This window comes from Notolepis coatsorum, assembly GCF_963971535.1.
Source record: "Notolepis coatsorum genome assembly, chromosome: 10".
NCBI lineage: Eukaryota > Metazoa > Chordata > Actinopteri > Aulopiformes > Paralepididae > Notolepis > Notolepis coatsorum.
The window spans coordinates 135,116,890-135,261,068 of record NC_140174.1 but is presented as its reverse complement, the minus strand read 5'-3'; the positions used below and the strand labels follow the sequence as shown (position 1 = coordinate 135,261,068).

The 144,179-nt window shown below is 45.0% G+C and overlaps 4 protein-coding genes across 4 annotated transcripts; 1 reads left to right on the top strand and 3 right to left on the bottom strand.

Moving 5' to 3' along the window:
* Window positions 1-70,664: 70,664 nt before the first annotated feature.
* Window positions 70,665-74,368, bottom strand: LOC311235727 (hibernation-specific plasma protein HP-55-like; the record flags this gene model as incomplete). The annotated part of the gene is made up of 5 exons (XM_084323193.1): window positions 70,665-70,859; window positions 71,186-71,333; window positions 73,083-73,285; window positions 73,518-73,588; window positions 73,744-74,368. 5 exons carry the CDS (start codon window positions 74,366-74,368, stop codon window positions 70,665-70,667), a joined length of 1,242 nt encoding a protein of 413 aa, XP_084179319.1.
* A 9,676-nt stretch (window positions 74,369-84,044) lies between these two features.
* On the bottom strand, window positions 84,045-89,376 carry dusp26 (dual specificity phosphatase 26; the record flags this gene model as incomplete). Its single annotated transcript, XM_084323273.1, has 3 exons — window positions 84,045-84,692; window positions 87,298-87,503; window positions 89,198-89,376. The coding sequence occupies 3 exons, from the start codon at window positions 89,374-89,376 to the stop codon at window positions 84,499-84,501; spliced, it is 579 nt and encodes a 192-aa protein (XP_084179399.1). The 3' UTR covers window positions 84,045-84,498.
* Window positions 89,377-90,225: 849 nt separating this feature from the next.
* On the bottom strand, window positions 90,226-112,411 carry bag4 (BCL2 associated athanogene 4). The gene is made up of 5 exons (XM_084322872.1): window positions 112,094-112,411; window positions 111,426-111,545; window positions 106,286-106,519; window positions 104,898-105,227; window positions 90,226-92,232 (listed from the first exon to the last, which is right to left on the bottom strand). Exons 1-5 carry the CDS (start codon window positions 112,232-112,234, stop codon window positions 91,747-91,749), a joined length of 1,311 nt encoding a protein of 436 aa, XP_084178998.1. The 5' UTR covers window positions 112,235-112,411; the 3' UTR covers window positions 90,226-91,746.
* A 447-nt stretch (window positions 112,412-112,858) lies between these two features.
* On the top strand, window positions 112,859-120,188 carry lsm1 (LSM1, U6 small nuclear RNA associated). Its single transcript, XM_084323258.1, has 4 exons — window positions 112,859-112,975; window positions 113,150-113,218; window positions 113,655-113,770; window positions 119,240-120,188. Exons 1-4 carry the CDS (start codon window positions 112,930-112,932, stop codon window positions 119,408-119,410), a joined length of 402 nt encoding a protein of 133 aa, XP_084179384.1. The 5' UTR covers window positions 112,859-112,929; the 3' UTR covers window positions 119,411-120,188.
* Window positions 120,189-144,179: the final 23,991 nt, after the last annotated feature.

Below are 144,179 nucleotides of genomic sequence, written 5' to 3'. Positions count from 1 at the left end.
AGGAAACAAATGTAATGATCGTTTCGTTCATCGCATAGGCTATTTAATTTTAGCCTATTTTAATACAATTCAAATAATCAAATTGTGCTTAGACTCAGGGAATTATTTCCACCGGACATTAAGACCGGAGATATTAAATAAGTCGGACTTCAACAGATTTTGCCGGTCAAAAACCGGTAATTACCGGCTAACGGAAACGCTGAGGTGTGTACCAAATAAATGCTGTTCGCTCTAACTCGAGCTACCGTCTCCGACTCCCATCTCCCGGCACTACAGTATATACATTTGACATAGAAACTGTGCATTGGGGGAGGTTGGGTAGGTGGGGTGGGGCTGTACATTGGAGGGGGGGGGGGGGACACTGTACATTGGAATACTGACATTTGACATAGAAACTGTACATTGGAGGAGGTGGCGTGGACGGGTTTGAGGCGGGGCTTCGTGGCGTGGACAAGTATGTACTTCGTGGCGTGGACGGGTTTGAGGCGGGGCTTCGTGGCGTGGACAAGTATGTACTTCGTGGCGTGGACGGGTTTGAGGCGGGGCTTTGTGGCGTGGACAAGTATGTACTTCGTGGCGTGGACGGGTTTGAGGCGGGGCTTCGTGGCGTGGACAAGTATGTACTTCGTGGCGTGGACGGGTTTGAGGCGGGGCTTCGTGGCGTGGACAAGTATGTACTTCGTGGCGTGGACGGGTTTGAGGCGGGGCTTCGTGGCGTGGACAAGTATGTACTTCGTGGCGTGGACAGGTTTGAGGCGGGGCTTCGTGGCGTGGACGGGTTTGAGGCAGGGCTTCGTGGCGTGGACAAGTATGTACTTCTGGAAGACACTGTCTATGGATATGATTGGTCGTGGTTTTGTAACCAAAGAAGACAATCACACATGTTGATTTTTATCCTTAAGTCATTGCTAGGTAAGCTGCCCTTATATATCTCCAGACTTCTGTCCTTTTATACTTGCTTTTTTAATACCAGACGAGCAGCAAATGGGATGCTTTTAAATGTTCCTTTGATGCAGTCAGAGCTCGGTAAAGCTGCATTCTCCTGTAATATTCATGCTGTGAATATATCATTTACGACAGGCGCGCCAGGCGCACCTTGCTTATGTATACCTGACCAGGGGTCCTGACAGTCAGTTGGCTGCCAGCCGTGAATGGAGTTACACTCATGCTGAACGATACTTACCTTTGAATAAATATATAAACGCTATCTCCTCGTCCTGAAGATTATTCTGTATAAATCGAATACGACATGGTGTCAGAAGCAGGATGAACATGGATATCAACGGAGTCCCGTCGCCACGGATGAATTGGGATTCTCTGGACTTACCGGGAGAATGGAAGAAGTTCAGGCAGCATGCAGAGTTGATGTTTTCGGGCCCACTCAAGAAGAAAGGAGAAGACGAGAAATGTAGCTACCTGCTATTGTGGAGCGGAGAAAGAGGGAGAGACATTCACAACACATGGACTCTCAGTGAAGATGAAGCAAAGGTATTGAAGAGCTACTATGACAATTTCGAAGCATACGTACTTCCAAGGAGGAACACAATTTTCGCCAGGTACAAATTCCATGAGAAAACCCAGCAACCGAGCGAGTCATTCGAACAATTTGTCACTGCATTGAAACTACTGGTGAAAGACTGTGCATATGTGAACAATGATGAGATGGTTAGAGACCGCATAGTGTTTGGCATACACTCAGCAAAAGTAAGAGAGAAACTATTAAACGTTGGATCAGACTTGTCGTTAGACAAAGCGGTAGATATAGCTAGAGCCCATGAGCTAGCACAATCACAGATAAAGAGCTTTACTGGCGCCACGAGCAGCGCGCAGGAGCAGCTCGTGCACGAGGTGCACAGACAGGAACAGAAGTATAGCGCTCAGAGATATCGCCCCAGAGCAGAGTGGACAGAGAGAGCGAACAGAGCGAGCGACACAGACACACGTAAGAACTGTGGATACTGTGGGGGTAGAGCTCACAAGGAAGGGGATAACTGTGTAGCTAGGGGAAAACAGTGCACGAAGTGTGGAAAATGGAACCACTTTGCCAAAGTCTGCAGGGCCGGTAGTTTTCAGAAAAAGTCAGTACACGAGATTAGCATGCGCTCTGAGTCAGGAGAAGAGTCAGACGAACTGTATGTAGACACCGTGACAGACAGACGGTTTGATGCAACAGAACAAGCGTTCGCAGACATACAAGTAGGAAAACAGGGCACAGAGCTTACATTTAAGTTAGACACAGGTGCACAAGTAAATGTAATTCCTTTGAGAGAGTATCACAGTTTACAAGATAAATGCAAAATACAGCCTACTTCACGCAGACTGACAGGATATGGTGGAGAGAAGCTAGTGGTAAAGGGCACATGCACGTTAAAGTGTAAATACAAAGAGCGTGGCATGTTGTTAGACTTTTACATAGTAGACACTCAAGCACCCCCAGTTCTAGGTTTACAGGCATGCCTGAATATGGACCTCATTAAACTAGTATTGTCAGTAAATGCACACACAGATAAACAGACCATCATGGAAGAATACCATGACGTGTTTAAAGGGATAGGACTATTCCCAGGAGAGTGTCACATCCATATAGACCCAGACGCCACGCCAGTAGTCTGCCCACTGAGAAGGACACCGATCGCCCTGCGTGGCCGACTAAAGAAGGAGCTACAGAGTATGGAAGACACACAGATCATCGCTAGAATCATCGAACCAACGGAGTGGGTCAGTGCACTGGTCATTGTTGAGAAACCACGCACAGGCAAGCTCAGACTATGTTTGGATCCTAAGGAGCTAAACAAGGCTATCAAGCGCCCGCACTACCCTCTGCCGACACTAGAGGACATCACACCCAGACTAACAGGCGCACGCTATTTCAGCGTACTGGATGCAAGGTCGGGATACTGGTCCATCAAGCTCTCCACAGAATCATCTAAGCTGACGACGTTCAACACACCGTTTGGACGGTACAGATTCCTACGATTACCATTTGGGCTCGCTTCTGCCCAAGACGAGTTCCAACGAAAAATCGACGAGACATACGAGGGACTGAACGGAGTAGCAGCTATAGTAGACGACATCCTTGTATATGGCGCGACCAGAGAGGAACACGATAAGAACCTACATGCAATGATGGTGAGATCACGGGAGAGAGGCGTTCGGCTCAACGCAGACAAGTGCACCATCGGAGCCACCGAAGTGAGCTACTTCGGGCACATCCTTTCAGCTGACGGCATGAAGCCTGACCCAGGCAAGATAGCTGCCATCAAGGAGATGGAGGCGCCAAAGAGCCGTGCAGAACTGGAGACCGTGCTAGGTATGGTCAACTATCTGGCGAAGTTCGCCCCGAGCCTCTCCGAGATCAACGCACCCATGAGACAGCTGCTTAAACAATCGAATGAGTTCCTGTGGGACGCGCAGCACGACGCTGCATTCCAAAAGATGAAAGACATACTTACCAGTGAACCTGGGCCAGTCCTCATCTACTTTGACCCAGATAAGGAGCTCAGCTTACAAGTGGACGCATCAAAGTATGGTCTGGGTGCTGTGCTGATGCAGGAAGGAAGGCCCATTAGCTACGCATCCAGATCACTCACGGACAGCGAGGTCAACTACGCACAAATCGAAAAGGAGATGTACGCAGTCCTTTATGGATTCAAACGTTTCCACCAATATGCCTACGGTCGCCATGTTATGGTGCAATCTGACCACAAGCCCCTGGAGTCGATCATGAAGAAGCCGATCGCCGCAGCCCCACCGCGGTTACAGAGGATGATACTGCAACTACACAAGTACAACTTCACGATCGTGCACCGCCCTGGGAAAGACATCCCAGTAGCCGACACGCTGTCCAGGAAATCACTCACCTCTCACGACGACGGTCTCAGTGAAGGGATGGACCTTCAGGTACACATGGTGTACAACAGCTTACCTGTACACGACGACAGGCTACAGGAGATCAGAGAAACGACAGACAATGACACACAGCTAAAGCTGCTCAGCCAGGCTATCCTGGAGGGATGGCCTGAGGAAAGAAAACAATGCCCCCAGAACATCACCGAATACTGGAATCACAGAGATGAACTATCCAAGACTATCCATCAAACACCAAGGAGCCCATGATGCCTCATCGTATCCCAGACCGCCCCTGGCAGGTTGTAGGGACAGATCTCTTTAACTGGAACAACCAGGACTATGTTGTGACCGTCGACTACTACAGCAGATTCTTCGAACTAGACAGACTTCACAGCACCACATCGGCAGCTGTTATCCACAAGCTAAAGGCAGCCTGTGCCAGGCATGGCGTCCCAGAGACCATAGTCTCAGACAACGGACCACAATACAAGTCTAAAGAGTTCGAGGCATTCGCCAAGTCGTGGGAGTTCACACACGTCACGTCAAGCCCACACTATCCGCAAAGCAACGGACTAGCGGAGAGAACCGTGAAGACGGCAAAATCACTCATGGACAAGGCTAAGGCAGACGGAAGAGACCCGTACCTAAGCCTCCTGGAATATCGTAACACCCCAGTCGACAACTTCAAATCGCCGGCACAGCTGTTGATGAGCCGCAGGCTACGCTCAACCCTCCCGAGCACCAACCAACAGCTGCGGCCAGGGGTAGTAAGCCAAAAAGATGGACATGACAAGCGAGTGCAGAGACAACAGCACCAGAAGAAATACTATGACAGGTCAGCTAGACCGCTGCCCCCACTACATTGTGGTGAATCTGTCAGGCTACAAGAACTTGGACGCTGGAGGCCAGCAGTAGTCATACAACCAGCCGACACTGCGCGGTCATACCACGTTCGCACCCAAGATGGACGCGAATACCGCCGCAACCGCAGGCACCTGAGGGACACAAAAGAGGAACACTTCCAGGACAGCGACGGTATGCCAAGTCCAGAGAGCGTCGATCAACCGCCGGAGACCAACGACCCTGAACTGCCAGAGGACTCAGAAGAGAACTCAGCTTCATACTACACCAGATCCGGCCGAGCAGTGAAGCCTCGGGACATTTTAGACCTATAAATGTACAGGGTGCAGGCGGATCGCTGCCCTATTATAACACCATACGCCCCATTGAAAAAAAAAAAAAAAAAAAAAAGTGGTGAAATGTAACAAATATTAATGTATGCTGAAATGATGACTTACTATATGTGTTGAATCTATGACCTACTTACCTTGCTTAATTGTCGATATATTCCCATTTTGTTAGCAAGCTACTTCTACAAATAAGAACTGCATCTGGTAAGAGTGTTGAGACACGACCAAATAAGCCATGAATACATACCTTATTCACAGCTGAAGTATTCAAATATTAAAGCAGACTATCCAGAATAAGAGGGCACACAATACGAACTGTAATACCTTGATACTTGAATCTTTATGTTTAACATATTAATCCTACCTGTTTACATTGCCTGGTCCTGACACAGGTAACGCACTTGTTATTGTTTACAAATAAACTCTTACAGAGTATTGCACAACCCTTCTTAATTTCATTTTTGTTCATAGCTTATTAAGCTTTCTTTAAAAGAAGGAGGATGTAATATTCATGCTGTGAATATATCATTTACGACAGGCGCGCCAGGCGCACCTTGCTTATGTATACCTGACCAGGGGTCCTGACAGTCAGTTGGCTGCCAGCCGTGAATGGAGTTACACTCATGCTGAACGATACTTACCTTTGAATAAATATATAAACGCTATCTCCTCGTCCTGAAGATTATTCTGTATAAATCGAATACGACATCTCCCACTATGCTCCCTTTTTATGGAATACGCTGCAAGTAAAACTTTGTCTAGAGGCACTTCCTACTGTGAATGCTTTTAAAGGTTCGCTACGATTAGCCCTTCATGAAACATGTAACTGTTTTACCTGATGCTATTGCTGATCTGATTATGCTCCTTGCCACTGCACAAATGGCCTTCTGTATTTATATTTGAATTGTATGTTTTTTGTTTAATGCCCTGTTTTATGTTGAAACTTGTTGTGTGCCGTGTTGGTCAGGACTCTCTGGAAGAAGAGATATTGTATCTCAATGGGACATTCCTGGATAAATAAAGGATAAATAAAAAATTTAAATAAAATAAAGTAACGGGTAACGCACAGCGCTTAGTCGACATCTTCTTTTATCAATTTGTTAAGCAACTTCTATTCCTGATGTGACATTATTATTTTCTTTTCATTGCAAAGGTAAAAAAAACAACCCATTTGCAGTTCCCCCCAGCTATCACTTTTGGGCACCATGGATAGGCAAAAATACCCGCCGGTCCAACAAAGTAATCAACACTGAATTTGAGAAAGTCCGTCCTCAAAAACAAACAGAGGGGCAGGAAATCACAGTCTCGGAAGACAGGCTCAGAAACTAGCTCTACAAGCAGAAGGTTGATATTCTTTTTAAGTGTAAACTATATAGTATTAGCCTAATGAAGATTTATTTCTGTGCATTGATTAACATTTTACAACTTAAAACCCTGATGTAAACAAGACAAACGTCTTTCTCTGGTCTGCATCCCCTTAACAATTGTGTGTATTGAGCCGTACTGTATTGTACCCATTCTGCAATCTGTTAAATAAAGTTTTCATTCACACTCAAATCTGTGTAGAGTGAAAGAAAAATGACATGTGAACAAGTATGTTGTGTGCCAGGTTAATTTACTCTACTATTTTTGTATCACAAACAGTGCTGTATATGTACAGTTTATTCCCCCTCAAATGTATATACTCTATTATTACTATATATACTCTACTATTTTTGTATCACAAACAGTGCTGTATATTTGTAGACCTCTTCCAATGTACAGTTTATTCCCCCTCAAATGTATATACTCTATTATTACTATAGATACTCTACTATTTTTGTATCACAAACAGTGCTGTATATTTGTAGATCTGGTATGTCATAAATGTCTAGTGTGGCGGGTGGCATTAATGAGAAGGAGGAGGGACCTCAATGAGCTGTATTGAGCTGTACTGTACTGTACCCATTATGCAATCTGTTAATAAAAAATGTCAATCAAGGCTAGGCTAAATTCGGTCTAGAATGGGGTGAAAAGTGAAAGTTTGGTAGACGTCTATTCTAGACGTGTTTTGAACGTCTAAGCTTAGACGTGTTTTGAACGTCTAAGCTTAGACGTTGTTTCAACGTCATGACATAGACGTCTAAAATCAGTCTAAAGTGGGGTGAAAAGTGAAAGTTTGGTAGACGTCTAAGCTTAGACGTGTTTTGAACGTCTAAGCTTAGACGTGTTTTGAACGTCTAAGCTTAGACGTTTAAACAATGTCTAAAATGGGGTGAAAAGTGAAAGTTTGGTAGACGTCTAAGCTTAGACAAGATTCTCCTGGGCTAAATGAGAGCTATGGATGGACACACACACACACACACACACACACACACACACACACACACACACACACACACACAGTCAGAAGAACGTTCAGACATGTTATTTAATCATGCAGGATTGTGATCAGTCAGGTTTCCCAGCACTATCAGCGCCACCTGCTGATCAAATGGCAAACCATCTGCACAGCAGACTCACCATGGTCTTTTAAACGTCTATTCAACGTAAAATTGCTCAGAAGGCAGCTTCCCCATTACACTCGCCTCCCTAAACTCACGCCCCTCAGGACATCTGGGTCACATCTGCATGTGCATATTTTTCATATTTGGAGATGTTAATGCATTGAAATAATATACTTAGTGCATAGTTTAAAATACGTCTAAGCTTAGACAAGATTATCCTGGGCTAAATGCGAGCGATGGATAGACGTCACATAAAATCTTCGAAAATATCATGCTCATATATTTGTAGGTGCGTTTACAGGACGTCTGTGGTTCATATTTTTCATATTTGGAGATGTTAATGCATTGAAATAATATACTTAGTGCATAGTTTAAAATACGTCTACAAAAAAACACGATTTGGCTCGGTTATACGAGAGCTATGCAAAAACGCTTGGTTGAAAAGACGTCTTTTGCTCACTGGGCTATGTTTGTTTATTTGTGTATCCGTTTCCCCCCCACCATAACACCAACCCATGTACAAGGTACCTCTCTCAGACGTGAACACGGGCAGGCTTAGTGTGTCATTATCATATGGATGCCGTGGTTATGCACAGTTTGCACAAGTTGAATCACCGAGTGGTATGATATCTGTTTACTTCATTGTGAGAAGTTTGATATCTCTTTTTATACAGTTCTTGACGTGGTATTTATTGATGTGTGATAAAGTTTCCTTCATTGTGTGAAGTGCTATTTATTGACAATCGATATCGTATGAAGTGCTATTTATTGACAATTGATATCGTATGAAGTGCTATTTATTGACAATTGATATTACTCTCCTTCATTGTGTGAAGTATCACCAGGTTGCTGTGAATAAAACCCTGCCCGGTCAAGACTGATTGGGGTTCCTGAGCATGAGGTTGAAGTGGGCTTATAGTAATTTTGTCCACCCCTTTTTATGTAATAAATATTATGGTTAAATTAACCTACTCTCTTGTGTCTTTCTTAAAGCTAGGAACTTAGCGGGTGTAACACTAGTATATTTGTAGATCTGGTATGTCATAAATGTCTAGATGTAACATTACTGTCTATCTGAATGAATTAATTATGATGAATTGAAAATGGGGGAAAGGAAATACTAAATATACCGGAAGGGGAATATATAATAAATGATAGAGTCGCAATACAACTGCGTGATGGTACTTTTTGATCACGTGAAGAAGATGTAAACCAGACGAAAGTTGTGTATGTCGTAAACGAGAGAGAGAGCGAGCGAGAGAGCCCCCCCCCCCCCCTCATCCGCATGCGCACTCCAACAAATACTTGTCCAGGCAACAATACTTGTCCACGCCACGAAGTCCCGCCTCAAACCCGTCCACGCCACGAAGCCCCGCCCAGACGTTGGGCTCTGTGGCTCTGCAGATATACCCTATTGAACTCAGGCAAATCAACCGAACGCTCATATAAAACGATCTCTCCAGTAATTATTATGTCTGGAGGATGATCGCTATCTGGCTGCTAACTAAGATGCAGCCAGATAGCGATCTATAAAAAATATATTATTAAATACAATTGTTAAAATTCCGATTCAAAGTAAGACTGTTAAAGTTAGATGTTATGTATGATTGCAAGTAACTGTCTAACTGTGTCTAACTGATTCCACAAGAGGGCGCTATAGATTGATTGATTGATTGATTGAAAACTTTATTAACAGATTGCAGAATGGGTACAGTACAGTACAGCTCAATACATACAATTGTTAAGGGGATGCAGACCAGAGAAAGACTTTCGTCTTGTTTACATCAGGGTCCCCCATTTTCAATTCATCATAACATATATGACATACATGACATACAGATAGACAGTGCTGCTACATCTATACATTTAGACATACCAGATTTGCAAATAAAGTACTGTTTGTGATACAAAAAGAGTCCAGAAAAGGGAGTATATACATTTGACATAAAAACTGTACATTGGAGGAGGTTGGGGGGGAAACACTGTACAACTGTACAAGCAAAACTGTACATTGGGATATTGACAACCATACTAGGTAATTTACATTGGATGGGGGGGGGGGGGGACACTATACAAACAAGCAAAACTGTACATTGGAATATTGACAACCATACTATGTAAATTACTGTACATTGGAGGGGGTTGGGTTAGGACATTTACAGGGGCCAGTTTCGAATTGCAGTCTCCCGTAGGTGTTCCTTGAGAGTGGTTTTGAAAGTGGGTAGTGATTCACATTCCTTTACAGCTTTAGGCAGGGCGTTCCACATTGATGTGGCATAATTGCGAAACGTGTTTAGTCCCTTGTTTGAGCCGAATCTGGGTTTAACATGATTTGTGGAGCTCCCTCTGGTGTTGTGATCGTGGTATTCACTGACCTTTGGGAAGTATTTTGACATGTACATGGGTACCTTGGTCGTGTAGTGTATCTTGTAGACCAGGCCCATTGCAAGTTGCTGTACTCTGTCGTCTACTCTAAGCCATCCTAGGTTGTCAAAGTGGGCAGGGGTGAGGTGGGTTCTAGGAGTCAGGTCAAGCAGTAGTCTGACCAGTTTGTTTTGAGATGTTTGTAATTTTGTTTTTGGCGCCTTTGAGGTGCTTTGGTACCATGAGGTGCAAGCATAGTCGTAGTACCCTTGAATGAGTGCTCCTGCCAGAGTCTTCAGGGTATTCTTGTTTACCAGTGAGGAGATCCGGTACAAGAATCGAGTTTGTTGGTTTACTTTTTTTATTACATTAGATGCCATTTTGTCACAGGAAAGATTTGCCTCTAGGATGGAGCCCAGGTAGGTAATTTCTTCTTTCCTTGTGACAATATTGTCACCCACTGTAACTGAGAAGCCGTCGGCCTTGCTGAGTTTGTTATTTGAACCGAAGAGAATGGACACTGTTTTGCCCATGTGTAATGATAGTTTGTTATCAGCGAGCCATATGCAGATTTTGCCTAGTTCCGAGCTGAGGGTTTTTTCAACCTGTAACTTGTTCTTGTCAGATACCAGCAGGGCTGAGTCGTCCGCAAACAGGAACAAGTTGCAGTCACAAGCTGACGACATGTCATTTGCATAAATTAGGAACAGTAGCGGTCCTAGTATGCTTCTTTGTGGAACACCACAGCTCACTGTGAGGGGGGGGATAGGGTGCCGTTTACCTCCACCATCTGTTCTCTCCAGGTAGGATTGCATCCAGCTCACTGATAGACTATCAAAACCAATTGCTTTTTAGCTTGTCAAACAGAATGGTGTGATTGACAGTGTCGAAGGCCTTTTGTAGGTTCAGCATGACCATGCCGCAGTATTTGCCCGCGTCCACCTCTTGTTTGATGTGGTCGTTTAAATAGAGAAGGCATGTGTCAGTGGAGTGGGATGTTCTAAAGCCAGATTGGAATTCGTAGATTAGATATTTTTTCGCAAGGTACTTTTCGACCTGTTCGTATACAATTTTTTCCATGACTTTCGAGATGGAGGTAAGGATAGAAACAGGGCAGTAGTTGCCTGGGTCTGCTAATGCTGCCGCCAGGTATAGAGGTATAAAAGGAGATTTCGACTCCCCCTCTGTCTCTTCCACCGTCGCTCTCACAAGAAAAGGACTCTCATGTACTGCTGTGTACCAATGTGAAATAAACCAGCCGTTTAATGGCTAAAGAGAGAGACCATGCCTCATGAACATATTATTGTCGCCCCATAGCCGACTCTGTCAACAGGTTATGGGCCCAGATCACGCAGGGGCGAAATAATAAAGGGTAGCAAGTTTAGCTGAAGTATAGGCTAGGTTAGCAGCGGGAGCACCGCGTGGCTAGACTAGACGCTAGGCCAACATTCTCTTCGGTTCAAATAACAAACTCAGCAAGACCGACGGCTTCTCAGTTACAGTGGGTGACAATATTGTCACAAGGAAAGATGAAATTACCTACCTGGGTTCCATCCTAGAGGCTAATCTCTCCTGTGACAAAATGGCATCCAATGTAATAAAAAAAGTCAACCAACGAACTCGATTCTTGTACCGGATCTCCTCTCTGGTAAACAAGAATACCCTGAAGACTCTGGCAGGAGCACTCATTCAAGGGTAATACGACTATGCTCATGGTACCAAATCACCTCAAAGGCGCTAAAAACAAGATTACAAATATCACAAAACAAATTGGTCACACTACTACTTGACCTTACTCCTGGAACCCAGTACAGCAACTTGCAATGGGCCTGGTCTACAAGATACACTACATGACCAAGGTACCCATGTACATGTCAAAATACTTCCCAAAGGTCAGTGAATACCACAACCACAACACCAGAGGAAGCTCAACAAATCATGTTAAACCCAGATTCGGCTCAAACAAGGGACTAAACACGTTTCGCAATTATGCCACATCAATGTGGAACGCCCTACCCAAAGCTGTAAAGGAATGTGAATCACTACCCACTTTCAAAACCACTCTCAAAGAACACCTACGGGAGGCTGCAATTCGAAACTGGCCACCGTAAATGTCCAAACCCCCCACCCCCTCCTAATAGACAGTCTCCTCCCCACTGCATGTATATATATTCTCTCCCCGCCGTATGTATATTTCTCTCCCACCCACCCACCCCCTCCAAATGTACAGTCTCCTCCCCACCGTATGTATATTTCTCTCCCACCCACCCACCCACCCCCTCCTAATGTACAGTCCCCTTGTGTGTGTGCGGGATACAGTATCTGCTCAGCTGCTGCATCGTTAATTAACTATAGATTTATATGGAATTCGTTAATCTATCTAGCGATTGGGTTAACTGAGAGCAGACGGCTTATACTGTACATAGAGCGGTAATGCTCAGATTGCTCATTGAGTCATGACTATAAATGCAAAACGTAATTGTCGTATTTATTATCATTATAATTATTTAATTCCGATGATAGAAACAGTCCGTCTGTAGAATCGACTTGAAGAAGCAATCACCCTTTGTTCAGGGGGGTTGATATATTGTTATTTTGATATAAACTCCATTGCAGAGATGGTTATTAAGACAGCATTCATTACTCTGATACAAATAATTTGGTGTCTGACAACTTGAAGTTTATCATGATGATATGATGATAACGCATAATGTTATTTGAGGAAGCTCTTGGTACCCAAACTCCTGTATCCAATAATAATAATAATAAATATATCTGATAGACGGGTAGACGGGACGCGTCTATATTTTAAGCAAGTGGCTTGTCCTTCCGCGTTCCCGTTTTGCGCTCTGATTGGCCACGCATGTTTCTGGTCATGTGACATGTGCGTCAATCGTGGGACGGCAAGTTCTGCGCCTATTTCCGGGTCTAACAGCCTGCAAACTACCTAACGCCTAGTTTATCACTGGTTAACGACTCTTTCGCAGTTGGTTAGAGTTTGGAATCAGGGCAGGCGTTCTATCGCCATGCTCTAAGACAAACTAACCTTAACCAACTTCGAAAGAGCGCCAAAAACTTGCCGTCCCACGATTGGCGCACATGTCACATGACCAGAAACGTGCGTGGCCAATCAGAGCGCAAAACGGGAACGCGGAAGGACAAGCCACTTGCTTAAAGTATAGAAGCAGACGGCACCCGTACTGTAATAAAGTTTTCAATCAATCAATCAATCAATCAAACGTCTCATAACTTCCTCTTGTGGGCGTGGCCAGTGTTGCGATGCTCATATCAACACTGGCTGCACGCACGCTAATGACGCCACGTGCACGCGCGCTCCCAGGCGCGTGCGCACGCTCCCGCGCATGCGCATAAATGTTCCCTCGCATAAGGACAGACTAAAAACAATGCCTAATTGCCTCTACGAATGGAATGTAACACCTGACGACCGGCGCTATTGATACGCAAAGTAGCCAGGTGTGTACTGCGAGTTGGCGCATCAGTCGAGTGCAGCGCATTCCTGTGTGCACGCGCATGCACATCCGTGCGTGTGCGTGCACGCGCTTCTGCTCACAAAACTTTGGTTGCACGGAGTGCAATCTCGTCCCATGAGCAACGCATCACTGCCAGTGTTGCGTTGCTGATTGGCTGACTGGTTGCACGCACGCTAATGATGCCACGTGCACGCGCGCTCCCGGGTGCGTGCAAGCGCTCCCGTGCATGCGCATACATTTTCCCTCGCGTAAGCACAGACTAAAGACAGTGCCTAATTGCCTCTACGAATGGAATGTAACACATTTCATTCACAAGTTTTGTGAATGTCTTGGGGACACACCTGACGACCGGCGCTATTGATATGCAAAGTAGCCAGGTGGGTACTTAGCGAGTTGGCGCATCAGTCGAGTGCAGCTCATTCCTGTGTGCATGCGCGTGCACATCCGTGCATGTGCGTGCACACGCTTCTGCTCACAAAAGCATGGTTGCACGTACCCCGTCCCATGAGCAACGCATCCCTGGAGGGGCCTGTACTGTGCATTGGGGGCCTGTATTGTGCGTTGGGGGCCTGTACTGTGTGTTGCACTACTGCACATGCGGATGGTGGGGGGGGGGGGGGCTCTCTCACTCTCTCTCTCTCTCGCTACAGATTGATTGATTGAACATTTTACAGTACAGCGCAATACACACAATTGTTAACCCTTTCACTGCCGCACTACCAAACGGTTAACCCTTTCACTGCCACACGACAGCAGGTTAACCCTTGGAGGGGGTTGGGTTTGGACATTTAAGTTTGTGACTGTTGACAGAGTTCATGAGGCATGGTTTCTATCTTTAGCCATAAACGGTGTGGTTTATTTCACATGCTCCACAGCAGTACATGATACATCCTTCTCCTCTGAGAGTGAAGGTGGAAGAGACATCTCCTTAAATACCCTCTACCTGGCGGCAGCATTAACGGCTCCGCCTATAGCGCCCTCTTGTGGAATCAGTTATATACAGTTAGACAGTTAGGCAGTTACACAGTTACTTACTCAGTTACTTGCAATCATATATAACCTCTAACTTTAACACTCCCACTTATGGTTGCCTAGTACACTGTACAACTTCTTCAAAAACAATTTTACAAAGAAAATAATACAGTTCAGAGCATCAAAAGAATATGGCAGTCAATACTACATAACAGTCAATATTTACACACCAAACATGACCTCTGCAAATCTTCTCAATTTCAGTTTGGAAGCAGGTTTCGTCATAGCGTCTGCGACCATGTCATCTGTTGGACAATAAACAAGTGTCATTCTTTCTTCTCTGATGACAGATCTGATGAAATTATATTTTATATCGACATGTTTACATCTCTGTCTGCACACAGGGTTTCTAGCAATCGCAATGGTTCCCTGGTTGTCCTCATAAACAACAGTCTTCTTATATACATAGGTATCCATTCCTTCGAGCAGTTGTTCTAGATAAATACATTCCTGTATTGTCATAGCTAGAGCCATGTATTCGGCTTCACAAGTTGATAGTGCCACTGTGGGCTGCTTCTTTGTTTTCCACGAAACCAGTGAGCTGTTTGGGCTCAAACTGACACAATACCCGGTGGTACTTCTTCTGTCTGTGGTGTCTGCTGCCCAGTCTGCATCACTGTAGGCTTTAAGCCCTAAGCCCTCGCTGCTCTTTCTGAAACAAAGCTGTTTATCTGCTGTACCTTTGAGATAACGAAAAACGTGTTTCGCTGTAATCCAGTGCTCCTCTGTGGGGTCAGCAAAATGCTGTGACAATTTACTCACTACAAAACATAGGTCAGGGCGAGTACATGCGAGTAGATCAGTAAATCTCTGAGCATCCTCTTGGTAGTCTAGTTTTTGATCACATGGTGTTTCCCTTGTTCTACATTCTTGCATGTCAAAACGCTTCAGGATCTTTTCCACATATCTCTTCTGGGATATTTTTACACAATTGGCAGACTGTTCGAAGTCCATGCCTAGAAAATGTTTTAACCTTCCAAGGTCCTTCATTTTGAATCTGGTGGAGAGCATACCTTTCACCTGTTCTAGGTTTCTAGTGTTGTCTGCTGCGATGATCAAATCATCCACCCAAATGACAATTATCACTTTTCCTGACTCTTTTGACTCCCTTGAGTAAACACAGGGGTCTACTGGGTTCTCTAGGAAGTGATCTTCAATGAGACATGTATGAAGCATCTCGTTCCAATTTCGCCTAGACTGAGGATGGCTGCAAAAACGCTGCATGTCCCAGAAAATTCCTTCCTACCTGGTGCGGAGGATTTGGAGAGAATGCCATACACCATGATCGGAAATGCCGCATTTCCCCTCAAGCCATACCTAATGCGACCCTATGCTGGAAGACGGCTCCCAAGGCGGCATGCCATCTTCAACTATAGGCTTTCCAGGCCCGCATGTCGGTAGAGAAGGCTTTTGGCATTCTTGCCTCCAGATGGAGGATCTTCTACCGTTCCATACAAATTAAACCAGCGAAGGTCGACAGCCTGGTGATGGCAGCATGCATACTGTACAACATGCTCACCAGGCCCATGGATAATGAGCACTGGTTGAGGGAAGCTGCAGAGCCACCAGGTTGCATGAGGGGGGTTGAAGATCGCCCCAACAGAGCTGGTGTGGGGGCCATGGCAGTGCGTGAGAGATTTGTGGACTACTTTGTCTCTGAAGCAGGTCAGCTAGACTTCCAGGACAGGATGGTGGTGTAAAAAGCTTAAATCAGGGGGTGTCAATTAGTGTGAACCAGTTAGTGAAATCAGCTGGTGTATGGCATTGGTTGAAACAAAAACCTGCATACACTCAGCCCTCGATGGAATAAGTTTGACACCCCTGGCCTAAACTAATCATTCTTTGGCTACTGTTGAATGAAATCCTACAAGAATTACATCATAATAAAACATTTATTTTAATATTACAATGTTCTGTGTTATGATTTATCCAAGTGTTTGTGTCTCAAATAATGTGGAACTTATTTTTGTTAATATTGTGCATAGTAGCATGAATGATGAAGACATTTGTATGTTTTCATCATTCATCGAAAACTAACAAAATGGATTAAATAAAAAATTATTTGCCATCAATCTACACACAATATGTGAAAGTGAAAACACATTTTTAGAAAATGTTGGCGTGAATGGGGTGAAACTGATGTTGAAATAGACCAATGCTTAGACTGAAATATGGCTGGTGGTCTTTTTTTTTATTTGTTTTGTCTGGAGGTCCTTATAACTCATTCTGCGCCAATGCCGAAAAAAGTCATGTTATCTCGCTGGTGGTTGAGCGCCAATCACGAGAAAAGTCGGGTTTTAATCGTTATTTCTTTTATTCGCTATATCCATTCATCCATCCAGCCTGATGGTTGGTTTCTTATATGTGTTGCCTCCTTTTATACTCGAGAACTGCTGATTTTATTCTGAAATAATCAGAATCACTACAGTTTAACACAGGTGATCACACATTTAAGCTTTAGTGTGATATCTCAGAGAAATTGGATGCAGCTTATTTTAAGTTACAGCAAAGGGGGTGAATAGTTATGTAAATGAAATCGTTTTTTTTAATGGGACAATTGAATGGAAGAGTTTTATTCCAAAATGAGATATCCATTTGACACAATCTCTGAAATTTGACACATTGCTGGCAATTTTTTTTTTATTAGTGACTGATCTTATTTTGACCAATAAACAATCCCCTGCTGCCCCGTTAAACCCTACAACTGCTAACGTATCACCAGATGAGCTCGGTTAAGACAGAAAAACAATTGGAAGGTTTCGATCCACGTCTTGTTGTCACACTATAATATGGCATCAAATATCACAAGGTTCTCTCCCCCATATTTGTTATTATAGCTAGCTATAGGTCTGGTAACATTAGCTATATCCAAACATAGTAGATTCACATGTGAACAAATACAGGAGAGGGAACCTTGTGCAAAGTGATAGTAGCTAGCAAGTATGACTAGGTAGCTAGTAGCTAGTGTGGTATAATTTGATAAGCTATAGCTCCTAAATATTGGAAAATGTCCCTCATAAGAAAAAGGTTTTAAGCAAACATAAGCTTTGGTCAAAACAACTGTCATATTCAGTCAGTCCAAGGGCCAGGTTAGAAAACAGCAACGGGCCAAGTTAGGCGGCGGTTACACCTTTCGTATCATCTTCGTATTGTTTTCATATGCGTATCGCCGCGACGCTGTGTCCGCCTCGAGTCACACTTTCGTTTTTTTTCTTTCGTTTTTGTCACCCGAGCACACTGATGTAGTACACTGCCAAAGCAGTAGGTGGCAGTAGATGGCAAACATGAAGGCAATTTCAACCAATCAGAACGAATGTGCCAATACACTTCCTGGAAGCTCCAGCAAAGAAAATGGCGCCACCATCTTGCCTATTTACTCAATGCAGCAATTATTTTTCAGCAAAGCCTAATAAAAGTGCAATAAACAAAACGGATACATTCACTGTGTGTTCTGCCTGTCATTTGTTGATGAAACAAAACTAACATCAACACAAGTGACCACCAAGAGCGGATAGTTTAGTCTAAAAAACGATCGGTAGCATTGTTAGCTGCATGCTAACGTCAATGGAGTATGCCATTATAACAATATAGCATTGTGGCTAGAAGCTAACGTTAGCTCACGCTACTTAGCCAGCACCAAAACTGATGATATCGCGAGCTATCAGTAGTTAGATAACATTAGAGACAACGCTGTGTGTATTAAACAAAGGTGAATAGATGACTGGGCCATTTTGTTTAATGCTTGTTAAGTTGAAAGAAGAGCTCTGAGCTAACAGGGTCTGAATCCTGATAGCTCACGTTAGCCAGCTGCTCATGCAATCGGTAATGCTAGCAGAATGAATGGATGTAAACTTTATTTAACATATTGCATATGGGTACAATACGGCTCAATACAAACAATTGTTAAGGGAATGCAGACTGTTGTAGCTTGGACTGGGGTCCTTATAACAATAACTTGACAACACATGGTAGCTGAAGCTATTTGGGACACAGAGCTATGTCCCAAACACACACACTGTTGTCACCGGAAGGGCACGCAGATCAGTGGAGGCTGCTGACCAAATTTTTAGGTGAAGCACAAATTATTATATTATATTATATATTAAATAATATTTTTAAAACATCCCCCACTGTGTGTCAGTGGTCAGTGGACACAGATGAAAACATATTAACATTAGGTGACAGCGGACCTGACCAGATGAAAACATATTAGGTGACAGCGCACCTGACCAGATGAAATCATATTAGGTGACAGCGCACCTGATCAGATCAAAACATTTTAGGTGACAGCGCACCTGACCAGATCAAAACATATTAGGTGAAGGTGACAAGGAAGCCACAGACTCATACCCCCCCGACACTCAACTAACCACCTCGGACAGTCGTTCATACCAGTGGCCATCAGGCTCCACAACAGTGGGCAGCGACTGCTGCCAGACATCGACCTAGAACTAATAGGAACCCAAGTAGGACAATAACACTACCTTATGCATACTGCACCTTATGTGGATACTGTGATACTGTGAATAATGAATAATGTATATTTCAGTTAGTTAGATAGTAAATTATATTGACCTATTTGTTTACACTGCTTGTGTTGTTTTCACTACCTGTACCCCCCCCCCCCTTCCCCCATGCTGCTATGATGCCTGAATTTCCCCAAGGGGATCAATAAAGGAATATCTTATCTTATCTTAAAAGGAAAGATGAAATTACCTACCTGGGTTCCATCCTATAGAGGCAAATCTTTCCTGTGACAAAATGGGATCCAATGTAATAAAACTAAGTCAACCAACGAACTAGATTCCTGTACCGGATCTCCTCTCTGGTAAACAAGAATACCTTGAAGACTCTAACAGGAGCACTCATTCAAGGGTACTACGACTATGCTTGCACCTCATGGTACCAAAGCACCTCAAAGGCACTAAAAACAAGATTACAAACATCACAAAACAAACTGGTCAGACTACTGCTTGACCTTACTCCTAAAACCCACCTCACCCCTGTCCACTTTGACAACCTAGGATGGCTTAGAGTAGACGACAGAGTACAGCAACTTGCAATGGGCCTGGTCTACAAGATACACTACACCACTAAGTTACCCATGTGCATGTCGAAATACTTCCCAAAGGTCAGTGAATACCACGACCACAACACCAGAGGGAGTTCCACAAATCATGTTCAACCCAGATAAAATAATAATAAAAAAAAAAAAAAAAAAAAAAAAAACGTTTTTTTTTAATAAAAGAAAATAGTCATAACTTAGAAATTAGATTGCATAGGTCTATGAATCGATATCGCGATTCTGTTTCAATTAATTGCCCAGCCCTACAGTGTGTACAGTAAGTTAGCTTGGTGATTATCATTGTGATGTAGGCTAAGCTGCCTAGCTACTGTTAGCATACAAGCACTGTAGCCTATACTTACATCCACAACGTTTTTTCTGATCCAGATGCATAAATCCACTTCTTCATGTTGCTCAGTTGCTGGTTTATACTTCGGTCCTAATGTTGGCGCAAAGTTTAATTTAGCCTGACTTGTTATAGCTGTACAGCTTACTAACTACTAAACAACAACTTTCTCATAGTCTCAACTTTCACATAGTCAAAATGGGTCCAGCTGCATGTGAGGAGGATAGGTTTAGCTCGGGCCAATCTCAAGTTTCTCAAGTTTCTTTATTAGTTGTCATACAGAAGTACAGAATACTTTTATACAAAATGCTTCTTTATGTTACATTTTGTATAAAAGTATTCTGTACTTCTGTATGACAACTAATAAAGAAACTTGAGAAACTTGAGATTGGCCCGAGCTAAACCTATCCTCCTCACATGCAGCTGGACCCATTTTGACTTTGCAATGCAGAAATCTCTGATTGGATTTGCAAGGCTGCCAATCATATTCAACCTCCGTGTATTGGATGTCAAGGGCTGTCAATCAATCAATCCTCCATTCAATGGCAAGAGTTTAACTGCACAGACCGTTCTTAGATGAAGTTAATAGCCTATTTTGATTCGCTGTTATTTATTATTTATTTAACAATGGGTCACACCTGTGAAGTTTTCTTCACGAATAATTACTGCAAGCAATACTGCAGTGCAGGCCTGCTCAGAGCTGTCAATTTTGGCCATTTTTGAAGAAAAAAAAATTCACTGGCATTTTTTTTACAGAGGAAAACATTTATAATAAAAAAAAATAATAATAATAATTTAAAAAAAAATATATATATATAGTTTTTTTTTTTTTTTATATATATATATAGGTATATGTAAATTAATAATAATTATGAATTATGAGTGAATTTGTGTTTCACGTGTTGTCATAGAGAAACCTCCACTGACGCAGATGGTATCTACTGCGCATGGGCGTTTTCGCAACAACGGCTCCGTGCTGACTACACGCTGTTGTCGATTCGTTTTTTTTGCGTATCTCCAAACGCAAACACAATTTTGCGTTTCAGCCGTATCCACAAAAAAACGCCAAAAAACGCATTTCTGTGTAATAGGGACATCAAACGTCGTCAAAAACGTATAAAAAAACGCCAGGAATACACTAGTCTAACCATGGCCTTAGAGCAGGATGTAATCAAGGCAGAGAGGGTGTGTGAAGCAGCTTGGAATGTGAGAGACAATAGGGGGTAAACAGAAACTGTTTATACAGGTTGGTGAAACAAAAGGTGACCGCATCACATGTAGCCGTTATCTCCTGCCCCGCGGCCTGGGGACCTGGGGACCCGCGGCCTGGGGACTAAATAACTTAAATGTGTTTTTACTGATTTAGGATGCTGACCATCAATGTGAAATACCTGCATATATTACTGTTATGTTGGACTGATGATGCTGAATAGAATGATATGACATATGCTGTGATTATAATAGTTAAAGGTAATATGTTGGTGTTTAAAAGTGAGATGAAACAAAGCGACAAATAGGAGCGACTGAGTCTTGGTAAATCATGTGGGAACATATTCTAATGAAAGCTAAATATAAACTGTTTGTAGCTATTCAATTTAAGCTAGAAAGACTGTTTTGAAGACTTAATCCCAAGAATATTAAGACTATTTTTACCTAGGTTTGAAACAATGAAACGAGAAAACTGTTGGTCTTAAGGGCCACCTCCTTTTCAAATACCAACTATGAAAGCTTGCGATTGGGTGAAATCATAGGGGTGAGGTCATTTGGTGACGTCACGCCGGGGTTTCTCTCTGATGGATAAAATGGGGAGGTGGGAGACACAACAGAAACGGAACCGACAACAGAACACACCTCCCGATTCACAGAGAGGACGGCGAAACCAGCAAGCAGCAGGAACCCAGGAGGAGCAGACGAGAGAACCAGATCCCTTTGTGGTCGCCAGACCACCGAGGCCTACATTGTGTTATGGTTTGTAACCGACCCCAATCGCACAACACGAGACAGGTATGAGGGTAAGCCAAGAAACGGGCATTTATTGAAACAAAGGGAAACCGGCACTGTCCCTTTAAGGGAGAAACACAAAATACTGGAAATAACAAGAGGGGAAGGAACAGGCTAAGGGAACGCTAGGGGAAGGTTAAGGGAACACAAAGGGAAGGCTAAGGGAACGCTAGGGGAAGGTTAAGGGAACACTAAGGGAAGGCTAAGGGAACGCTAGGGGAAGGTTAAGGGAACACTAAGGGAAGGCTAAGGGAACGCTAGGGGAAGGTTAGAAGAAAACAGGGAGGAACTAGGAGGACCGGACGGGAGGACTAGGAGGAACTAGAGAGGGGAGAACTAGGGACAGAGGGACAGGTACTGGGGGACATAGGGAACAGGTTCTGGGGAACAGGGGGCCAGGTTCTGGTGACAGAGGGACAGAGGCCCGCGGAGGCGGGCTGGGGACGAGGAGGACTAGAAAGGGGAGAACAGGGACAGAGGCCCGCGGAGGCGGGCTGGGGACAGGGAGGACTGGGAGGACTGGTGGGAAACATCAGGGCCGCTCTGCAGAACTCTCTCGGCAGATCTCCGAGGTGGGTAACGGCGGCCGAGAGGGAGAGAGGAGAGGGTTAAAGTACAAAGGGGAAAACAGAGCAGATGCAGGAGAGGTGACTAGTCCAAATACAAAAGTTATCAAAGTAAAAACTATCTTCGTGTAAAATACACAAAGAGCAAAGTTCCAAAAACAATCCAAAGTGAATACTATCTTCGGTGTGAACAAACACACAGTGGGAGATGTAACGTCCAAAATAATATCCCAGTGAAAACAAACAGAGGCACACGCTGGGTGAGTGACTGTCTGAATAAAAAGGTGGTTATCTTCAGTGTTAAGAAACACACGAAAACGGAGATGATCAAGACAGTCAAATAAACTCACCCAGACGTAATGCGTATAATGCGTAAAGGAGCTGGAACAGCAGCGGGGCGAGGGCGTCGCCACCGGGGAGCCGGCTGTCCGAGCCGAGGTCAGAGTGGTGCTGGAACAGGCAGCGGGGCGAGAGCGTCGCCACCGGGGAGCCGGCTGTCCGAGCCGAGGTCAGAGTGGTGCGCCACTGCTTGGAGTGCGCGCCGGAACCGAGAGACGCATCTGGGGTGCGTCTGCGTGGAGGAGTGTGCCAAGCTCGAAGGTCTGGAAGATGCGCGTCTGTGCGCTGGTACGGAGGAGCGTGCCAAGCTCGAAGGTCTGGAAGATGCGCGTCTGTGCGCTGGTACGGAGGAGCGTGCCAAGCTCGAAGGTCTGGATGATGCGCGTCTCTGTGCGCTGGTACGGAGGAGCGTGCCAAGCTCGAAGGTCTGGAAGATGCGCGTCTGTGCGCTGGTACGGAGGAGCGTGCCAAGCTCGAAGGTCTGGAAGATGCGCGTCTGCGCGCTGGTCTGGATGTGCGTCAGGTCGATAGCTGCGCGGGGGTCTGAAGTGGATCACTGGGATGCCTCCCGTGGAAGTCTAGGGAGCGCAGACCAGTCTCCCCCTCAGGCAACGGCGACAGCAGGCGAAGGCTGGAGCAACATCTCTACGCCGGAGAATCAAAACAGCATAGGCAGAACAGAGGACCTCCCGAAGGAGTCTTGATGTTTGAGAATATGATACGGCATGTTTACAACACGACCCCACGCCGAAACGAGGGGAAGAGCCCTGGTATTTAAAGCCCACAGGGGAACTAATTAGCCTGCCACCACAGGTGCGAGAGGTAATTGATAATCGAACTAAAAGTGTGAGTTCGGCACCAGACCAATCAAACACATAATGACAGGTAGTCCAGGTGTGGCCACTGAGAGTAAACGAGAGTAAAGAACGAGAGGGTGGGGGCTAGAGAGAGTGAGTGAGAAGAGAATTCCTAAACAGTAGGCTTAAAGAAAACAGAGAAAGTTGGTGAGCAACGGACAAAACCTCACACATTGACCATTCCTTTGAGTAACTTCCTTTTTATTAGCCTGGAACAAGAGCTTGAGGGCATAGTCTCAATTCGTATCTATTGTTTCATTGCACCATTTTTCATTCAAGCCTTTTGTTATTCACTTTCTGAATCTGCCAATAAAAGCGGATCTTTACAATAACTTCCTCTCCTCTCCTTCATTCCATCCTCCTGCTCCGCCGCCGAAACAAGGCCATTTCCTGGTCTTTGAAAGTACAAGGGAAGAGTAGAACGGACAATCACAACGCAGAGTAGCTTAGCTGGTTCTGTATATCAGAACCATCCACCCTTGTCACTTCACTAGCAATCAGATCTCTTACAAAAGTTAGACAATAACGTACTTACTTGAAACACCCAACACTTGAGCGACTGTCCACCATGTAGCCTCCTTTTTGTTCAGGTCCTTGTGGAACGGTTGTCTCGGGTCATAGAGAAGGCGATGCTTCTCTACTTCGAAAATGTACTTGTCCTCGTCCATGCTGCTTAATCATAATTGCTGTTTTACCTGGAATGAGGTGCAAAGAAGCGTGCGATTCTCGACCAATAAAAAGTGTTTGGGGGCGGGACTCGGACAAAAAATTCGCTCAACTAGAGACACAGCGAACAAATATTTGAGGGGTGAACGACATTGCTGCTCAGTTTGCTGTCGCTCGCGGCAGGTCAGGATAGTCTGATTGAAACAAATACCTTTTAATCACTTTTTATCGCTCGCTCGCTAACGTCGCTGTATGTCAGGACGGGGTGTGTACATTACCTACAGTAGCAGTATTACAAAGGTGTACTGTACAACACCTGGTGTTTGTTCATTCAATTATTATGTATTGCTTATAGACCAGCAATACCCAAATGATCTGCACCTTTCCTGTCAACTATACTTTCTCTCTCTCGATGGATAGCTGTTTGTTGACATGTTAAAAACGCATCAGTAGCAAGTGGGATTACTGTAATTTTAATTACTGTAGTTTGCCTGGTATGTAGCCTTAGTTGATGGCTGCCCCACCAATGTTTTACATATAAAAACCCACTGTGCATGCATGCAAGTGTATGTGTGTGTGGGGGCCTCCACAAGAGTCTGGCCCAGGGGCCTCTGAATTCTGAATCTGGGCCTGCACCTATAAACCATATTAATAACGTTTTATTATAGATCAGTCTATAATAATATCCTGCTGACTTGTCGTACAGAACTTGTAAGTCGCTTTGGATAAAAGCGTCAGTCAGCTAAATGACAAAATGTAAATGTACTTAAAGGCCTAATCCATATCAATGTGGAGTAGGCTGTATTCACATACATTCTTGAAGAGTTTGATCTGTAGATGGAAAATACATTATGAACTTTCTTAAAAGAACACGCCAACATTTTGGGAAATTAGCGTATCATCTTCTCCAGAGAGAGACAAGAAGATAGATACCAGTTTCCTCTCTGTGCGTTCAGTAGAAAGCTATCTGGCTGCATGTTAGCGTGTTCCTTTAACAATCAGCAACAGGATACCTAATTGGCATATACAACAGTAAGCAGGGACGTGCACAGGACTTTAGAGGGGCAGATGCTCAAATGCTGAAAAGGGCACTATACCTGTGTATGTTAGAACCTAGCGCGTGTTGCGCGTGAGCCAGATTTTTGGGGGCCCTTTTTGGGCAGGGGGCCCCCTTTTTATGTTTTTTGGGGGGTTTTGGTGATCAAATATTGAATATTGAACTATAATAATCAGTGCAGGAGCTCACTTATCCTTGAAAGACACTTTTATCACTGACTTAAAAGGCCCATACATCTCCATAAATGTTCAGGGGGGAGGGAATAAGTGCTTACCCTACAGACCCCAAGAAGTGCTGTATTGTTTAATATAAATGCATTTTTTATTCCAATCCCGATTTGTATTTGAGATTCCCAAATCCCATCGGACTTGACTTCTTCGTGTCCCTCAGTGAGTGTAATACCAGCATTCAACTGTGTTGAGTTTATGTGTTATATATAATTGCATGTAACTGCTTAACTGTTCCACAAGAGGGCACTATAGGCGCAAGGAGATGTAGCTATTGTAGCTGACGTCAGGTAAGAGGGTATATAAGGGGTTGTTCCCTCCCCCTCTATCTTTTCCCTGTCTTCCTCATCTACCTCTCACAGAGAGAGAAGGTCTCATGGTGCATATGTAATGTGAAATAAACCACGCCGATTAAAGGCTAAAGAAGAACCTTGTCGTCATGAACCTATTATTGTTGCTCCCCAGGTGACTCTGTCAACAGGTTATGGGCCCAGATCACAGAAGAGCAAAATAATAAGGGTAGCTAGTTTAGCTGAAAGTATAGGCTAGGTTAGCAGCGGGAGCACCGCGTGGCTAAGGCTAGGCTAACGGGAGCTAAAGCTACGCCTACCATCAAAAAGAGGATGGCGACAAGAGGAAGGAGCAAGTATGGCCCTCATTTAACAGAAGGGCAGAAGACTACGAGCTCTGGGAAGAGCGAATGTTGTGCTGCATGCACAGAGTGGGACTGAAGACAACGATCTTGACGGCCCCCACGGGAGAAGTAACGGCGGAAGCACAAGCCCAGGATATCAAGCAAAATGCTGACGCATACTGCGAGTTAGCACCACTCCTAGACGACACAAGCTTGGGGCTGATATTCTGTAACACAAAGGACAAAGGCAGAGAGAGCCTAAAAGTGTTAAGAGAACACTACATCGGCAGGGGTAGACCCCAGATCGTAACACTCTATATAACACTGACCGCGCTGAAGAAAGCGAACACAGAGACTGTGACTGAATACATCATCAGGGCTGAACAAATCATCACGGCGCTTAAGAGTGCAGGAGAAGCACCGAGCGATGGATTAATGATGGCGATGGTTATGAGAGGGCTACCGGAGATGTATAAACCATTCACACTGTTGGTGACACACGGTTCAGCGGACATGTCGCTGGGGGAGTTCAAGGCCAAGCTGCGGAACTTCGAGGCCTCAGAAGACACACACCCGGTCGCAGAGGAGGCGGGAGAGAGGGTACTGAAGGCCCGGGCGGCACCAAGAGAGAAGACCAGACCCCCGACGGAGCTGGCGTGTTGGCGATGCGGAGAAAAGGGTCACCGGAAAGATAACTGCACAAAGACTGTTTGGTGTAGTTTCTGTAAAAGCACGGGGCACACAGACAAAGCGTGCAGAAAGAAGCGCGACCAGAGCGCTCGGTATGCGCATGTGCAAGATGACGGCTGTGGACAAGATGGAGGCTGTGGACAAGATGGCGGCAACGGTGGACGTGAGGCGAGTCGAGACGACGCCCGGAGAGCAGCGGGACAAGAGGACTGATCGTGGAAAGGGAAGGGACTGATCGTGGACACAGGTGCGTCGTCCCACATCATCAACGACAGGAACCGATTCAAGAACTTTGAAAACACATTCGAGCCGGAGAGACACAGCATGGAGCTGGCAGACGGGAAGTGCACATTCGGGTTGGCGCAGGGGAGAGGAGACGCATAGGTATGCCTCATAAACAGTGAGGGGCGCCGGTGTACAGTGACGTTAAAGAACGCTCTCTACATACCCTCGTTCCCACAAGAACTATTCTCTGTAAAATCTGCTACTGCAAACGGTGCCAAAGTGTTCTTCAATGAAGGTAAAGATGTCCTTGTAGAACCTGACGGTACGAGATTTAACATAGAGGTGTACAAGAGAATGTATTATCTACAAACAGAATGTAACGATAATGATATGTGTAATGTCAGTCATGATATTCAGACATGGCATGAGATCATGGGTCATTGTAATTACGAGGATATACTGAAGCTGCAAGCGGTGACAGTAGCATGCACATTAACGGTGAAAATCATAGACCTAACAAGGAATGTGATGTGTGTATAAAGAGAAAGTTCACTCAAACGAGGAACAGAAGTCCCACGGAAAAAGTAAAGATACCACTTGAGCTAGTTAACACAGATCTAGCCGGTCCAGTAAGCAATGAGTCCATAGGTGGCTTTAAATATGTACAGTCTTTTACAGATGTGTGTACAGGGGCAGTGTTTGTTTACTTTCTCAAAGCAAAGAGTGACACATTCCAGGCCACGGAGAAATTCCTTGCAGATGTAGCCCCTTATGGCAACATAAGATGCTTGAGGTCCGATAACGGAACCGAGTTCACAAATAGAGAGTTCCAATCACTGTTGAGAAGGAATAAGATCAGACACGAGATGTCCTGTCCTTACTCCCCGCACCAGAACGGGATGCGTGAATATTAAAGGCAACCAACTTGTGTTCAGCTTTTCGTTCAGCGTTTCTCTGATTGGCCACACGGCCAATCAATCAATCCACTAGCACGCGGCCTTGCGGCAAGAGAGACAAGAGAGACAAGAGAGACGCGGCAGTCGCGGCAGAGTGGCTGCGCATGCGCATATATGTATGTATATATATATGTATAAACATATCTACTAGAAACACTGGTGTTCTGTTGTGCGACTGTGCTAAACTCTTCCACCACATGACCGACATTTGACATACAGTAGTACACCTCCTATCTATGTTGGGATTATGTTTGGTCATGACAAAACAATAAAAATTGCTACTGTTAGTAAGCTGCCACCACCCACTTCAATGACAGAGCTCTCATATTTGCGAATGCATAAACTATATCTTAAATTATGGCTATGTGTCTAATATGGCTGTCGCGAAGTCATTGATAAGCGACAGCCATATTAGACACATAGCCATAATTTAAGATATAGTTTATGCATTCGCAAAATATGAGAGCGCTTGTCATTGAAGGGCTTCCTACAACGGAGGAACGGCCGCTGCTGCTGCTGGAGCTGAACCGAGTCAAGCCGCGGGCGGCACACGCAAGCCGGGGAAAAAACAACCGCGTCGCGCCGCTGGCTCTTCAGCAAGGAGCCTCCACAGCTCCAGTTAACCTAATTTATACCGTAATGAATCATTAAAAAATATACCGTTAACTGGAATATGTTGTTTCTTTACACATATGTTGGATTATGTAATTGGGTTTTCATGACAAAACAATAAAAATCGCTACTTTACATCAGGGTGAACGCTGAACCGAGTCAAGCCGCGGGCGGCGCACAAGCCGGGGAAAAAACAACCGCGTCGCCCCGCTGGCTCTTCAGCAAGAAGCCTCCACAGCTCCAGTTAACCTAATTTATACCGTAATGAATCATTAAAAAATATACCGTTAACTGGAATATGTTGTTTCTTTGTATTTTATTTTTTTATTATTTTTTAAACAAACATATAAACAAACATGACAACACACGATAAGATATACAAGCATTAATTGTCAGGGCACATCCAATGAGATCACCTTTTAGTTAGTTGTTTTATATAAGATATACCCATAATACCTGTTATCTAAAAAAAAAAAACCCTACACACATATGCTCAGCTCGAACCCCCCCCTCCCGGACCCCACCTTGAGAAGTACCTCCACTATCCCTCGCACCTAACCAGACACTACCATTATAAGCTAGCTTTTATTCTCTCCACCACTTCTAACCACATTGACATTTTGGATTCATTGAGACCCAGAATTCTTGCTGTAGATATTTCATGGTAAATTACATCGAGATATGTAAGAAACCAAACTTTACGGCAAATTTTTTCCGGTTGAAACCAGCGTGATGCGATCAGCTTTTTGGCTACTGTGATACCCGATAAAACCAATCTCTTTAGCTGTGGATTCACTGCAAACTCAAAAACATCATTCAACAGCAATACCGAGGGGTGTACAGGTATATTCCAAGATACGAGTTTTGATATTTGTTGGGTCACATCTTTCCAGAATGCCTTAACTGGTGAGCAGTCCCAATACATGTGCATAAATGTCCCTTCGTCCCCATTTGTACATTGGGTGCATTTGGAATCTTGTTTGAGCCCCATTCGGCACAGTCTTATAGGAGTCAAGTATGTCCTGTGAATATAGTTAAGATTGATTTGTTGACGATCCGGGTTCCTTGATGTAAGTCGGACATTTGCCCAGGCTCCTTGCCAATCAAAGTCATTTTCCAGGTCTGGTATATCCCTCCTCCAGACAGAGTCAAGTTGGAGGGTTTCATACGAGGACATTAGTAATTGATGATAAAATTCTGAAACAAAACCTCTCGATGTCTCTCTTGAGTAGAAGAATTTGTGGTATCTGTGGTGTTCAATTGGTCTGTCTAATGGAACACCGTGAGACTTCAAACATAGCTCTAACTGTTTGTGAAAAAGCCATGTGGACTTGGTGAGATAAAAATTTTTGCGTATTTCTTTATCACTACAAAAACCCTGTTTGTTAAAAACATCCCCTAATGAGTGTATGCCTTGCTCTTCCCATATAGGGAATCTTATAGGTCGTTTTCCAATTAAGAGAGCATTGTTATTGAATAAGGGAGTATGATTGTGCCATTCTTGTGGGTTAGGATTTTTTTTTTGTGATTCACACCATATCCGGATCGCATGAGTAATTATGGGGCCAAATTTTCGTTCACAGTGCTTGATTGGTAGTTTAGTGTATGCTATGTCCTTCAGTCTATGTGGGGCTACTATGTTTTCTTCTATTTTTCTCCAAGATGCTAATGCTTGGGAGTCAAACCATGTTGTCAATGGACTTAATGAGTACGCCTTAAAATATAGGAAAAAATCTGGAAATGCCATGCCACCATCTGCTTTATTTCTCTGTGCGGTGGATCTTTTTATACGTGGTGGTTTGTTATTCCAAATAAATTTGTATGTGGAGGAGTGTAATCTTTTCCAGTAACCCTCTGGAGGGGGTAACGGTAGCATTGAACAGAAGAAGTTGATTTTAGGTAGTACATCCATCTTAACTATTGATATCCGTGCTTGTACTGTGTTTTTAAGTTTTGCCCATCTATCAAGGTCGTCTTTGATTTTGTTTTGGATTTTTGTGTAGTTGTGCTTCACCGTTTGTCTTATGGTAGGGAATATTTCCACTCCCAAGCATCTGAAATGTTTTACCATCGGTATCTGTCCTGGGAGGGTTGTATCTTTTTTTGCAGGGGTGTTAAGTGGAAGGAAAGCCGACTTCGGCCAATTTATCTTAAATCCCGATAAATCACCAAAGTCCTCAATCAACTTGAGCAGATGAGGCAATGTGGTGTTGGGGTTTTTCATGAACAATATTACATCGTCCGCATATAAACAAATTTTTTGTTGTGTGCCCTTGATTACGATAGGTTCTATGGATTGGGATTGTCTTATATATTGTGCTAAAGGCTCTAATGATAGATTGAACAGTCCGGGACTAAGAGGACAACCCTGTCTGGCAGAGCGTGATACCGGAAATATTTCAGAGATGATTGTGCCTGTTGTAATCATGGCCGATGGGTCTTTGTATAATACTTTAATCATATCGATGAATCCTTTTCCTAACCCCATCCTTTCTAGCACTGCCCACAGATACGACCATTCCAGCCTGTCAAAGGCCTTCATAGCATCCAGGGACAGCATCGCCTTAGGTATGGTGTCCTCCTTGTCGGCATCAAGTACGTGCAGTATACGTCTTATGTTCTCAGTGATCAGGCGGCCTCCTATGAAGCCAGTTTGGTCCGGGTGAACTAAAGACGTCATATGCTTTTGTAATCTGATGGCTAATACCTTAGAGTACAGTTTGATATCTGTTCCGAGGAGGCTTAAAGGTCTATAACTACCGCACTCGTTGGGGTCTTTGTCTTTTTTAAGGAGGACTGTTATGAGTGCAATATTGTCAATTTTATGGAAGTTCCCCTCCTTGACTGAGTATAAGATCATATTTAGTAATAAGGGGCCAATTATGTCCCAACAAGAAAGGTACATTTCTGATGGGAAACCGTCTCTTCCTGGAGCCTTACCACTTTTCATTGCGGTTATGGCCTTCTTGAGTTCCTCTAGTGTGATCGGTATTTCTAACTGTTTAGCGTCATCCTCTGAAAGTTTAGGGAGAATAATTTGATTAAGAAATGTGTCCATTTTGTTTTGATCGAAGGTCATTTCTGATTTATATAAGTCGGAGTAGAATACTTTGAATGTATCGTTTATTTTTACAGGATCTGTTACAAGTACTTGTTGTGCTCTAATGGTAGTTATATCTGCAAATGTTGCATTAATTCTTAATCGCATGGCTAATAGGTGGCTGGGTTTGGAACCATGGGAGTACTGCTGTTGTCTTGTGCTGCGTATTTGTATTTCCGATTGTTGTCTGTATATGGCATTGATCTCTATTTTTAGTACGTTAACTTGATTTTCTAGTCGAGTTGAGTTGTTGTATTTCAGAGAATTAAATAACGTTGAGTAAAGCGTTTCCAGCTCATCCAGTTTTGTGCTTTGATTCTTGCGCATTTTGGAGGAAAAGCTATCCGTGAAGTCTTTGATCATTCCCTTTACCGACATCCATATTATTCTTGGGTCTTGCACCGAGTTTGCATTCTCCCGTTGGAATACTATAAGAGCTTCTTTGAGTTGTGTAATGAATTCCTTGTTGTTAAGCAGCAACGAGTTAAATCGCCATCTTGGGGCTCGGGAGGATAGTATACCAAATGTACCTTTAAGGAGTAAATAACAGTGATCTGATAGTGCGTTGGGTATCATTTCCACTTCATAATTATCAAATAGTCTCTGTGATGCAAAGACATAATCTATTCTGGATAGTGTCTTATGTCTCGCAGATCGACAAGAGTACTTTCGGGTCGTGGGATTAAGTAACCGCCATAAGTCCTTTACACCTGTAATCTTTGACCAATCCTTTAATGCCTTCGATGAATTCTTTTGTTGGCTGGAAAAGGCGAGGTAAGATTTGTCCATCCTTGGGTTCCAGATGGCATTAAAATCAGCTCCTATTATAAATGAGTAATCGGGAATGTCTAACATTGCATTGGTTAGTGTAGTGAAGAAATCTTCTTCGTACAAATTTGGGGCGTATACCGCTATCAACGCTATTTTCCTGTTCTTATGTTCAATCTTAGCTATAGTTATCCGACCTTCTACATCAGACCATACTCCCTTTAGTACAATATTCAACTTACGTTTAACGACTATTGCTACACCCCGAGTTCTCGTACCAATAGAGGAGTGACTGATATTATGGTATATGTTGTCCGCTAATTTACCTATGTCTTTCCCTAGAATGTGTGTTTCGCTTAGCAGAGCAATGTCCACATGTTCTTTTTTCATCAGTGTGAGCACGCTTTTGCGTTTGAGTTGGTTATTTATTCCCCCGGTGTTCCATATCATTATATTCAAACTAGCCATAGTCTATACATGTTGCATTGTAATTTTTGGTAATGCTTCTAGAGTGCGAGGCAATAATAGATATTGTAACTGAGGGGTACAATTCCCTGACTGTATTACTAGATATGATACTTACTACCACTACCTTTGTACTTAATATTCGGCCACCCAGTACTCGGCATAAATATATTATGATGAACACTGTCACGTAGATGAAACGGATCCAACACAAATGTACGAATTAGAAATAGGTATTTATTTCTACACAGCGATGGTGTGTAGAGCAAGCACTTAATCAAATCAATCACATTTATGAATGGGAATTAGTATGCACTTTTATGGCAAGAGTATTCGTCGGTATATCAATAGAGAATGTCCAATCTCTGAAGGCGCAGGTGGTACATATACGACCTGGAATAGTTAAGGAATAACAGCAATGATACTTTAATGATTATAGACTGGATACACTAGGGGGGGTTAATCCGGTCGCTTGTAAGCCGACAGGAGTAGGAAGGGGGGGGGGGTAGAGTCCGGCTGCCTCATCCGGCCAAGGGTATCCCAGGTGAACCCACTGTAGTGCCGTTCAATGCGCCGGCGATCCTTGGACCGCAGATGAAAGCAGATGGACTCTTTGTGGGCCGGCGTCCTCCGGTCCACGGAGGAGAGACGTGAAGCGACCTCGTCTTGCAGAGCGTCTCCTCACCTTGCGTCCTCTCCAGGGGGGGGGGTTCCAACACACGGCAGTGTCGGGGGTCTTTATCCATGGAATAATCAACGTATACAAAGCATAATCCGTGCCTGGGAAGGCGGGCTGTCGTCGGTAGAATAATCCGGTATACAGGTCCACTCGCTCGTCGGCTCTGGGGCTCCTCGGGTGCAATCTCACATGGGGTCACTCATCCTGGATAAGCAGCCAGTTTTCTGCCAGAAACGATGGGGTGCTGACTACGGTAGTATTCTCACCGCACGAAGCACTATATATTAACAGACTATTATTAGCTTAATAGACTACGTCCAACTCGACGATATAATGCCAAATATGACTATTCAAATATTAATATACACGATGTCTCAATACCGATGGTAGGCCGAACTTGGCCTTACTCCCACACGTGGCGTCGCGGGGAGGCTTTACGTCTGTCACTCTATTGGAGGGTAAGAAACTGGACTGAAAAGGAAGTCCTACTTTAGTAGCGCAGTATATATACGCACTATGAACAAATAGTCCCATTAGTGGTGCGGTAGCCAGATTCCTACGCGGAACTAGGACTTGTTCGTACATGTTGAGCGGTACGTTTGAACTGGGTCTGGGGGGTATGGCAGCCTGGCACCAAGGTCTCGACCAATAGTAGAATGGAGACTATTATGGGATGTTCAGTAGGCTAGAATGGATATTCAATGCATATTGTACAAGGAATATACAAGGGATATCAGGGAATATTAGAGAATATACAAATACAATTAAATATATATATATAATAAATATATATATTCGGTTTAATCTGGCCCTTCACAACAGCCACCCCCTGATTGGTCCCAGACCTAATCAGTTAAGCAGAGACAGATTAATCGCGTTGTCTATTTACACATAAGGGTTTGCTGTAGGGGTCAGTCAACTTCACAAAGTCATAGGGTTATAGGGTCATGGTCATCATCGATTGTGTCTGGGAGTCGGGGCAGTTCTATGAGCCTCGCCACGGGACGGGTGTAAGTGCGACCCTGGACGAGCACTTCAGCTGCTCGGACCTTGCCGTCGGCACCGGTGATCACTTTGCTTACGCGGCCGGCCGGCCACATAGCTCTGGGCAGTGATTGATCAATAATCATGACGACTGTTCCTTCTGTCAAATTGTCTCTCTCCTTTACCCACTTCTGGCGGGTCTGTAGAGACGGTAGGTAGTGCAGTAGGAAACTGCTCCAAAACTTGTCGGCTAATACTTGGCTATACCTCCACATTCGTCGGCCGTTCGCTTCTTCAGGCCGGTACATTGTCTGGGGTAATGCGGGATCTAGCCGCCCCATCAGGAGTGTGTTGGGGTCTGCGGAGATAACAGTGCTCAATCCACAGAACACAGGCTTCTTATTCTCAGCCTCCTCCTGACTGGCTTCCCTCGGGATAGGCGTGGGCCACTCTCCTTCCGGGAGCTTTAGGAATGCTGGGCCGTCACTGTAGACATTGCGACGGGTGAGGTCATCCAGGGGCATCCCCCGGGTGATGACGTCAGCTGGGTTCTGTTTTGTATCAACGTAGCGCCACTCTGTTTCTCCGGTTAACTCTTCGGTTAAGTCTTGAATCTCGGTGACTCTGACTCCCACGAAGACTTTGTACTTGCATGAGTCCGATTTGATCCCGGCGAGTACTGTCGTGGAATCTGACCACAGGATTGTTCTAGACACCGGTATGGTGAGCTCACGTTGGATGAGCGTGGCTAGGTGCGCTCCGGCTAGGGCTGCGCAGAGCTCTAGACGTGGGATAGATTGTTGCTTGCGTGGGGCTATTCTTGAGCGGGCGAGGACAAATGCTGTGTAGATCTCTCCCCCCTTTTCTTGGGCCCGCAAGTAGGCTACTGATCCGTATGCGACCTCTGAGGCGTCACTGAAGACGTGTAAGTCCATTTTACATGTCTCTGGCCTCACCGTGGGTGGGAAGTAGCTTCGGCGCATATTAACGCCTGGGAGTGAGTGGAGCTCCATCTCCCACTCTCTCCAGGTGGATGCAAGGTGTGCGGGAATGGGGTCGTCCCAGCCCTGGTCCTTGTCCCACAATGCTCGTACAATCATTTTTGCCCTGGTGGTGTACGGTAGAATACATCCTAGCGGGTCATATTGTCGGGCGAGTGTTGTGTACACACTCCGTCTGGTGGTCGGCGCCGCCGCCGGCCTTCCCTGCTCCGTAGTCAGGGGCTTGTGTCTGTAGTGAAGCGAATCTGTTTTGAATCGCCACACCAATCCCAGGGTCATCTCCTGGGCTTCTCCCGGGATTGTAGCCATCCAGGTCTCGCTGCTGGCTGCCTTGTCCTCGGAGGAGAGGCTGCGCAGTACTTGCGGATCGCTGCTGGCCCACTGCCTGAGATCAAAGCCGCCTTTGATCAATGAGGCGCGGATTTAATCAGGAGAGCCTCGGCTTCTTCCTGGGTTGAAAGGCTTTGTAGACAGTTGTCTACGTAGAAGCTGTTCTTTACGCTGTGTCGGACCTCTTCGTCCGCTGCTGGGTCCTCTGCTACATGTTTCTGTAGTGCAAATGTAGCACAGCAGGGGCTGCACGTCGTTCCGAAGGGGAGGACTTCCCATTGGTAGATGGCTGGGTGCTCATCTCCTGGCTTCTCTCTCCATAGGAACCGTAACAGGGGCTTGTCCTCCTCTACTAATCTCACCTGCAGGAACATTCCTTTAATGTCCCCGCTGATGGCCACCTTTTCCTGGCGGAAGCGGAGTAGAACGCCGAGTAGGGAGGGGCCGAGTGTGGGACCGGGCAGTAACTCTTTATTCAGATTTTGGGATCCGATCTGGTAGCTGCAGTTAAATACTATGCGGTCTTTACCGTTGTGATGGACCTTGTGGTGAGGCACGTACCACGATTCAGTGGTCTGGTCAGCCTCTTTAATGTCCATCTTTGTGACGTGTCCCGCTGTGATGAGCTTCTCAATCTCAGCGCGGTATACACTCTCTTGGGCGGGGTTCTTGGCTAAGCGCCGCTCCGTGTTCAGCAGGTACCGTTCTGTGGCGTCTGTCTTGGCGTGGAAAGTAGGCATTCCTTCTCGCCGCAGGAGTGGCGTGGCGTATCTCAACACGCCGTTGACCGGGACTCTCTTGGTCCCTGTCTCGAGGAGGTGAATGGCGTAAATGTCATCTTTAGAGCGAATGTCTTTCTTTCCGTTCTTAAAGGGCATTTGTTCCAAGGTCCATAGCCGCTCTACGTGTTGCAGGAGTGCGGTTTCTCCCTCTGTGACTCGGGAGTGGAGACATCTAGTGGCTGTACTTCGGTTGAGAGATTTGGCGAGCGGGCCTTGGAGAGTCCATCCCAAACGGGTCTCGACTGCTGCAGGACAGCCTCGGGGTCCGGTATGAACCCGGTCTATCGGGACAATGAGGTCTGCATGGTCGGAGCCTATCAACAGGGTCGGCATAGCATTGTCTATGAGCGGGATCGGTAACTTGCGCAGATGTGCATATTTCTCCATCAGCTTGGCGACGGGGTATGTGTACCGCGACAGTCCTATTTCTTGGCTGGTGAAAGCGTCTGTAATCTGGTACCGTCGCTCAGGCTGGCCGCTTGCTGCGATAGAGAATGAGACATTCTCGCCCTTTATCGTCTTCAAATCTCGTCTTATTGTCCGAATTGTCATTTGGGTTTCGCTTCCCCGCAGCCCTAGCTGGGCCGCAGCGGAGGCGAGCAGCAGGGTCTTCTCTGACCCGTCATCGAGGACGGCGTAAGTGTCCAGGACTTTATTCTGGTAGCTTAGTGTCACACGCACTACTTTTAGGAGTACTCGGGCTCCACTGCTGCTGGCGGGATCGATGTACATGACGCTCGCTTTGCTGCTGGATGGTGCGGGTGAAGGGCGCCGTCTGTTACTGTCGTGAAGTATGTCCAGATGGGCTCCATCGCACTTGGTGCACCTTTTCTTTAAGCGGCATTCGGCTGCCATGTGTGAGCGCGCACAGCGAAAACAGCGCTTGTTGGACTTTATCCATTGACTTGCTTCCTCCGCGTTCAGCTTGGGGAAGGAGTCACATTGCGCTAGCCAATGTTCTTTCTCACAGTAGGGGCACACTATCTTCCACTTCTCCGTTCTGGAGGGGGTACTGTGGCTCCTGCTGCTCGGTACTGACTCCGATTGGTGCATCACAGTCACCGATCTTCTTCCATCATTTAGTCGTCTGGTTCCTTCTCTGGAGCCAGGGGTGCTCCGTCCGAATGTATCTAGCCGTAGGCTGCTGACTTCTCTCGCCAGGAAGTCTGCTAGATCGAGGAGGTTCGGTTCGGGGCCATTCGGGTCTCGGTGGTCTCTCTGCCGCCTAAAACGCTCCTGTCGAGCGGGCGGCAGCTTCTCCAAGATCCTTTCCACATTTGAGTTGGCGTAAAGTTCATGCCTCCCCTTCTCTCTCTGCGCTCCCAACATCCCTACCAGGGACTGCACTCTGATGGACAGGTCGTCCAGTGCTCGATTGTCTATTGCTGGGGGTAAGCGGTCGATGTGTCGGATCTCCTGGATCACGTAATCCCATATGCGCCCATACCTCTGGTCCAATGCTACCAGCGCTGCTGTGTATGGGGTGGTGGAAGTCGCGTAGGCGAGCGCTATATTATGTGCGCGGGGTACCTTTAAGTGCTTCAGTAGGATGGCGTATTTATGGCGTTCATCCAATACATCCACCAACATGGTCTCCAGACACATGCGGAGTTCTGTATACTGGGCCCGGTTCTCTTGGGTGAAGTCGGGTACCATAGGCGTGCCAATGTATGACGCTGACTGTGGATACATCGGCGAGCGTTGGGGGAGAGGCCTCCTAGGCGAGTCTCCTCCCGCTCCTTGGTATGGGCTGGTACCGGCAGTGTACCATGGCCCGCTTGTCCAGGTGCTGTTCCTCGGTGCGGGTCATGCGTCGTGCTCACCCGTGTATAGAGTCGGGGGTCTGTAGCGCAGCTCCGCGGGAGTATAGCCTGGGCTGTACCGGACCTCCTGGTCCGGTAGAGTACTGTGCTGTCGTCGGGCGTGGTTCTCCTCCTCTTCCTCTTCGTCTTCAGTTAGGTCATCCAGTGCTTGTAGTCTCTGGTTTAGCCTCTCCACAGGATATGCTGCTCCTTCCCGGTTGCTAGGTCTCGCTTGGACCGGTGGGGGGAGGTGGTCTGTGGGGGGTATAGACCTCGTCTGTTGGTCAAGTTCAGGGTTGTTTACTCGGCTAGGGGATGCCGCCCTGGAGGTGTGTCTAGACGAGTTCCTGGAGCCTCTGGCGGAGGGAGAGGGTGTTGTCCGTCTGATCAGCTGTTCTATTAGTTGCGCTTGCTGTCTGTCGCGCTCTGCGTCCCGTAGAGCACCAGCAGCTGCTCGCTGGCTGTCTGCTCGGTCTCGGGCCACATTCTCTTCTTTCTGAATGCGTCTTATTTCTAGACGTATATGCTCTTCTTCTCTCCGCTGCTGGATCTGCAGTCGGTCGCGTTCAGCAGCGGCGTTCAGGCTGATGAGGAAGGCCTGCTGTAGGGTCCTCTCTGCCTCGCTGGGAGAAGGCGGTTGTATAGGGGAGCCTTCCCTCGGGGTACTCCTTGCGGAGCCTTGGAGCTCTATCTCCACGGTGCTCTCCCCGTCTTCTTCCGTGCCGAGTTCTCTCTCGGTAGCGTTGTATTCCTCCCGGGACTCATCGGGGACTACTTCTTCAGTACTGGCGGGGTGTGAAGTCATGTCTGGTTCCCACTGGTCCCCACCGTGAACTTGGTCAGTTACATTAGAACCCGTAGGGGCCTCTATGGTCGGGGTAGTCTGGGCGTTGGGGTTAGACATACTTTTACTTTCTAGTTTTACCGCGTTTACTGTTAGTAGAAGACTAGGTTGTTGACTGACAGCGTAAGCCTCTAAGTACTGAGGGAGCCGTCGTTCGCGCTGCGGGCGTTGGTTAGGAGGATCGTTTCGTGGAGTGTTCATCATAGGCCATTTCAATATTAATAACACTATATTAATATTACACTAATTACCATCCGGCTCGAAGGACCAATTGTAACTGAGGGGTACAATTCCCTGACTGTATTACTAGATATGATACTTACTACCACTACCTTTGTACTTAATATTCGGCCACCCAGTACTCGGCATAAATATATTATGATGAACACTGTCACGTAGATGAAACGGATCCAACACAAATGTACGAATTAGAAATAGGTCTTTATTTCTACACAGCGATGGTGTGTAGAGCAAGCACTTAATCAAATCAATCACATTTATGAATGGGAATTAGTATGCACTTTTATGGCAAGAGTATTCGTCGGTATATCAATAGAGAATGTCCAATCTCTGAAGGCGCAGGTGGTACATATACGACCTGGAATAGTTAAGGAATAACAGCAATGATACTTTAATGATTATAGACTGGATACACTAGGGGGGGTTAATCCGGTCGCTTGTAAGCCGACAGGAGTAGGAAGGGGGGGGGTAGAGTCCGGCTGCCTCATCCGGCCAAGGGTATCCCAGGTGAACCCACTGTAGTGCCGTTCAATGCGCCGGCGATCCTTGGACCGCAGATGAAAGCAGATGGACTCTTTGTGGGCCGGCGTCCTCCGGTCCACGGAGGAGAGACGTGAAGCGACCTCGTCTTGCAGAGCGTCTCCTCACCTTGCGTCCTCTCCAGGGGGGGGGGTTCCAACACACGGCAGTGTCGGGGGTCTTTATCCATGGAATAATCAACGTATACAAAGCATAATCCGTGCCTGGGAAGGCGGGCTGTCGTCGGTAGAATAATCCGGTATACAGGTCCACTCGCTCGTCGGCTCTGGGGCTCCTCGGGTGCAATCTCACATGGGGTCACTCATCCTGGATAAGCAGCCAGTTTTCTGCCCGAAACGATGGGGTGCTGACTACGGTAGTATTCTCACCGCACGAAGCACTATATATTAACAGACTATTATTAGCTTAATAGACTACGTCCAACTCGACGATATAGTGCCAAATATGACTATTCAAATATTAATATACACGATGTCTCAATACCGATGGTAGGCCGAACTTGGCCTTACTCCCACACGTGGCGTCGCGGGGAGGCTTTACGTCTGTCACTCTATTGGAGGGTAAGAAACTGGACTGAAAAGGAAGTCCTACTTTAGTAGCGCAGTATATATACGCACTATGAACAAATAGTCCCATTAGTGGTGCGGTAGCCAGATTCCTACGCGGAACTAGGACTTGTTCGTACATGTTGAGCGGTACGTTTGAACTGGGTCTGGGGGGTATGGCAGCCTGGCACCAAGGTCTCGACCAATAGTAGAATGGAGACTATTATGGGATGTTCAGTAGGCTAGAATGGATATTCAATGCATATTGTACAAGGAATATACAAGGGATATCAGGGAATATTAGAGAATATACAAATACAATTAAATATATATATATAATAAATATATATATTCGGTTTAATCTGGCCCTTCACAACAGATATACATCCCACTAGTGAGGTCCCGTTGAGAGCCGAGCTTAAAAACATACATATATACAAATAAAAATCCCCTACCCTTCCCTCCCACCGAGAGTCGTACAGGATTGTGTTCCATGAACACAACCTTTGCGTATGACTCCCTCCCTTGCACCACCGGATATCCCAGAATGATCCAATTATCCTTAACATTCCTATGTATACCATAGGATCTAACACTCTAAATTCTACCATAAGTAGAATGTCGACTGTGGCTTGGCCACTTACCCGTAAAAAATAAATAAATAAAAATTTAAATGAGATAAACTAAAAATAAAGACCAAAAATAAGCTTCAATTGTCATGCCCTAATCACTTACATTTTATATGAACTTGTGTAATTTATAGTAACCCATGAATAATATGAAGGTATTGAACTGAAGAGAGAGCCTCAATAAATCAGAGAGAGCGGATGAAAAAGAAAAAAAAACAAGTAAAAGGAAGAGAACATTAACTTAGATCTTAAAAGAGCATTGCTATGCTTAAACATCTAAAGTATAAATTGGAGAAGTAGTGAAATTATTCCCATTAATAAAAAACAGTTTTTAAATACGTATATGCAGCATTTCCCCTGACCGGGGTGGGCGATGATCGTTGTGTAGAGTGATCTTTCAGCCGGCCGGCTATGATGGCTCTGTGGTTCTGCATCTAGATAGCTGTTGATTATTCCCCCGAGGGGCTTCTGGTAGAGTGAATGACCACGTATTGCTGATATTCCAGAATGCTCCATATATCAAAGAATGCTTCGATGTTCTAGATTATTCCAATATGTCATTTTTACATTGTCTGAATGTTCCAGTATGTTCTGGAGTGTTCCAATCTTAAATCCAATATGTCCGCAATAATATAAACACGTCGGGGAAAGTATTCAAAAACTCTGAGCACGTAGGTCTCTCTGTCCCAAATCCTCGGTTATTAAAGGTTGTACTATATGGTGACCTTGCATAACTGAGATTTAAAAGGCCATTTATACACTATTATGCGTGTTGTTCAGACAGGAATTTGGCTGCATCTTCAGGCGAGTTGAGGAGAACCTTTGCTCCTTGTTTGTCGACGATGCGAAGTATTGCAGGGTATATTAGTAGGGGTCTGTATTTCCCCAGGTATAGTTGAGACATCACCGTCTTGAACTTGGCACGCAGTTCCACTACCTCACGACAATAATCTTCAAAGCAGTGTATTGGTACCTCCATGCCTTTCATCCTGCGAGTTTCACGCATAATAATTTCTTTTATTCTGACTTGGCGCAGTATAACTAATATCACTCTGGGCTTAGCGTTATTGCCAATGGAGCGGGGTCCCAATCTGAAGCACTGATCCACCTCCGGTATTTTAGGAAGGATTCCTGTTCCCAAGATTTTCTGTAATTCTGTGGCAAACTCTTCAGGGTTTTCACATCTCACTGATTCGTCCAGACCGACAATACGAATATTCAGCTTGCGTTTTTGATATTCCATCTCGAATATTTTGGCTTTCTGTTCTTTATTGATTCGCGTGAGCTCCAACGTTATTTCGCTGAGCTCCGTCTTGATTTCATTGTAGTTCCCCTTCATCTCAGCAGTTAGGTTAACTTTGTTAACCTCTACTTCATTGTAGATGCGATCGAAATTTTGTTGGTGTGCTTCCAAGCCAATTTCCAGTGCCACGGTGCGCTTAATATGTGCCTCGGCATCCACCCTTAGCGCTTCTATTTTGCCTTCGATAGATTCTTTGATAGCATCTACTTTATCGGTTATTGTTTCGGTTATTGACTTCTCCATTTTTTTCATTTCATTTTTCATTTCCCGGATGATATATTCCGAGTCTGAGGAGGTGATTATAGGGGTTGAACTTGGGGTGGACATCCCGTCAATATCCTCTGCGATTTTGCGAACGTGTCCCGCGGCCATAGGGGGGTCTTCTGCGCTTGGTTTTGGAAGCGTTTTATGATCTTTCCTTGTTGTTGGCATCTCGAATCTTTCAGTCAATATAGTTAGTTGATAATCTCAGTTGATATATGCGTCAAGTTTTAAACGCATTGGTGGTCTATAAATATGTTTTTAAAACGGAAAAAAAAATAACGGGTGAGCAGCTGTGTCACATGCGACTTACTACATTCTATAGCTGACCGGAAGTCCAATATGTTGTTTCTTTACACATATGTTGGATTATGTAATTGGGTTGTCATGACAAAACAATAAAAATCGCTACTTTACATCAGGGTGAACGCTGTTACACTGCCACCACCCACTTCAATGACAGAGCTCTCATATTTGCGAATGCATAAACTATATCTTAAATTATGGCTATGTGTCTAATATGGCTGTCGCGAAGTCATTGATAAGCGACAGCCATATTAGACACATAGCCATAATTTAAGATATAGTTTATGCATTCGCAAAATATGAGAGCGCGGTCATTGAAGGGCTTCGTTCTACAACGGAGGAACGGCCGCTGCTGCTGGAGCTGGACCGAGTAGAGCCGGCGGCGGTGCACGTTAGCCGGGGACAAACCACCGCATCGCCCCGCTGACGTTAAAAACGCGAAATAACGTTACTGATGTACAGTGACACCCAGAGTTTCTAGTTACAGTAGTGACGCGTGACTCGAGATAGTCCTAACACTGTAACAGTGTTTATTATTAAGAGTCAGATAGTCCTAACAGTGTTTATAGTCCTAACACAGTGTTTATTAGTAAGAGTCAGATAGTCCTAACAGTGTTTATTATTAAGAGTCAGATAGTCCTAACAGTGTTTATAGTCCTAACACAGTGTTTATTAGTAAGAGTCAGATAGTCCTAACAGTGTTTATTATTAAGAGTCAGACAGTCGTAACAGTGTTTATTATTGCGAGTCCTAACAGTGTTTATTATTTCATAACTGTATAAAAACGCGAAACATAATAATCAGTCAGCAGCGCTCCACTGCTACCGCAGCCCAACACAAGTGCGTTGGAACAGCAGCCCAACACTACACAAGTTGGTTGCCCGCGCTGCCGCGCTTGCTCTTTGGATTTCATTTGGGACGTGGGACGGCTGCACTTGCCTGCGCGTGGGGGCGGGGCCAATCAGAGAAAAGCCGAACACAAGTTGGTTGCCTTTAATATTCACGCGAACGGGATAGCAGAGAGGGAAGGACGCACTCTTTTCTAAATGGCTAGGTGTAAGCTAATAGATGGTAACTTATCCAAGAGTCTATGGCATTATGTGGTACAAGAAGCCGCTTACACCAGAAACCGGTGTTTTAATAAGCACCCGGGCACCACCCTGTATACAGCACTGACAGGAAAAAAGTGTGATCTAGCCAGAATGCACAAGTTTGGGTCAGTGTGTTATGCTTACCAGCAGGACAGAGGAAAGCTTGAATCAGGTGTGAAAAAGGACACTTTGTAGGGAACGACAAGGGAAGCCCCGCTTTTCTAGTCTACTATCCCGGTAAAGGGAAAGTGCAAAAACACAGGCTAGTCAAATTTGTCACAAAGACAACATGTGAGAACGAGACACAGACACAGGAGCCAGAGCTGGACTCCAGAGTAGGGTGTGAATGTAGCAGAGTGAAGTTGTTATGCTAGATCATGGACAGAAACTTTTATCTTTCATCTTAAATAAGTAGGTCAAGACGGAAACACTCTTATTTTGAAGGAACAAAGTGGACCGAGCTCACTCTAGTGTTTTGGAGGGGTGCCTTGGTTATTAGTTTATATTAATTTCCTCATATTGAGTTATTGATTCTCCAAACGAAATCCCTTTTGGTCTTTTATAATGGGTTTAGAGAGGATAGGTCATCTTTCCAGTTGAGTATTTGTTGTATTGTAAATACTTTCAAATAATGTACATAATGGTTTAGCCGGTTCGTCGGCAAGAGAAACGCCGGCGGAAGTGATCTCTCTCTTTGAGTTTAACGTGAAAGAGAACGAGGTATGCACTTTCGGTTACCTAATATCTGGTTTAATTGCTATGTATAACTTGTAAAATTGATTTATGTTTTGGTTTTGGTACTGAAATTGTCCTGTGTGTGATGACATTAACTCGCCCTGTGTAAAACAGCCACAGTACCGTTGTGTGCTAACTCGTATTCTGTTTAACAATAACAGGTGGACTACACGGCTATGACGGTAGCTCACGCCATGTTGTGTGTGCTGTTTTTGGTTCGATAACAGGTATGAACCGTTGTTTTTGTATTTCGGTTTAATTAATGCTTACACACTGTCTTTCATTTCATATTATTTCATATGTTTTTGCTGAAGTTGACTTGTATTGAGTTACATGTATTTGATAGTAGCTAACAATTGTTGTAACTGTGGATGGCACACTGTTTTGAGTGTGCGCGAGCGCTCTCTCTTTGAGTTTAACGTGAAAGAGAACGAGGTGGACTACACGGCTATGACGGTAGCTCACGCCATGTTGTGTGTGCTGTTTTTGGTTCGATAACAGGAGATCACCAATAAAACCAACCATCAATTGAGTACCGTTGTCGGAGTCTACTTCTACCTCACACCAGACACAACGCAGATTGGATCACGCTACATGAAGAAAGAGAGACACCACAGCCTAGTGTATTGAGCACAGACATGCAGACAGACAGTCAGCAACCCCCAGAGGATGATGACGGGAAGCACCCAAGGGTGACGTCACGTGCCTCATGCAGTGGGAGATATCCCTCCCGGGAACATAAACCCCCAAAGTATCTGAAAGACTATGCCCAGAGAGAAAGTGACGAGGATGACAGTACACCAGCATAGATTACTGCTACAGAGTAGTGAGTGGAGTACCTCAGACCTTTAAAGATGCCATGGTGTCCCCTGAGTCAAGAAAATGGGAGAGCAATGGATGAAGAGATGAGGTCCCTAGAGGACAACCATACCTTTACTCTAACCAAGTTACCAGAGGGTAGACAGACAGTGGGAGGAAAAATGGGTGCACTCAATCAAGAAGTGGATTCCATGTTTAAATACAGAAGTGGATTCCATGTTTAAATACAGAAGTGGATTCCATATTTAAATACAGAAGTGGATTCCATGTTTAAATACAGAAGTGGATTCCATATTTAAATACAGAAGTGGATTCCATGTTTAAATACAGAAGTGGATTCCATGTTTAAATACAGAAGTGGATTCCATGTTTAAATACAGAAGTGGATGATTTAATCATCGCAGCGGACAACACTAGAAACCTAGAGCAGGTGAAAAGTATGCTCTCCACCAGATTCAAAATGAAAGACCTAGGTAGGTTAAAGCATTTTCTAGGCATGGACTTCGAACAGTCTGCCAGTTGTGTAAAAATATCCCAGAAGAGATATGTGGAAAAGATCCTGAAATGTTTTGACATGCAAGAATGTAGAACCAGGGAAACACCATGTGATAAAAAGCTAGACTACCAAGAGGATGCTCAGAAATTGACAGATGTAAAAATGTACAGAGAAGCTGTAGGTAGCCTCATTTATTTGACAACATGTACTCGCCCTGACCTATGTTTTGTAGTGAGTAAATTGTCACAGCATTTTGCTGATCCCACAGAGGAGCACTGGATTACAGCAAAATATGTTTTTCGCTATCTCAAAGGCACAGCAGATAAACAGCTTTGTTTCAGAAAGAGCAGCGAGGGCTTAGGGCTTCAAGCCTACAGTGATGCAGATTGGGCGGCAGACGCCACAGACAGAAGAAGTACCACAGAGTATTGTGTGAGTTTGGGTACAGACAGCTCACTGGTTTCATGGAAAACAAAGAAACAGCCCACAGTGGCACTATCAACTTGTGAAGCCGAATACATGGCTCTAGCTATGACAATACAGGAATGTATTTATCTAGAACAACTGCTCGAAGGAATGGATACCTATGTGTAAGTGAGGGGTTACAAAACCCTGACTGTATTAAAGATTGTGATATATTAAACCACTGCTAGTTATGTACTTTAATTACTGGCCAAACAGTACATCAAATATTGATGGTGAACACTCTCAAGAACACGGCATTGACACAGAAATTCTATTGGAGGGTAATTTATTATTATTAGGCAACGTTAGGTTACAGATTGAGAATTAGGGTTGCGCTTGTATGGCGAAGAATATACGTAAAGTCAGTCAAGAGCATAAGTCACTAAGAATAGTAGGAATACTATGATGGGTCTAAGCTGACGCCACCTGTTGTATAGTAGCAATTATATAGGGCAACAACGGTACCAACTGGAGACAATGGGTAGAGGAATGTTCGGGTACTCCGTCTGAGTCAACAAGGAATAAAGAGGCTCCAGGTACAGGAGTCGGTGCTTGTACTCCCTTGATCAGCAGACAAAAGCAATAGTTGTAATCCAAGATGCTCGACAGCATTGACGACAGCTAGCCAGCCCCTTCCACGAGGCAGGCCCGAGTGGTAATCCTCACGAGGTTGAATCCCAAACGACAGTGGAAATCAACGGTGCTCTTCTCCGGTAGTCACGGTCCCAAAGCAATATAATCCAACCAGGAATGGTTCTGCAATCGCCGGTGCCGATTCTCCTGTGTACATGTCCAACGGTTCTCGCCTAGGACTCCTCGGGTGTGGGCACGTATTTAGGCCACACAGCCTGGATAAGTGCACTAGCTAAAGACACGACGAACCGATGGGTAATGCTACACACGGAAGAACTGTGGCCGCACGATATACAATAAATGATCGACTATTACTTCACATTAGATTAAGTCGAACTCAACGTTACTGCATTAAACTCTGACACTTTAACATTCTATTCGCACGCGGTTCTCAATGCTCTATTTAGATGCAAGGTTGCTCACTTCACTGCACGTTGACTCGTGGTGAAGGGTTTGAACTAGTGAATTGAATTACTGCTGTTTACACCTGCGCCGTATTTATACTTAAGTGGATATCTAGTCCCAACCTCAGTTCTTGTCTCGTATTACTACGCAGACTCTGGGCATGTTCTGACATGCCCGGAGTTGTCTTTGAACTTGCCGTTGGGGGCTTGCGCGTTGGCGCCTGGGGCGCTGTCCAATAGGAGAGCGAATATTACTCTGGTCTGTACGCAGGTAAAGGGATATTCCGTGTATATATATAAATAATATACAAGGTATATCAAACGATACATATATATATTCAGTTTAATCTGGCCCTTCACAACAGCCGCCTCCTAATTAGTCCGCACCTAATTAGTTAAAAGGAAGACAGATTAATAGTCCTGTCAACTGCTCAATGTCTGTTGTGGGGAGTAGGGCAATCTACAAAGTCAGTGGGTCATGATCGTCATCAAGGGAGTCAGGGAGCCTCAGCAATTCTATCAGCCTCGCCACGGGTCGGGTGTGGCGGTGAGGCAGGTCGGCCATCCTGGGTATACTGAGCTGTGCTCGCCACTGGCGACAGTCTGGTCGAGTCCGCTGGAAGCAACGTACTGCTTCTCTTCCATTCAATATCCAATAGCGACGTCGGATCTCAGCGAAGACTCTCTCTGCCCCAGCGTGGTGCACATCCTCGTCGTATTTCTTTATGATGAGCTCGGTGACCTTGTGTCGGCTGTTGAGGACTATAGGAAACTTGACTTCATCCGTTAAGTCCGGGGCCCGTCTCAGACGACCACCCACCCTGATGAGGCCATGGGTATCGCGCTCGGGGGCCAAGTGGAGCAGTCTGCTGTCTGACGGGACTGGCTTTGTTCCCTGCAGGCAGTCTAGCTAGTCGGGGAACGAGTCTCTTTGGGCTTGCTGTAGCAGAAGGAGTTCTGCCTCTTCGTAGTTAGCTGCGTTAATGTCGGTAGTGGGGGGAACCTCAGGGTGGTGCCACAGGAATGTCTTTAACTGCGCACTCTCAAAGGTGGGGCAGTCGTCTATGTTAGGGTCAGTGGGGACTGGGGTTTGCGTCAACCCACAGAACATAGATTTCTTGATCTCTGCCTCCTCTTGACTAGCCTCCCGAGGGGTGGGGTTAGGCCACTCTTCTTCCGGGAGCTTGAGGAACTCAGGACCGTCACTGTAGATATTGTGACGTGTGAGGTCATCTAGGGACATCCCCCGTGTGATGACATCTGCTGGGTTCTGTTTCGTGTCCATGTACCTCCAGCACGCTGATCCTGTTAGGTCTTGGATCTCTGTGATTCTGACTCCCACGAAGACCTTGTATCTACAAGAATCGGACTGGATCCATGTGAGTACGGTCATGGAGTCTGACCACAATATTGTTCTTTGCACCGGGATGGTGAGTTCACGTTGGATTAACGTGGCGAGTTGCGCGCCTACCAGAGCTGCGCAGAGCTCTAGACGCGGGATCGATTGTTGTTTGCGGGGGGCTATCCTTGAGCGAGCCAGGATGAAGGCTGTGTGTATTTCTCCTCCCTCCTCTCGGGCCCGCAAGTAAGCCACCGAGCCGTAGGCTACATCTGAGGCGTCGCTGAAGACGTGCAGGTCCATCTGGCACGTCTCCAGCCGCACTGTGGGTGGGAAGTAGCTTCGGCGTATGTTCACATTTTGGAGCGAGTTGAGTTCTCTCTCCCACTCTCTCCAGGTGGAAGCGAGGTGGTCGGGTATGGGGTCGTCCCAGCCCTGTTCCTTGTCCCACAGCTCTCGTACAATCATTTTTGCCCGGGTGGTGTAAGGTAGGATACACCCCAGCGGGTCGTATTGCCTTGCGAGTGTTCTGTATACGCTTCGTCTGGTGGTCGGTAGAGGGGTCGACCTTCCCTGCTCCGTGGTCAGGGGTGTGTATTTGTAATGGAGCGAGTCTGTTTTGAAGCGCCAGACTAGGCCCAATGTCATTTCTTGTGCTTCACCTGGGATGGTCGCCATCCAGGTCTCGCTGCTTGCTGCCTTTGTCTCTGGGGAGAGGCTGCGAAGTACTTGAGGGTCACTGCTGGCCCACTGCCGGAGGTCAAAGCCGCCTTTGATCAGTGAGGCGCGGAGCTTGAGTAGGAGGGCTTCGGCTTCTTCTGGCATCGAGACGCTTTGCAGACAGTTGTCCACGTAGAAACTCCTCTCTACACTTTGTCTGACCTCCTCGTCAGCTTCAGGGTCTTCTGTCACATGTTTTTGCAGTGCGAACGTAGCACAGCATGGGCTGCATGTGGTTCCGAAGGGGAGGACCTCCCATTGGTAGATGGATGGTTGCTCATCTTTGATCCTCTCTCTCCATAGGAACCGCAGCAAGGGCTTGTCCTCCTCCACTAGTCGCACCTGCAGGAACATCCCTTTGATGTCACCGCTGATGGCCACCTTGTCTTGGCGGAAACGTAGTAGCACGCCGAGTAGAGAGGGGCCGAGTGTTGGGCCGGGCAAGAGTTCTTTATTCAGATTCTGTAGTCCGATCTGGTAGCTGCAGTTGAATACAATGCGATCCTTGCCGTTGTGGTGGACCTTGTGGTGGGGCACGTACCATGATTCGATCGTCTGGTCGGCCTCTTGAATGTCAATTTTCTTTATGTGTCCCGCTGTGATCAGCTTGTCAATCTCAGCACGGTACACAGTGGCTTGAGTGGGGTCTTTGGCTAGACGCCGCTCGGTGTTCAGTAGATATCGCTCTGTCGCTTCTTTTGAGGCGTGGAGGGTGGGCATACCCTCTCGCCTCAAGAGTGGAGTTGCGTATCTCATCACTCCATTGACCTCGACTCTCTTTGTCCTCTGCTCGAGGAGGGTTATGGCATAAGTGTCTTCCTTTGAGCGAACGAGTTTCTTTTCATTCTTAAAGGGCATCGCGTCTAATGTCCATAGCCTCTCGACGTGCTGTAAGAGGGTGGTGTCTTCATCATTTATCCTTGAGTGGAGGCAGCGAGTGGCTGTCGGTCGGTTGGAAGACCCGGAGAGGGGGCCTTGTAGTGTCCAACCCAGGCGGGTCTCGACCGCTGCTGGACAGCCTCTGGGCCCGATGTGGACCCGGTCCGTTGGGACGATGAGGTGTGCGTGGTCGGATCCTATGAGCAGGGTCGGGGTGGCGTCATCGATGAGCGGTATAGGTAGTTGACGTAGGTGCACGTATTTTTCCATCAGCTTTGGGATGGGGTAGGTGTACTGTGACAGGCCTATGTCGTGGCTGGTGAAGGCGTTAGTAATTCTATACTGCTTCTCGGGCTGCCCGACCGCTGCTATCGTGAAGGAGACATTTTCACCCTTTATGGTCTTCAGGTCTTTTCTAATGGTACGGATTGTCATTGTTTCTTCGCTCCCCCGCAGACCCAGCCGGGCTGCGGCGGATGCGAGGAGGAGAGTCTTTTCTGACCCATCGTCTAGGACGGCGTAAGTGTCCATGACCTTGTCCTCGTAGCTTAATATCACTCGGACCACCTTCAAGAGCACTCAGGAGCTCCCGCTCTTCGCAGGGTCTATGTACATGACGTTCACTCTCGAGCTGCTTGGGGGTACGGGTTTCTTCTTGTTGCTGTCGTGTAGGACCTCCAAGTGGGCGCCGTCGCACTTGCTGCATTTCTTCTTTAAACGGCACTCAGCTGCCATATGGCTGCGCGCGCAGCGGAAGCAGCGGCGGTTGGCTTTGATCCACTGACTCACCTCGTCAGCGGTCATCTTCTTGAAAGTGTCACATTTAGACAGCCAATGTTCCTTTTCACAGTACTGGCATACAATCTTCCACTTCCCCTTGGTCGGGGGGGTGCTGTGGTTCTTGTGCTGCGGCACTGACTCGGCCTGGTGCATAACGGTCACTGACCGGCGGTTATCGTTAGATCTCCGAGGTCCATCTCTTGGGCTAGATCCACTCCACACGAACGTGTCCAGTCGTAGGCTGCTGACTTCCCTTGCGAGGAAGGCGGCCAGGTCTAGGAGGGATGGCTCGGGGCCGTCGGGATCACGGTGGTCTCTCTGCCGCCGAAAACGCTCTTGGCGGGCTGGAGGGAGCTTCTCCAGTATTCGCTCCACATTTGAATTTGCATATAGTTCATATCTCCCCTTCTCCTTTTGGGACCCCAGCATCCCTACTAGGGATTGTACCTTGATAGAGAGGTCATCCAGTGCTCTATTGTCTTTGGCTGGGGGGAGGCGGTCGATATCTCTTATTTCTTGGATCACGTAGTCCCATATGCGTCCATAACGCTGGTCGAGGGCCACCATAGCCGCGGAGTATGGGGTGCTTGAGTTGGAATTACGCACATGCGTAATTCCGTGTACTGTGCTCTGTCCTCGCGCGTAAAGTCTGGGAACGTCGGTGTGCCAAGGTACGATGCCATGGATGGCTGGCACATTGGTGAGCGTAGGGGAAGAGGCCGTGAGTTGGGTCGGGGGTTTGTAGTGCAGTGACTCGGGGCTGAAGTCGGGGCTGTACTGGGGCCTCCTGGTCCAGAGTACGTTGCTGCTGGTGGGCTTGACATTCCTCCTCTTCCTCTTCCTCTTCTAGGTCCTGGAGTCTTCTAGTCAGTCTCTCGGCGACGTAGGCCGGTTCTTCCCGGTGGCTGGGTCTCGTATGGACCGGTCGGGGAGGGGGTTCGGAGACGTAGACAGGTTCCTCCTGTTGGCCGGGTCCCGGGTCGCTTTGTCGGGTAGGGGAAGGTGCCCTAGACCCTTGTCGTGATGATCTCCGGGAGCTCCGTGCGGAGAGAGGGGGTGTCGCCCTGGCAATCAATTGTTCTATCATCTGCGCCTGCAGCCGGTCGCGCTCTACTTCGCGCTGGGCATTGGCGGCGTCGCGCTGTGCATTGGCGCGGTCCCGTTCAATGTTCTCTTCCGTCTGAAGGCGCCTCTCCTCCAGTCTTATGCATCGTCTTCACTCCTTTGTTGCGCCTGGAAGCGCTCTCGTTCAGTTGCAGAGTGTTTGCGTTCACTAAGGGCTTGCGCTTTGAGTTGCGCGTGAAGGCGCTCTCGTTCCGCTGCAGAGTGTTCACGCTCGCTTGCTTGTTGCGCCTGGAGGCGCTCTCGTTGTTCGCGCTCGCTCGTCTGTTGAGCCTGGAGGCGCTCGCGTTCCATGGCAGAGTGTACGCGCTCACTTAATTGTTGCGCCCGGAGGCGCTCTCGTTCCACGGCAGAATGTTCGCGCTCACTAAGGGCTTGCGCTTGGAGTTGCGCGTGGAGGCGCTCTCTTTCCGTGGCGGAGTGTTCGCGCTCACTAAGCGTCTTTGCTTGAAGCCGATCGCGTTCGGTGGAGGCTGTCAGTGTGGCGATCAAGGCTTGCGCCAGTATCTGGTCCGCCTCGCTGGGGGATGACACTGACGGAGGTGATCGGGTGCTGACAGGGCTCGTTGGAGATCTGTTCTCCTGGCGCGCCCCGAGGTCCATCTCCTGGGCGCGTTTCTCTTCTCTTGGTTGTGTGTCGGGTTCTATCCCTGGAGCGCTTTCTTTATCCTGGAGCGCTCCGGGGTCTATCCCGGTGACGCTGTCTGGAGGTATAGTCATGTCATGTCCCACCTGGTCCCCCCCCGTGAGCTGAGTCAATTTCGTTTGAACCCACTGGGGTCTCTACTGGCAGGGTCGCCAAGTCGATAGGATTTGACATGCTTTGACTATCCGCTTTATCCGTATTTAACGTCTGTTTAGATAAGCTAGGGGGTAGAACGAAAGCGAATTCCTCCAGATAGGGAGGTGGCTGACGTTTGCGCTGCAAGCGTTCTAGCTTTGGAGAGCCGCTTGGGGAGTGTTCACCGCTGGCCATGGTTAATATTAATATTATATTAAATATTACACTGATACCATCCGGCTCGAAGGACCAATTGTAACTGAGGGGTTACAAAACCCTGACTGTATTAAAGATTGTGATATATTAAACCACTGCTAGTTATGTACTTTAATTACTGGCCAAACAGTACATCAAATATTGATGGTGAACACTCTCAAGAACACGGCATTGACACAGAAATTCTATTGGAGGGTAATTTATTATTATTAGGCAACGTTAGGTTACAGATTGAGAATTAGGGTCGCGCTTGTATGGCGAAGAATATACGTAAAGTCAGTCAAGAGCATAAGTCACTAAGAATAGTAGGAATACTATGATGGGTCTAAGCTGACGCCACCTGTTGTATAGTAGCAATTATATAGGGCAACAACGGTACCAACTGGAGACAATGGGTAGAGGAATGTTCGGGTACTCCGTCTGAGTCAACGAGGAATAAAGAGGCTCCAGGTACAGGAGTCGGTGCTTGTACTCCCTTGATCAGCAGACAAAAGCAATAGTTGTAATCCAAGATGCTCGACAGCATTGACGACAGCTAGCCAGCCCCTTCCACGAGGCAGGCCCGAGTGGTAATCCTCACGAGGTTGAATCCCAAACGACAGTGGAAATCAACGGTGCTCTTCTCCGGTAGTCACGGTCCCAAAGCAATATAATCCAACCAGGCATGGTTCTGCAATCGCCGGTGCCGATTCTCCTGTGTACATGTCCAACGGTTCTCGCCTAGGACTCCTTGGGTGTGGGCACGTATTTAGGCCACACAGCCTGGATAAGTGCACTAGCTAAAGACACGACGAACCGATGGGTAATGCTACACACGGAAGAACTGTGGCCGCACGATATACAATAAATTATCGACTATTACTTCACATTAGATTAAGTCGAACTCAACGTTACTGCATTAAACTCTGACACTTTAACATTCTATTCGCACGCGGTTCTCAATGCTCTATTTAGATGCAAGGTTGCTCACTTCACTGCACGTTGACTCGTGGTGAAGGGTTTGAACTAGTGAATTGAATTACTGCTGTTTACACCTGCGCCGTATTTATACTTAAGTGAATATCTAGTCCCAACCTCAGTTCTTGTCTCGTATTACTACGCAGACTCTGGGCATGTTCTGACATGCCCGGAGTTGTCTTTGAACTTGCCGTTGGGGGCTTGCGCGTTGGCGCCTGGGGCGCTGTCCAATAGGAGAGCGAATATTACTCTGGTCTGTACGCAGGTAAAGGGATATTCCGTGTATATATATAAATAATATACAAGGTATATCAAACGATACATATATATATTCAGTTTAATCTGGCCCTTCACAACACTATGTATAAGAAAACTGTTTATGAAGACAACCAGGGAACCATTGCACTCGCTAGAAACCCTGTGTGCCGACAGAGGTGTAAACATGTGGATATAAAATATCACTTCATCAGATCTGTCATCAGAGAAGAAAGGATGACACTTGTTTACTGTCCTACAGACGACATGGTTGCAGATGCTATGACCAAGCCTGTCTCCAAACTGAAATTGAGAAGATTTGCAGAGGTCATGTTTGGTGTGTCAAATATTGCCTGTTATGTAATATTGACTGCCATATTCTTTTTGATGTTTTGAACTGTATTATTTTCTTTGAAAAGTTGTTTTTGGAAAAGTTGTACAGTATACACATCATCCATAAGTGGGAGTGTTGAGTTTATGTTATATATGATTGCATGTAACTGCTTAACTGTTCCACAAGAGGGCGCTATAGGCGCAAAGAGACGTAGCTATTGTAGCTGACGTCAGGTAAGAGGGTATATAAGGGGTTGTTCCCTCCCCCTCTATCTCTTCCCCATATTCCTCATCTACCTCTCACAGAGAGAGAAGGTCTCATGGTGCATATGTAATGTGAAATAAACCACGCAGATTAAAGGCTAAAGAAGGACCTTGTCATCATGAACCTATTATTGTTGCTCCCCAGGTGACTCTGTCAACAAACTGTATGCGCCACAGCGGTTTCTATCATCATCATCACCACCCACGCTATGCATAAAATATATAGGTCTGCGGAGAGGCACGCTGAGTAGGCTGTGCAAACTGCAATGGAATACAGGGCATCTCTCTCTCTTTACCTAATATTTTGATTCTATCCTGACTGTTCTGAAGGTCCAGATTAACACTGAAAGTCTGCGTTTATTATTTTGTATAACTTATATATTGTTTATATATATAAGATATATATCTTTACGCCATCTGTTTGCATAATAGTATTCTTCGCTCGCCTCATTGGGTCCCATCCTTGACGTTGTAGGCGCCAGAGACGCGCCCCCTAGACATGGTTTCTAGAAATGTTCAGACATGTTCAGACAAGCCCAGAGCGGGCGCATTGATTCTGTACAGGTGAATTGGCTGAGCCCAATAGGGATCAGTTTGAGTATATATTGTAGACGGTGCAAGCAGCCGCAGCAGCAGTAACATAACAGGAGAACTAGCAGAGCGAGAGTGTGAGACGTCCGGTACAGTTGTACACAGACCGATAGCAGTGTATCATTATAGAGAGCTAATGGCTACTTAGATACAACTATAATATTGTAGAGCCATTATTGGCACAGTATAGTGACTCGTGTAAGCGAAGTAACGTGGAGAGACTTATAGTTAAACCCTGCGCCGTTTGGATATAACTACTCATTGGAGACCGTCTGCGGGTTAGCTTCAAGTACAAACGAAGCTAGCTAGCTACCATCTATGCCAACGGGCTTTTGGATTAATAGCTATTAACCCTGCCATCGGGCGCTAGGATTACAAGGACCGGTTCCGTACGAGACCCCTTCTTCCAGCGGCGACAGGATTATCCGACCGGTCTACAGTTCCTCCGGAGCAGGGCTCCAGAGGGAAACCATCGTCTCCAGCCACCATTTGCTTTCCCCGTATCGCCTCGTTTCATCTCACTCCCTTCAGAGCTCCGGTCGAGTATCCGTAGTCTAGGAACTATTCATTACCGTTGACTTTGATACACTGACATTCTATTATTAAAGGAGAACCGTGATAACTAATATGTATGTTGCTATGACTATTAAAATACTGTTAACTTGGTATCCCTGTCCCCGCGCAGTCAATTGAGTGTCCGCCATTTTGTCTAACTGTACTGTCTGGCTATTAATATTCTTTAGTAGTGGTTTAATCTAAACAATCTTTAATACAATCAGGGTTGTGTAGCCCCTTAGCTACAATTGGTCCTTCGAGCCGGATGGTATCAGTAATAATAATAATATTAGTGATAATATGGCCAGCGGCGGACACTCTCCAATCGGCTCTACCCCATTAGAGCGCCCTAGGCGCCAGCGTCAGCCCCCTCCCCACTTGGAGAACTACGCTGTAGATTTACCTCCTAGCTTATCTACGAGGACGTTAAGCAAGGATAACATTAGTAGCTCAAGTATGCCCAACCTTATCGACCTGTCAACCCCAGAGGTAGAGACCCAAGCTAGTTTAAGTGAAACTGACTTAGCTCACGGGAGGGAACAAGCGGGACATGACTTGACTATGCCCATAGAACACCGCTCCCCCGAGGTGGACCTCGGAGCGCATGAACCCATAGAAGAACGCGCCCCCGAGATGGACCTCGGAGCGCAAGAAGGTAAAGAACGCGCCCCCGAGGTGGACCTTGGAGCGCGGGAGAAGACAAAGTACAGCGCCCCCGAGATGGACCTCGGAGCGCGTAAGGAGACCAGGTCACCGCCAAGCCCTGCCAACTCCAAATCACCATCATCAGCCCCAAGCGAGGCCGACCAGAGGCTAGCGCAAGTCCTGATCGCCACGATAACCGCTTCGGCGGAAAGGGATCGCCTCCAGGGTGAGCGTGACCGCCTCCAGGCGCAACGAGAGAGTGAGCGCGAACATCTCAGACTGGAAGAGAGTCGCCTCCAGGCTGACGCCGCGATACATCTCAGACTGGAAGAGAGGCGCCTCCAGGCTCAAGAAACCATGGAGCGAGACCGCGCCAATGCGCAGCGCGACGCAGCCAATGCGCAGCGCGAGGCGGAGCGAGACCGCCTACAAGCACAAATGATGGAGCAAGCGCTCCCCACTCCCCACTCTTCCACCCGGAGCTCCCGGAGATCATCACGACACGGGTCGAGGGCACCTTCCCCTCCCCGACAAAGCTACACGGGACCCCGCCTATGGGAAGAACCTGCTTACGTCGCAGAGCAGCTAGCCGAGCGACTACAAAGCCTGACGGAGGACGAGGGAGGACAGAAAGCCCACCCGCACTACCCCACCTCAGACCAGGAGGCTCAGCGCAGCCCCGGTCTCAGTCCCGACACGCTGCGTTATGAACCCCCAACACGTCCCAGTGGGTAGTTCAAGCACCAGACGGCACAGAGGAATAGTGCCTGGGAACCCCGCCCCTGGTTCCCGCCCAGCACGAACCAACGACCCAACGTACAGGGAGACTCGCCACGGATGCCTCTCCCCCCACGTGCGTCAGTGTCGCAGCCATCCATGGCACACTACATTGGGACACCCACATTCCCAGACTTCACAAGAGAAGACCGAGCGCAGTATACCGAGCTGCGTATGTGCCTAGAGACAATTATGTCCGGAGTACAGGACGAGTCATACAAGTATGCCATTCTCCTTAAGCACCTCAAGGTAACTAGAGCGCACAACATAGCGCTGGCATACTCCAATTCACAAACTCCCTATTCTGACGCCCTGGTTGCCCTCGACGCACGTTACGGACGTACATGGGACTATGTCATTCAGGAGATACGTGAGATCGAACGTCTCCCCCCAGCTAAAGACAACCGAGCCCTGGACGACCTATCCATCAAAGTACAATCCCTGGTAGGGATGCTCGGGTCCCAACGAGACCAGGGGATGTACGAGTTGTATGCCAACTCCAACGTGGAGCGCATATTGGAGAAGCTCCCCCCATTCCGCCAAGAACGCTTTCGGCGGCAACGAAGCTACCGTGACCCGAATGGCCCAGAACAGTCACTGCTGGATCTCGCTGACTTCCTAGCCAGGGAGGTTAGCAGCCTAAGAATTTACACCTTCGCATGGGGTGGCTCGAACATTAAAGAGGGACCGAGGAGGTTTAAAGACCAAAGCAGGCCCATCACAGTGATGCACCAGGCCGAGTCGGTGTCACGGCAGACAAGTCACAACTCCCCCGCCAAGGAGAAATGGAAGATTGCCTGTCAATACTGCGACAGTGAACACTGGCTGTCACAGTGCGACGCATTCAAGAGACTGACCACCGCCGAAGTAAGTCAGTGGATTAAAGATAACCGCCGCTGCTTCCACTGCGCGCGCGGCCACATGGCAGCAGAATGCCGCCTTAAGAAGAAGTGTGGCAAGTGTGACGGCGCTCACCTCGAAGCACTGCACGAGAGCAACAAGCGCCCACCAGAAGACCAAAGTAGGCCCATCACAGTGATGTACCAGGCCGAGTCGGTGTCACAACAGAAGAGTCACAACCCCCCCGCCAAAGAGGAATGGGAAATGGAGGTTCCAGAATTCAAGATCACATGTAGTTACTGCCACAGCGGACACTGGCGGTCGCGGTGCAGCGCATACAAGAAACTGACCCCCGCCGAAATGAATCAGTGGGGTGAGGCTAACAAGCAGGACACCGCTTACTGCGAATCACTGCGCGAGGCCCACAAGCGAAGATTAGCTCTACAAAGCAACTCGGGAACAGAAGTGCTCCACATCGACCCCGCGAATCGTGGGAGCCCCAGAGTGCTCCTCAAGGTAGTACGAGTACTCCTCAGCCACGGGGACAAGGTACTCGACGACGGGTCGGAGAAGACACTCCTCCTCGCCTCCGCCGCGACCCAGTTGGACCTGCAGGGACCAGAGGAGACCATGACCCTCCGTACCATTCGTCAAGATTTACAGACAATCAAAGGTGAAAACGTCTCGTTCACCATTGCAGCGATCGACCAGCCTGAGAAGCGGTACAGCATCAACAAGGCGCTCATGAGCTACGACATAGGTTTGTCACGCTATGATTACCCCATCCCACAGCTGAGGGAAAAGTACGACCACCTACGCCAACTGCCCATACCGCTCATCAGCGGAGCTACGCCGACCCTACTCATTGGCTCCGACCACGCGGACCTCATTGTCCCAACCAAGGCGGCCCACATCGGACCCAAAGGATGCCCAGCTGCGGTTAAGACCCGTTAAGACCCGACTTAAGCACGCCATGGTTGAGCCCCTCCTAAAAAAACCTAACCTAGACCCTGCTCTTTTCAATAATTACAGGCCCATATCCAAACTACCCTTCCTATCTAAGATTTTAGAAAAGGCTGTCCTGGCACAGCTCCTCCCCTTCCTACATCACAACAACCTCCTAGACAAATTCCAGTCAGGTTTCAGGGCAGGGCACAGCACTGAGACAGCGCTAGTCAAAATCTACAATGACCTGCTTCTCACCATCGACTCAGGTAGCTGTGCCATGCTCCTCCTCCTGGACCTCTCTGCCGCGTTCGACACGGTCGACCACTCCACCCTGGTCGATCGTCTCGAACACAGGCTAGGTATTGGGGGGTCTGCCCTAAACTGGTTTGCATCCTACTTGAGCGGCCGCTCCTTTTCGGTCAGTTTGGGTGGACACTCCTCCCCCACAGCTAGTCTACCGTATGGGGTCCCCCAAGGTTCCATCCTGGCCCCCATACTCTTCTCCATCTACATGCTCCCTCTGGCCGAAATCATCCAGAAACACAACATTTCATATCACTTTTATGCCGATGACTCCCAAATCTACCTTCCCCTCAACCCCTCTGACACAGCTAACCTAGACTCTCTTAAAAACTGTCTCAGGGACATAAAAAGCTGGATGGCCCTCAACTTCTTACAGCTAAATGAAAATAAAACGGAGATCATTTTGTTTGGCCCCCCCTCTTCCACCAAAACACTCTCCAACAGCCTAGGACAACTCTCCACCCACCTCAAACCCCACGTCAAGAGCCTGGGTGTAATCTTTGACCCAGAGCTCAAATTCGACCAGCAGGTAAATGCCGTAGTCAAATCATGCTTCTTTCAACTCCGCAACATCAGTAAAATAAAACCAATCCTTTCACCCGTCGATCTGGAAACGGTAGTCAATGCATTCATCACCTCACGCCTTGACTACTGCAATGCCCTCTACACCGGCATCAGTCAGGCAGCCATGTCCCGCCTCAAAATGGTCCAGCACTCTGCAGCTAGGTTCCTTACCGGTACCAGAAAGAGAGAGCACATCACACCAGTCCTAGCCTCCCTACACTGGCTCCCAGTCCCATTTAGAATAGACTTTAAAATCCTCCTCCTCACCTTTAAAGCACTATCGGGTGCAGCACCCTTATACATCACCGAGCTCATCACCCCCTACGCAGCACCCAGGTCACTAAGATCCTCCAACCAGGCTCGGCTGGTCCCCCCCCCCGCACCAGACTCAAAAAGAGAGGCGATCGCTCCTTCAAGGCCGTGGCCCCCAAGCTATGGAACCAGCTTCCTGGAGATCCGATCTGCCCCCTCACTGGAGACATTTAAGGCCTGTCTAAAAACCCACTTCTATTCCCTGGCCTTCAATAAACCCTGATTCTCCCACACCCTAACTCACACACTCCCATGTAATTTTATCCTGCCCCCCCCCTCCTGTATATCTTCTTATGCTCCTCTGTCCCCTGTGTGCTACTGTACTTTGTGTTCCCCTATCCGTGTGTTGTCCTACTGTCCTACTCTCTGAATGTACTGTCTTGTCCTGCTGTGCCTTTTTGTATTTTTGTATTTGTGTATTTTATATTAGGACATTGATTTTAAGCTTTGATTGTACAGCACTTTGGTTGGCTCTTGTGCTTTTAAACGTGCTATATAAATAAATTACTTGACTTACTTGACTTGACTTGACTGGGGTGGACGCTCCAGGGCCCCCTCTACGGACCTGCCAGCCAAACCAACGTCCACACGCTGCCTTTACACCAAGGTGAGCGACACAGACAACACTCTCCTACAGCACATTGAGAGGCTATGGACACTAGACGCGCTGCCATTCAAGACCGAACGCAAGATGGTTCGGTCCAAAGAGGACAAGTATACCATCGCTCTACTAGATCAGAAGACTACGAGAGTCGAGGTCGACGGAGTGTTCAGATACGCAACCCCACTCTTGAGGCGGGACGGGAAGCCCACTCGGCATGTGTCTAAGGGCCCTTTCTCACTCACCCTATTCGTTTCTATTTCGTTCCGTTCTGGGCCCCGTTCCCCGTACCTGGATAACTGAGTTAGCCGGATAACTTTCGGTTAAGTCTGACTTAAGCCGGACTTTCCGGCTCCCCGTACCTGGATTGTCCAAATCACCAAAAGTTTGAGCCTGGTCGAAAGCAGGGTTTAAGTTCAAGTTAGCCGGATGAAGCACAGCCACGCCCCCGCAAAGAAAGTGACAGCGCGTTTCCTGAAATTATTCCCACAGTCTAGGATCTGCTTTATACCATTCTGAATTACGTTTTTGTGCTCCATTCTTCCAGAGGGGGCTTTTGAAATGTAAAATAGACCCAAAATGCTGATACTAAATTCACTTTGTCCTAAATAATGCACGTTATATATACCGTGGCGCTCGCTCGGTGCGATGTACACATTATGTGGTTATTTTAATTGTAACTGGGATTAAGATGTCTGATGAGATGCGCTGTTTGACGGATTTGAGAAATTGAATGAGCCGTTGACGTCACATTAATGAATGAGGATAAAGAGAGAAAACTTCATTCAAAATAAAGAATATTCTAAACACGGGTCTCTCGCTCATTAATGTATAAACAATGAATGTATCCCATCTGGCACAGTGGCGCAGCGGTAGTGCTCAATCCTGCCAACCCAGTGACTGGTGTTCGAATCCCCGTGTTTCTAATATAATTTTTTGGAATATAATATTAATGATTATACGCCAAAGTAGCCTAGTTGTAAGTTAAAATATTATAAATCTACATGCATTGAGGATGTCATTCTTTATATAGCTCTCAACGTGCACCAAATTGAATTATTCCTACATCGCAAAAAGAAGGAAAAGACCGGGTTTCGAACCCCGGTCGTCTGCGTGAAAGTCAAAAGAAGAACCTGTTAGACCACAGTGGAGATAAGAAAAAGATCGACCATACATCAATCAATGGGAAGAGAGCCGTATCGTTATTCTGTATAACAGTTCAACTAATTATTTTCGCTAGCAAGATCTCATTTGATTATTCAATCCAGCAGGCAAGTTTAAAGAAATATAATCTGATTGATTGAGGTAATGAGGGACTTAAAATTAGCCTATAGATAACGCATTTAACTTGTCGGCGAGGCGATTGAGCCGTACTGCAATATGTTACTAAAGTTTTAAATCAATTAATCAATCAATGCCGCTAGAGAATCAGGATCTCTGCTCTCGACACTTGCTGCCTTCTCGGCTGAGGCGGGCACGCGCATTTATCCTGGGTCTCAAGTCTGCCTTGAGTTAACGAGACTGAATCCACCTTCGAGGAACAGGAAAATCCCGGCTTCAAACATCGGGTTAACTGAATCTGGATAATGACATCTTGATCGACTTAGTTGAACCAGGTACGGGGAACGGGGCCCTGGCCCGTTCCGAGATCTGATACGAACTCCCCCCCCCCCCCCTCTCCCCCTTCTAGTTTGCGTACACACTGCAGTCCTGTTTCGTTCCGGGTTCTGTTTACGGTTTGCCTTTTGAGCGTTTACGCTTGCCGTAGGTCAGGGCTATTCAACTAAATTGTTCAGGGGGCCACATTGTCAGAAACCCAAGGGGCCAGGGGCCGGACTGAAACACTGCCTCCCCGTGCTATGAATATATGTACACTTGACACAACACGCAACCACATTTTCACAACTTTTATTTAACTACATTGCAAAAGTAGTATACTTTTCAAAAAAAGTGCTTCATTTATGTGCCACATATGCAACATCTCCTGCAGAAAGTGCTTCATTTATGACTGTGCAACAACTACAACATCTCCTCTTCAACATTTCAATATAAAAATAAAATGAAAAACAAACAAGTGCATGATGTGCATCTGAACATTCTAACATCAACACTTGAACAAAAACACATTTATAGTGCAGCTGAGCTTATGAAAAAGTGCTTCATGTCTGTGCAACAACAGCAAATCACAGCATCTTATTAGCACTTATTGTCCACTCTTAACTCTCAAACATCAGGGGGGTGGGGGGCAGACAGGCCTAGCCTACATACACACATCTAATGAGAGCGATTGCACTTCTTTGACTGGGCAATGGCAGAGAAAGAGGGTTCATAGGAAGTGAGGGCTACCCGCAAACAGTGATGCAAATGCTCATTTGTCAAGGAGGCACGTTGCTTGTTTTAATGGCATTCATGTGAGAGAAACTGGATTCACAGGCGTATGTTGAGCCAAACATTGTTAGCACAGATATTGCCAGTGTTTTTATTTTGGGGAATTTGGGGAATTCTTGACATGAATACACTTTATCCAAAATGTTGTGGTGGATTCATTCTCAAGTGCCTGCTTCAGAGCAGATGATGCTTGCATGTCAATTATTTCAAGTTGCAGGAGACCTTCATCAATGTGAAGTGATGCAAGGAACCCTTGTCCTTTTGTGGAAATAGCAGCTACATTGGCAAATGGGTTGCTCACAAAATGCATCAATTCTCTGGACATGTTGTGAGGATTCGCCTGTTCCCTGGACCTTTAATTCCCTGTCTCCTCACCTCACCAGCCCCCACCCTTGCGAGAATTTTCCCTGCCTCCTACTCTTCACCAGCCCCCACCCTTGTGAGAACTTTTGCCTGCCTCCTACTCTTCACCAGCCCCCACCCTTGGACATTCTGTTCCTCTACCCTCACGCACCTGTTGGGAGTTTGCAATCTGCTCGGGAGAGTACTTAGGTCAAGTCAAGTCAAGAGTTTTAATTGTCACGGCATACAGGTATACAATGAAATGCGGGTGGTCTTGCCCGCAACGATGTGCAATACAGTGGTACATATAATAGAATCAAAAGAAGAAAACAACATTGTGCAGTAAACAGGTAACAGGTAACATGGAGTGACATCTCGGTATCTGTACATAGTTATTTACAGAGCATATGGGACATGCTAGTTAGCTTTGGTAGTGCAATACACTGTTCCTGTTATTCTAATTTAAAGTGTCCTTTCCTTTGGCCATAAGTGTGCGTGTGTGCGACATGAGTGTGTGCACATGAGTGTGTGTAGGTGGCAGGCTCCCCTCCAGTCCTTGTCGGGTCGTTCTGTGTTCTGGATTCTGTGTTCTGTGTTCTGTATCTGTATCTGTGTTCAGTGTTCATGGAGTTCTGGACGTTACCATTCTGTACGTCACCATCACCTGCCGCGTCTCCGGCGTGAGACGACGGCCCAGCCATCACCACCTGTCGCCGTTTGCCTGGAGTGGGACACCGTCTTCGCTCTCTAATTCTCTACGGGAGGTTTTCCAGTGTTCCCACTCCAGACGTCAAGGCGGCTCGCCATCGCTCCCGATTCCACGGGAGGAAGGCGTCTCTTCGTGATCCTCGTTCCTGGGGTGAGGCTCGTCGTCGCTCCCTAGTATTCCATGGGAGGACGGCGTGTTCCCATCCCGGTCCCCTGGGACCCCCTTTGTTCTGCGCTGCCCGTCTGCAGCATCTGAAGAGGAGGAGGATCCCCGTGCCAGGCCCCCGGCGTCGGGCCCCTGTCCCCGTGCCAGGCCCCCGCCGTCGGGCCCCTGTCCCCGTGCCAGGCCTCCGCCGTCGGGCCCCTGTTCCCGTGCCAGGCCTCCGCCGTCGGGCCCCTGTCCCCGTGCCAGGCCTCCGCCGTCGGAACCCTGTCCTCATCCCTGTAAGCAGCTCTGGCCCTCGCCCTGTCCAAGGCCTTAACCCTGTTCTCTGTCCCTGTCTCCAGCCCGCCTCTCCGGGCCTCTGTCCCTGTTCCCCCTCTCCAGTGCCCCTGGTCCTGGCCCTGACACTTAGCCCTGGTCCTTAGCCCTGGCCCTTAGCCTTAGTCCCTTAGCCTGTTCGCCTCTTAAAGGCACAGTGCCGCATTTTCCATATTTCCTTGACTCTAGTGTTTTTGTGTTTTCCCTTAAAGGGACTGTGCCGCTTTTTGTTCTATAATAAATATTTGCCCTGTTTTGGCTTACTCTCATACCTGTCTTGTGTTGTGCGATTGGGGTCGGTTACAAACCATAACACATGTCAAATTCATCAAATCGACTTGCAAAGTTTTCACTCAATTTATCAATGAAATCTGTCATTAATTGAGTGACTTTTGGCTCAATTGTGCGTGTTAACGTTGACATGAAAAGAAAAAAGTAATTTTTTTTTTTTTATTATTATTAGTGCTGTCAAACGATTAAAATATTTAACTCGATTAATCGCATGATTGTCCATAGTTAACTCGCGATTAATCGCAAATTAATCGCATTTTTATTTTAATTTTTTTTTTACCTTAAACAGATCTTTTTCAAGTTCCAAGTTTTAATACTCTTATCAACATGCGAGTCAACAAATGCTTGCTTTGTGCAGCCATTTAACACAAAAGGATGACCCTCATGCATTGCAAATTTGCATCAAATTCAAAACAGAGTGATGCACAAAATAACTTAAAAGAAAATAATAATTTAAAACAATGAATAAAGTGTGCATGAAATAATAGGGGAAAGAAAACGTTAGGAACTTGTTACATTCACACACACAAGGGCTGATTAATCACACACCCCCCTCTCTCCCTCACACACACACTCTCTAGCTCTTTTTCTCTTTTGCCCCTTCCTCATCTCTCTCACCCCCCTCTCTCTCTATATCTCACACACACACACACACACACACACACACACACACACACACACACACTTCAGAAACAAACATAGTATCAATGAGAGCAATTTTTTTTTAGTTAATCTTGAGTTAAAAAAATTAGTGGCATTAATAGAATCGGGAGTTAACGCGATATTAACGCGATATATTTGACAGCCTTAATTATTATCATGTAATCTTTGGCGGGCCGGTCAGAATCATCCCGCGGGCCGGATCTGGCCCGCGGGCCGCCAGTTGAATAGCCCTGCCGTAGGTGATGATGTCACGTTCGAAAATGTAAACACAGGAAGTGTTAACATGGCGCTGGAGACTGAATGCTGATATAAAATGAATAAATAAGCAATAAATATGAAGTTATATTTGAACCTCTGTTGTCAAGCCTTGTCAATATAACCCACCCCATTTTATCACGAATGGATGGTGTTGTAGAGTTCGCTTTTGAGCGTTTCCCAGGGCTAACGCTAAGCTAACGGTTAACGCTAGTTAGCTTAGCCTAGTCTAGTATAGCCTGTAGCACTTTCTTTTCAGCAAAGAACGTGCAATAAACAAAACGGATACATTCACTGTGTGTTCTGCCTGTCATTTGTTGATGAAACAAAACTAACATCAACACAAGTGACCACCAAGAGCGGATAGTTTAGTCTCAAAAAAGATCGGTGACTTTTGTTAGCTACATTGTTAGCTGCATGCTAACGTGAATGGAAGATGCCATTATAACAGTATAGCATTGTGGCTAGAAGCTAACGTTAGCTCACGCTAGTTAGCCAGCACCAAACTGATGATATCGGGAGCCATCAGTAGCTAGATAACATTAGAGACAACACCGTGTGTATTAAACAACGGTGAATAGATGACTGGGCCATTTGTTTAATGCTTGTTAAGATTGAAAGAGGAGCTCTGAGCTAACATGGTCTGATAGCTAACGTTAGCCAGCTGCTCATGCAATCGCCGAATCGGTAATGCTAGCAGAATGAATGGATGTAAACTTTATTTAACATATTGCATATGGGTACAATACAATACGGCTCAATACAAACAATTGTTAAGGGAATGCAGACTGTTGTAGCTTGGACTGGGGTCCTTATAACAATAACTTCATGTTTTCATCCACTTGTTTTTGGTTGAGGTCTGAACTCTCAAATTGCCCATAAATATCGTTTTTGTGGGTATTCTCCAGTTGTTGCTGTGTGTGGTGTTATCTGCCCAAAATTCAAGCAAGCATGACAGTAACGACGTTGTGTGTTTCACGGGCGGCACGATTCCGAGACCACCTAATCCAACTGATCCCGTTCAGCGGGGGGTGAAACGAATCAGCGCCGTTTCGCATCGCAAAAGGGGTGAGTGAGAACACCCCCCCCCCCGTTCTCGGGAGCAGTGATTCGATCTCCAAACGTGAGTGAGAAAGGGCCCTTAGGGAGCGACGCACCACTGCCTACAGAGCGTATCCACGCCAGAAGAAGCAGAGAGCATCCTAATGAAGCTACGGGCTTCGTTAGCCAACGATGGATTCGACCTCCGACAGTGGGCCAATAGCGACCCTCAAGTTCTCCGGCACCTCCCTCCAGAGACCAAGGCCGCGATCAGCGAGACCTGGATGGCGCACACCCCAGGCGAAGCGCAAGAGATGACCCTGGGCCTCGTCTGGCGCACCAAGACGGACTCGCTTCACTACCGACACACACCTCTGAGGACGGATCAGGAGACGTCCACGACTAGACTGACCACTCGGCTGAGTGTGTACCGAACACTCGCCAGCCAGTACGACCCCATGGGGTGTATTCTCCCCTACACCACCCGGGCGAAGATGCTGGTGAGAGAACTGTGGGCCAAGGAGCAGGGCTGGGAAGACCCCATACCCGAGCACCTAGCTACCACATGGAGAGAGTGGGAGGATGAACTTGTCTTACTCCGCGAGGTGGCCATCCCGCGGAGTCACTTCCCCCCTACCGTGCGACTGGAGAAGTGTCAGACAGACCTACACGTCTTCAGCGACGCCTCAGAAGTGGCGTACGGAACAGTGGCCTACCTGAGGGCTCAAGAAGAGGGAGTTCTGAACTCCAAGCCCCTCGGCTACGTTCCAAGCGACGTAGCTGACATCGAACCCATCACCCCAAACCACCTCTTGATGGGGCGGCCGGACCCGGCCCTTCCTCAGACGGTGTACAGACAGGACGAGATGAACGGACGGAGGATGTGGAGACACAGCAAAGTACTGGCCGACCAGTCTTGGGCCCGCTTCCTCCTACGCTACTTACCCTCCCTTCCAGCCCGTCAGAAATGGGTGAAAGACAGGGACAACCTGACAGTGGGGACCGTCGTGATGATAATAGACCAGTCACTACCCCGAGCTACGTGGCCAGCCGGCCGTGTGAGCAGAGTGATTAATGGTTCAGATGGGAAGGTCAGAGCGGCAGAAGTCATCGTCCAAGGGCGGACTTATACCAGACCAGTAGCTAAGTTGACACCACTTCCTGCGTTCCCTGACCCCCTGACGACGACGATAACCCACGGACCTTATAGATTACTTCCAACTCCCCATAGGACATTATGGAGAAATTTACTTGATCCTTAATATTAATCTGTGCCCCACATTTTATTTACTAATTAGGTGCGGACTAATTAGGGGGCGGCTGTTCTGAAGGTCCAGATTAACACTGAAAGTCTGCGTTTATTATTTTGTATAACTTATATATTGTTTATATATATAAGATATATATCTTTACGCCATCTGTTTGCATAATAGTATTCTTCACTCGCCTCATTGGGTCCCATCCTTGACGTTGTAGGCGCCAGAGACGCGCCCCCTAGACATGGTTTCTAGACATGTTCAGACACGTTCAGACAAGCCCAGAGCAAGCGCATTGATTCTGTACAGGTGAATCGGCTGAGCCCAATAGGGATCAGTTTGAGTATATATTGTAGACGGTGCAAGCAGCCGCAGCAGCAGTAACATAACAGGAGAACTAGCAGAGCGAGAGTGTGAGACGTCCGGTACAGTTGTACACAGACCGATAGCAGTGTATCGTTATAGAGAGCTAATGGCTACTTAGATACGACTATAATATTGTAGAGCCATTATTGGCACAGTATAGTGACTCGTGTAAGCGAAGTAACGTGGAGAGACTTATAGTTAAACCCAGCGCCGTTTGGATATAACTACTCATTGGAGACCGTCTACGGGTTAGCTTCAAGTACAAACGAAGCTAGCTAGCTACCATCTATGCCAACGGGCTTTTGGATTAATAGCTATTAACCCTGCCATCGGGCGCTAGGATTACAAGGACCGGTTCCGTACGAGACCCCTTCTTCCAGCGGCGGGCGACAGGATTATCCGACCGGTCTACAGTTCCTCCGGAGCAGGGCTCCAGAGGGAAACCATCGTCTCCAGCCACCATTTGCTTTCCCCGTATCGCCTCGTTTCATCTCACTCCCTTCAGAGCTCCGGTCGAGTATCCGTAGTCTAGGAACTATTCATTACCGTTGACTTTGTTGCACTGACATTCTATTATTAAAGGAGAACCGTGATAACTAATATGTATGTTGCTATGACTATTAAAATACTGTTAACTTGGTATCCCTGTCCCCGCGCAGTCAATTGAGTGTCCGCCATTTTGTCTAACTGTACTGTCTGGCTATTAATATTCTTTAGTAGTGGTTTAATCTAAACAATCTTTAATACAGTCAGGGTTGTGTAGCCCCTTAGCTACACTGACACTTGCGCAATTTTTTTTTGCACGTGCCTGACGGTAAGTATTACAAATATCAGTAATCGGTCAAATACAGATTGAAATATCAGAAATCTCCAATATTACATTTTGAATGTAAACTTGGCAACCTTGGTTATAAGAGGCTACTTCTAATCAGAATAGCTTGGTATCTGGAGGCACACTCCTACACAGAGCACTCTCTATGCCTGTAGCCTATGTCGTTCAACCCTCTGGTTGAACCAGTAGGAGTGTGTAATGGAGGGTTCCATATCCCTATATGCGTTTCAATTGTAAGATCTCTTAGTAGATATGAACAGACCACTCACACACACACACACATAAATGTTTAGTTTACTTTATCATAATCCAATGAACCACTGATGACATTTTGAGATGTATATGTGACATAACAGCTGTACTGTACATACAGTATTCACACAATCAAATGGTTGGATTGATGATCTTTCCCATGAAGAGGACGGACTCTGTATCGTGTTCGATGACGAGGACCATGAAGGGGCGGTCAAACCTGAGGACAGGGACTTGCTGAAAAGACAAGGGCATGAGGATAACACCTGTAGCAGCTGCAGCCGTCGCTCCAGCCTCATCCACATCCAGACTGGCTTCGTGCAGAATCTACAGACAGACAGACAGACAGACAGACAGACAGACAGACAGACAGACAGACAGACAGACAGACAGACAGACAGACAGACAGACAGACAGACAGACAGACAGACAGACAGACAGACAGACAGACAGACAGACAGACAGACAGACAGACAGACAGACAGACAGACAGACAGACAGACAGACAGACGAGTGAGTGAGTGATTTTACCAATTCCATTATTATTATTGTTATCTTCTTCTTATTGTTATTATCTAAATACATTTTTGTATAATTTCACGCATTCACAGTCTGCTGGCATTTGCATCCACTGAGAGCTTTTCCCCCATTACCTGAGAGACAGTCAGTCTCTTCTCCTCTGAAATGCCACCGAGATCTGCTCCATCTCCAAACATGCCTGACATTCCCATCTTACTCAACACGTCCTTCAGGGTGCTCTTTGCCTTGATGGAGAACTTGGGAACAGACACCTTGTATGTCCTAAAAAGGAAAATAAAGGTGGACAAAAAAACAGACTTACAGACAGGGACTGACTGTTGAGCTGACGTTGGTTGGTCTGTGACTTAACCACAACATACTAGTATGTTGTGTAGACTAACTCATAACCAAAAATGGCCATTTTCTTTCAAGCATATGAAGCAAGGCATCAATCAAGGAGTGTTAGGTCTACTACAAACCTTTACACTGTCTGTGTAAAGTGTCCAGAATATTCTTATTCTGTATTAGGCTACATATTAGTCTGTACAATTTTGGTGGCAAAGTGATCTGAAAACAACAGAAACAATGACATTAAGTTGCCTAATTGGAGTATCCCAGTACATCCCTCAGTACATTAAAGGGGTATTCCACCAACATTTATTTTAACACTTTGGTTGCCTAAGGTTAAATTAATGATATACCATAGATTGCCAGCGCTATTTGTCTATGGAGAAAGTCCCCTTCTTTGCAGGGCTATAACTTTTTAAATTCTATTGCTACATTGCCATTATTAGGGCCCATTCAAAGTCCTATATGTATTGTTCATTGTGTAGCAACGTTAAACTTTTTCATTCACATATTCATAGTAAAGTATGGTCTAATGTATAAGTATGTTTTCATCTCTTTCTGCAGCTTTCTCCAGAACGTGATATATAGCCCCAAATGCATTATATTGATGATGAAATACAGTTTGATGGCAATCAGCGCGATATAAAAAATTCCAACTAGACGTACTTCTAGAAGTTACTACACATCATCTGATGTTGACCGGATGGGCGAGGGGGCGTTTATAATTCCGTGGGCAGCGTTATACCAATCATCTAATGTGGGTCAAATGTTGATAATATCAGTTATTATCGAAGACGGTAACGTTACACGCTGAAACTCACCCCAGTCTCCGCGCGCCGTTGGGCGATCATCGTCGAGTAGAAATTTTATCATTATGGGATATATTATTACCCGGTCCATCTCCAGCTTGTATAATGGTATATACGTCCAAATCATGTTGTTTATCGAGTTATTGGCAATCGATCGCTATGTAGTGTGACGAGCTAGAGTCACGGGACATGTACCGAGTGGCCGGAAGCAATACGGACGTCTAGCAAAACCTCTACTGCGCTTCCTGTTAAGCGCCTGCGCCGATCGGCCACCAGATGGCGCTCTTGAACCGCCAGAGAGCTCAGTGGGTCCTGCTGGTGGATCTCAGGCCAGCGGAGGGACATTATGAATCCGATCGCAGATTTTTGAAATATTGATATAAGGACGACGTACAGCGTCCCCCGGCAACTTTAGCATGGCCAGCAAAGACGTCTAAAGACGGCTCCCGGCAGTCAAAGTGTTAAGATAGTAATTCTACAAAATTAGACATTTTCTGGAAAATGTAGCAAGATTCTTTCTCTCTTGTTTTGCTCAATACTATGACATTATCAAAGTTCACTGACTAAGATGGTTGAAAGAAAATTGTATTACCAATCATGTTCCTGTACCTACATTATACATCATCAACATGTTTTATTGAATAATGTTTATTAGAAGTATGTTAACATGATTGTTCATATAATTTCCTTTCAACCATCTCATGCAGTGCAGTTTGATGATGTCATAGGACTGCATTGTCCTCACTTTGGGAACTTACAACTTGTAAAATAAGAGAAAGGAAATCTACTTTTGCAGAACTACAAAAAGTACTCTTCAGTGGAATAATACCCTTCATTCAGGCATCAATCAAGTAGCGCTTGGGTTTATCCGTACCGTGGCTTCATCCACTTTAGCCACTTGGTGACATGGTTCTGGCATATGACCTCCTCCAGGCCGGACATGTTTCTGTTGCTGTCTGGTAGCAGCAGCAGCATGGAGTTGGAGTTGTTGAAAGGCAGCTGGAGGACTGAGGTCGCGACCTCGCGGTCATGGTAGACCCCGAACCTCGCCTTCATATTCATCATCTGAATTGGAACCTGGAAGATTGATGAAAATTAAATCACCCAATCCGTGATCCAAATGAGAACAATGGTTAGCCCTGCTAAAAAGAAACAGCACCGGAGACGTGATTTTATTCTCTGGTTCAACTGACTCAACCCTTGATAAAAAAATACTAACACTCGACAACAGTTACATAGGGTATAAATAAATTGGTGTATGCATTGTAATCCAAAGTTATTCTAAGATAGCGATGGGGTGTAGAAGAACCTGGGTCTGTTCATCCACGTTGAACACAGACGCTGACGTCCGTGCAGGGTCAAACGGAATCTCCCATTTCCCTATTTGGAAGATACAAAGGAGAAAACATGTGAAATCTATAAATCTATATAAACAAATGCATGGTGACTGAGATAGTATTATTGAATTGAGGGACAACGGTCATGAGCCTGTAGTCAAGTTCTGACAGTATTCATTCTGATACAACGTCTCTTACCTTTGTAATAAATGTAGCTGACGAGGAACATGAGAGTGGAGGCATCCAGGGATTCGACTAGCTTGTCTATCTTGCCGTTGGTCTTATCTGAGACATACTTATTGATGGTATCAACGCTCTCTGTGGTCTTGGTGAAGTCAACAGTGAACCCGTCAGCCGAGTAGGACTGCTTCATAGCCTCAAGGAACTCTGGCCGTGGGCTAAAGTCATTGTGCACAAACACTGCAGTCCCTTCGCTCATGTCTGCCGCTGATGTCCTGTTGTGCCTGGCGAGGAGCACCTGAAAGGCCTGGTCCACCTGCGTCTGCGTCAGTAGAGTGCTGTTGAATCCCAGACCCTTGAAGAGCTCCCAGTGGGTCTCTCCACGGGCCCCCACAGACAGAGCAGCCAGGGCAAGGGTCACACTTGCAGGGGAGAGGAAGACATTCTTACCCTGGGAGTGAGCTGCTAACTGCTTGTACAGACGGTAGGCGAAATCCTTGTTGGCCGAAGACACCAGTGAATGGCTGGCGTCAGGTTCAGTAATGTGATCATTGTCATGTGAATGATGACCTTCATGGTGATCGCCTCGCCCCAGGATAACCACTGCTGACAGGATCCATACACTCAAGGCTGCACGCATCATGGTGAACTGAGAAAACATTTCAAAGGTGTATCGTTACTCACTAGATTACACAATATTCCCAAATGTGATCTTTTAATGAAACTTACTGTAAGGTAATTCAGGAAGACCTGGTCACAACATTGTGCAAGCAAGCCCGACGAGCCTATGTGCAAGCAAGCCGGACGAGCCTATGTGCAAGCAAGCCGGACGAGCCTATGTGCAAGCAAGCCGGACGAGCCTATGTGCAAGCAAGCCGGACGAGCCTATGTGCAAGCAAGCCGGACGAGCCTATGTGCAAGCAAGCTGGACGAGTCTATGTGCAAGCAAGCCGGACGAGCCTATGTGCAAGCAAGCTGGATGAGGCTATGTGCAAGCAAGCTAGATGAGGTTACAGTATGTGCAAGCAAGCTGGGACGCTCATTCATACCTTTCATAGCTCATACACAAAAATGTGTATACTGTAAGAAACTCGTACAATCTACCGTCATTTAAGAATGCCCATATCCTTCTGGAGTCAACATCAAAGTTTCTAATTTTCAGTAAAAAGGTTTAATAGGCTACTCGTCCTCTACAGATTTAAGTCATGTAGTCATCCAGCAGGAATTTAAATGAATACAATTGATCTTAAAAATGTATAGACAGTTAAGTCATCTTAAGATCTTTATCAAATGCTAATAGTTGCAGACTAGGCAAACTTGGTATTATAATAAATATATCAAGTGTTATTACAAACTCTCTAAAACAGGTATTTTTCGCTTACAAGGGCTAGCAGGTGTGTGACAGTTCCTAGACGGCTGCAGCCTCAGCACAGCAGTAGTGGACAACCTATGCTCTAGTGTACTCAGCAGCAGCTGTTATAATGCCAGGGAGAGGGAGAGAGCATGCTGTACAGCCAGCGTACTTTAGAAATAATTTTATAAATAATAAATGATGAAATACCTTAAAACTTCAAATAAAAGCAGAGTCCCAAATAGATGCGTCCCAAATAAAGGTGGGTGTTTTTACTCATTTCTATAGACAGGTCTAAATTAAAAGGCCAGTCTACCGTAAGCGTTTATCTGGTTGCTTTTAACCCTTTCACTACCACACACTATAAAAGGTTAACCGTCTGTAGTGTGGTAGTGAAATGGTTAACCTTCTGTAGTGTGGTAGTGAAAGGGTTAACCGTCTGTAGTGTGATAGTGAAAGGTTAACCGTCTGTAGTGTGGTAGTGAAAGGGTTAACCCTTTGTTGTGTGGCAGTGAAAGGGTTTACCCTCTGTATTGTCACAGTGAAAGGGTTAACCCTTTGGTAGTGTGGTAGTGAAAGGGTTAATGCACATCTTATTTGGCTTCACCTTCTGAGCCACCACTATGTCACCAACATCTTTATTTAATTACATTTTCATAATTTAGCAGATCACCATCAATCTTAGTATTCAAGCTGGTAGAATCACTGCATACATTTATAATAAAACACAAGATACTTGTGCCCTAATGATAAGGATAAACAATCAATTAAGAAACCCCACCCCCTTACCACACATCTATGCTACTCAGTTTATTCTGAGGACTGAGAAGAGGGAAGAGAGGAGGGGGGTGACCCAAAACCTAGGAAGACCACCCTCAAAAGCCAGACCATCAAGAGCCAGGCTTCACCCAATCCCCCTATTTATAATAAAATACCCTTTAATTTTCCCTAGACCATTGAACTCTAGCTTTTTGCCCACTGCTCTGCTCTCTGACCAGCAGGCTGGCCTCAGTACTATCTCTACATCCCCTCCTCCTCGTGATAGGGTTACTGATATCCTGCAAACTGTGTTTTTCTATCTGTCGCTGGACTTCAACCGACTGACTTGACTAACTTCTCAAGAAGTACTGATCAATGTGGCCAACCCGAACTCCCTCTACCAAGCACTGCTTCCTTCCCTGATGTATTCTGGGGCCTTTTACTGATGTTACTTTCTGCCACAAGGACAGATCTGGAGCTTCTTTCCCTCTACTGCTCCACCAATGCCCTCCATTGATGCATTCATCTGACTCATAGTGCTGTTCTCTATGGTTCTAGTTCTCAACCAACTCATAGTTTTGTCCGTTCCATGGTCTGTAACCGTGTAATCTGCCTGTGAGTAATCTTCTGCCCCTGCTCTCGCTCTCTAGGGGTATTTTTCCTGTATTTGTCGTATCTTTTCTTTGGGTGCAGCAAAACTGTGGTGGGGTCTATTCCCCTTCTGTCAGCTGTCTTTCCAAGCAGTCACATGGACTTTCCTTAGTTATTAATATAAAGAGCAGGAGTTTAGTCTTATCAGCCATCTTTTCTTAAGCATCACTGGGGATCTGGTGCAGTGAAGTGTTAATGCTGGTACATGTCATACAAATAATATTCATATTTTTTATTTAACCTTTATTTCACCAGATAAGAAGCTTGAGCTCAAAGAGCTATTTTTTCGAGCAACACCTGATATAAAACAACAACAAATACAGGACAGTAAATGAACATAGACAAAGGACAAAAAGATAAAAAGAGCAAACAGCAGCCCGGGAGAGCTTAACCTGAGAAGCATTTGCACACTCCCATATCGGTCATTAAAAGGTCAGTAATTAGTGTTTTAAAACTGTGCAAAGTAATAAAAGTTTAAGATATTTTTTAAGTCCATTCCAGGTAAATGGAGCTGATATATTGGTTTAAATAAACAATTTGATATTTCCCATCTTTGCTGAGCAAGATTATTGTGCAAAAGGAATTAGAGGCCTGTCCCATATAGATGCATGTCCCAAATAAAGGCGGGTGAGTTCAGTGATTGAAGCAAATAAAAGCCTGGGCTATTAATTTAGGTTTTATGGTAATTAACCCTGTAGCCAGAGCCTAATTCCAACTCTGTAAGCATACATGTTTTATTGAATGTTGTCAAAGTAAAACTATAGACAGCCATTACAAGTACAAGTACATTACTCACCGTTGCACGTTACAGCTTATGGCTCCTCTTCCAAAGACACCAGACCACGCACTGCAGCGAGAGGGAGATGTTCTACTTTTGTGCTTGATCAGTGACTGAACTTTGACATGTTTATTTGACTCTTTATTTGCTCTAGCCTCTATATTTGTTCTATGTAATGATTACTGTCGTCACTGAGCTCTGAAAAACGCTGAAATTGCAAAGCGGAGATGCAAAAGTCAAAAAGACAGCCAGTCTGTTCCAGAGGTTACTCAACTCAGTAGCAGTCAGGAAGAAGAGAAAATAACTTCAAATCAGAAATAATCCTGAATATATAGCAGGTACACTAGAAGTTGCCTTCCTCAAGGGTACTTCTGCAGTGTTGGTGGGAATGGGATATAGGTTATAGCTCTTATAATCTTAACTATGTTATCCATCAACTATAACTACAAAATGCTCATGTTTGTTCATTTTGGCGACATCTGTTGGTGATAAATGGTCATTGCTATTGGATTTCTGCACTGTATTGACTTGCTTTCCATCTTAGAGTCATTTTAAAGGTGCTGCCCTACACTGTAATCATAGTAATCATAATAATCGTCAGGGGTGTAAAGTACTTGAGTAATTGTACTTCGTTACAATACTTAAGTACTGTTTTAATTGTTTATCTGGCCGAACTAATGTTAACATTATTAATCCTGCGACCGCAGGTAAACAGCCAATCAAATCCCCATCAATGGAAAATGAACCCGCCCATACCGATGCTGATTGGTCCTTGTGCAACAATAGAAAGCAGGGATCTTTGATTAAGTCAAGTCAAGTCAAGTCAGTTTTATTTGTATAGCACGTTTACAAATGACTAACAGCCAAACCAAAGTGCTTCACAACATGATAAAAAACACATACAATGCAATAAAATACAATAGAAAAGAGGTAGAGTACAGTACAGTACAGTGCAAAGTGCAAAGTGCAAAGTGCAATAAAAGAGACAAGAAAATTTGATAAAAATGCAGAGTGACAGCTGACGTCATGTATAGATGCTGGGCTAGCTCTGGTCAAAGGCCAGGGAGAAGAGATGTGTTTTGAGCAAGGATTTAAAAACCTCCAGGCTCTGGGCAGATCTTATGTGGAGGGGGAGGCTGTTCCAGAGTCTGGGGGCAGCAGCAGCAAAGGCTCTATCTCCCCTGGTTTTTAGCCTGGTCCTAGGCACCTCCAGCAGCAGCTGGTCAGCAGACCTTAAGGCTCTGGATGGGGTGGGGTGATGTAGGAGCTCAGCTAGGTACGGTGGAGCCAGCCCGTGTAGTGCTTTAAAAACAGTCAGTAAAAGTTTAAAATCAATACGGAAACGGACGGGGAGCCAGTGGAGAGAAGCCAGAACTGGTGTAATGTGGTCACGTTTCCTGGTACCGGAAAGCAGGCGGGCAGCCGCATTTTGTACCAGTTGCAGGCGACGAAGCAGCAACTGGTCAATGCCGATATACAACGCATTGCAGTAATCCAGCCGGGTCGAGATAAAGGCATGGATCACCCTCTCCAGATCCTTCTGGGAGAGGTATGGTTTGGTCTTGGCTAGGAGTCTGAGGTGGAAAAAGCTAGTTTGGACCACCGAACTAACCTGCTTATCAAATTTAAAATTTCTGTCGAAGATTACTCCAAGGTTTCTGACAGAGGAGCGGATATTTGAGCCCAGGGGGCCTAGAGCAATGGCTGTAGGGTCAGGTGAATCATTACTAAATAAAATTATCTCTGTTTTGCGCTCATTTAAGTTGAGAAAGTTTGAACTCATCCATAATTTAATATCAGCCAGGCAATCTAGCAGTGGTTGTAATGTGACCTTGCCTTTTGCTTGTAAGGGTAGATATATCTGCACATCATCGGCAAAACAATGGAAGGACATGTTGTGCTTTGCAATGATTGAGCCTAAGGGCAACATATATAATAAAAAGAGGATGGGGCCCAGTATCGACCCCTGGGGCACCCCACAGGTAAGTGGGGCCGCTGAGGAGAAGAATTCTCCAAGCTGGACTGAGAAGCTCCGGTCAGTCAGGTAGGACTTGAACCAGCTTAGGGCGACGCCTGTGATGCCAACATGTTTTTCCAGGCGCGACAGTAGGACAGTGTGGTCTATAGTGTCGAAGGCGGCTGTAAGGTCTAAAAGCACGAGAATGGCGGGATTTCCAGAATCTGCAGCTAAAATTAGATCGTTTTGGACTCTCAGGAGGGCTGTTTCAGTGCTATGGCGCGGTTTAAAGCCAGACTGAAACTTTTCATGGATTTGATGAACATCTAAAAACAGTTTTAACTGGAGGTAAACTGCTCGCTCCAGGACTTTTGACAGGAAGGGTAATTGGGAAATAGGCCTGAAATTAGATAAAATAGAGGGATCAAGGTTTTTCTTTTTTATCAGGGGTTGAACCACAGCGTGCTTAAAGGCAGTTGGGACACAGCCAGAGCTGAGAGAGGAATTTACCATCAACAGAATAGTGGGCAAGACTGAATCGAGCACTTCTTTTAGAAGGCGAGAGGGAAGGCTATCTGAGGGGCAGTTTGTGGGCCGTAAGTGTTTAATTATATCAGAGAGAGAGGAGGGAGAGACGGGCTGGAACTGCTCAAAAACAGCAGGCAGGGAGTGTAGGGGAGAAGGGGGGGGGGCTGGGAAGGATGTAATGAGAACTGGTCTGAGAGCAGAGATTTTATCAATAAAAAACTTTAAAAAACGTTCACAGAGAGCAGATGATGGCACAACTGGGGAGACATCACGGGGGTTAATGAGGGAGTTAAGAATTTTAAAAATAATCTGGGGCTTGTGGCAATTTGTAGAGATCAAATTGGAGATGTATTTGCATTTAGCAGTTTTGACAGCATTTTGATATGCAGATAGGCAGTCACGTAGGATTTTGAGGGAGACGTGGAGCTTATCCTTGTTCCACTTTCTCTCCGCACGCCTACATGTGCGTCTGAGAGCACGCGTGGAGTCATTTAGCCATGGTGTTTGGAGTGTTTTGCTGCGTTTGGACCTGAGAGGTGCAACAGAGTCTAAAATATTTTTGCAGGTCGAGTCAAACATTGAAATTAAATCATCTATATTAAAAACACAGTTTGCGCCCAAGGCGTGAAGTGGGGAACCGTTAAAAGCATCAGAAAAAAGCACAGCAGTCAGGGGGCCCAACGTACGCGAGTAGCGTGCAGGGGCATGGTCGTTCTTATGTAGGCACGGGGCTATTAAGGTAAACACAACAGGTGAGTGGTCAGAAAGACCTGCAGCACAGATGTCTGTTATAGAGACAGATATACCAAACGATAACACAAGATCTAACGTGTGACCTTTTTCATGTGTTGGGCCAGTGACTGATTGTATCAGATTAAATGAATCAATGAGATTCAGAAAGTCCCGGGATAGGGGTAGCAGCGGACAGCAGACATGAACATTAAAATCACCGCAAATTAAAACGTGGTCATATTTCACCATGATCCCAGCGAGAAAATCGGCAAAGTCTGTGATGAACTCCTTGTTGTATTTGGGTGGACGATAGACAACAGCACAGAACACGGGGGATGACAGGTGCAGTTCAAATGTTTGCAGCTCAAAGCTAGAGTAGCTTGCTACAGGCTGGGACAGGCGACACTGGAAGCAAGATTTGAACACGGAGGCTAAACCTCCACCTCTACCGGAGGACCGGGGGGAATTAAAAAATGTACAGTCAGGAGGGAGCAGTTCGGAGAACGGTGTACAGTCACCAGCGTGGAGCCAGGTCTCAGTTAAAAACATAAAATCCAGTTTATGGAAAGTAAAAAGATCATTTAGAAGAAATGTCTTATTTAAAATCGATCTAGCACCTGCTATCAGAAGAATAGACAGTCAGATCTGCATTATGCTGTGGTTAATATTGTGATATTATTCAGGGTATCTGTCTTTAATATTGTGATATTATTCAGGGTAGTCCAGTATTCTGTCTTTAATATTGTGATATTATTCAGGGTACTCCAGTATTCTGCCTTTAATATTGTGATATTATTCAGGATAATCCAGTATGCCGTGGTTAATATTGTGATATTATTCAGGATACACCATTGTTTTTAATATTGTGATAGTATTCATGCTGTGATGTGAATGCCGTCCATGTTAGTTTACCTTCAATGGAGAAGTGCATTAAATAATTGTAATGCAAAAAAAAGTCTCCTCTGTTCTTTCATTTCAGCATTGTCTATCGCAGAACACATTCCATTGTGGGCAGAATGTCTGCTTGGTTTCATTCCAGCCTTGCCTAAACACCAGCTGATGATTTCACTAATTGGCTCACCTCTTCAACTAACTCACCTGGTGCAATGTATAGTTAAAATGAAAACTTGGCCCACGATGGAATGAGTTTGAGACCCCTGGTCTATCCATTAAAAAAAATATGTACTTTTACTTTTTAGTACTTAAGTACATTTAAAAGTAGGACTTTTTTACTTTTACTCAAGTGTGTTTTTAGCCAGATACTTTGACTTTTACTTGAGTCCGATTTAGAGACGGTACCCATACTTTCACTTAAGTATAATTTCTGGGTACTTTTTACACCCCCGATAATCGTAACTACCCACCTCACAATAGTATACCCATATACTCTCTATCATGATAGCATGTACAACAGTGCTGTATATACGCATATTTACATTATATATTTATATTTACTGCATATATATACATATCCATATCTGTCTGAATATAGTCCTGCATATAATCCTGTACATATCCCTTACCTACTCTTTCTACTGTAGTTACGCTGCTGGCCAGTATGACTACGACCATACTGTCTTCATAACTGTATCACTGTATATTACAACTCTGTACATACATCTGATTAGCACTACACTCAGTAGTACTAATCTATATATTTTATACCCAGTTTAATCATCTGTACATTGTATATTACTATTGTACTTTACTGGTACATTTGCACTCGTTGCACCGTACTTGTGCTGTATAATGACAATACATTTTAATCTAATCTAATCTATAGATAACATTTATATGTAGAGTAATCATTCAAATAAAAGTATTGCTTTTCCCCAAAAATAATTATTGATTACTGAATTTATAATAATAAAAAAATATATTGGCGGCTCCAAAATGTACCCCTGGAAAAAGGGGAGATATAAATACAGGACCACAGGTCTGATTCTTCATCAACATTAATGATCTTTCACAAAGGATTATATTCATATTCACAGGATTTACATAAACGAGGTTAGAACACAATATATCACTGCATTCAATTAGTTTTCATTACTGGGTATTATGAATCACTACAAAACCTAGTACCGCTAATGTTAGCTTTACACACTCGGTTGCACTATGACACTCAAAATACCATTAAAGTTAAACACATCACAAATACCTTCAGCGGTAGTTACATACATATACACACAATTAATAAACAATAGTGAACTAACGTACTGGGACATTTGGCTGTGCTGTAGCTAGTTAGCTTAGCACCATTTGTAGTATGGCTAAAATTAGCGGCTACTCTAGCTAACGTTAGCTAGCTAGTTGTGTGTGTATTCTTTTTACACACTAATGACCTTTTCACTACCTTTCAGATGAAAAAGAAAAGCACCAAAGCCATTTGGATCCATTAAGCATCAACCCAAACATCTGCACCATTTTCTTTTATAAAACATGTTAGTTTTAGTAAATACAAATTAAAAACAAATACCCCCCCCCAAAAAAACATAAAAGCCTCCCATATCTGTAGTTTAAGACATTCTTTCTTTCCCCTTAACTATGATCATCACTGAGAAACTAATCAAATCCATCACTGTCTCAAATATTAGAACATTGTTCCATATAGTTTGCCTGCTAGCTTGGTGTGTCAGTAATATATCCTTTTTCCTCTGGGGCCATGTTCATAAAGTAGTAGGCTGTTTAGGCACAGTGTGACCTAAACAGTGTTTTAATTAATTTGTTTGTGTTGTGGAATATTCAAATGAGCCAAAGAGTAAGCTGTAGTAATTCAGATTGAGTAAATTTGTATATAAAAATATATAGAACATAGTTTATTAATCTGTTTCCAGAGCTCAGTTTACAATCAGACATACTAAACTGTCTGACCAGAAAGTGATCAGACATGCTAAACGTCTGACCAGAAAGTGATCAGACATGCTAAACGTCTGACCCAAAAGTGATCAGAAATGCTAAACGTCTGACCAGAAAGTGATCAGACATGCTAAACGTCTGACCAGAAAGTGATCAGACATGCTAAACGTCTGACCAAAAAGTGAGCAGACATGCTAAACCAGAAAGTGAGAAAGAGTTCTGGTCAGAACTTAGATTAAATACATAATCGAAATGACGTACATGAGATACCAAATATGACAGAAAAGGTAAACAAAATATGTCCTAGTGAGAGAATGAATAACAAAGATGACCTTATGTTATGTCTTCTTCACACTAGAACTGAAGAGATAGGCCAAATGTCATCTCCTAACCTTGGTCGTTGTTAAAGAGACACTGTGTTAAGACTGTCGCCTAGTGTCTTAAAGCTGTATACTAGTTGATCATATTAACTAGTCAAGCTGTACAGAGATTTAACACAGATGGACATAGATAACATTTCCCTCACACATGTCATGTCACCTTTTTAACCTGTGGTCAAATTAACATTATTTTTTATGTTTTCTTCCTATTCAATATGACATCCAAACACAAAGTATTAGCATTTTGAAGTAAAACAGGTCGTGTGAAACTGAACTAAGGTTATATATTACTTTGTATGTAACCCTGATGAAGGCATGTGCTGAAACGCACTGGTTTTAATTGTATTAATAATGAACATTATTTTTTAGAACATCCATCGGCCTCCAAGAGTTGCTGAATTATTCTCCTTTAACATGTACACATTATAGAACTGTTTGGTAGGTGTATGGCAACCCATGACCAGGCAGGGGTTCAGTGTCTTGCTCCTGAATTTCCCCAAGGGGAATAATAAAGGAACATTTGACTTGACTCAAAGTGGCTACCGGTAAACTTTGATAGGAGTGGACACGTCGGCACCAACAGGGATTGATCCTGTGACCTTTCACCTTTTCATAAACATTCTATTTTGGCCCCAGTGTATTTCCTGTCGTAGTGTTTTCCAACACAGTAGCTGACAGGAAGTACACAGGGTTTCTCTGACCACCAGGCAGGCCATGCAGCATCTGTGTTCCAGTTCAGAAAAGCTTTATGAACATGAGCCCCTGTTCAGGAAGTTCATCAATGGCTGCCAAAGAGGCAGCCATCCAGCTTGATGAGTTGTCGGATGAAACCTCGGTTCGGGATGATGCCCCGGATGTCTTTCACGGCACAAATAGCCTCCACAAGGGTGAGGTTCTGTTTCAGCATCAGGTAGGCCAGGACTAGTGTGGACGAACGACTTACTCCGACGTGGCAGTGCACCAGTACTTTGCCTGAGAGACAGAGAGCGGACACAGAAATGAAAACCATGTAAGACTACGCATCATTATCACTAGATCTGTATTGGTGTCACTGCCAACAGTATCTATTTTTGAGCACCACATGGAGTTTATAACGTCCACATCTCTCGCTGTAAAGGAATGTAAATCCCTACCCACATTCAAAACCGCTCTACAAGAGCACCTACGGAAGGCTGCAATTCGAAACTGGCCACCGTAAATGTCCAAACCCCCCCACACCCTCCTAATAGACAGCCCCCCCCCCCCCCCCCCATATGTATATTTCTCTCCCGCCCACCCACCCCCTACTAATGTACAGTCTCCTCCCCACCGTATGTATATATTCTCTCCCCACCGTATGTATATTTCTCTCCCACCCACCCACCCCCTCCTAATGTACAGTCTCCTCCCCATCATATGTATATACTCTCTGTCAGGATCTATGGGTAACAGTACTGTATATTTGCATATCATATATGTCACAAATGTAACAGTACTATATACCTGTATGTCATGTATGTCCCTATGCCATAAATGTCATGATGTCATGTATGTTGTGTATGTCATAAATGTCACTATAACGTCCTATATCTATTGTTCAGGGTGTAGCAACGTTATACTTTTTCATTCACATATTCATACTAAAATACGGTCTAAAGTATAAGTATGTTTTAATCGTTTTCTGCAGCTTTCTCCAGAACTTAATTTATAGCCCTAAATGCATTATATTGATGATCAAATACAGTTTGGTAGGAATCTGTGCGAGATAAAAAATTTCAAATGGACGTACTTCTAGAAGTTACTACGTATGATCTGATGATGACCGGATGGGGGGGGGGGGTCGTTTATAATTCCGTGGGCAACGTTATATCATTCATCTAGTGTGGGTGATATGATAATTAGAGCAGTTAGTATAGAAGACATTAAAAAATAACGCTGAAACTCACCGTAGCTTCCTCTCGCCGTTGGGAGATGAGCGTGGAACAGAATTTTTTCTATTATGGGATGTCGAAATATCCGATCCATTTCCAGGTTGTATAATAGTATATACGTCCAAATCATGTTGTTTATCGAGTTATTGGTAACGGATCACTATCTGTTGTGATCAGCTCGAGTCCTGGGACTATTAGTGAGTGATCGGACCGAATTGAAATGAGCACCAGCTTCCACTTCCTGTTTATGCCCTGGGCGATCCGCCGATCCGCCACCAGATGGCGCTCTTGAACCGTTGTAGAGTTGAGAGGGGCTCACCAGTACATCTCATGTCTCCGGGGGAGAAATATGATTTCGATCACAGATTTTTGAAATATTGATATCAAAGACGCTGTCCAGCGTCTTCGGCAGAATGAGCATGGCGGGGAAAGACGTGTTTCAGCGTCAACGGCGATTAAAGTGTTAACAATTGTGTGTATTGAGCCGTACTGTATTGTACCCATTCTGCAATCTGTTAAATAAAGTTTTCATTCATTCACACCAGTCTCTAAAGCAGGCTCTGCAGGATTTAACTGGACATTGATCATTTAGAAATATAGAAAATAACTGTCTTGTTATTTCAGGTGTACTATCTGCACTTTCCTTTTCTTGTAATGATCTAGTTATTTCAAAATCACTCCTCAAAAGCAATTAAATTGTATTAAAATAGACCTAATAGAATATATTTTAACTATCTGGAATCCTTTGTAGAGCGAATAACAATGTTAATAATAATGTGAAATGTTGTAACACATATTTGTATTTTCTACTACTAATAATAATAATAATAAATAATAAATAATAAATAATAAATAATAAATAATAAATAATAAATAATAAATAATAATAATAATAATAATAATAATAATAATAATAATAATAATAATAATAATAATAATAATAATAATAATAATAATAATAATAATAATAATAATAATAATAATAATAAATAATAATAATAATAAATAATAATAAATAATAATAAATAATAATAATAATAATAATAATAATAATAATAATAATAATAATAATAATAATAATAATAATAATAATAATAATAATAATAATTAACAGTTAACTGAAGTGCTTAAAAATAGGGAACCAAAATAACTGACCAGAATGTCTGGTCAGTAACATGGGTATCCCATCCCAGTCTCTCCTGCTCTGCAGTAAACAGAAAATACATTTTCTGGTATCCCGTTCCCACTTTATCCAATCAGGAGAGAGAACTCTGCACTGGAGAAAAATGACTGACAAAGTTTTAAGAAAATATGTGCTTTAAACTAGTAGAATAATCTGCAGTGCAGTAAGCAAATATGGCATGGCAATATTTCTTGAAATAAGTAAAAATATCTAGGGTTCTCTCTCTGGATTGGCTAAAATGGGGACAAAAAAAACAACTGCAGAGCTGAGAGACTGGGAGACCCATATTACTGACCAAACACTCCACATCAATGATGGCTGTCAGAATGTAGAGCTATTTAACACATATAATTGTTTAAATATATATTTTTAAACACTTACAGCACCTTTAACCACCAATTCTAAATCCATCAAATCAAAGAAGTGATTGCGAGTTAATCAGACTGACGTAGCCTATACAGAGTTACAGAGTTCCCACACCAACCTCCTCCACTGAGAGCTCTATGAATGAAGTCCGCGGCAGACCGGAAGTTGGCGCTCATGTCAAATTCAACAGAGTCGCGTGCTTCTATGCCCAGGTAGGTGATGTCCATGGCCCTGTACATGCCGGGTTCTCCTCGCCGGTGAGCTGCGTTCAGGATGTGAGTGATGTGATTGTTGGAAAGATCGGATCGGTTCTCTGCGCTTTCCCTGTGATAAACAGAATACAAAACACCCTTGCATTTAACTGATTGTATTCGATTTAATGATTTAATGCAGGGCTGCGTTCTGTCCCCCCTACTGTTCTCCCTGTACACCAACAGCTGCGTCTCTCTGTACCCCTGGGTCAAGCTCCTGAAGTTTGCGGACGTTACCAGGGGGGATGAGTCTGCCTACAGGAGGGAGATCGAGAGGCTGCAGAGCTGGTGTAGCTGCAACAACCTGGACCTAAAGGCCAAGAAAACAGTGGAGATGGTGGTGGATTTCAGGCGGAAGGGAGCCCCCCCCCCCCCCCCCCCCCCCCCCCCCCCCGATCATTCTGGGAGGCACCCCGGTGGCCTCTGTCAAGTCCTGCCGCTTCCTCAGCATGACAATCTCCCGGGACCTGAAATGGAAGCTGAACATCAATGCTCTCAATAAGAAGGCATGGAATAGGATGTTCTTCCTGCGTCAGCTGAGGAAGTTCAGGCTGCCGAGGTCGACCATGATGGCTCAGTTCTACACCTCCATCATCCAGTCCATCCTCACCCTCTCCATCATCACCTGGTTTCCTGCGGCCACGTCAGGGACAAGGCCAAGCTGCAGCAGGTGATACGCTCGGTGGAGAGGGCGATCGGCTGCGCCCTTCCCTCCCTCGAGTTCCTATATTCCACCAGGGCCTTGAGGAGGGCTAGGAAGATCATGGCAGACCCCGCCCACCCGGGTCACAACCTTTTCACCATGCTTCCCCATGGCAGGTGGCTACCGCTGCCCAAGACATTAAAAACCCATCACATGCTCAGTTTCTTCCCCTCAGTAGCTTCCCCTTAGTCAGGTGTCCCTCTGCTCCACCCCCCCCCCCTCTATGGCTGGAATTTGAAACACTATTTTGCACAACATATCATTAGCCATTGTGCTTTATTGTCTTGTCTTGTTTTATCACTGTTTTGCACTCATTTTTATCTGTGAAAAAAGTCTATGCACTGTACTGGAAATGCCATATCACGTTCCTATTTTTTTATTTTTTTGTAAACATAATGGCGATTAAAAGTTATCTGAATCTGATTGCTTTGATATACAACTTGGAAATATATATTCATATTCCTTTTTTTTATATATATATATATGAAATATGTCAGATATATGTCGGAAATATATATATTTTTTTCTTTGGCTTGCTTTTGTTTTTAACTTGTAGCACTGTGATTTCATTGTGAAATGTAAGTGCACTACAATTAAAATGTATTATTATTATTATAACTGCATGCATGGAGCGCGGGAGTACAATTTGATGGTTTGAAAATAACTACAGAAACCTGACACACGATCTTAGACCGAGATTGGATATAAGGGGATTTCTGAGAATTCATAGAAATTTCAAGAGCCATATCACTGGAAACATTGACATGGTCAGTTTACGCAGGTTCCTAGTGTGGAATGCAATTGAAGAGGTCTCGGGTAACCTGCCCTCTCATTACAAAGTGAGTTGTGTTCAGCTCCTCTTTCACATGCATGGGGTCAATCCAGAACCAGGCAGAGTTGAGTTTGTTCTAACGGCAAATCCCCCACCCTATCACCAAACCAAACAAAATATCTGAAATGTTGGTCACTAGCAAAATATTGAAATTTCAAAAAGAATCATGCATATGGCCACTTGGGTTTTCAACAGAAAGCATATGGGCAGTTGATTAGTTAAGACTACTTACTGGTCTCCAATGTAAAGCCTTGGCCATACTTCGTCTGCATGGCTAACGATGGCTTTCCCAGTGAACAGCAGCCGCTCCAGCTCAACCACTGCCAGACCAGGAGAACTGAGGTCAATCTCCACCTTTCGAGGAGGAGGGAGGTCATTCCAGGATGCAGGGAGTTTGGACCTGTAAGACATTGTATTTCCTTCAGCGGCTCCAGGCGAAACTCTGATGTAGCCTAATTCAGAGATCCAACTTTCCAAATCACGAAACCAGTCGACGTCACTTCAGCCACTCAACAGCAGAAAATATCTTGTTGATGAGAAAAGGTTCTATTGTAGCCTCCCTCTTTAGAAAGGGAGCTCTGTGTCAATAAGAGTACTTAGTTTGTCTATGCAAGCAGCCCCTGAACCTACATCAGAGCAGAATGAACGAAGCAGGTGTATTCTCTCCCTGGGAGACTCGGCCTCACACTACCACACCCCAGGGTGTTCATGAGTCCGGTCCCACAAATCAAACACGGTTCATGTTCCACGTGGCTTTCCAGGCTTGCCGTGTTATGCTTTAGCATCAAAATAGCTGCCTATTTAAAGAACTAAATGCATGCTGGAAGGTGATGGGAGCGGGTGTGCAGGCCAACACACAGGCATCAGACTTCCAACAACACCAAACATTTTCTCAGAAGATAAGATATGTGATCTTATCTTTAAGAAAAAAATTAAATACGCAGATATTACTTTTGATCATACAAATGCGATATTTCACCTTAGTTCAGTTTCACAGGACCCGCGTTTTGCTTCATACTAATAACAATAACTAATATGATTAGTATATGTACATACTATATACCAATACTACTTTGTGTTTGGATGCCATATAAAATAGGAAGCAAACTTAACTTAGAAAAAACAACATTCATTTGACCACAGGTTAAAAAGGTGTCCTGACATTTAATAAGTTCCCAGACTAAGCTGCAGTCATGTCTGTATTAGTCAGGCATATATTCCCATCTTGTGATGGAAACATGCATTACATCAGATCCCAGTCTTGTCTTTAAACTTAACTTTTACACATACCTTAAAGTTTACAAATAGATATTTGTGCCAAATAATATTGAACGTAGAATAATGCTAAACAGGGAACATTTACAGCACAGAAAATAAACAAATACGACAAATGTTTTATTCCATGCAAAGTTAGATATCTTTTTTTATTATTTTTTTTTCTAACGATATAAAAGCTCCCACCAAATTATGGCACTCTTTTTCTGAATAGACATATCAAGCTTTTAAGACTTGTTTATCCCACAAGCTGTTTTTGGTGCAAACTAGACTTCATATAATAAGGATGTATTGTTCTTTGAGAAAAGAGGTCACACGCCAACATCATGTCCAAATATCGTGACCCAACTTGCCCTCGAGTATAAAAAACATCAACTTCCTTTAAATCTTAAATTACATCCTTCCCTCGTCCCACGATAACATGGATTGAACATTGTAATTAATTACAAAAATACAGTTCCCGTCTTTTACCCCGTTAATCGCATACATGCAGAGTTCTCCTGGAGGGAAAAGAGGATGTAATTCAAAGGATTTCAAGTAATTCTGAATGCTGTCCTTGAATGAATGTGTAATAACACTGTAATGAATACAGATTATAAAGATTCAGATCTAGGACTGATCTAGGACTGATCTAGGGCTGACCCCCCCCAGTCCGGCGCTTGGGAAGCAACTTCTTCCGTGAACCAACGATGACCGCTCTATTCAGAGGGGTGGGGTCACTAGCTAAACGGCTACAATCTGAGCCCAACTGTGGGCAAGTGTTCTCAATTAAACAGTGGTCGTCTTGGACATTATGCGAGGGAACATGCAGCACTGAATACCAAACGAAAAAGAAAAACATCTGCATTTATTCCTGTCGTGACTTGGAAGGCTGTGTGAACATGGGCTACTATACGCATTTGAGCGAGGCGAGTGACACAAGGAGGAAGCTCGAGACTGTGTGAACGGGCTGCGAGAACACACGGCTGAGGGAATGCTCAAATTGGCCTTAGAATCTAGAATTGGATTAAATAATCCCAAATCCAAAAGGGGACAGCATAAAAAAAATAAACTGAATCTGTGTTAGAAGTGAAAGACAACTAAGAGGAATAATGTGATGGTACATAAACCATCTTCCAGTGACTCGATCCTACATTTATGTTGACATGAGCTTGGCAGAAAATGACCACTCAAGTGCTAATTCTGTCAGGTTATGTCGACTCAACCAACACAGTCTTGAGGCCAAAGTCAGATCATGTGATATGTACAACCACCAGCTCATTAGACTCCCAACAGCAGAAACTAGCTTGGAATGGCCCGATTCCAACATGACACTCCTAACACATCCTTGCCCATGCCCATTTGTATACACATTTACATCAAGGTAGTGGAAAGGTCTCATAAGGATAGGGTGTTCCAAGGAACAAGTCTGATTGAATCCAGTCCCTCAAGTGTCTGTGGAAGATTTGGGACAAGAAAAGGTATCAGCAGGACTCGTCCAACCCACAGAACCAAAAGAAGTCCATCTCAGAAGGCTTTTTTTTCCAAGCGGTCAAGTATAGCCTGGATGTTTTGCACCGCCTCCTTGCGGGCCAGTCTCACAGCCTCCTGTCCTTGGGTCTCCACAGAGTCCAGCACGAGCAGCTCCTTGGTCAGCAGTTCTTCCAGATACCGGTAGCTCTTGTCTGTTTTTTTGCCAACAAACTCATCCACGTCCTCCAGCAGCAGGAGCACCCGGGCCATGACCAGCTGGACCTTAGCCAGGCTGGGGTTATCACTCAGGGGCATGGGCCCCACCAGACCCTGGGGCTGGACTGGAGCTGGACAAGGAGCAGAGGGCGGAGGCTCACCCTGTGATGGATTAGGCTCCATTGGCCCACCTCTCCCTGTTCTGTTGTACATTTGGGGAGGAGAACTAAAATCTACAGGCTTGCTGCTGGGGGGATTGGGGGACAGGGCTGGTCTGGGTTTAGGTCCCACCTGTGGGATGCGTTGGTGTTGGTGCAGTTGGTCCTGGAGAGAGAGAGAGAGAGAGAGGGGGGAAACATTTAAAAATTAGAGATTTGGCTCAAACATTATTATCTAAACAGATCATAGTATGGTATACAAACACCTTTCACATTTCTTTTGTTATTTTCTAAAAAAGTTAAACAAAACAAAACGTTATTCAGATAAAAGAAAGTCCCTGGCCTGGTATGCCAGTAGGATTCACAAGCCCAAGTTACAGGAATGTTCTACTTTATTCTATGCTTTCAATTTCAGATAAAACATTCACCGTAAAAATTGCACCAAGCAGTGTGAACATTACAGTAATAAAAATATATATACATTTGAAATAAAATGTAAAATATGCTGCGCAGCAAAACAGTGCACACAACGCGCATCAAGTCCAGGGCCCTGTTCCTCGTACCTGGCTAACTGAGTTAGCCGGATAATTTTCAGCATAGCTTGACTTAAGCCAGACATTTCCGTTCCCAGACGTCGGATTTTCTAAGTCGCTATGGCAACAGATCCAAAAGTTTGAACCTGGTCGAGGGCAGGGTTAAGTTAGCTGGATAAACTGCATGGCCACACCCTCGCAAAGAAATCCCAGCTCGCTTCCTGAAATAATTATCAGTTTATACAACGGCATGCAAATTTCTCGATTCTGATTGGCTGAAACAGTCAATTTACACGTATGTATTCTTCACAATTCCACGCTCCTGGTCCCAGGACCCGCCCACAACCAAATTACAATCACTCCGCCGTGGGATTTTTAGGAAAAAACAAGATGGCGGACAATAATCTTTAACAAATGGATATGTTGATAGCGTCATATCATAACGACTAAATATAAACCGATTGTCACGGCGAATGTCTTAGTTCTTTAAACAATGTTGGATGATGTAATTGATAAGTCATGAGTCATTGTGGAACAAAATAAAAATCGCGGGGATTGATTGATAAATTTGCATTTTTTTTTTAATTGTTCTTTTCTTTCTTCCTCTTCCTTGCCCCCGACTGCAGAGCTCACTCTCTCACACTGTCTGGCACACTCACTCGGTCGCATACACACCCACACCCTCCTGTCTGCAACGGCGGAGGAGAGTCAGACTGAGAGACATAGAAGCAGCTGGGTGCTGCGCTGTTTTAAGTGAGCATGGCCTATTGAATTGATTGATTGATTGCTAATTTTATTACTGTCCGCCTGGTTTCCAACTTGTTAAGTTTAGGCCCTCTTTCGAAGTTGGTTATGGTTAGAGTTTGTCTTTAGAGCAGGGCGATAGACCACCAGCCCTGGTTCCAAACTCCTTCCAAACCAACTTTGAAAGAGGGCCTAAACTTAACCAGTTGGAAACAAGGCGGACAGTAATAAAATTAGCAATCAATCAATTCAATAACCCACGCTCACTTGAAAGGTTTAAAAAATAAAATAAAAAAAATAGGGCGAAGAAAACTTTTTTTTTCCTATAGGGCAAAGAAAACTTTTTTTAATTTGTTTGACCTACTTTCTATAGAAGCATCTAAGAATGAAGTTCTATAGAAAGTAGGTTAAAAAGAAAAGTTGGATGTGTTAGTTGGTTGGATGTCTTAGTTGAAAGACAGATGGATGTGTTCGTTCGTTGGATGTCTAGGTGAAAGACAGTTGGATGTGTTAGTTCGTTGGATGTCTTAGTTGAGAGACAGTTGGATGTGTTAGTTTGCTGGATGTTGCTGGATGTCTTACTGAGAACAGTTGGATGCACTTCCGAGCTGCTTCCACATGGAGGCAACTCTCTTTTTTGTTGTTGTGGGAACTACTTTTTGTGGCGGATGGTTTTTTCAATAAATCTTCGATTAATGTGTGTTTATTGTATAGCAATAAGGTTGGATGAATGTGGCAGTTGTATAAAAGCATTACACCACTTGCAGTCGTGATTTGTAAAAAATAAACCATGCCTAGGGGGGTCTAACGACCACCCCTAGGCATGGTTTATTTTTCACAAACCACTCCTGCGTGTGATGTAATGCTTAAGTAGATCCCATTATACCATTCTGAATTATGTTTTTGTGCTTCGTTTTTCTAGAGGGGGCTTTTGAAATGTAAAATAATAGACCTAAAATGCTGATACTAAATTTACTTTGTCCTATATAAGGCACGTCATAGTTATACGGATACGGCGCTCGCGACAGTTATTTTAATAACGGACTAAACGAATCATTGCAAATGTGAATCCCGCAGGGATATTTTTTATGAATGAAACCTATCTGGCGTTTGGCTCCGATTAGTTTAATTAAGCATTACATCACGCGCAGGAGTGGGTTGTAGGGCTGGGCGATATGGCCTAAATATGATATCACAATATTTTCTGACCTTTCGGCGATACACGATACACATCACGATGTTTTTCTATTTTTCCCCAAACAATTCATTATGAGGCTTACCAAGACAGTATTTGAGTTTGCAAGCTAACATTAAAGACAAAATAAAATACCCATGCATTTAGCATTTTTATATTATATATTAGATTTAGATTATTGGATTATTAGATTATATATTGCATATATTTAGCAATGAGATATTATATGATTTAGATATGAAATATGATGAATTGAAAATGGGGGACCCTGATGTAAACAAGACGAAAGTCTTTCTCTGGTCTGCATCCCCTTAACAATTGTATGTATTGAGCTGTACTGTACCCATTCTGCAATATGTTAATAAAGTTTTAAATCAATCAATCAATCAATAAATAGCATTTTAGAATTTTTATGAAACTACTGTATATTTGTATGTCTCTAAATGTTTTGATGAATTGAAAATAGAGGACCCTTATGTAAAAAAGCCGAAAGTCTTTCTGGTCTTCATCCTCCAGTCCACTGTTGTTGTATTGAGCTGTACTGTATTGTACCCATTCTGCAATCTGTTAATAAAGTTCTCATTCATTCAATCATTCAGCCGGCAACAGAATAATTTTGATTGACAGTCGAGTCTGCCAATTACGTCACACCGCTTGCACCCGCCCTGCTGTTCTTAGCACCAATCGGCAAGCGCTATTCGGTTTTTACTTTCTTGAATGTCCTCCATTGATTTTGACGAGAGCTCCAAAACGACGACAACGTTAGCTCCCCGCGGCCGACGATAAGATTACCAGCGCACCGCAGCATGACTAAACGAGGCATAATGATTTTACTGCAACGAATGTTATAATAAAAGCCTTTCCATACATCTGTCTGATTGAACACTTTATTAACAGACAGAATGGCCACAACTCAGCACGGGCTGAGATAGGAACGAGTAATGCTTGCTATCTATGTCGTCTTCGGACGTTGCTATGTTCGGGTAAATACGCTGATGTTATTGAACGTGTAACGATATAACGTTAATGCCACAAAACTAATGCCTTTGTTAACCACAAGTAGTAACTTTGATGCAGTAGTGTGTGTGTGGGGGCGGCGTTGTTCAAAAGTTTGAATGTGTGGACCAGATTGACGCGACACAATCCTCTTGGGCAAAACATCACGATATCCACGATACGTTAAACGATACGTTAAAAAAGTGTATCGTTGGGCGGTCAGGTGGCGTAACGGAGATTGCGTTCGTCACCAACCCCGGAGCGGCTGGATTCGCCTGTTCGAATCCAGCTCACAGCTCCGGGGTTGTCACCAGCTTGGCTGGCCGTTCACACTAATACAATTGGCAGTATTAGAGGGTGGGAGAAGCTAGCAGGGTGGGTCCGGGTCGTTGTAAACAGCGACTCCTACAGTTCGGTCGGGGCGCCTGCTAAACGCGGATAGGATCTAAGTGGGATAGTGTGATCCTTCCACACGCTACGCCCTCTCAGTGAGAAGCCAGGTGAAAAGAAGCGGTTGATTGGCTGGACGTGTGTCGGAGGAAGCCTGTGGTAGCCTCCACTCTCCCAGACCGACTGTGGGGGGTAAGTGCGCAGCGACCAGGAAGGGGATTGGGAATTGGCATAACGACTAACATTGGGATGGGAGAAATTCGGAGGAAAAAGGAGGGAGAAAAAGATTAAAAAAAAAAGAAAAAAAAGTGTATCGTTAATGAACTGTACCCGATATTTATATAATATCGTCATATCGCCCAGCCCTAGTGGGTTGTGACAATTAGACCATGCCTAGGGGTGGTCATTAGGCCCGAGGCGCAGCCGAGGGTCGTTAGACCCCCCTAGGCATGGTCTAATTGTCACAACCCACGACTGCGCGTGGTGTAATGGCTTTTATACAACTGGCACATTCATCCAACCTTATTGCTATACAATAAACACACATTAATTGAAGATTTATTGAAAAAACCATCCGCCAGAAAAAGTAGTTCCCAAAAAAAAAAAGAGAAGTTGCCTCCATGTGGAAGCAGCTCTGAAGTGCATCCAACTGTTCTCAGTAGGACATCCAACAAACTTAACACATCCAACTGTCTCTCAACTAAGACATCCAACAAACTAAGACATCCAACTATCTTTCAACTAGGCATCCAACAAACTAAGACATCCAACGGTCTTTCAACTAGACATCCAGCAAACTAACACATCAAACTTTTCTTTAGTTTTTAACCTACTTTCTATAGAACTTCATTCTTAGATGCTTCTATAGAAAGTAGGTAAAACAAATTTAAAAAGGTTTTCTTTGCCCTATAGGGGGATTTTTTTTTAAATTTGCCCTATATATGGGGGGGGGGGGGGGGGTTATTTGCCCTATAAGATTTCTTTTTATTTTATTTTATTTTTTTATTTTTACTTTCTATAGAAGCAGCTGGGAGGTGCGCTGTTTTAAGTGAGCGTGGGTTATTGAATTGATTGATTGATTGCTAATTTTATTACTGTCCGCCTTGTTTCCAACTGGTTAAGTTTAGGCCCTCTTTCGAAGTTGGTTAAGGTTCGAGTTTGGAATCAGGGATGGTGGTTTATCGCCCTGCTCTAAAGACAAACTCTAACATTAACCAACTTCGAAAGAGGGCCTAAACTTACCCAGTTGGAAACAGCTAATTTGATTACTGTCCGCCTGATTTCCAACTGGTTAAGTTTAGGCCCTCTTTCGAAGTTGGTTAACTTAACCAACTTAACCACTTGGAAACAAGGCGGACAGTCATAAAATTAGCAATCAATCAATCAATCAATCAATTCAATAGTCCACAAGAGCGCACCTCCTAGCTGCTTCTATAGAACGTTTTTTTAAAGAAATTTGCAATTAATCAATCAATCAATTCACGCAATTTTTATTTTGTTCCACAATGACTCATGACCCATCAATTACATCATCCAACATTGTTTAAGCAACTAAGACATTCGCCGTGACAGAATAGTTTTTCATTTAGTCTTTATCACCATTATCCTTTCGTAATGTTTCCGGTCCGGCTTGTCCGCCATCTTGCTTCCATTCCTAAAACCACGAACGCGCATCGATAGTAATTCGGTTGTGGGCGGGTCCTGGGACCAAGAGCGTTGGGTTATGAAAAATACCCACGTGTAAGTTGACTGTTTCAGCCAATCAGAATCAAGAAATTTGCATGCCGTTGTATAATATTCTTCGCTGTGTATTGCTTAACGGAGCGCCCGGATTGTGTTTCATTCAATACATTGAAGCGTCTATGTGTGGATTGTGGATATGAATTATGAGGAATCTGACTCTGTGGATTGTTTAATTGTATCACTCTCACTGTGACAGTGTCACACGTTATTGTGATATTGTAACTGGGTTTAAAATATATGATGGTTTTGCGCAGATTAAAACCTGATTAATAGTGTAACTGCAAGCCTCCCTCCAAGCCTCTCTTTGGGAACCATGTATTTATATAGTACATAATACCTAAGCACATACAGTACAGATATCCTCATAATATAATTTGTATCAATTAGATATACTATTTGAGATGTTTTTATCCTTATTCTGAAAGAGTTGAACTAATTATTTTCGCTAGCAAGATCTCATTTGATTATTCATTGCATTAACACATTCCCTGCCACGGTTATATCCATCAATGTAGCCTCACTGCCACCACTCTAAGCCTATGGAGATGTTCACCTTCTTTGCAGGGCTATAACTTTTTAAATTGTATTGCTAAATTGACATTACTATGGCCCATTCAACATCAATTCTCTATCGTTCAGGATGTAGGAACGGTATACTTTTTCATTCATAGATTCGTACAAAAATACCTTCTAGAATATAAGTATGTTTTTATCGTTTTCTGCAATAATTCATAGAACGTGAGTTATAGGCATAAAGGCATATATAGATTATCAATTGCCGTTTATTCCCGATACACGCTATATTAAAAAATTCAACTGTATATGATCCTATACGTTATGCATCATCATACGCGGATGAAAGGGGGGGGGGGGGGGTCGTTTATAATTCCGTGATCGTCAGTAAATTAGGGATGCACCGAAATTTCGGTGGCCGAAAATGGCCAAACATTTTTTTTGGCCGAAAGAGTTTTTTCACCGAAAATATATCACCGAAAGTCAAAGAACATAAACAACCTGTAACGTAACGCGTGTTGTTGTGATGATGTAATCAGAACGCGTCTTCAGTCATTACATGCGCTAACGTGAGCTCTTCAGTCCTGCGTTCAGCAGCCTGTGATAACTCCTCTTGGGACTTGCGCTGTTTCTATGTAAACTCTGCGCGCAGCGCGTCCAATAAATGCGTCGTTAACATGCTTTATATGCTCGCCATTACTATATGCCCGTCGCGGTTAAAAACCTTAACTAACGTTAGCGTTAAGCTAGCTAACAACGCTTCAGTTCCTCTTTCAATCGTCTTTCTTAAGCGACGTCATCCCCCGCTAAGAGTCACGGGAGATGTAGTCAAGTCAAGTCAAGTCAAGAGTTTTAATTGTCACGGCATACAGGTATACAATGAAATGCGGCTGGTCTTGCCCGCGACGATGTGCAATACAGTGGTACAACATATAATAGAATCCAATAAAAATACAGTGGTACAACATATTAATAGAATCCAATAAAACAGTGCAATAAACAGGTACATGGTGTGCCATCTCGGTATCTGTACATTAGTATTTACAGAGCATATAGGACATGCTAGGTAGCTTTAGTAGTGCAATACACTGTTCCTGATGTTATACTACTTTAAAGTGGCCTTTCCTCTGGCCATAAGTGTGCGTGTGTGCGGCATGAGTGTTAAAGTGGCTGCTAGTGTGTGAGCGTGCTCAGCGTGCGTGTCGTGTATGTGCTTGTGTGTGCTTGTGTGTGGATAGTTCAGTTTCTGTGTCTCTCAATGTTCATTGTTCAAGGCTCTGATGGCCTGGGGGAAGAAGCTTAGCCTAAGCCTCTCCGTCCTAGTAGCTGGGGTTCGCAGGCGTCTGCCTGACCTCAGCAGCTGGAACAGGCTGTTATTGGGGTGGTGGGGGTCTTTCATTATCCTGCAGGCTCTGGATTTGCACCTCTTGTTGTATAGAGCCTGCAGGGGAGGTAGCGCAATACCCGTGGTACGCTCGGCTGAGCGCACCACTCTCTGTAGGGCCTTCTTGTCCTGTGCCGTGCTGTTCCCATACCAGGCAGTGATGTTTCCGGTCAAGATGCTCTCTACAGCTCCTGAGTAGAAGGACTGGAGTATCTTCCCCGATACTCTGAACTTCCTTAACTGTCTCAGGTGGTAGAGGCGCTGCTTCGCTTTCTTTACTACTGTGTCTATATGTGTTGACCATGTCAGGTCCTCTGAGATGTGGACCCCCAGGTACTTGAAGCTGCTCACCCTGTCCACGGTAGCCCCGTTAATCATCAGTGGTGTGTGTGTCTCCTGCTGTCCTCTCCTATAATCCACGATCAGCTCCTTGGTTTTACCAATGTTCAGGAGCAGGCTGTTGTCCTGGCACCAACGTTCCAGTACCTCAACCTCCTCTCGGTAGGCCTTCTCGTCGTTGTCCGAGATCAGCCCCACCACCACAGTGTCGTCGGCGAACTTCACTATGGAGTTGGAGCTGAACTTGGCCACACAATCGTGTGTGTAGAGTGAGTACAGCAGGGGGCTTAGAACACAGCCCTGGGGGGACCCGATGCTCAGGGTGATGGTGTTGGAGGTCTGACCCCCCACCCTGACCGCCTGGGGTCTTTCACTCAGAAAGTCCAGTACCCAGGCGCTCAGGGCGGAGCTCAGGCCTAGCTCGATCAGCTTGTCCACCAGTCTGGTGGGGACTATGGTGTTGAACGCTGAGCTGTAGTCAATGAACAACAGTCTCACATAGCCCCCCTTCTGACGGTCAAGGTGGGAGAGAGTGCTGTGCAGTACCTGGGAGACCGCGTCATCAGTGGACCTGTTTGTCCTGTATGCAAATTGCATAGGGTCCATATCACTGGGGAGATATGGACCACAGAGGTGAGTGCCACCGGTCTGTAATCATTTGGACATGTTGGGGAGGGTTTCTTCGGTACAGGGATGATGGTAGACATCTTGAAGCAGGCAGGGACTACTGACTCCGCCAGGGATTGATTAAATATGGCGGTGAACACCGGGGCAAGCTGGTTTGCACAGGACTTAAGTATGCGTCCTGTTATACCATCTGGGCCTGCAGCCTTCCTGGTGTTCACCTGCATAAATGCTCTTCTCACACTGTGTTCCGACAACGAGAGAGCGCCCCCGCCCCCCCGCGGTTGCCCCCCCCCCTCCACAACAGCCGGTGCGCCAGTGACGTCACTAGCCAGAGGGCTAGCGGCGACACTGTCTACACCGAACCGAGCGTAGAAGGAGTTGAGTTTGTCCGCGAGAGAGGCGTCGTCGCTCCCCATTGAGGGGGCGCTGACTTTGTAGTCAGTTATTGTCTTCAGTCCCCTCCACAAGCCTCTTGTGTCGTTTTGTGCCATTTGTGTCTCCAGTTTCTCAGCATATGTCCTCTTAGCAAGTTTAACAGCCTTGCGCAGAGTGTAGACTGAAGCCTTGTACTCTTCCATATTTCCTGACTCTCTGCCCAGGTTATAAGCCGTGGTGCGTGAGTTTAGGGCTGTTCTTATAGTGCTGTCCACCCAAGGTTTCTGGTTTGGGAAAACCCGCGCCTTCTTTGTGAGGACAATGCCGTCTACCACTGTTGTTATGTAACTCACAACGGTATCAGCGTACTCGCTGACGTCACTGGCGCTTCCTTTAAACATGTCCCAGTCTGTATCCTCGAACGCGTCACGGAGCGCGGCCTCTGATTCGTCAGACCACTTTTTTGTCTCACGTGACACGACGACGTCACGCGATCTTTGTTTGTATGCTGGGATTAAAAAAATTTAGTCGTGATCGCTCGCGCTTGCAGAGCCCATCAGTGGCGGAGCCGCTACAGCCTTGTAGGCAGCTCTGAACGGGGTGTAACAGTGGTCGAGTGTGTTCCCCCCTCTTGTGGAGCAGGCGATGTGCTGAAAAAAGGTCGGCATCACTTTTTTCAGATTTGCCTGGTTGAAGTCACCAGTCACTATCGTCGCGGCTTCCGGGTGCTTGATCTGCCGTTTGTTGATGTGGTCGTGTAATTCCACCAGCGCTTTGCCAGTATTTGCCTGTGGGTGGATATACACGACGGATATAATGACCGCGGTAAACTCACGGGGTAGGTGGTACGGGCGGCACAGGATTTGGAGATGTTCCATATCTGGGGAGCATGAACTTGAGAGGACATGTACTTCCTTGGGATTAACCCAGAGATTGTTCGTGAGGATGCAGACCCCACCTCCGATGCTCTTCCCAGAGGCTGCCGTGCGATCTGCTCTCAGGACGGTGAAATTGTCCGATGGAGAGACGCTGATGTAGTAAATACAAGTCCTTCCATGTAGGCTAGAACGCAGTGAATTATGACAGTAGTTCAAGTTTCTTTATTAGTTGTCATACAAAAATACAGAGTACTTTTATATAAAATGCTTACTGCTATTCTCCCTCTTGTGTGTGCAGATCTTTATGCAGTTTTAAAGCACCATGGCTTTGTTCTGAATGCACTTGGTTGTAGTTATCCTACATAGAAAAGAAAATGCACTTTGACTTTTATTAATATTATTTAAGTTAAGTTTTGCCATAATCATGTCTTTTGTCATAATCAGGTAGCTGAACAAAAAAAAAAAACATTATATATATATATTTCTATTAATCATTTTCGGCCTTTCGGCATTCGGTTTTCGGTATCGGTTTCGGCCAAGAATTTCCCATTCGGTGCATCCCTACAGTAAATGCTTTATGTAGTATGGGTGATCTATTGATCAGATCGGTTTGCAGTGAAAAGAATAAACAATTGGGCTGAAAATAGCGTCCTCTTACCGTGCGTCAATGAGACTGGCGGTGAAAGATCCCAGGTATAGGACGTCAATCGCCTAGGTCCATTTCCGGTTTGCATGTCGCAATAAACGCCGAAATCATATCGATTATTAAGTTTATAAAGCGATCGATATGTACTATAGTGTCTGTCGGGAGCCTTGCGACAATATCGGCCGGATGAATTTAATCGACGCACAACAGCCATATCCTGTTTACCAGTGTAACTCGCCCGACCATCCACCAGGCGGCGGTATTGAGGCGTCGTTTTTTTGAGCCGTAGGGTCCAGCTGCAGCGCCGGAGGTGTATATATGAATTATGAATGCCATGGCGAAAAAATTTAATATTGATCTCAATACCGCTATACAGCGTGGTTTGGCAGACAACGCATGGCCGGCAATAAGAACGCTGTACAACGTGATTGGCGGGGAATGTGTTAAGCCTACTGCCAGCAGGCAAATTTAAAGAAATATAATCTGATTGATTGGGGTAATGAGGGACTTAAAATTAGCCTATAGATTATGCATTTAACTTGTCCGCGAGGCTATTGAGCCGTACTGTATTGTACCCATTCTGCAATCTGTTAATAAAGTTTTAAATCGGGGAGCTCCAGTAGCTCACCACGTACCGCGAGTGCTATTTCAGCGCCGTGGACAACCGTGCTCGTCAAGTCTGGTTAGAATTAACGAGACTGAATCAGCGTTCGAGGAACAGGGAAAGCCTGGATTAAAACATCCCGTTAATTGAATCTGGATAATGAGACTTTTGATCGACTTAGTTGAACCAGGTACGGGGAATAGGGCCCAGGCTAGCAAACGAGGCAATATACATTGGCAAGCGAGGTACCGCAGCGTTTGTGTGGAAACACCCGTTTCCAGGTCAAATTACCTGGGGCCCGTTCCCCGTACGTGGCTAACTGAGTTAGCCGGATAATCTTCAGGATAACTAACTTGACATAAGCAGGTTTGTAGCAGGTTTGTCTAAATCACTATGGCAACAGATCGAAACATTTTAACCTGCTCCAGTGCAGGTTTAGTTCAGTTAGCTGGATAAACTGGCCACTCCCTCACAAAAAAATGCCAGCTCCCTTCCTCACAGATCCCATGATTATACCATTCTGAATTATGTTTTTGTGCTTCGTTTTTCTAGAGGGGGCTTTTGAAATGTAAAATAATAGACCTAAAATGCTGATAATAAATCATATTCAGCCTATGGATTTACTTTGTCCTAAATAATTTGATGAATGAATTTGAGAAAATGCATTTATCTGTTCAGTTATATGATGATGAACAAGAGGGTGATGAACATGACTGGTATTCCAAAGGTTAATCAATTCAATGCATGTATGGATGATGTCCGAAACAGATTAAAACCTGATTAATAGTGAAACTGTTAATAGCCTCCAAGCCTCTCTGACACCGTTATTTCAGGGGTCGCACCTTGAAACCATGTATTTATATAGTACATGATACTTAAGCGCATACAGTACAGATATCCTCATAATAAGTATCTATTAATTCGTATCAATTAGATACTCTTTGGGCTTGTTTTTATCTACTTATCCTGAAAGAGTTGAACTAATTATTTTCGCTAGCAAGATCTCATTCGATTATTCATTCCATTAAGCCTACTGCCAGCAGGCACATTTAAAGAAGTGTACTCAAGTCTGGTTCGAATGAACAAGAGTGAATCAGCCTTCGAAGAACAGGGATAGCCTGGTTTCAATCATCGGGGTAATTGAATCTGGCTAATGGGACTTTTGATCGACTTAGTTGAACCAGGTACGGGGAATAGGGCCTGGTGGAATGGGAGGCAGTATACCTGTTGTGGACCCCAATGAGACACAAGTTGTAGCAGTTATGTCAACTTACATTTAGCCTACATAAGATAATTAGCCTACCTTGCCATGACAAATCGCGAGTTAGCCATGCATGATGAAATTATAATCTCTTTCCCTCACTGGAAAAAAAAAGATGCAACTCCTTTAGATGTGGGGCAGCACTGGACAGCACGCAAGCCTGACGTGTTGCTTGAAAAGAAAGTACAGTGAAGTCCGTGTTATATTAGTTGTTTTGACCACCGACTTATAGAAGTGAATTTCGTTTTATATTAGGTGGAAATACATTATTATTATTTTTAAATCTCCAATAACATATGCCAATACCACATGAACAAAGCATGAAAGGGCACATTCATGTATTTATAATAGATGGAGACATTTACAGCATTCCATTTCTATTTTTGAGAACCGTGGCCCAAAAACCAAGTCACTTGGGCTTGGTGAACCGTTCCGTTACACCCCAATGAAATAGCATATATTCCACGGCAAATATTTAACGATTGGCCCAGGGAATTTGATCTGAGAACCAGTGTAAATTTGTGCTGATGAGCCCTGCAATAATACAAAGGAATCAGACGACTGAACTCATCCAAACGGTAGCAGCAGCAGCAGCACTTGTACCTTTGGTTGATAAGGGGGTGGGGCACCACTTCCGGTCCCTGGCCATGCTGGGGGATGTTGGGGGCGAACAGGGTTGCCATAGTGACTGTGTGGAGGCTGCTGGCCAGGCTGCTGGTCAGGCTGCTGGCCAGGCTGCTGGCCAGGCTGCCATTGCAGTTGTTGTTGGTGGTGGTGTTGGGGTTGGTGTGAGGGCGTATATCCAGCGTGGCCCCACACCTCAGCCTGTGGTCTGGCCTGAATAGCCTGGCCAGTGGGGTATGGGGGGTTTGGGGGCATTGCATGACCACTCTCGGCATAGTGGGGATATGACCCTGGAGGATATCCTGGACCCTGTGAGGAGAGAGTGTGAGAAAAGAGGTGAGAGTGTGATGTGGGTATTTTACTTGTTCATAGGGAGGCATCTATACCAATTTAACACCGGCAATACCAATTATGAGTCCTCCTAACCCTTTAGAACTGAACATTCTAATGATGATGGGACTATGGCTATTCATTATGTTATGCCAATGGTCTTGGGACCAACTTAGTGTCCTCAATAATCCAATGACGTCAATATAGGTACAGTCATAGCCATAGGCTCCTAGGAGTTGTGCCATTATTCACCATCTATGGAGTAGCTACGAGATTTGTCTTTTGATGTCATCACAGCTAGTCTTCCCTCTCTGGTGTTCAGCTTAAAGAAAGACTTGTTCATATTCACAAGTCAAAACAAAGCTGTACAATATTGTAGAAATAACATTATTACATTTTATTTATCTTACAGTGGATTTTACCTTTAAGTATCATCCGTTACCAAGTACTGATCCAAACTTACTTTTACTTGTAAATTTAGACTTGGACCATTAGTTTGGGGTCAATGATCAAAAATGTATATATGCATTTCTCTCAATTGGCCTATCTCAAGCCCCGTCTTATTTTCTTGATCCTCCAATCACAACAGTTGCTTCCCTCAGACAAACTTCATTATAGGACATGGATGAGAAGGGGTTTCAGATTAGGTCCATTAGATAAATCTAACATCTTTCCACCAGCATGTGTGGAAAGACAGAAAAGCAAGTGGCTTTGCTTTGATTTCTGACATTACACATAGCTGTTGGTGTTAGTTTGGGGCAATTCTACCAATACCCTGTTTTTGCCTGGTATCAACCCAAATTCCAATACAAATTGTTGGGAATTACAAGCGATCATTACCCTTATTCTTAATGTCACCTAGTATGCCCTCAGTAAACAGCGCCAACCAGAGAGAACCAATTGACCCATCTCAAAACCTGCCCTCTTTTCCCGACCCTCCAATCAAGAAACGAGGGTGGGGTTCGAGATAGGTCCATTGTGCAGTTATGCTAGGCTTTCTTCCACTTCGCCGTGGCAACTGTTTTAATGAAACGCACCCCTTGACAGTGAGGACCAGGGTAATGATGATGCTGCTGGGAGTGTGGTTGCCCGGGGCCGCCCGTGCTCTGCTCAGCGGGACAGGCCTGGTTAGGATAGGGGCCTGGAGCCTGCCTCGGAGGCATCTGGTCAGCACAGTAGAATGGGTTGGAGGGGTGGAAGGAACTGGCGGAATACTGGCCCTGTCCTGCACTGTAGACACCGTGGCCGTTTGGATACGTTCCTGGCATCGCCTGCAAAGGGAAAACATGGAATATAATGAGTGATCTGCGGCATGGTCATGCTGGACCTACAAAAGGCCTTCGACACTGTCAATCACACCATTCTGGTCAATCAGTGAGCTGGATGCAATCCTACCTGGAGGGGAGAGACAGATGGTGGAGGTAAATGGTACCCTATCCCCCCCCCCTCACAGTGAGCTGTGGTGTTCCACAAGGAAGCATACTAGGACCGCTACGGTTCCTAATTTATGCAAATGACATGTCGTCAGCTTGTGACTGAAACTTGTTCCTGTTTGCGGACGACTCAGCCCTGCTGGTCTCTGACAAGAACAAGTTACAGGTTGAAAAAACCCTCAGCTCGGAACTAGGCAAAATCTGCATATGGCTCGCTGATAACAAACTATCATTACACATGGGTAAAACAGAGTCCATTGTCTTCGGTTCAAATAACAAACTCAGCAAGACCGACGGCTTCTCAGTTACAGTGGGTGACAATATTGTCACAAGGAAAGAAGAAATTACCTACCTGGGTTCCATCCTAGAGGCAAATCTTTCCTGTGACAAAATGGCATCCAATGTAATAAAAAAAGTCAACCAACGAACTCGATTCTTGTACCGGATCTCCTCACTGGTAAACAAGAATACCCTGAAGACTCTGGCAGGAGCACTCATTCAAGGGTACTGCGACTATGCTTGCACCTCATGGTACCAAAGCACCTCAAAAAGCACTAAAAACTAAATTACAAACATCTCAAAACAAACTGGTCAGACTACTGCTTGACCTACTCCTAGAACCCACCTCACCCCTGCCCACTTTGACAACCGTAGGGATGCCCCGATCACGTTTTTTGCCACCGATACCGATCACTGATCGTCGTGAGCCATATCGTCCGATATCGATAGTTTTTGATTAAAAAAAAATTAAATTTATTTTATATAAAACTTTTTTTTTTTTTATAAAATATATATATTATATAATTAGACTTGTACTTGTATTATCTGCGAGACATCGCCACCACGCAACAAGCTCCACTGTCTGTGTGTACTCTAGTAGCCTCCAGCTACGACCAGGATTCTCCGGAGCTGCAGCTGGACCTATACTCGAGTAGCCTCGAGCTACGGCCAGGATTCTCCTGCGCTGCAGCTGGACCCTATTGGTATAACGTTCCTGTGCTCAGCAAGCCCTCAGCTCGAATACGCGTCGAATCAGTGTTATAAGACATTGATATCAGGAGCTATCTGTAGCTACTGCTAGCCGGATATATAACGTTAATACAACGCCTCAGTGAATTATTTAGTTCAATGGGACATTTCGTTTTGAACAGTGAACTAACTTGCGCTAACGTGAGCTAACAGAGTATCATACACGTCTCTACTAGACTATTGCTGGAGCATTTGTTGATATCAGGAGCTAGCCGGCTAGATACCGTTCGGTTAGACAATGCCTCATCATGTATTAAACTAAAAGTGAATAGTTGACTGGGTCATTTTGTAACGTTAGCTCAGGGAGACGCCGTCCTCCCGTCCCACTAGACTAGACCCGTGTTTACATGCGTCCGGGAGGGGCTGGAGGGATGAGCAGACGCCGCACCACCCGGTGTCTGAGAGAGAACTCAGCGACTGAGATCGGTTTTGACGATCGGCGAAAATAAAGCATTATCACTGATCACCGATCGCATATTTATACTGATTATCGGCCGATAACGATCGGTGGCCGATCGATCGGGGCATCCGATGGCTTAGAGTAGACGACAGAGTACAGCAACTTGCAATGGGCCTGGTCTACAAGATACACTACACGACCAAGGTATCCATGTACACAGGGACCGAAACTAAAGCCCGCTGCCCGCCAGGGGCGGTCTGTTTTTACCTTTGGCGCATGACACTTAGAGGGCTGCCCGCCGTGTGGCGTGTAGACGTGTAGTTCATAACGATACTCTTGTGCGAGTACAGATTATAGCCGCTCGTCTTTTTTTTCTCCGCCGCGAGATCGTTAAAAAACTACAAGTCCCACATTGCACTCAAGTCAACGGTCCAATCACAGTAGAGTGACGTGACTGGTTTCACGAGAAAGAAAGCAAATGACTAATCGGAAGCTCTCATTTGGCTTGTTTACTTCCGTCTGCTCTAGTCTATATCAGACCTCCATGAGCTAACGTTACTGTTTAAACAATGACCCAGTCAACTATTCACTTTTAGTTTAATACATGACGAGGCATTGTCTAACGGTATCTAGCTGGCTAGCTACTGATAGCTGCTGATATCAACAAATGCTCCAGCAATAGTCGACTCGAGTGCTCCGTTCCCTTGTTAGCTAGCTTAGCTAGCTCACGCTAGATCCATCTGTCCCAGTAAACTAAATTGTCTTAACGTTATCTACCGGGCTAGCAGTAGCTACAGATAGCTCCTGATATCAATGTCTTATAACATTGATTGAATGCGTATTCTAGCTGAGGGCATGTTGAATGTGATTTGACAAAAGAACCGTAACGTTAAATAGGGTCCAGCTGCATCGCCGGAGAATCCTTGCATGCTGAATGTAGGGTCTAGCTGAATATAGGGTCTAGCTGCAGGGCCGGAGAATCCTTGCTGGAGCTGGAGGCTACTCAAGTATACACTAGGGATGCCCCGATCGATCGGCCACCGATCGTTATCGGCCGATACTCAGTATAAATATGCAATCTGTGAATTCCGATAATTAGTCATATTCGCCGATAGCGGAAACAGATCAAGCGAAGCTCTCACTCGCTGTCTGTCTCAGACACACACGACCTGCAAACTGCCGCTGCTCCTCCTCCCTAGCCCCGCCCGCCCCCGTGTAGAGTTTGTAAACAAAGAGGTGCGGCTCCTCTGCTCGAGTCTGTAGTGCACTGCATTCGACCTGCGCTAACGTTAGCTACCTAGCTATCGTTACTGTTTAAACAAAATTACCCAGTCAACTATTCACGTTTAGTAGGCATTGTCTAACGGTATTTAGCCGGCTAGCTACCGATAGCTCCTGATATCAACAAATGATCCAGAAAGTCTAGTAGTTCATGTTCATACCTCAGTTAGCTTGCGTTAGCTGACGTTCGTTTACTGTTCAAAACGAAATGTCCCATTGAACTAAAGTTCTGTCTTAACGTCATCTAGCCGGCTAGCAGTAGCTACAGATAGCTCTTGATATCAATGTCTTATAACATTGATTTAATGCGTATTCGAGCTGAGGGCTTGCTGAATGTGAAATGACCAAAGCACTTAACGTTACCAATGGGGTCCCGCTGCAGCGCCGGAGAATCCTTTTGAGCTGGGCTACTAGAGTACACACAGACAGTGGAGCTGTTTGCAGATAGTGAGCATTTTGACTTGTTGCGTGGTGGCGATGTCTCGCAGTCGCAGATAATACAAGTACAAGTCTAATTATATAATATATATATTTTATAAAAAAAAAAAAAAAACTTTATATAAAATAATTTTTAATTTCTTTTTAATCAAAAACAATCGGTATCGGATCGGTATCGGCCGATATGGATCACGACGATCGGTGATCGGTATCGGTGGCAAAAAACGTGATCGGGGCATCCCTAGTATACACACAGACAGTGGAGCTGTTTGCAGATGGCAAGCATTTTGACTTATTGCGTGGTGGCGATGTCTCGCAGATAATACAACTACAAGTATGATTATATAATATATATTTTATTTAAAAAAAAAAATGTATATAAAATATATATATATTTTTTTTTAATCAAAACAATTTTGGCAGGTAAGAAATATGCTTGGCGGGTAGACTCTTCCCATCTACCCGCCACTGGCCGGTGAGTCAAAAAGTTAATTTCGCTCCCTGCATGTACATGTCAAAATACTTCCCAAAAGTCAGTGAATACCACGATCACAACACCAGAGGGAGCTCCACAAATCATGTAAAACCCAGATTCGGCTCAAACAAGGGACTAAACACGTTTCGCAATTATGCCACATCAATGCGGAACGCCCTACCCAAAGCTGTAACGGAATGTGAATCACTACCCACTTTCAAAACCACTCTCAAAGAACACCTACGGGAGACTGCAATTCGAAACTGGCCCCTGTAAATGTCCTAACCCAACCTCCTCCAATGTACAGTAAATGACCAAGTATGGTTGTCAATATGCCAATGTACAGTTTTGCTTGTACAGTTGTAGTGTCCCCCACCCACCCCTCCTACCCAACCCCCCCCCCCCCCCAATGTACAGTCCCCCCCACCCACCCCCACCCCACCTACCCAACCTACTCCAATGTACAGTTTCTACGTCAAATGTTCTCTTTTCTGGACTCTTTGTATCACAAACAGTACTGTATTTGCAAATCTGGTATGTCATAAATGTATAGATGTAGCAGTATTGTCTATCTGTAGGTGTATGTTATGATGAATTGAAAATGGGGGACCCTGATAATGTAAACAAGACGAAAGTCTTTCTCTGGTCTGCATCCCCTTAACAATTGTGTGTATTGAGCTGTACTGTACTGTACCCATTCTGCAATCTGTTAATAAAGTTTTCAATCAATCAATCAATCAGATCTGTAGATATTGTATGGATTGTGGGTGTTTGTGCATGTGTGTGTGCCTGTGTGGATTACACACTTGTGTTTATGTGATGATGGAGCGAGAGAGACTCTTGAGTGTGTAAGGGAGAGAGAGTCTGGATGAGAGACAGATAGATAAAGAGAGGCAGGATTAGAGAGAGAGAGAGAGAGAGAGAGAGAGAGAGAGAGAGAGAGAGAGAGAGAGAGAGAGAGAGAGAGAGAGAGAGAGAGAGAGAGAGAGATGAGCAAGTCTAGGACATGTCATGTCAAAGTCATGGAGAGGTGAATGCACTTAAAGAGTCTATAGATAAGCAGCGAATCTCCTTATATAACCATGGATTTGAGGACCCGATTATGTAACATGAACAAATACCTGCTGATTGTAAGGTGGCTGTACGTCTGATCCTGAGGGATGGGTATTTGCATAGTGTCCTGTGGAATGGGACTGGGGATACCAGTAGTTTGAGGGGTAGCCAGGATACTGCGGAGCGTCCTATTTAAGCACACAACATTTGGAGAACCCATACAAAAGTCATGTTAATGTTAACATGCATAATCTGAATGAAAAATAAAAAGGCTCTATAGAGCGTATAGTCATATAGCCTAACAATTGTTACTAGCATTTTTTTTTAATTATACAAAACAATTCTAACTGCAGAACATATGGAATACAGCGAATACCGCACTGATCCACATGAGTGTGTGAATGGTTTACGAACATGTAACGGGAGTTTGCAATCTGACGCCACAACAAGGAAAGCTAGGCCGCGCTCTACGTTTAAAAACATAACATTACAAACTATAAGTCATAATGTATTTGAACTCGCTACAGTGCGATTAGCAATGTTGTCACGCCAGGTGCGTGCAAACTGAGGCACCAGCTAGCTAGCGAGAGGCAGCTAGCTAGATTACATAATGATGGACAGTGGACAGCTAGCCCCTGTACTAGCAAAGCTAGATAACGTTAGCTGAACAATATTATTTTGTAGGGCAGTTCTTCGTGACATAATTGGTTTACGTCGACTGTGTCCAATCACTTACCATGGTGTTATCCCAGTTCACGTTATTATTCTCCGAGTTGTAATTCGAAGGCCAGCAGCCAGATTTGGGATTTGACTGCATTTGATGATGATGCATCACCCAGGCGGCACTTTCCCCGGCAGTAGTCCCGTCGTTCGCCATAACAAAAAGAAGAAGATAAAAACTTTGTAAACGCTTGTTAGTTGGTGCTACCGTCTGTCTTAGACCATATCTATTTATGACTGCTGCCACAAACAATGTTGTGTTTATTCTAAAGATGTGTTCTTAATGGTTTGATAAAAAGCAAGAAGTAATGAATGACATCTAGCTCGAGCAATCCTGTCCTGTCCCTTTAATGAGTGGACCCTCCTCGCGTGTGCGTCACTAGAACGTTTGCCATTTCAACCAATAGGCGACACTATGGAAGGCTGTCATGTGAGTAAGGTATATCTGCAGAGCCGCAAGCCCAACGTCTGGGCGGCGGACCCTATTGGAGTTACTCGGTTTACTTTGAGGCGGGACTTCGGGGCTTGTACTCGGTTTGACTGTGCGTGGGCTATTGTGTCATGTGGCCAAATGTATGTTACCGTATTATTTGATCATCATTATTACACACATGTCCAAACTGCAAACAAGTTACAATCTTCAAAATGAAGATATATAAAATTTATATATCTGGGAAGGATGTTGGTCATCAAAACATTTCCACCCAAGACGGCAGCAGATTCACAAAGGGTTAACATGTCTACAGGAAGTCTTCCCTGTGCATACACTTCCTGTATTCTCTGGAACCATTCTACTTTGAAACCATTCATGGCTTGATCATAATTAAAGACCACAACATAGATACGATCAAAATGAATTACGTACCAGGAACTGCTAGCCTAATTGATGACATAGACAGTAAGTATACTTTTTTATTTTATTTTAAATGCAAGTATCGTTTATTCGTGGAGAACGAAATCCACTCTTGAGATAAACAACATTGTATCCAGTACGGTGGGATTGGATAATTTGTGGCCACAAATTAATGTTGCTGTTTTCTGATATTCAATATTCCATTTGTTTTCCACTCAGAGCAACACCTGGTCCTGCTCCGCGATGGTAGAACACTGATTGGCTATCTTAGAAGCATTGATCAGTTTGGTAAGTCTTATTTCGTGATCAATTGTGTAATTTATTTCAAATATCTACATATTAAATGTAATTCAGCAAATTTGTGGCAATTATATTCTAAATTAATAAGTTTACTGTCCTCGACTAAAGAACAGGGCTATTAATTGGCTAGGATTTTGATTCATTATTTGTTTATTATACATTTGTAAAGTTTCCACATGTAAACGTGCATGCAAAAAGAAGGACCTCTATAAATCATGTGCTCATAATTTTCGAGGGAATAACTCCTATGAGGTGGGGTCGTGGGGAAGCATATAAATGACTAATCAATTTAAAAAGTTTTAGTGGACTCTACCAAAATGACCATGGCTGTTCTAGTCATTATTACCCAAGGGGGCATATGTCTTCTGATGTAAATTTTCTACTATGGTAAACAAAAAATACTAATTTCTCTGTTTTCTCCCAGCCAATCTAGTTTTCCACCAGACAGTTGAGCGCATCCATGTGGGAAAGAAATTTGGGGACATCCCTCGAGGAATATTCATTGTGAGAGGAGAAAATGTTGTTTTGCTAGGAGAGATAGTAAGTAGACCTCTCTGTGTGTTTGCGTGTGCATGTGCATGCAAGGTTGAGAACCCTTTTGAGGTAAACCCCTAACTTAAAATTCCACCATTTAGTTCAATAATAATATAATAATAATAATAATAATAATAATAATAATAATAATAATAATAATAATAATAATAATAATAATAATAATTTTAATAACACACATATCAGCAACAACATATATCACTGGTGATGAGTGGGGGGAATTTACAATGCATTTTCAAGATATTCACATTATATAGAACAGGGCTATTCAACTAAATTGTTCAGGGGGCCACATTGTCAGAAACCCAAGGGGCCAGGGGCCGGACTGCCACGGCGCCTCACCGTGCTATGAATATATGTACACTTGACACAACACGCAACCACATTTTCACAACTTTTATTTAACTACATTGCAAAAGTAGTATACTTTTCAAAAAAAGTGCTTCATTTATGTGCCACATCTGCAACATCTCCTGCAAAAAGTGCTTCATTTATGACTGTGCAACAACTGCAACATCTCCTCTTCAACATTTCAATATAAAAATTAAATAAAAAACAAACAAGTGCATGATGTGCATCTGAACATTCTAACATCAACACTTGAACAAAAAAACACATTTATAGTGCAGCTGAGCTTATGAAAAAGTGCTTCATGTCTGTGCAACAACAGCAAATCACAGCATCTTATTAGCACTTATTGTCCACTCTTAACTCTCAAACATCAGGGGGGGTGGGGGCAGGGGCGGCGGGGGGGAGGAGCTAGCAGGGTCTTAAGCCCCCTCTGAAAAAGGCTTAGCCCCCTCTAAGCCCCCCCTCCCAGTTATGTTTTTTATTTTATTTATATATAAAATACATTACGAATGTATTTTAGCGAAGAACTGAGAAATTTGGCAGAGAGACGGCAACATTATCGTGGGTTTGCGTGATGAGTGTCTCCACCTCTTTTATTGTGAAGCTGTATCTATCTACCGGACGTCATCAAAAGCATGTCTGTCACTATAGCCAATTGAAATGCTAGAAATGGTCACGTGGACCGGGAGAACCAATGGAATAGTCCCACCGGGACTACACCAATAGTCCCTAACGCACTTTCACTTCCGCGTTCGAGATGCGTGCGAGTTCAAAAAACAAAACAAACATCTTTGGATATAAATAAGAACGATTCGGGGAAATATAACGCTTCTTTTAATAAACAGGAGCCATACATAAAATACGGGTTTATCGCAACAGGTCGGTGATTCTTGCGTGCCGAGCCGACGTCCTCTCTGCATAATATGTGGCGACAACAACAACAACAACAACGAGGCAAGTTGGCAGATAAAGTAGCTGCTGCATTCAACGCCAATCTGGAATTGGAGGGCGGCGAGTGGATATGTGACATGTTTCAAACATTAGCAGGGATTTTGGAAGACTTAACAACAAACAAGGTAGGGTGAGTCGTGTTTGCATGCATTCTGATCTGTTCGTCACCCGCCGCAGTGATCTGACTGCAACAGCTGATCTGCTGTTCATGAATGAATGAATGAATGAAAAACAGATTGCAGAACGGGTACAATACAGTACGGCGCAATACACACAATTGTTAAGGGGATGCAGACCAGAGAAAAACGTTTTTTTTTTTTTTTTCAATATCAGTATATTAAATTAGCCATTGTTTTTGATCCTGGCCCGCCAAGAAACGGCTTGTGGAAAATATGGCCCGTGGCCAAACCTAATAGCCGTCCCCTAGCCTATATTAGCCGGTATTTTGTTTGTTGCATTAAAATTCATTAGCCCCTGCTATAAACAATCCAGCCCCTCCAAAGCTCCCGCGAGGCCAATTCTCTGGCGCCGCTACTGGGTGGGGGGCAGACGCGTCTCTACTTTTCGTAGCTCCATTTCTGCAGACCCCTCTCTGATTGGTTGAGCTCCATTTCTGCAGACCCCTCTCTGATTGGTTGAGCGAAGCCCCTCTCTAAGGTACGCGAGGGAGGTGCGCGTAAGGTTATCGAGGTTATCGTGCCAAGAAGATAAAAAGAAAAAGATGCCGCAAATGTAATGCTGCAAATATAATGTTATGTTATGTTCGATATATTGAAGTATATATTGAATGTATAATACATTAATATGGCAGCAAATCTTACAAGACGCGTCAGCAATGATGAGCGTTTTCCCTGTACTCCGCCATGTGAATCTAATCTGGATGCGTACCCTGAACTTGTGGTAGGCCTAGACTTTCGTCTTGTTTACATCAGGGTCCCCCATTTTCAATTCATCGTCTTGTTTACATCAGGGTCCCCCATTTTCAATTCATCGTCTTGTTTACATCAGGGTCCCCCATTTTCAATTTATGATAACATATTATGACATACAGGTAGACAGATAGACAGTACTGCTACATCTAGACATTTATGACATATCAGATTTACAAATACAGTACTGTTTGTGATACAAAAAGAGTCCAGAAAAGAGAGGCTATACATTTGATGTAGAAACTGTACATTGGAGGAGGTTGGGTAGGTGTGGGTGGGGGGGACTGTACATTGCTTCTTCTAAGTGTCTATGTATTTTTTTGTCAGTATTTACTGGCTTTAAAAAAAATAACATCTTGTTGCTTGTGTGTTACATTACATCCGCCTTTTACCGTGTGACGAGCTAAACCAATCAGAGAGGGGCTTCGCTCAACCAATCAGAGAGGGGTCTGCAGAAATGGAGCTCAACCAATCAGAGAGGGGTCTGCAGAAATGGAGCTACGAAAAGTAGAGACGCGGGGCAGACAGGCCTAGCCTACATACACACATCTAATGAGAGAGATTGCACTTCTTTGACTGGGCAATGGCAGAGAAAGAGGGTTCATAGGAAGTGAGGGCTACCCGCAAACAGTGATGCAAATGCTCATTTGTCAAGGTGGCATGGTTGCTTGTTTTAATGGCATTCATGTGAGAGAAACTGGATTCACAGGTGTATGTTGAGCCAAATATTGTTAGCACAGATATTGCCAGCGTTTTTATTTTGGGGAATGTGTTGACATGAATACACTTTATCCAAAATGTTGTGGTGGATTTTTTTTAATTTTTTTTATTATCATGTAATCTTTTGCGGGCCGGTCAGAATCATTCCGCGGGCCGGATTTGGCCCGCGGGCCTCCAGTTGAATAGCCCTGATATAGAAGAACCTATTCATCTATGAGGACAATGATGATGAACTTGTAGGAAGTTATTTTTCTCCACGTGACAGGGCTGTTTGCTGGCAAGAATCTGGCGATAAGATATTAATCACAATACAAGGGATACGATTAAATATATTACTATACTATAGACATTTAAAAAGAGTTGATTCCTGCACACTGTTTTCACTCGCAATCACCTTTATTGAGCGCTGTGGTCATCCCACTGATGACTACATGCGGCACTACTCTTTTGATGTGATACCATCTCTCCTCTGATGCACCTGTTTAAGACAACAGGTGTTCAAAGACACTCTTTTGACATATTATGGAAAGTGGGTTTGCCTAGACTTTGTGTGGTTTTGCAGTCTGAAATGTTACGTAGGTGTTTGGCCAGTGTTATTCTGACAAGCCTAAAGGAGCTTTTCAGAATAATTGCTCACTCACTGTGCTGTCACAAGGGGAACACAAGCAATAAATTAGCTTTAATTAATCAATTAGCTGTGCAGGCAGGGACATTTTATTTGGTGTGTGTTGGGAGCGACCAGGTAGTGTAGAGGTCTAAGTCCCAGTGTTCGCGGGTGCGAAGCCGGTGGGGTATGAGTCCTCAGCAGGGAGGGGGTCTGGGGGAGATGGTGCGAAGCCGGTGGGGTATGAGTCCTCAGCAGGGAGGGGGTCTGGGGGAGATGGTGCGAAGCCGGTGGGGTATGAGTCCTCAGCAGGGAGGGGGTCTGGGGGAGATGGTGCGAAGCCGGTGGGGTATGAGTCCTCAGCAGGGAGGGGGTCTGGGGGAGATGGTGCGAAGCCGGTGGGGTATGAGTCCTCAGCAGGGAGGGGGTCTGGGGGAGATGGTGCGAAGCCGGTGGGGTATGAGTCCTCAGCAGGGAGGGGGTCTGGGGGAGATGGTGCGAAGCCGGTGGGGTATGAGTCCTCAGCAGGGAGGGGGTCTGGGGGAGATGGTGCGAAGCCGGTGGGGTATGAGTCCTCAGCAGGGAGGGGGTCTGGGGGAGATGGCGTGAAGCCGGTGGGGTATGAGTCCTCAGCAGGGAGGGGGTCTGGGGGAGATGGCGTGAAGCCGGTGGGGTATGAGTCCTCAGCAGGGAGGGGGTCTGGGGGAGATGGCGTGAAGCCGGTGGGGTATGAGTCCTCAGCAGGGAGGGGGTCTGGGGGAGATGGCGTGAAGCCGGTGGGGTATGAGTCCTCAGCAGGGAGGGGGTCTGGGGGAGATGGCGTGAACCTCTGCACACGTTACGCTCTCCCAGTGAAACTCCTCGCTGTCAGGTGAAAAGATGCCTGGCTATCTTTTTCAGCTACAGGTGTGTTTTTTCTTTTCAACCTCCTTACTAAAGATATTGGTTGATCTGGTTACACTGGGTTACACTATTGACATTTTCAAATCACTTATTACATTAAAACAGACATGTGAATAGAATGGGAGGGGGCATGTGGTTGTCTACACCCTCCCCAGACTGACAGTAGGGCAGGGAAATTATGAGGAAGGGAATTGGCATCACAACTAAATTGGGGTGATACAAAACATACAAAAAAAAATACAAAATTATAATAATAATAATAATAATAATAATAATAATAATAATAATAATAATAATAATAATAATAATAATAATAATAATAATAATAATAATAATAATAATAATAATAATTTGGTGTTTGCTACACCCACCAAAAAGTGTGTGTTCACTACAAGAGAAAAGAGTTGCTAGAAAATTAATAACTCAAATTGGATTTAGACTAGTTTCTTTGCAGAAAACTTAACAAACATATTCCACAGATATAATGTAAAACAGACCGGAGAGTTCTCTGTCTGATCTCTAGCTTTAATGGAGAGTTGTGTGTATTCACAATTACTGACGACTGTCCCGGGGCACAGTAAGGAACATGTGTGAATTCTTAGAATGGGTTGCGTTTGCGGGCGGCATTGCCCTTTAATAACATCGCAGGTAATACTTATAGAAAGGAGTCTAATCCACAAGCACCAGTGTCTGTACTGTTGATATAAGCCAATGCTGGTACAACATTTTAGCCAAATATCACCTGATAATATCGATGCCACTCACTGTGTTATACAAGACGTATTGATTACAATAATGTTATTACAATGTGACAATAATACATACATACAATGGAATAACCACAGATGGGTTGTTATTACAGCAAATTAAGATACAGCTCAAGCTTGTTCATTACAGTGTGTAAATGTTCTCCTTCACATTATATTTTGTAAACATGTAACATCTGTATGCATAATCCTCTCCCTCTCTCTCTCCCTTTCCCTCTCTCTCCCTCTCTAGGATGTGGATAAGCCTTGTGATGGAGTCTTGCAGCAGGTCTCTATAGAGGAGATTCTAGAGGAGCAGCGGTCACGGCAGCAGACCAAGCAGGAGACAGAAAAGGTCAAGATGCAGGCCCTGAAGGACCGAGGCCTCTCCATCCCCAAAGCAGATAACCTAGATGAATACTGACACACTGACACTGCCTCTATCAGATAACCTGGATGAATACTGACACACTGACACTGCCTCTATCAGATAACCTAGATGAATACTGACACACTGACACTGCCTCTATCAGATCACCTAGATGAATACTGACACACTGACACTGCCTCTATCAGATCACCTAGATGAATACTGACACACTGACACTGCCTCTATCAGATCACCTAGATGAATACTGACACACTGACACTGCCTCTATCAGATAACCTAGATGAATACTGACACACTGACACTGCCTCTATCAGATCACCTAGATGAATACTGACACACTGACACTGCCTCTATCAGATAACCTAGATGAATACTGACACACTGACACTGCCTCTATCAGATAACCTAGATGAATACTGACACACTGACACTGCCTCTATCAGATCACCTAGATGAATACTGACACACTGACACTGCCTCTATCAGATAACCTAGATGAATACTGACACACTGACACTGCCTCTATCAGATCACCTAGATGAATACTGACACACTGACACTGCCTCTATCCGCGCTCTTCTTTCAAAAAAAATGTTGGACTCTTTCAGTTTTATGTTGAATTAGAGATTTGTTTTTGAGGGCTGAGTGAATGTGTTCCATAGGTACAGGGGCAATGTTGCACTTAGTCTTTATACCATACTGATTTTGTTTTACAGCTTTTTACAGAAAAAAAGCGATAGATGTTTTCTGTGATGGCTTTCTGTCTTGCAGGAATCGAGAGCAGGCCAAAAAAAAGTACAAAAAGTATGTTTGTCCAAGACTATATTTGTTGTTCATTTCGGGGGGGGGGGGGGGGGGGGGGGATGATTGACATAATTTTCTCACCACCCTAATTATTATGGACTTTTCATTTGAATATGATGAACGCTGACCAAATGATGATGGTTAGACTCCATTAAAGTGTTTTTTCTTATATATCACTTCAGACCTTCTATTACAAATGCGCCCATATGTTTTTCTACACTTCTGATCATGCTGGTTATTCTGGTGTATTTGATTGGGCTCTGATGTCTGATCCACTTGCAACAAGGATGATTTGATCCCTTGTGGCCAAAGTGGGATGCACTGTTTGAGAGAAGCCTTAAATGCTCAGTTTGACCACACTGGTGTTATTTGATGCACTGGGCAAAGACAAGCCTAGTATAAAGGGCAACGCCACAGAGAATACCTTAATTGTCCACACTCAAAATTATATATTCAATGCTTTGTGAAAGATATATTGTGTTTTTTTGTATGCACAGCAGCAGTCAAGAAACAATCGCTTTTCATTAGCATAGCATAGCATTTTAAAAAGCTTTAAAACAAAATTAAAAGCTATTGGAAAGGTTTTTAAAAGCCTTTTTTTTTTTTAAATTAAAAGCGTTTCAAAACACTATTGGCAAGATTGAGAGTTGAACGTGTTAATCATGGTCGTGTAAAGGGGAACACTGCCCAATTTAAGAATTCATGCAAGTTATTAATATGGTCTACGACAGTCCAAAAATATCATGAACAACTTCCTCCCAGTGCTAAAACTCAAACTTGTGACGTCATCGGTATTAAAGGTGCTGTAAGTGTTAAAATATAATACATGTTAAAATAATAGCTCCACATTCAGACAGCCATTACTGATAGAGTGTTTGGTCAGTAACATGGGTCTCCCAGTCCCTCCTGCTCTACATCTACAGTAAACAGAAAATACTTTTTCTTTTATCCCGTTCCCACTTTATCCAATCAGGAGAGAAAACTCACTGCAAAAATCTTTGGAAAAGAAAACATTATTAAGCAAATAATGTTCTTGACACGAGTACAATAATCTGCCAGTGATAGTGTGTAAGCAAAGTAAAAATATCTAGGTTTCTCTCTCCTGATTGGATAAAGTGGGAAGGGATATCATACCAGAACATCTATTTTCTGTTTAGGGGACTGGGAAACCCACGTTACTGACCATGTTACTGTTGGAATGTAGAGCTATTTTAACAAAAGAAAAATACCACTTAAAGCACCTTAAGTTTGGAGCTGCTCACACGTGAGTGACACTGAGACCACTCTGGGGGGTGTTGTATGTCGTGTGTAGGCCTACTGTATAATGTACCATAAATGGTACACGTTCTGTTTTAAACACTACTAGAGAACAAATCTAATTTCAGAAACCATCATGTGGGTCCGTTCATTGTCGGTGGAGCATGTATACCCGATGACATTACATGAGTTTTATTTCTGTGGTTTCTGGCTTTGGGAGAGAGTAGTGTTGGAGCCAAAAAGCCTTTCTGTTTATTTCATTTTATTTGTACTCACGGTGCAGAGGTGTGGCATTTTCAGTCACCATGGCAACCACCACAGGGGTTGGTTACCCATTTATACTGATCAGTGGGTGATGAGCGGCAGGTGTGCAAGGGGATAGCCAAACAGTTTTTGACCGTGTTCGTGTTGATGTGCCGTATAGGTCGGCGTTCAGTGTAATTAGGAAAAGAGTTTTTTGTATTATATTATTTGGTTGATAATGGTCAATAAAAGGATTGGCATATCGAAAATGATACGAGCACTCTGGACATTGAATTCTTCAAGCACGCGTCTAACTCAAGCCAGCCCACTTGCCCCTCGCAGTAGGCTTATAGGTAAAGGAGTCTACAAGTAGTTCATGTTCACAAATTCTATTGAACTTTCCTAAAACCATGGTCATAATTTGAATTCTTAATTTTAGTCATGTGATACCACACACACTCTTGCCCCAGATGATGGCGCCAAATTTCCAACAACTTGAGAACAAGTCGGTCCGTGTACGTTTTGATGGTTTGTTTTTCGTTTTTGATGTGAAGAATGGAGAACGGAACCACGTGACAAACAACATTTGTCAATGTAAAAGCCATGCACGATCTAACGTTAACGAATATGTATAACGTTATGAATAAATAGTAAATACATGCATACAGATCTATACCAGGGTAACGTTATGATACATAAATTTTTTGTTTTGTGCATTTCATTTAGACATGATATTTTATGTGAAGTAATAGCCAGGGTTCGAATTATCATCTGAGCTGATTTTTTTTTTTTTTTTTTATAATTATTTTCCTGAAATTGTGGCTGTTTTCGAAGTCATATTTAGAGGAATATCTCATTAGGATTAGTCTAATACTAAGTAATAATGACATCACACAACAGTCTAATCATTAGACTATTGTGTGATGTCATGATTCAGTCTCATTCTTAACAATCAATATTTGTTCATTTTCTTACTCACCTCTGATATATAATGCCATATTTACTTATTTGCATTTTGCACCTGATAAAATACAACAATTTAATTTGAAAAATAAGACCAAATTTATGAACTTGAATTAACATTTATTTGTCTCTGCACTTATAAATCAAAAACTAACAAAATAATCGAATGGAAAATAAATAGTTGTATGGCACAACAGCAGCATTTATCAGGATACAGTAAGTAACATTATCATCTGATAATAAAATGAACATAAAATAAATACTTGTATAAATCAAAATAAATAATGTTATAAACAAATGTGCACAGGTAATCAAGAGAACTGAATGAAAAATAAATTAGAAGTAGCAGCATCTTCTTAGAACAACAAGAAGAAAAGTAACTACTGCAGCATGTCACCGACATGCAGACCGGAAGAGCCGGGATTCAAACCACTGACCTCTTTTATCCAAAGTGAGTAGTGACGACTATAGCTCTACCTCCTGAGCTACAGCCGCCACATCATGATGACTTAAAGTGTCACACAGGCAGCCAGGGGTTGATGCCTTTTCTATCTCAGACCACGAGAGTAATAACAACACCTGCAATTAGAGCTCTGCATTATCAGAAGCCATTACATCAAGCTATAGATTGCATCATCTCAAGTGGCAATTATTACGTTTTTCTTAACACTTTTTCCCACAAATCTGTCAAAATGCAAAAACTATACAATGATCAAAATACCAGCAGCATGTTACCAAATAAGCAGCAACATTACATCAAGTAAACAACAGTAACAACAACTTCCTCAGTTTTTCCTCCTACAGCTCTAAATTGTCTCGTGTCAGTCCAGAATCCAGAAGACCCATCACGCCCGCTCCCTGCAGCTGAGTTTTTCCTCTTCACTCGTTCTGTTGAAATATGACACGTATATCACGTAAATTTATAGCAGAGACATTCTCCCATTATTACACTATACAAAGCCTAGTTTGTTCCCTTAAATTCTCTCTCTTTAGCCCAGCCAGATGGCCACTCACAGATTCTTATAAGTGACCATAAAAACTCACACACACACGCTGTAATATCCTCATCTGCCCCCAAGACACAAAGACACATTTAAACAGCTCCGGAACATATAGCCTTAACTCAACTGAAATGCCACAAGTGACTAAATAATGATTTGCCTAGGATTATCCCGGGATTAGAAGACTGGGCCAGGTAGAGTTTAAGTACCAACGATAAGACACATACACATATAAATCTCCCTCCCACTCTCTCCCTCCCTTTATCACACAGTCAGGCCAGAACCCCCACTTTAACTCTCACACACACACCAACACACACACACACACACACCAACACACACACACACACACACACACACACACACACACACACACACACACACACACACACACACACACCAACACACACACACACACACACACACACACACACACACACACACACACACACACAATTATATGATGTGCCATGGAGAGGGAAGATAAGGAAACAGAGGGAGAGGATCTCTTCACTTTTTTCATTTTGGAGCACACTTGGCCGGCCGGTCAAATCACTCTGTGTTCGAGAACTAGTACTTTGTTTATTTCACCTATAATACCTTATTCACCTATTATACCTTATTCACTTTTATACCTTGTTCATTCATTTTTTATATAATAAACTACCTCAAAAGTGTTTCATTCTTTACTTTTTTTAAATCTTATTACCGATCGGGTTTCAAAGTTTGCAAACTCGACAGTTCTCTCTTCGGTTCCGTCTGTCTGCACATTTGAGGTTTATTGTTTATTTATATATGTATAGTTGTTGTGTTACATATGTGATGCCCACTAGAAGTGGTATCATGTTAATATCTTTAGATTATGTGTCAAAACAGTGTGAACATATGGGTACAGGATTACCTCCATCAGAAACAAGTTAGAAGAGTCATTTATATGTAATGGGAGACATTAACATAATCTGGTCAATAGGTGGCGGTATAGGACTGGTGTTTAGTGACTTCGCCTTCCAGGGACCCGTTACTGTGTGCTTAGGAACGCACGAGGCAATCTCAGCCTCACAACCGGGAGGAGCCAGAGTCAATAACGTTAGGTTATGACTATAACCAAGTTCTGTTAGTTAGGGGCGATGCTTGGCATCGCTACTGCACTATCTCGCGTACGTGCACGCGTACTGAATAAACCACAAATGTACCTCTAATACCAGTATTAGTCTGACCACACCCCTCATCAGCTTACCTTCATAAGCAGGTGTGTGGTCACCTGCTCTCCTCCTTCCCAAGCTTTCACCACAAGGTGAGGACAAGGGCTGCAGCGGCCGTCCGATGCCAAGCATCGCCCCTAACTAACAGAACTTGGTTATAGTCATAACCTAACGTTCTGTATCGTTAGTGGCTTAGCTTGGCATCGCTACTGCACAAGGGAGGCCAAGCGGAGCCACTTGGCTGACAAATACACCCCGCTGACAGCCCCCCAAAACCATCAGAACAGGGAGGGCCGAGCCCCCCCGACCCCCCCTAATGGAGGGTAGCCCCCCTATTAGGGACGTCACGGGAGGGCGACGGACCCGACCGTGCGAAGAGGCACTCAAGCAACTCAACGCACAGGGTGAGCAGACCGTGGCTCGACCCCACGACTACACACACGCACAACCCGCATGCCACCCGGGAACGAACGGAGGAACAACCTCGTTACTGCCCCCAGAATCACGGGGTCAAGGGCAAACCCAACCCCGTGGCAAGGCCGTAGCAGCGGAGCACGAAGGAAGACCCAGACCCACCAAAAGGACTGGACTCCCTAGAATGGGGGCCCGGAGAAGTCCATGATGCCAGCATCAAGACCCCACCAGGTGGGCACGTAGTGCCCCGCCCCCCACATCGCCAGCGTATTCGGACAAAGGCCCCTCAGTTACTGCACCTGGTATTCCCAGGCGGAACCAACCAGGCCAGAACCTGCCCAGCTTCCGAGATCGGACGAGATCGGGCGCGTTCAGGTCGGTATGGCCGTAAGCCGAGCGGGCCCCGTCCCCCCAATAGCACACCGCCTGGCACACTGACCCTGCAGAATAGGCAGTCAGCATGGCCGTAAGCACACAAAAAGGTTAACCAACGGAAGCAGGCAGCGCACCGGGGAAAAACCAGGCAACAGGCTGTTAACCCTAGCCTGGAGACTGCGGACGAGACAGGCGCCAGAGGGGACAGCTGAACACAGCCGCCCCGGCGGAAGGAGCGTAAGCTGGCGGTGTTGCATGACCAAGCCTCCATTTAACAACCCCCACCCAGAGGGGTCGAGGCAGAGAAGGCTGACACGATTGGCAGACGTCATGAACGTGCAGGGGCACCCTCAAACGGTGAACCCGGGAGTTGACACTGCTCCAACACACCAGGGAATCAACCACCTCGGTGTTACCCAATGCGGTGGTTGTTCCTATAACCCCTCAAGAAAAAACTCCAAAACACACCTGCGGGTATACACCGGCTATACCGCAGTACAAGTGTTTCAGTTTCCAAAAAGGGTTAACCCAGGCCTACGGGTCGCAAACATCACCTCGGACCGGGCCTGGCGGTACGGGAAGCACAGGGTCACCAGAGGAGGTCAAAAAACCACCCCCACAGGCCCCTCTTCGCCATGCGTGAGAGAGGAGCGAAAAATAATGGAGAACCAGCCCCTAAGCACACCGTACCTGGTATTCCCCGGCGGTCTCCCAACCAAGTACTAACCAGGACCAACCTGTGTAGCGGCCGAGATCCGACGAGATCGAGCGCGTACAGAATGGCATGGCTGTAAGCCATGACGACAGTGCTGAGTAAAAACATACCCAACCAGGGTCTCCATAGCGCTTAACCCTGTGACACCCAGACCGACCTGGCATTTTTCCCCCTGAAAAAAGCCCAAGTCCCTCAGGGTACCAGAACAGCAGATCTGCATCCCCGGCGGACAACGGGTTCAACTGATCTGGACCAGCGTGACCAGAACCAGTCCCGTGCCCTAACCACGCCGACATGCCTACTCCAGGAGAAGGGCAGATATGCGTGTTGATCTTAACATGAAAAGAAGGCGCCACCCAGACGTTCGGACGAACCGCGCCTGGTGGCCCACCCCAAGGGCGTGAGACCCCACTACATATGTTCAGATCCATCCCGTCATCATCCCCCAGACATGAACGAGAATCCGTCGACAACCCACCCAGGTCATGGGATGTGGTCGCCGGAAGAGGAAAAACCCCCATCTCAGTTGCTTTATAAAAACGCTGTTTCAACCACAAGCAACCAAGGCGTGCCAGTCAATCGCCTGTTTACAGCGAGCTAGCACTATACGTGCGTCGGGACACACCCCCATCAATGAACAGGCTATTTAGACCTGTCATTGAATCCCCAAGGCGCCCAGGGGAACGACAAGAGGGGTGTGACACTCCCTAACTCCAACACTTCTGGAATAGAAAGAAGGAAGCATCAACAGTATGTATCCCAGTCTACACAGCCGGGGTAAAAAATTTTCACATTTTTACATCCCACCACCCTCCCATAGGAAAGAGACGGGGATCCCCAGAGAGACTTCCCACGCGAGCTGTACAGATTGAAAAGAATATATTGCACCTTGAGCCATGTAAAAAACTGGTCTTAGGGCCTCCGGGGAAGAGGCACCGAACCCATACACACTCAATAAACGAATTGAATCGAATATACATACAATAGAAAAGGACCCTTCTAGAGGGTCCACTCACTTTGACAATCTGAGGAGGAAGGCTCTGTACTCTGATGGAGGCTTCCTCACATGGAAGAAGGAGTCCGAACTCACAGAAGGCCTGAGTAGGCGCTTGGTGAGGAGGAGCCCTGACCACCCCCCCTGAAAACAGATCCATCACATGGACCTGAACAGCACACGGAAGTCCTACCAACAGAGACGCGCACGGTGACGTACTCTATGGCGGGGGAATTCCTGCGGTGCACACGCCCAATATACCAGGCCGTGGGACCAGGAACTCCCTCCCCCCCCCCCCCCCCCCCCCGTAACGTGCCGAACCGCCACGTGACGGGAACCTTGAAGGACAGGGGGTGTACCCCTGACCGACAGAACAATGGGGAGAGGAAAGGTTACCAGTTCACCCCTTTACGACCCCACACCCATGATACGACGTAACGACAAAAAGAGAATATGACACAGTCATAGTCAGCTCTATGAAGCGTTTCACAGCTCCACACAGCGCACGAGCTAACCTGCTATCTGATTTTTACTAAGGAAAAACACAGAATAGAGAGGGCTCTAAGAACCCCGGTCCAACATACACATGTGCTTCTGTGGCCAGTACAACCCAGTTGTAGGTCACATGACACACACAACCCATCATCACCTACAAAAAATGGCAAAAACACTCAACAGAGGAACGCCGTTTTTTTCACAATGAGAGAATACATCATTCTTGATTAGTATCGACCACAGGCCTTGCTAAGCACACATGACAGCAACCAAACCAATTTCCCTTTAGGAAATAAGTTTCTCCAGCAGATTTAGCACAACCTCAGCAATCAAGCTGAGAGTTACATCGTATCCCTACCACACAAAAGACACAATTAATGCACAACATGTCTGATAGGAGGTGATAAAGTCCCCAGGGAACCGGGGGGGGAAACACAATCCTCCTATTTTACCCTCAATACGGCCAGTTAAAACAGGAAAACCTGTTAATGTGTGAACTCACTGTTCATTGTCATTACAGTCTGAGAAAGAACATTCTTTTACTCACTCGTCACCAAGCATAGCTTCATAGGTTAGTTGCCTTAGTAGTGAGTACACGGTACACATAAACACCATGATGTTTCTCACACAACAACCAGATCAATACATCACGACCTGCACGGAGAAGCTAACTGCCAGTGACAAAAACAGCTCACACACAACTCGCAACGTATCCCAAATGCATTGCAACAACACACGTTTTGGGAAAAAACACCGTTATTCACAATACATTTAGCAAGGTAAAACCAGAAGACGTGTTATGAGGTCTGGCCAACCCCGTACCTACCCGGAACGCAGATCAGCGAAGTGCAGTCACAAGACACCGTAGAACACAGCCGTCCTGTGTTGTTCGATCCGGGCAGCGTCGCCGCTCCACCAGTCGCTACAGTCCTCTTTGTTGACGCAATCCCCGTCTAGGCTCAGGCAGGGTCGACGAACATCCCCTGTCAAGGATGACGTCGTGGTCAAGAGTGTAAAACATGTTAAAATCAAAGCACGTTCAACAGAATAGCATCAAGCTAACGGCTGCTCCAACCGTTCGGGTGCTATTGCTTCCGCTCGCGAGACGCTGATCTAACGACGCACGCGATCAGGAGCGAGCTCCCGGCGGCGCGCGAGAAGCCAAGCTACCCCGCGCCAGGCCACCGACCGGCTAACCGTAAGCTATGAACATGTAAACAATGACATAACACTCACCCAGACAGGCCGCCGTTCTGAACCCTCCTCACTTTTTAAGAGAAAAGAGAAAACAAGACGTCAACACCGCTTCACAACGGTGACATTACCACGTCCGGCGGAATCAGCACAGTACCAACTGGCCTGTATAGCTGACTTTGAACATGAATCTGCCGCTATCGCACATTACATGCACATATCCCCTCGTGAAGGAATACTCTCATTTGGATATGAAAGATGGGGTCTTAACACGGTGACAGAGAGAATCCACTCGTCCAGAACACACAGGGATCACCAGTGTCAATGGTCGCGGCCCACTAGTTAAAACTATAATGGTCGCCAGACCAAGGCCTTCTGTCGCCTAGACGGCTAAACAAAGGACCCTAGCCTGGGGCCGGTTTCCATAAACTTTGTCAAGTAGCCCCCATAGCACTAACAGACAAGTGGAGCCCGCCAGCAAACACTACTCACCCAACCTGGAACGCACCGCTCCTCACAACAGCGGCATGTCCGACAGTTCAGCTGTGGCCTGACAGGTTTCACCCCAACAAACACAGCAAGGAACTGCAGTTGAGAAGCATGCAGCGGCGTGCTCCCAATACGAAAACCGGTGGAGGGTTTGTAGAATGATCATCATCTTCTAGACACTCCAGTACGAAGACAATATCGCCGTATTTTCTCGAAAATAGTGAGAGAGAAAATAAAGATATGATGTCAACGTATCCTTGTTTCCCAAGCTGTTCCTAATCCAATTTCTTCCATCATGGTGTCAAGTGTGGGGATCTACCGAGGCACCTCTTCCTTGTGGTGAAAGCGAGAAGGAGGAGAGCAGGTGACCACACACCTGCTTATGAAGGTAAGCTGATGAGGGGTGTGGTCAGACTAATACTGGTATTAGAGGTACATTTGTGGTTTATTCAGTACGCGTGCACGTACGCGAGATAGTGCAGTAGCGATGCCAAGCTAAGCCACTAACGATACAGAACATCGTGTCTGCACCTTTCCTTTGTCAAATGATTAACTACAACCTGTTTCATAGGTGGGTAATATACTACAAAACACACATAAAGGTTAACAAGGATACATGCAATGTCGAGGGTTCAAATGAAGTAACTATTGTCGATGTTTGAGTCAAGTTTAAGAAGTTTAAGACGACAGGTAACGTGGTTGAGAAGCAGACCGTCTATTGATGGCGCCACGTTTCGTTGGTACATTTAAATAGTGTTGGAACACAATTGTCCATTTAAGCACTAACGTGTCGAAGTTAAGTATCTCCAAGGGGATTATAAAGGTTTATGTTTTGAAATACATACTGTGTTGGGTTGAATTGCTGTGTAGTAAATGTGTATATTGTGTACAAGATGGTTAGAGGGAAAGTACTTTAGCTTACCCTACCAAGAAGGTAGCTAAACACCGGGGCTGTACCACATGCTCTCTCTCTCTCTCTCTCTCTCTCTCTCTCTCTCTCTCTCTCTCTCTCTCTCTCTCTCTCTCTCTCTCTCTCTCTCTCTCTCTCTCTCTATTGCGCCCTCAGTTAAATGTAAATATAAATCTATTCCCTTGAGTTATACCATGGTCACGGTTTAGCAAATTCCTAGTAGGGTTGAGAACGGCCCGATACAAATATATATATAAATGTACTTTCAGTCAGACCACGTGAGCGGATCGGCGCGGCCGAGAAATCCGCTCTTCGCTCTTTAAAGCTTGGTCCGCTCCGCTAATCACTCATGTTGACCCCGCCCCCAAGTCGCTCTCCGCTCGTTCCCCGCTCACCTTGAATCGAGCGCTCCCCGCTCCCCGCGCCAGATCGCTCGGCAGTTTTTTTTCTTCTTTTTTTGGAGCATGGTGTAAATGAGCTCAAACTACAACAGTCTACACCCCCTGGGCCCCTTAACAATTGTTTGTATTGAGCCGCATTGTAATTGTAGCCATTCTGCAATGTTAAATAACGTTGTTTATCCATTCACTATCTCTATTAAGCGATGATAGGCTAGCCGAGCCACAATGCTATGGTCGCTGCCATTAACGTTAGCATGTAAGCTAACGTCAACAACAATGGCGTCGATATACTTTTTCTAACTGGAGTGAGTGTGGGCGTCTCTACAGTGACAAAGCCTGAACGAACAGCCTATCACAGGTTCACCCTTCTCATTGGTTGAAAATGGCCTTCATGTTTGTACATCGCCATCTGTTGCTTTGGCATTGTACTGCATGTATATATTACATCAGTGTTAAACCACTGTGAGCGGCCTGGAGTGGATTGGAGCGGAGGAGAACTCTCGCTCCGGACGTCGCGCCGACTCATTTTAAAACCCACTCCTCGCTCACGTCAAAACCGGCCGCTCCGCGCCCCGCGCCGCTCACGCTCCGATCCGCTCACATGCACTGCTTTCAGTGCACATTTGAGTTTCAATAGAACTTGAGACAGGAACACAACTATGGATAACACTGAGGTGTGGAGGTATTTCGGTATACTAGAGAATAGTGGATATGACTGATGATAAGTGACTGATGATAAAGGTAACACTTATTGGTGATTTAAGGAATTGTTTGACAGACAATGAGAATGACAGTGTTGGTTAAAAGACATACTATGGTCCCTTCCAACATGCCTAGACATGTCTAGACAGAGGTTAACAGGATAATGTTTCTCTTCTCACATGCTTATATTTAAGACGCCAAATATGTATAAAGACATAAGTAATCACAATGTACAGTATATAATACTGGATAACTACATTTAAAAGGAAAATGCTATTGAAGTGAACCAGGGTATCCTAAAAGGGTAGAATGTGTGTTGCAATGATGAATATGCTTTTGAATTAATAACAAGTATGGGATTATAATTGAATGTATTGAAGTAATGTAACTAATTGAACTGGATGATGATACAATGATGATACAATGATTATACAATGATGATACAATGATGACACAATGATGATACAATGATGATACAATGATGATGATGATTGATTGATTATTCTATTGAATGAATAAATGTTGTTGAAATATACAACCGGGAGGAGCCAGAGTCAATAACATCGTGTCTGCACCTTTCCTTTGTCAAATGATTAACTACAACCTGTTTCATAGGTTAAACATATCTCTGCTATCAGGTGCCATATCCTGGTACCTGTAACAGTTTATTGGGGGCTCGTCCGGGATCAGCGCCACCTGCTGGATGGGAGCTGATCCAGAGATCTTGACACCTGGACCAACCGCGACCCGATGAACCAGGAACCAACGCCCGGTGTAAAGGTCGTCGAATGAGGGATTGATCTGCGCAGTATCGACAGCAGTGAAGTGCCTCATCTGATGCCAGATGACAACGAGACTACGTCCACTACTCTACCTGACGAGAAGGAAGACCGGTGTCGTGTAGAGGAGATCCACCCACCACGGAAAGTCGTCACAGTGATCCTGAACTGAGAGCCAAGTGCGAGGAATCGGGAAGCAGCCATGGGGGACAGCGAGAGGAAAAGCTTGGTGTGGGACATCAAGAAGAGCCTGCTCACTCTACCTGCGGATGAACTGTTTCGCATTGCCGAGGCATTGGAACTGATACCAGGACTGGAGACGTCTGACCGAACCCACCTTACCGTAGACGACGTGGAGGGGTGCTTCAACTTTATCAACGACTACCTGTACAGTAAGGTTTTACTGGAGTTAGAGGATACAGGGTTGTCTTATTTATTACAGATAAAAGATGTAACTGATGGACTTATGCAGAGTGAGGTGGTGGGTCTAGAAGAGGGTAAAACCGAGGGCCTACGGTCCACCAGTCAAAGTGATGCAGTACCAGTCGACCCCGTTAGCGTCTTTTATGATGTAAGTGAAACCATTGAGGGTGTGCCCACTCCAAAAGTAAGCAACCAGGTTTTACAGTGCCTGCCCAGTGTACTACCACCCACAGCTCAGGCTGTGCCATTGAATAAGAGTGTAACAGACACAGAAAGTAAACAGGAAACCCCTGGTGTGTCGCCAGATAAACTAATATCTTTACGAGAACTGTCGTACCTTCACCGCAGGGAGTTTAAGCTCCAGGGAGGTCAGATAGGAGACCAGGGATCAGACATTAGTTACAACAGTGTCTGCAAACAGATCGACGAAGGTCTGAAGGAGCAATTCAGCGATGCAGAGGTTGTTAGAGCAGTCTTGAGAGTGATCAAAGCTGGCAGCTTTAAGGATATGTTAATGGTAAAAGACGATTTGACTATCGATGAGCTGAAGGGTTTTCTCCATTCTCACCTCGGTGAACAAAGTAATACAGAGTTGTTTCAAGAACTCATGTGTACAAAGCAAAAGGATAGTGAAACACCACAGCAGTTTTTGTATAGAGTCATAGGACTCAAGCAGAAGATTTTACTAGCATCAAAATATGCTGCTACTGACGTTAAGTACAACGAACGAACCGTTCAGGATGTCTTTCTCCACACTGTATATCAAGGTTTAGGACACAAACATGATGACATTCGTAGGGAACTCAAACCCTTACTTGAAGACAGAGTACCTGATGAGGCCATTCTCAGACAGATGAAAAAGGTCATGAGCGATGAGAGTGAAAGACAGCGACGGTTAGGGCCTACCAATCGCAATAGACCCCCCCATGTACATAGTGCAGGTGCTGAGGTGAAGGGAGCACAGTGTCCCCCCCCCACTAGGGAAGAAAATACAGGAAAGAAACTTAAACTAGACCCGATCCAGCAGTTAACAGAGAAAGTAGAGAAACTTACCAATCTAGTGGATCTCCTGCAACAACCACCCCAGGTCAGAACAGGGAGGATAAATAGGCAGAGGGACAGGCCATATGGCTGTAGCAAATGTGTAGCACAGAATTTACCTAATTGCCCTCACTGTTTCCATTGTGGCGAAGAAGGCCATAGAGCGTTAGGCTGTCAAAAGAGACCACCGCGTCAGGGAAACTGAGGCCGGTCACTGCAAGAGGACAACCATTGACCGGTTCCCCTTTACTGTCCCAACCTGACAACCGTCGTACTAGTGAGCCTGAGAAGGAAAGAGTAAGAGAGGAGAAAACTGCACCTAGAACAGGAACCAAGACGGTAAACCAGATACAGAAGCACACAGACCCCCCTAATTTACCAAACACTAAGAGTGAATGCCTCGCCAAGCTCGTAGGGAGAAGAGCTCTCACCCATTGTAACCTAAACGGTTTAGCAGTCCAAGCCCTGCTTGATACAGGGGCCCAAGTAAGCATGATTGACAGAACTTGGAAGAATAGATACTTACCTGACATGCCAGTCAGACCCCTTAGCGAAATCATCGAAGAAGAAGAGGAGTTGAAAGTCTACGCGGTAAACGGTGAGGTCCTCCCATTTGATGGTTGGGTGGCCCTTACGGTGAACTTAAAGGGGAATGAAGATCCTAACCTGTCAATCACTGTGCCTTTCCTTGTAAGCAGCCTTGTCCTTGAGAGACCCCTACTGGGTTTTAATGTGCTGGAAGTGATGATACAAGAACAACCTGGAAGACTGATCCCAACTCTCACCAGCCTGCTCTGTAACGCCATGGTGATACCAGCCGAGAAGGCAGAACTCCTGGTGAGTTATATCCAGACTGACAGACCCCCTGTCCAGGTTGGTCGCCTACGAACAGGTAAACAAGCCACTGTCATCCCCGCCGGTCAAGTGGCCTGGGTCAAGTGCCAAATCCCCCCCCACGTGGACCTGTCTGACCCCACCTTCCTGTTCGAACCAGATGACAGCAGTTTAGCGCTGGCAGAACTGGATGTTGGAGAAGGCCTGCTGCAAGCGCAAAACCCCAGGAAGCCGTATGTCACCGTGCCTGTGGGAAACAACACAAGGCATAACGTCACTCTCTCCAGGAAGACAGCTCTGGGCAGCATCCATTGTGTTGGGAAAGTCATCACGACAGACTCCCCACGGCAAACCCCCATCCCAACCTACTCACCTGAAATCTCCCAGCCCACGGTACCCCCCAACCGTGCTGCTACAACGTCGGCTGTGCCCAGCTCCATCCTGTTCAGACCCCCCGTCGATCTCAGTCACCTCGACGACGAACAACAGACAATAGTCAACCGGATGCTTTGTGAAGAGGCTGGGTCCTTTGCACAAGACAGTGGTGACATTGGGTGCATCCCGAGCCTGCAGATGACAATCGCTCTCCATGATACTGTCCCGGTCCAGAAGACGTACTCATCAGTACCAAAGCCACTGTTTAAAGAAGTAAAAGAGTACATACAGGAACTGTTAATGAAAGGTTGGATAGTCAAGTCAAAGTCTCCATATTCTGCCCCAGTAGTCTGCGTCAGAAAGAAGGACGGCAGCCTACGGCTATGCATCGACTACCGCCTCCTGAACAAAAAGACTGTGCCCGATCGTCATCCACTACCTAGAATACAAGACCTGACTGACACGCTTGGAGGCTATACCTGGTTTAGTATCCTAGACCAAGGGAAAGCCTACCACCAGGGCTTCGTCGCCGAGGGTTCACGACCCTTCACCGCCTTCATCACTCCTTGGGGTCTTTACGAGTGGGTGCGCATCCCATTTGGACTCTCGAATGCCCCTGCAACGTTCCAACGGAGCATGGAGGAGATGCTAGGTCCCCTCAGGGACGAATGCTGTATCCCGTATCTTGACGACGTACTCTGTTACGCAAAGACATTTGAAGAACATGTAGAGACCCTCCGCAAGGTTCTCCAAGCCCTTCAACGTCACGGAGTGAAATTGAGACCTGAGAAGTGTGACCTCTTCAAGCAAGAAGTCAGATACGTGGGTCGCCTTGTGTCAGCAGAAGGGGTCAAGATAGACCCACGAGACATTGAAGCCGTGAAAGCCCTGTCAAGTAAGACACCCAGAACTGTCGGCGAAGTGAGGAAAATAACAGGATTCCTGGGATATTTCCGTTCATACATTCAGGATTTTTCCCGAATTGCCAGACCCATCTACGAGCTACTCCAAATCAAGCCAGGAAAGACCCCAGCCCCAGCGCGGAGTAAGAACATCAAACGCCCCCAGTTGCCCTCCAGAGAGCCCATAGAGTGGACCACGGAACAGCAGAGAGCACTTGAACAACTGATTGACCTTCTCACAAACCCCCCTGTCTTGGCATATCCTGATTTCAACCTACCCTTCAGGTTGCACACGGATGCCTCCGACCAAGGCCTGGGAGCTGTTCTGTATCAACATCAAGATGGAAAACTGAGAGTCATCGGGTACGGGTCAAGAACATTGTCACCAGCCGAACGAAATTACCATATGCACAGTGGGAAACTGGAGTTCCTTGCATTGAAATGGGCTGTGTGTGTGAAATTCCGTGACTACCTGTATTATGCCCCACACTTTACTATCTACACCGACAACAACCCGTTGACCTATGTAATGAGTACTGCCAAGCTCAATGCAGTCGGTCATCGGTGGGTTGGAGAACTGGCAGACTTCCGGTTTGACATCAAATACAGACCCGGAAAGTCCAACATAGATGCAGACACACTTTCCCGCCTTCCCCTGGATATGGAGAGATATGAAAGGACCTGCACAGAAGAGCTCTCTAATGAAGCAGTACGAGCAACGTGGGAAGGAAGCCAAGCAGCTGAAAGGAAAGACGTGGCATGGGTTGCGGCGCTCAACATCGCGTCCCCAGACTCAAACCAGCAGTCTCACCCACACCTACAAACAATCAGTCACGATGAACTGGTGAAGGCCCAAAAAGAGGACCAAGCCATCAACACGATCAGGGAGTTGAAAGAGTCGAACACGAAATTGTCAGACGACGTACGAAGAACCGTAAGCGCAGCAACCCGAAAGCTACTTCATGAATGGAGCAGATTACATATTGAAAATGATCTCCTTTACAGAAAGACCAATCAATACCAACAGTTGGTCCTCCCTGTAAAATATAGAACACTTGCCCTGAAACATCTACATAATGAGATGGGTCATGTTGGAACAGAAAGAGTGATCCACCTCGCAAGAGAAAGATTCTACTGGCCTTTCATGTCCAGAGAGATTGAAGAATATGTGACCCGAAGATGTCCTTGTATCAAGTCTAAGAAGCCGGTCACCCATGTCCGAGCTCCCATGGGCAGCATTACCTCCAACTTCCCATTAGAACTTGTGTGTATCGACTATCTACATCTGGAAACCAGTCGTGGAGGGTATGAATATATCCTAGTGGTGATCGACCATTTCACAAGGTTTGCCCAGGCATACCCCACCAAGAACAAGAGTGGGAAAACAGCTGCAGAGCGTATCTTTAATGACTTTATACCCAAATTCGGTTATCCCTCGAAATTACATCACGACCAGGGTCGAGAATTTGAGAATAAACTGTTCCAAGCACTGCAACGGCTGTCTGGGGTCGGCCACTCTAGAACATCACCCTACCATCCACAGAGCAACCCAGCGGAGCGGCTCAATCGGACCATACTACAGATGTTGAGGACATTGACTGAAAATGAGAAATTGCGGTGGAAGGACCACCTCCCGCATGTGTTACACGCGTACAACTGTACCAAACATGAATCAACGGGTTACTCACCTTTTTTCCTCCTCTACGGTCGTCATCCACACCTCCCCGTTGACCTGTTGTTTGGGTTAACGAAGAAAGAGGAACCGTACTCACCCAGAGGATACGCGGAGCAATGGGCTGAGAAGATGTCTGAAGCCTATCGGATTGCTTGCGAACATAGCAAAAAGTCCAGTGCAAGAGGAAAAGTAACTTATGACAAGAAAACAAAAGGAGTAGTGCTGCAGTCAGGAGACAGAGTTCTGGTGAGAAACCTCAATCAGCGTGGAGGACCAGGCAAGTTGAGATCGTACTGGGAGAAGGCGATCTACGTGGTCAAAAGCCAGCTCGCTGAGAGTCCAGTATACATTGTCTGCCTTGAACATGGAGACCAGAAAAAGACCAGAACACTACACCGAAATCTCTTACTGCTGGTAAATGATTTGCCCGTGGAAATGACTCCACCACCAGCCAGAACTGTCCCTGCGAAGAAAACGAATGACAGACCAAGACAAGGAAGAATGTCAGACACACAAAGACAAGTAGAGACAAGGGACAGCAATGACAGTGATTCGGATGATGACAGTGACAGAGGATACTGGCTAAGGATACCTGTTGAAAGGACAGAGGAAAGATCACTTGGACACCGTGAACGACGACCTGAAGTCATGCCAGGCCTGCGCCCTGAGAGTGAAGACGACAGGGGAGGAAACATGGATGGGAATTTGCCTGTCTTGGCCAGACCGGAGGGAGATGTTAGTGAATCAGGGGAAGAAGAAGAAAGGGAGACCCCCCGAGCTCACTCTCCAATACCCCAAGCTCACTCTCCAATACCCCAACCCCACTCCCAAGCTCACTCTCCAATACCCCAACCCCACTCCCAAGCTCACTCTCCAATACCCCAACCCCACTTCCAAGCTCACTCTCCAATAGCCCAACCCCAACCCCAAGCTCACTCTCCCGTAGCCCAGCTCAATCTCCGAACCCCTCCACTCTCGCCGGTAGAACAGGTCCAGTCAGAGGTTAGGAGGTCTGCCTGTGACAGAAGGCCTAAACAATGTCTCACGTATGATATGCTAGGTGAACCGTCAGTGCAGAACAAGGTGACCGTGAATTCAGTAGTACAGTGGCCACCGATGGTGCCCGCACCACACCACAGTCCACTACCACATCAATTGATACCCTTCGTAATGCCATGGTTGCATTCAATTTTTTACAGCCTTCCACAACATGGCCAGTATGCTTACCGTCCAGCCGTCACCCACGGTCCGCCCATGGGAAGTTTGTTAGGGGTTCACGCCTGAGGGTGATATTGGATGGGTGTATTTAGTGATTTTCGGAAATGTCAGGAGCCATTTTTTTAAGGTCAGGGAGTGTGTGATGCCCACTAGAAGTGGTATCATGTTAATATCTTTAGATTATGTGTCAAAACAGTGTGAACATATGGGTACAGGATTACCTCCATCAGAAACAAGTTAGAAGAGTCATTTATATGTAATGGGAGACATTAACATAATCTGGTCAATAGGTGGCGGTATAGGACTGGTGTTTAGTGACTTCGCCTTCCAGGGACCCGTTACTGTGTGCTTAGGAACGCACGAGGCAATCTCAGCCTCACAACCGGGAGGAGCCAGAGTCAATAACATCATGTCTGCACCTTTCCTTTGTCAAATGATTAACTACAACCTGTTTCATAGGTGGGTAATATACTACAAAACACACATAAAGGTTAACAAGGATACAAGCTATAACACTGAAGAAGGAATACATATTTCCGAAACATGTTTGTTTCAGGCTGCCATTAAATTTTGAACCTGAGAGTGCTGGTCTGGCTTCACTGCTTCTTTTATATAACAAGGATACATGCAATGTCGAGGGTTCAAATGAAGTAACTATTGTCGATGTTTGAGTCAAGTTTAAGAAGTTTAAGACGACAGGTAACGTGGTTGAGAAGCAGACCGTCTATTGATGGCGCCACGTTTCGTTGGTACATTTAAATAGTGTTGGAACACAATTGTCCATTTAAGCACTAACGTGTCGAAGTTAAGTATCTCCAAGGGGATTATAAAGGTTTATGTTTTGAAATACATACTGTGTTGGGTTGAATTGCTGTGTAGTAAATGTGTATATTGTGTACAAGATGGTTAGAGGGAAAGTACTTTAGCTTACCCTACCAAGAAGGTAGCTAAACACCGGGGCTGTACCACATGCTCTCTCTCTCTCTCTCTCTCTCTCTCTCTCTCTCTCTCTCTCTCTCTCTCTCTCTCTCTCTCTCTATTGCGCCCTCAGTTAAATGTAAATATAAATCTATTCCCTTGAGTTATACCATGGTCACGGTTTAGCAAATTCCTAGTAGGGTTGAGAACGGCCCGATACAAATATATATATAAATGTACTTTCAGTGCACATTTGAGTTTCAATAGAACTTGAGACAGGAACACAACTATGGATAACACTGAGGTGTGGAGGTATTTCGGTATACTAGAGAATAGTGGATATGACTGATGATAAGTGACTGATGATAAAGGTAACACTTATTGGTGATTTAAGGAATTGTTTGACAGACAATGAGAATGACAGTGTTGGTTAAAAGACATACTATGGTCCCTTCCAACATGCCTAGACATGTCTAGACAGAGGTTAACAGGATAATGTTTCTCTTCTCACGTGCTTATATTTAAGACGCCAAATATGTATAAAGACATAAGTAATCACAATGTACAGTATATAATACTGGATAACTACATTTAAAAGGAAAATGCTATTGAAGTGAACCAGGGTATCCTAAAAGGGTAGAATGTGTGTTGCAATGATGAATATGCTTTTGAATTAATAACAAGTATGGGATTATAATTGAATGTATTGAAGTAATGTAACTAATTGAACTGGATGATGATACAATGATGATACAATGATTATACAATGATGATACAATGATGACACAATGATGATACAATGATGATACAATGATGATGATGATTGATTGATTATTCTATTGAATGAATAAATGTTGTTGAAATATACAACCGGGAGGAGCCAGAGTCAATAACATCGTGTCTGCACCTTTCCTTTGTCAAATGATTAACTACAACCTGTTTCATAGGTTAAACATATCTCTGCTATCAGGTGCCATATCCTGGTACCTGTAACACATACATACATTTACTCTATTTCCGAGGGACAAATTGTCTGCTTCTTCTTCACTAGGTTGGAGTAGCGTTAAACTCATGGGCGACGCTCATTGGCGACGCATAGTGGCTTGGAGGTGAAATGCAGCCTATTCCACAACATTAATTACTCTGTTCTTTTAAAAACTGAAAATAAAAATATGGTCTATTAACAATTTATTTAGGTAACATAAATAATAATTCGTACATAAAAAAAATATAAAAAATTATATAAATTTTTTGAGAGAACCCCACAGTGGGGTCTTAGACTATAGCTATGGGGGCTGAGCCCCCATTGGCCCCCTCATAATTCGAACACTGGTAATAGCCTAATATGGTCTGTCCCAAATAGTGTTGTCTAAACGCACGTTAATACTGATATCCTAGTTCAGTGGTCGGCAATAGGCGGCTCGCAGGCCGAAATAGGTCCGCCAGCAATAATATCTGCCCGTCAGATTATTTTGAGAATATGATTTGTGATGAAGATTCGCTTTATTGTATCGCTATCGGGAGACTTTAGGTAAAGTTAGAAAGATATTTGTTAACAGAATTCGGCTATAGGGCGACAATAATGTGGTCAAGAGTCATGGTTTCTATCTTGAGCCTTTAATCGGCGTGGTTTATTATTCACATGGCAGAGCAGTTACTATACAGGTCTTCTCTCACTGAGAGACTAGGGGGAAGAGAAAGAAGTGGGAGGAGACATAGCTACTTATACTCGCCACCTGGTAGTACTCCGGAGTGTCTCCGCCTAGGGCGCCCTCTAGTGGAAACAGTTATATATGCAGTTAGACAGTTACTAACAATCCTACAGAGAACCTCTGCCTTCAACACTCCCACTTAGGGTTTAGCATACTGGCTGACTTCTTAGAAAAACATTTTTACAAAGGAAATAATATAATCCCAAAAACATCAACAGGGTATGACAGTCAATATCTTCACATTAAACATAACCCTTGCAAATCCCTTCAATTTTAATTTGAAACAGGTTTCCTCATAGTGTCTGCTACTCTGTCGTCCATTGGGCAGTAAACCGGTGTCATTCTTTCTTCTCTGATGACATACCTGATGAGATGATATTTTCTATAATGGCATGTTTACATCTATGTTGACACATTGGGTTCCTTGCAATCACAACGGTCCCCTGGTTGTCCTCATAAACAACAGTCTCCACTCCATATATACACAATGTCCATAATTTTAAACGGTTTTGACAGAGCGCCCATTCTTCAAAAACACCATATTCGGTGAGGATACATTTCAATTACCTACTGCATTTTGAGCAATATATTCTTAACCTTATCTCCATCACTTCGAGCAGTTGCTCTAGATAAACACATTTTGCATTGTCATAGCTAGAAACATATACTCAGCTTCACAGGCTGATAGTATCACTGTAGGCTTTAAGCCTTAAACCTTTGTTGTCTTTTCTGAAACACCGCTGTCCGTCTGCAGCACCTCTGGGATAACGAAAAACATATTTTTGACGTAGTTCAATGCTTCTCTGTGGGGTCAGCAAAAATACTATGACTCTTACTCACTACAAAACATAGGTCAGGATCTTTTCCACATATCTCTTCTGGGATATTTTTACATAATTGGCAGACTGTTCGAAGTCCATATCTATAAAATGGTTTAACCTGCCTAGGTCATTCTATTGTTGTCTGGTGCGGTGATCAAATCCTCCACTTCTGTATTTAAACATAGATCCTCTTTTGTATTTAAACATGGAATTAAACATAAGATTCATTTCAGTATTTTAAACATGGTAACTCATCCACCTCTGTACTTAAACATGGGACCCATTTCTGTATTTAAACGTGGAATTAAACATAGGATTCATTTCAGTATTCAAACATGGTCTCTAGTCAGACATTCAAACCTGGATTCTATTCCTCCTTCAGCATTTAAGCAATTAGTCACCCTTCTTCATTATTTAAACATGGGGTACCCTCCTTCAGCATTTAAGCAATTTTCTACGAACCATATTTTGTATTTGCCGTGGCCTTCAATACCCTCCTGGATTGAATACACCCATTTCCCTCCCACTGTCTGTCTGCCCTCTGGTAACTTGGTTGAATACACCCATTTCCCTCCCACTGTATGTCTGTCCTCTTCGGGGGACAATGTGGCCTCTTTAAAGGTTGGGTTTACCCCACTGACTACCCTGTAGTAGTACTCAACAGGGGTAGGTGTACTGTCCTCCTAGGTGTACTGTCCTCCTCGTCACTCCCTTTCCTGGCATAGTCTGTCAGATATTTTGGGGGTTTGTGTTCCCTTGAGGGATATCTCCTACTGCTTGGGGCACTTGACGTCACCCTCGGGTGCTCCTCGTCATCGCCCTCTGGGGGTTGCTGACTGTCTGTCTGCACGACTGTACTAAGTACACTGGGTTGATGTGTCTCTGTTTCTGCACACCTTACTCTGGAGTCCAGCTCTGGCTCCTCTGTCTGTGTCTCGCTCTCACATGTTGCCTTCGTGACAAACTTGACTAGCATGTGTTTCTGCACTCTCCCGTTACCGGGATGATAAACTAGGAAAGCAGGGCTTCCTTTGTCGTGTCCTACGAAAAATCCTTTTACACCCTTGGCTTAAGCAGGGCTTTCCCCTGTCCTGCAGGTACGCATAACACACTGATCCAAATCGGTGCATTCTGGCTAGATTACACTTCTTTCCTGTCAGCGCTGTATACGGGGTGGTGCCCGAGTGCTTATTAAAACACATGTTTCTGATGTAAGTGGCTTCTTGTACCGCATAATGCCATAGGCTCTTAGGTAAGTTACTATCTGCTAGCTTACATCTAGCCATTTCGAAAAGGGTGCCATTCCCTCTCTGCCACCCCATTCTGGTGTGGGGGATATGGACGTGACGTCTCGTGTCTTATCTTATACCTTCTCAACAGTGATTGGAACTCTCTGTTTGTGAACTTGGTTTCGTGGTCGGATCTCAGACATCTTACTGTACCATAAGGGGCTACCGTTTGCCAGGAATTTCTCTGTGGCCTGGAGTGTGTCACTCTTTGTTTTGAGAAAGTAAACAAACACTGCCCCTGTACACACGTCTGTAAAAGACTGTACATATCTAAAACCTCCTATGGACTCGTTGCTTACTGGGCCTGCTAGGTCCATGTCAACTAGTGCAAGTGGTACCCTTACTCTGTCTGTGGGATTTCTGTATCTCGGTTGAGTAAACTTCCCCGTTTTGCACATTGCACAATTTTTGTCAGGTCTACGCTTTTCCCCTTCAATGTGCATGCCCTCTGACACTACTTGCAGTTTCAGTAAATCCTCGTAATTACAATGACCCATAATCTCGTGCCATGTCTGAATATCATGACTGGCCGTCCCGCTATACACATCATTATTATCATTACACTGGTCGTTGTCATTACACTCCGTTTTCAGATAATATATTCTCTGGTACATCTTTATGTCAAACCGGGTACCGTCAGGTTCTACAAGAAAATG

What these genes read in the sequence shown, in the direction of transcription:
- lsm1 (XM_084323258.1), top strand. Translation starts at nt 112,930, where the DNA reads ATGAATTACGTACCAGGAACTGCTAGCCTAATTGATGACATAGACA. An exon ending in CCTAATTGATGACATAGACA is followed by an intron (nt 112,976 to 113,149) that starts GTAAGTATACTT and finishes TTTTCCACTCAG; the next exon opens with AGCAACACCTGGTCCTGCTC. An exon ending in TAGAAGCATTGATCAGTTTG is followed by an intron (nt 113,219 to 113,654) that starts GTAAGTCTTATT and finishes GTTTTCTCCCAG; the next exon opens with CCAATCTAGTTTTCCACCAG.
- bag4 (XM_084322872.1), bottom strand. Translation starts at nt 112,234, where the DNA reads ATGGCGAACGACGGGACTACTGCCGGGGAAAGTGCCGCCTGGGTGATG. An exon ending in CTGGTCCTCACTGTCAAGGG is followed by an intron (nt 105,228 to 106,285) that starts GTGCGTTTCATT and finishes CTCTCCTCACAG; the next exon opens with GGTCCAGGATATCCTCCAGG. An exon ending in CACCCCCTTATCAACCAAAG is followed by an intron (nt 92,233 to 104,897) that starts GTACAAGTGCTG and finishes CTCTCTCTCCAG; the next exon opens with GACCAACTGCACCAACACCA.